Source organism: Prionailurus bengalensis, chromosome A1 (genome assembly GCF_016509475.1).
Source record: "Prionailurus bengalensis isolate Pbe53 chromosome A1, Fcat_Pben_1.1_paternal_pri, whole genome shotgun sequence".
NCBI classification, from domain to species: Eukaryota; Metazoa; Chordata; class Mammalia; order Carnivora; family Felidae; genus Prionailurus; species Prionailurus bengalensis.
Window position 1 is genome coordinate 74,210,163 of NC_057343.1, and position 144,179 is coordinate 74,354,341.

General features: G+C 41.0%; 1 long non-coding RNA gene and 1 pseudogene across 1 annotated transcript; both read left to right on the plus strand.

The window, feature by feature from the left end:
- The first annotated feature begins 15,490 nt into the window (after positions 1-15,490).
- LOC122478841 lies at positions 15,491-63,768 on the plus strand (annotated as a pseudogene).
- Positions 63,769-80,206: 16,438 nt separating this feature from the next.
- LOC122484792 lies at positions 80,207-89,988 on the plus strand. The gene is made up of 3 exons (XR_006297713.1): positions 80,207-80,409; positions 87,738-87,801; positions 88,767-89,988. It is a non-coding gene; the product is annotated as an uncharacterized LOC122484792 (long non-coding RNA).
- Positions 89,989-144,179: the final 54,191 nt, after the last annotated feature.

Here is a 144,179-nt window from a genome sequence, read left to right on the forward strand (position 1 = left end):
TCTGGATAAACTGGATATCATAGCCTCATGGCCTCTTTGCCGTCTGCAGGTACTGAACCTCCTGTCCGGCTTCCAGCTCGAGGGGAAACTAAAAAAAGTGGATGCACGACCTGTCACACTTTCACACTTCTGACATGGGTTTGACTTTTCAAAGGGAACTTTATTAAATACTAAGAGAGCAGAAAACCAAATTAATGATAGGCAGGAAAGCCTAATATCACACAAATTGTCTGGGCTTTTTAAGGATGCAAGCCTGGTGGGGGCGCCTGGGTGGCTCAGTCAGTTAAATGTCTGACTCTGCTCAGTTCATGATCTTGCAGCTGTGAGATCGAGCCCTGAGTTGGGCTCCACTCTGGGTGTGGAGCCTGCTTGGGATTCTCTCTCTCCTTCTCTCTCTGACCCTCACCTGCTCTTTCTCTGTCTCAAAATAAATAAGTAAACATTAAAAAAAAAAAAACCCACGAATGAAAGCCTGGTTTCTAGGCTGAGGAGAGATAGGGACTGAGGCAGCAAAGGTGGTCAAGGGCATCTTCTTAAGATATCTGAGTGATGTGTGAAGGAATTTGGACCTCCTCCTGCATAGGGTGTTTGATCACAGCAATGGAATCGAGGAGCAGAATGGGAATGGAGACACTAATTAAAATTAAAAACAGGGAAGTCTTGATAACTAGATGCCTTGTTAAGATGGGAGTCAAAGATAAATTTAAATTTCAAGTTGCAATTTGCTAAGCATGCCTCATCCTTGATGATACACACAAGAAAAGAAGGATCCGGTAAAAAGGATAAAGCCAGTCCTTTTTTCTTTCTTTCTTTTTTTTGGTACATGTTGAATATGAGCTACTTTTAGGACATTTGGGGTAGAAATAACTCATTAAGGAAGTAATTTATCTGTTAAATTTCACTTTAAAATTTTTTACAAGTGATACATATTTATTACAAAAATTTCAATGAATGTGAAAGGGTTCGAAAAAGGAAGTAAAAACACGTCCAGGTTATTGCACATTTCATTAATATTAAGTAAGCGTCAGTCCAAACGTGTCCCTAAGCAGATAAATGGAGGGAAGGGAAAGGTCTTTCCATTAGCATAAAAAGAAAGCTCACAATGGCACCGTGTCTGCACACTGTGGTAAAAATTAGATGTATTAAAATTATTTTACATGAGTTTAACAGCAAAATATCAAATAAAGGCCTGAAAGAGCTTCAGAGAAATATTGAGAGGGAATTATGGAAAGCGTAAGATGGTGAATGTGATTATTTATTAAAAATAATTTTTTTGGTAATGTTTATTTATTTTTGAGAGAGACAGAGTGTGAGCGGGAGAGGGGCAGAGAGAGAGAGAAGGAGACACAGAATCCGAAGCAGGCTCCAGGTTCTGAGCTGTCAGCACAGAGCCTGATGCGGGGCTTGAACCCACAAACGGCGAGATCATGACCTGAGCTGAAGTCGGACGCTTAACTGACTCAGCCACCCAGGTGCCCTAGATATTGAATGCATTTAAAAACATATATTGAATTTTATGCAATGTTAACTCTCTAACATAAAATATAGGAAAATGAACATTCTCACATTTCTTCTCTGCCTGCCCTCCAGCATCTAAATTGTATTTATTCATCTATGTTGAGCCCCTACTCTGCACCAGAAACTGTTTTAGGTGTTTGGGTGAATAAAATGGACAGATTCTTGCCCTTGTGGAACTCATAGTATAGTCAGGGGAAGATAGGAAATAAATAACGAAGGCGAACATGATAATGATTTGGTAAATAAAAAATAAACAAATAGAAAAACAAAGGGTAGGAAGAATCATGTGTGCCAGGTGGAGTGAGAGAAGAAAGTTGGACTCCAGTCATTCATTATGAAGGAGGAGAAGAGGGTCAGGAGTTGATCAGGTGTCTGAGGTAACCATTCTCGGCACAGGAAAGCTGGATTGAATCCCTAAGGAAGGCCTGGCAGGTCTGGGGGCAGTGAGCAGGTCGGCCTGGTTGGAATAGGGTTGGTAAAGAGCAGAGTAATGGAAGAGGAGAGAAAGTGTATTGGATGGAAGGACTGATCGGTTAGAGCCTTAGAGGCCATTGTGAGGACGTGGGCTGATACTGGAAGTGAAATGGGAGCCATTGTTAGATAGTGTGTCGTCGTTGTTGTTGTTTTTTAAATATATATTTACAAAGTTTTTATTTATTTATTTTGAGAGAGATAGAGACAGTGCTTGTGGGGAGGGGCAGAGAGAACGAGAGAGAATCCCAAGCAGGTTCCGTGCTGCCAGCGCAGAGCCCGACATGGGGGCTCTCAGTCACGAACTGTGAGATCATGACCTAAGCCCAAATCAACAGCTGGACGCTTAATGGACTGATACCATTCATGATAATATTCACATTTTTCTCTATAACTCTAATCTTCACAGAATGTTTCATCTTTTAAAGTGAATTTAGCGCTTATTATCAATCCTTCTATGTTAGTGTTTTAGTTTTCTAATGCTGTGTAACAAAATACCCCAAAGCTTAGTGATTTAAAACAACAACTGTGATATCACCTCTCATGATTCTGTGGGCTGACCAGAGCCTCCCAGATGGCCCCCTCACAAGATGGCAGCCCATGCTGGCAGGTGGCTGGAAGCTCAGTGGGGGCTGTCCACTGAAACAGCTATGCGTTGCCTCTTTACATGGTGAGGCGTCTCATAATGACCGAAAGTTGCCAGTTGTTGAAGGCTGAGCCTGGAACTGGCACAGCCAGCTCCATTTCCATGGAAGAGTCTACGTAGAAGGGGGAAAAAAAAATCCTACTTTGGAGAAGAAAAAAAAATTGTAGCCAGTTTTAATTCACCATAGATGACTTCTCTGTTTTTTGAGTTCTTTTATGTTTTTTTTAATTTAAATTGCAATTTTTGATTGTATGTATTCCACTGACTAGTTTTATCTAGAAAGACTCAAGGAATTTTTATCCCCTGTGCTTTCCTATTTGGAAATATTTATCTTTTTGCTTTCCTCTTGGAAAGTAAAATATTCTTTTTTTCCCTTTTAAATTTTTTTTTTTCAACGTTTATTTATTTTTGGGACAGAGAGAGACAGAGCATGAACGGGGGAGGGGCAGAGAGAGAGGGAGACACAGAATCGGAAACAGGCTCCAGGCTCTGAGCCATCAGCCCAGAGCCTGACGCGGGGCTCGAACTCATGGACCGCGAGATCGTGACCTGGCTGAAGTCGGACGCTTAACCGACTGCGCCACCCAGGCGCCCCCTTTTTTTCCCTTTTAACATTTATTTACTTTTGAGAGAGAGAGACAGAGCATGAGTCGGGGAGGGAGACAGAGATGGAGACACAGAGTCCGAAACAGGCTCTATGCTCCCAGCTGTCAGTACAGAACCCCACACTGGGCTCAAACCCATGATCTGAAATATCATGACCTAAGTCGGACCCTAAACTGACTGAGCCACCTAGGTGCCCCGGAAAGTAAAATATTCTTATTTCACATTACTTCTTAGACCTTTATGGACATTACAGTATTGTCTACTGGCACTGAACATTGATGTAGAGAAGGCTTGAGCTAGATATTTTTTTTCCTCGATGGCTTTTTTTTTCCTGCTGAATACTTGAAGTATTTATTCTTTGACTCTGAAGTTCAGGACTCCAGTCAGAACATGACTCTGGGTTGGTCATACTATATTGACATGTCTTAGAACACTATATCCTCTGTTTTGATTCAATATTCCTTTTGATTAGGAAAACTTTCTTATATTTTATCTCTGGATACTTTCCCTGTTTCATATTTCAGCTTTCATATTTAAGAAAAAGTTAATTATTTATTTAGAATAAGTATGTTCTAAAGGCCCTCTCTTTCTGTTATCTATTCTATTTTTTTAAAAAAATATCTTTTGCCCCATTCTTTTAATTTGTGGTGATTATCTCCAGTCTTGTACATATTGGTTTTATTCCTTATCATTTCCAAATTATTTTTTACCATGGAAACGATATACATTTGTCCTTGAATTGTTTACTTTGTTCTGGAATGTCCATTATCATCAAAGTCTGTATTTTTAGCATTTAATCTGTTAAATTCCATTTCATTGAATTTATTTTTAGTTATTCTAAAATGTAGATTTTCTTTCAGATTACATTCTTTATCTATGTTTTGCATGCACTGTTCTTTTCCTTTCTCTTCTTTTCTTTTCCTTTTCTCCTCTACTTTCCCGTCTTTTCTTCCTGTCTTCAACCCTCTTACATTTTCATATATAATACATTCTGTTTACTTTTCAGATTTTGCTAAATATCTTTGCCAGAATTTATTCTACTTTTTGAGGAAGGTGTATTCTACCCTTGAATCATGGATTGTTCTCCAGCAAATTTAGAGTGTACACTCTTAAATACACACACTGCCACAGCCCCAAGTGGTTCACATCCTCACATTCACTTCTTTCTCTTGATTCAAAATATCTCAAGATAAGGCACCAGGGTGGCCCAGTAGTTTGAGCGTCTGACTCATGATTTCAGCTCAGGTCATGATCCCATCATCCTCGGTGAGTTCTGTGTCATGCTCTGTGCTGAGGGTGGAACTTGCTTGAGATTCTCTCTCTCTCCCTCTCCACCTCTCCCTCTGCTCCTCTCCCCTACTCATGCTGTCTTTCTCTCTCTAAAATAAAATTTTAAAAATTTGAAGATAAAAAAATATAAGGGTATTGCTTCAGCTTGCTTGGTTCCATATTTCAGAATATTAGTGACCAATTTTAGGATGTTGCCTCATTATTACGGGAGAATGGATGGCATTTGGTTGGGAAGTAGGATTAGGAACCCTGCTACAACAGAATCTAGAGTCTTCTTTTCCTTACCCTGGATCCTACAGGTTGAGTTTCTTAGCTTTGTGTTATGTATCTCAACTTCTTTGTTTCCAGTTGATTTTTTGGGGGGTGGGTGCTGGATTTTACTATTTTTGAGGTAAAATGTGACATTTTGAGATCTGTTCCTAGGCATCATTACTTTTTCTCTTGAGTATGGATTACATTTTCTTGTTTCTCCCCATGTCTAGGTTCTGTTTTCTTAAGTGCGTGCTGGACATTGTACACTATGTTGCAGATTCCCTAATTAAGGAATCTTCCTCTGCAGAGGTTAATGCGGTTGACCCAAGTGGCAGTTGCCCCAGTGGGCAGTTAAATTATTGGTTTATTACATTGAGCTTACATGGGCTTTTTAACTGTGCAAGGATAAGCCTTTTGGTTTTGCACTTAGTCTAGTCTTCGGGTTTTATTCTTGAGGCATGGCCCTTCTTCCACAAAAAGCCTGAGTTTTTGAGATTTACAAAACCCTCTCTAATTTGCAGGAATTCAAATCTAAAGCTGTGTCTTCTCTGGTGAGTAGGGGCTGAAATGTATGATCGGCTCTTTCTCTCTGCTTTACTCTTTGGAGTCTTCCTTGCACCCGAGCTACTCAGGGGCCAGCCAATGATTTAGGGGAGATTACATGCAATTGGGGAATGTCCTTATATCTTCTTTCTTCCTGGGATTTCTCCCCCAAGTTGTAGCTTCTCTGACAATTGGACACATTTTGCTCTGACATCTCAAGTATGTGTGGATTTCTGCTTTAATTCCACCACCGCATGCTGCATGGACTGATGGCTACCTCGAGGGGAAGAGCTTTGCAATCACAGATCTCACTCAGAGTGGTTCTCTTTTATCAAGGATCAAATACCTTCCAGTTTCGTCCTGCCTTTGGTGGCTATTCATTACCCTCAAATAGTTCTTTTTAACATTTTTTGCCAGAATTTATAACTGATATCTGTAAGAGGATGAATTCCCCATAAGCCACTTGCCATTACCAGAAACAGTATTCTGTGATTCCATTTATTTAAAAACAGAACAAAATAAACTGCCAACTTTGGGGTGGCATGCTTCGGTGGCAAACTATTAATGAAAAGCAAGGATGTGATTACCTTGGAAATCATAAGAGGTAGAGAGTAGTGGTTGGCAGAACCCCCAAAAGGGCTCTTCTGTGCTGGTGATGTTGTATTTCTTAACCTGAACAGTAGTTTATGAATGTTCACCACTGAGTTGTGGTAGACTGGGCACTAATTCTGTCATGAGAGCCCACCCTCCACCTAGGACCTCATTTAAACTGAATTACCTCACGAAGGACTCCCTCCAAATATCATCACATTGGGGGTTAGGGCTTCAACATATGAGTGTAGGCGGGGGGGGACAAAAACTTAAATTCCATAACCCAAAGGCATAGACTGGTGAAAGGAAAAGAATGGAAGATATATCAGACTACCTCGTGTAAGAAAGCTGGTGTGGCTCTATTAATATCATCTAAACTAAACTTAAGAAAAGGAGTCATATTATCAATAAAGGAAATATTGCATAACGGTGAAGATTTTATTTGTTCTGGAGATGTAACAATCCTGAATGTATATATATCTACTAACAGCAGTTCAAAACATATGAGATAAATATAAAATGAAAGGAAGAAATACAGAATCACACCTGGTAATTTTTAATATCTCTCTCAGTAATTAATTAATAGAACAGGGAGCTAAAAATTAAGATTATAGAAGACTTGAGTAATATTATCAACCACATTCACCTAATTGGCACTTTAAAAAACTGGACCTGATAACAGCATAACACACATTTTTATTTTCTAGTGCATATGGAACAGTTACTAAGATCAGATAACAGGACAAAAGATGTGTCAGTAAATATGAAAGATGAAATCCTCTGTAGTATGTCATCTAACCACAGGATAATGCCCATAAGAGAGCTAGAAAATTTCAAATATTTAGCAATGAAAAAAAATCTAAATTATCCATGGGCCAAAGAAGAAACCACAAGAAATATTTAAAGCATTGTGAAGTGTACGCAATTGAAAACACACAATATCAGAGATAGACTGTAGCAAAAACCGTGGAGTTACTAGCTTTGAATGCTCGCAATAAAGGGGAACAGTTTAAAACTAATGATCCAAGTTTTAATATTACAAAGATAAAAAAGAAAAATACTATAAGTTAAAGATATTTATGAAAGAGAATAAAACAATGGAGAAAACGAAATTGGTTTTTTGAAAAGATCAGTAAAATTGATAAATGGCTAGAATGTGTGATCAAGTTAGAAAGAAATTTGATGATAAACATCAGGAATGAAAGATACAATACCACCACTAATCCGATAGACATTACAGGGATAATAATAAACAAATAGGAAAAATTTTAGGCCAACAAATCACACAACTTCGATGAAATGGACATGTTCCTTAAACAACACTGCTTATCAAACTAGTGCAAGAAAAAAAATGAGAAAATATGATTAGCTTTATAGCTACTAAAGAAATTGAATTGGTAATCAAAATCTTCTCACAGAGAAAACTCCAGGCCCAAATGGTTCCACCCATGAATTATCTTCATTACTTAAAGAAACACTCTCCAAATATACTTTATGAAGCAACAGTGAAAGTGGCAGTAATTTTCCTGTTTTGTAAAATTTTTTGTCAGGTTCTTCATTTTACTTCTCTGCTATCTTTTTCCTCATCTCTTGAGATGGATATAGAACCCTTCTCTTCTAATATACACATTTTCACATCTTTAGTTGCATTCTATAAGTTTTGATATGTTGCATTTTTAATATCAAGGAGTTAAACATTTTTCCAGTTTTAGTTTTAATTTCTTCTTTGATAACAGGATTTAATTAGAAGTATCGATCATTAATTGCCAAATATATGAAGTTTCCTACTTATAATTTCTAGAAATTGGTAGCTTGAATTATGGTTAAAGAAAGTATTTGCGGGGGCCCCAGGTGGCTCAGTTGGTTAAGCATCTGACTTTGGCTCAGATCATGATCTCACAGTTCGTGATTTTGAGCCCCACATTGGGCTCTGTGCTGACAGCTCAGAGCTTGGAGCCTGCTTTGGATTCTCCGTCTCCCTCTCTCTCTGCCCCTCCCATGCTCATGCTCTCTCTCTCTCTCTCTCTCTCTCTCTCTGTCAAAAATAAACATTAAACAAATTAATTTAAAATAAAAATAAAAAGGAACATATTTGCTTTTATTTTAATTCTTTGAAATTTGTTGACATTTATTTAATGAATTAGCATGTGTTTTATAAGAATATATTTTCTGCATGTATAAGAATGTATTTTGAACACAATGTTATTTGAATAACATTTGTTAATCATATTTTTCAGATCTTCTGTATTTCCACTATTTTTTGTCTACTTGTTCTTCTAATTATACAGAGGTATATTAAAATATCCTATGATAATTGTGAATATACTTATATTCTTAAACTGTTAATTTTGGTTTTTATGTATTTTAAGCTGTTATTAGATTATAGAAATTTTGAATTATATCTTCTTGATTATTTGAACCTTTCATTATTACAATGGCCTGTAGTGCTTTTTGTTATAAATTTTATCACATTTAATATGACTACAATAGACTTCTTCTTAGTGCTTGCACAGTGTAGCTTTTGGTATCCTTTTATTTGTAACCTTTCTATTTCCTTATATTTAAGATGTCTTTCTTGAAGGCACTTATTCATCTTAAGTTTTATTTATTTGAAAATTACTTTCTCTTACATTTAATGTAATTTATTATATACTTGGGTTCAAATACTTAATTTTATTAAATGCTTTCTGTTTGAACACATACTCAATGTTCCCTTTTCTTTTTTTTCTTGCCTAATTATGGACTTATTATTTTCTATATTACATTTTCCTTGTGCATTAGATTGGGAGTGCTAAACAGTTACCATTATCATTTTGGTGGTCACAGTATAAACTGACAACTGAGTTACCAAACACAATTTTCTTGTTACTTTTGTCCTATCCCCAGATAACGTAAGTAACCACCCTGACATACGCCACTGATGTTGGGAATTTTATGTGTCTCTATCATAAATAAAGCATTATTTTCACCTGCATAGCCAGTATTCATTAGCCCTTAATATTTAATATATTTTATTGCTCTTTATTATTTTTTGCATTTCTAAGCATCCATCAGGCATGACTGTATTTCTGCCCCCAAGCGGTACTTAACATTTTTCGTAGTGAGAGGCTTCTAGTAGAGAATCCTTTTAGTTTTGATCTGCTTCCCCCTTCTTGGAGGCTACTTAAACTGGGTCTGAAATTCTATTTTGGGAGTTATTGCCTTTTAGCACCTGGAAGTTTTAATTCCAATTGTTCTGAATTCCAATGCATTTGTTGAGAAATTAGCTTTGAGTCCTACTGCTGATCCTTTGAAAATAATTTTTCTTTTTCCCCCTCATCTGGCTGATTTTAATATTTTCTCTCTCTTTGGTTGTCAGCATTTTATGATGTGCTTACATACACTTATATTTTTATTTATCTCGTTTGCTCTTCGTAGTCCTTTTGAATATGTTGTTCGATATCGTTTCTCAAGTTGGCAAACTATCAGCCATTGTTTTTGTGACCATTCCTTCTGTCTGATCTTTTTTTCCCAGACACAAATTACATATACTTTAAGGCTTCACATTGTGACTTCTGAGTTGCTTCCTGTCTTGTGTATTTTCTATAATCTTCTGTTTATTTTTTATTTTGAATCTTTTCTTCTGGTCTATCCACAAGTTCACCAATACTCTCTTCATTTAATTGTCTTTATTCTGCTAAAGTCATTCATATCTTTTTAATTTCAGTCATTGTACCTTTTATTTCTGGAATTTTCTGATGATAAGTATCAATTTGGTTTGCATCTTATTGAAAACAGTAATAATACTTTTAAAAAATACAAATTCTACAATATCTGGAACCACCATGGATCTGATTCTATCACCTGTTTTTTTTTTTTTTTTCTCCTAATTGGTTTCATTTAGGTTGTCCTCTGTCCTTGAGTTCTTGGTTATTTTTTATTATGCGTTGGACCCCAGTCACTGTATTCCCTCCCTAAAAAGCTGTCACATGTGCAACTAATCCTTTGAACTCTCCTCCAGAATTCTAAGGACCTTGGGAAAAATGTCCCTCCATGCTTGCTTAAACTCCTCTTATCTATATTTCCTATCTTATTAGCTTTTATATTTTCAGTTTCAAAAAAAGGTGTTCACACCTATTTTAATCTTTCTGGGATGTTGGCTGAAGTTGTTGACTCTGTGGTAACTTTGGTACTTTTATGTTGATAAATTACCAAGTATTTATTTAGTCTTCTTTTTCATTCTTTTCTCTCTCTCTCTCTTTTTTTAAGTTTATTCATTTGAGAGAGAGAGCGAGCAGGGGAGGGGGCAGAGAGAGAGGGAGAGAGAATCCCAAGCAGGCTCCGCACTGTCAGCACAGAGCCCAACGTGGGGCTCAATCTCATGAACTGTGAGATCACGACCTGAGCCAAAATCAAGAGTCTGTCGCTTAACCGACTGAGCCGCCCAGGCACTCTTTGTTCTTCTCTTTTATTGGTTGACATTTATACGTGAATTTATTTCTGTGAATGAATTAGTCAATTTTGAATTGGTAATTCACATGCAAACTTTATTTCAAAACTACTGTGGCAGCCTGTTGTACTAGAAAGTACCATCTCAGACCTGATGTTATGGTTAATTGCTGTCTGCTGTCTTTCACTCTTATCAATGCATTTCGCTTCATGCTCATGCAGTCACAAAAAATTATAGACACGACTGGATTTAGATCTTATTTTATCCTATCCTATTTGTTGGACAGAATTGGAGGTGGTTATTGCATATCTTGAGGAAGATTTATCTTTTCGAACTACTCTTCTCTCACCCTCAAAGATGAGCTCATACGGGATGCCTGATTTCAGTCTGGCAATGGACAGGAAAGAGGGGTTGGATATGGAAACTTCTCACTTTTATTATGAGTTGATCGTCTGGTCTTCTTACTATGTCATCCACCAGTAAGCTTGTGTATAAAATGCATTCATATGAATGACCCATAGTAAGAAACCATCATTCTCAAGGTTCCTACAAAGAAACATGAGAGAAATAAAGAGGAATACGATATGTAACTCAATGCTACAGAGAGCAAACATTTTAATTTTTATGCATTAACTGTACTAAACGTTGTCACTATTGCCAACCCCTCTGGCATTTGGGACATGCTATTGAATCTAATTATAGAGCGACAGAAGCTGATGATACTGTGTAAGAAAGCCTTGTTAAAAAACATTGTTGAGTTCTGGTAAAATGTATACTTTCAAAAATCAATGGATGTCAATTCCCATAAAGAGATGTGAAGGCACCATGAAGGCACCACAGTTTACTCACACGTGGGCTTGATTTTCCTGTGGCGGATCTTGTTTCCACAGGCAGAAAACCCCATTGATTTGGAAGTCGTCCATCAGAATGCCCTTCCCAGTTCCTGAGGACCTAATAGAAAGAGCAGCGCTTCTCCGATGTGGTAAGAACCCCAAAAAATCTGTGCCACATCTTGAAGAATATTACTCTGGAATTTTGGACTGTCTGGAAAGTTGCTGCAACATCAATAAATGTTTAAATATTTAACTATAATTTATTCCATCTGGCTCACTGAGGATTATCTTAACATTTGATAATTATTGAGGAGAGCATTTTGAATTTTTGTTGCACGTGTGGCAGGATGATTTCTGAGATACTAATTTTTTCTGTTTCTGCTGTAAGAATTCCAACTTTATTCCAAGCAGTTGGTCACTTTTTGGGTTTCTATACATCAGGAAGTGGTAGAAAACTCGTACTGCTAAGTAGGAACATAGGTGATAGCCATGTGAAGGAAGGTAAAATAAATGGCCTGGGCCCATTTTGTCTATGGATCTCGCCTTTTACCTTGTTTTCTCAAGGCAAGTCTTAGGATTGACGGTATTCCTTTCTTTCGGCATGCTTTCTCCTTGGGCTCAGCCTTCCCTGGCTTTTTGAAAAAAACAGAAGGCAACGATTAGATTAGGTACATATCAGAACAGGGCTGAGGAGACGCATTGAGCTGTTTTAGATGAAAGGTTATGGAATAAAATGTTGAAGAGATACAACGTGATTAATGTAATTTTGTATATCTTTGTGTTTTGTGGTGTGACCCTCCCCCTCTGTCCCCACCCCATCAGGCTTTTTTGGAGTTGGTTGTAGATATTATTGATAACTGATCAATGCTACAATACAGAATCTTGGTCATTCCTATCTATGTTCATCTGAAGGAATGAATAACACATCGTCCTCCTCTACCCCTCTCCATCAGTGACCGCCAAGATAATGGGCAAACCAAAAACTGCAAACTCATAAAAACTTAGAAAACGAAACAAAAGCTGAAGTCAGTAACAGATGACTGTTACAAAATCCAGCCAGAGAGGTCAGAACTATTTATGATCTGAGCTTCTGACTTGCCCGGGTTTTTGATTCTGAACTTTACCTAGCCAACCTTGGCCCAGCATACCTACTGATGACCTTATTTCCTTCCTTGACATTTGATCATTCTAACACCTCTACCGGTAGAGGTAGAGAAGAGTTCGTGGGATCCCATGAACTTAACTCAATGGGGTGTCTAATTGTAGAAGTTAAGGCTTAACATATGAGAACTCTAGGAACTCACTGAGCAGAATTAAATTCATGGTGAGGTTGATTTTGTATTTATTCATGAGAGTTGCCCCTAACAAAGGAGAGGAAGACAGGTTCTCATCAAGGGCTAACTGGGAGGGATGGTAGGTAGGATTCTTTCCTGGCTGTAGAGGGCCAAAGGGTGTCAAAGTCATGTCTGTCCTGACTGGTGCTGTTCTCCTGTCTAGCCTTGCCTATCATGGCTTGGGACTGTTTAAGAGATTTCTTCATTAACATTTTTTTTTAATGTTTTATTTATTTTTGAGAGACAGAGAGACAGAGTATGAGCAGGGGAGGAGCAGAGAGAGAAGGAGACACAGAATCCAAAGCAGGCTCCAGGCTCTGAGCTATCAGCACAGAGCCCAACACGGGGCTCGAACTCATGAACCGTAAGATCATGACCTGAGCCAAAGTCAGACGCTCAACCGGCTGAACCACCCAGGCGCCACTGATTTCTTCATTTTTATTGGGAGTCCTGGGTTTAACTATTGTGCTCATTTTCCAACATAAGCTTTTTTCCTGCACTGTTCTGGCTTCTGTCCTTTAGTCTCGGGTTGAGATAAATTTGATCTTTATAGCCTGGGGTAGATCTTACCACTTAGATGAATTCTTTACAGCGGTTGGGTAGGTAGATAGATAGACGGATAGATAGATATCCATTGCCTCTATATGGAAGTTAGGAATTGAAGATAAACCTATGCTAGGATTCACCTGCTCATGGAGTATGCCGTCAGTGGAGAATTTTGATGAGGTCCCCTGCACGTGGTCTTGTCTTCTGGTTTGCTTGTGCTGGAGTTTATAAACCTTCCAAAGACTAACACTTTAAATCAACTCACAAGAGAATGATGTCTGAACATAATGGCAAGCTGTTACTGACAATGGAGAAAATATATTTCCAGTGGCCTCAAGCCAATGCCTCCTTTACAGTATCAGGGTAACTCAGGGGTACTCAAAATTCTACTTTTCGATATTGTACAAAGAGAAAGAGATCACCTTAAGGACTGTTTTTTTCCAGGCTCTGGAAAATCCAAGACACTCTCACTGCCTTTCATATTTTCTGGCTCTAGAAAGAAGCAGAGTGTTTCTGCCTTGATTTCAGTATTGCTTTTTTTCTGAATCATTCTTGACAAACACTGGAAAATTTCTCTGCTTTGCACTTGTCTATCTTTGGTCCCTTGATGTTCACAGTTCTGTAGAATAAGAATTCCATCGATTACACAAAATTTTCTTGATGCCCAGTTGTGATGGTTAATTTTATGTGTCAGTTTGAGTGGACCACGGGTACCCAGATTAAATATTGTTTCTGGCTGTATCTGTGAAGGTGTTTTTGGATGGGATTTGCATTTGAATAGGTGAGCTCAGCAGGGTTGACTGCCCTCCCCTGTGTGGGTGGGCATCTTCCAAGTGTTTGAGAGCCTGAATAGAACAAAAGGCAGAGGAAGGAAGAATTCATCCTTTTTTTTTTCCTGCCTCAAGTAATTAAACTAGGTCCATCTCATCTTAATTTCTCCTGCTCTCAAAATGGGATTCACAGGCTTTTGGACTGAGGCTTTTGGACTCAGACTCAATTATCCCTCTGGCTTTCCTGGGTCTCCCACTTGCAGATGGCAGACCTTGGGACTTCTCAGCCAATTCCTTGAAACTTCTCTCTGTCCTGGTTTTCTTTCGGGGGCGGGGGGGAAATGTGGTCCTGACTAATGTACAAGTCAAGTTTTTACTGGGCTAAGTCCTGGTTCTTCAGAATTCTACCTAGAAACATTAAAACTTGCCTTTCCCCTGACGTGTTTATTCAGTAATATAATTCATAGGAGATACCTTAATTTTAGATTTTAGGTGAGCATTTCCTAATTCCATAAGTTGCATTTATAAATTACTGTACACATAAAAAACATATCAATACACATTTCATAACAAATATCCCCAAAGAATCTTTTTTTTTTTTTACCTAAAAATATCTAAGTTACTTTCTCCAAAGAAGAGGGGAAGGAGATCATTCCTTTGAAATAGAAATTCTGTTTGTGTCACTGACAGGCTTTCTTGCAATAAAGCTGGGATACACTTAATTATTGGAGGAACCAGCATATTTCCCATCCTAAGGAAGTAAGTAAAGAATAACCAGGGTTGGTTTTATCTTTGGAGGACTGTATAGAGCAACCCACACAGGCCTGCTCTGGTCTTAGCAGTGACACTAATGTGTGTAGGAGGAGTCAGAGGAAGGTTGTTGCCAGATGCCCCTGGATAGTGTTAAGAGCAAATTCCCAGGAGCCAGAGTTGGAAGCACTGGCAGTTGAAAAGAACACATAGGGATATAGTTAAAAAAAAAAGGGGGCAGACTTGAGATTTCTCAAAAAATTAAAAATAGAACTACCGTGTAATTCAGCAATCCCACTCTGGGTGTGTATCCCAAAGAATTGAAAAAAGGATCTCAAAAATATATTTGCACACCCATGTCATTGCAGCATTATTCACAATAGCTGAGAGGTAAAATCAAGCTAAATGTCCATCGATGAATGAATAGATAGAGAAAAGATAGCATATACAGTAAAACCTTGGCTTGCAAGTAACGTGTTCTGTGAGTGTTCCACAAGGAGAGCAAACATTTCTAATAAATTTTAACTTGATAAAGAAGCGATGTCTTACAATATGAGCCAATGGTTCTTCTCTCTAACTCTCTCTCTCTAAGGGATTGTGGGTGATCGTCTCCCATGCTCGGATGCTTGGTTTTAGGCTACAGCATTCAGCAGAAATCAGTGATTTCTCAGGACATTGGAAGGTGCCCACAACTGATACTAGTGTATTTTTTGTCACTTCAAAGCACCTATGGACAGTCTTTGCTTTTCCGTACAAGAGTGGGCTTAGGAATGCTTTGCTTCATTCTAGGTCAGGCTGCCTGCAGATACAGACCATTTCCTCTGCTGCCTTATTGCCACTTACATTCAATACAGTACATGACAAGAGTCTGTTAATACTGCACTGTAGTCAAGTCCATGTGCGTGTACACAATGGCGCCCATGCAGAAAAAGGTTGGAAAGAAAGGCAGTAATAAGATGATTACAGTAGAAGTTAAGAAGGAAATCATCGAAAAGTACGAATGAGGTATGGAGTGGCCGAAATTGCAAGATTTTATAAGAAGCCTACATCTGTATCTCGTCTGCAGAGGAGGAGAAAAAGGAGGAGGATCCCTTCAAATCACTTCAGATGAGATTAGGGAGACATGTAAAATGTGGGAAACTGAAAAACTTTGTGGAAAAGCACTACCAGTAAAGCTTTAGCAGTGATAGTGATGAACCTGTTTAATGACAATGCAGTGTCACACTTCCGCGAAATCTCAAAAGGAGGCAATAGCAAGTGTCATTGGATAGGTTCCTTGTTAAATTTGCAAGAAAAGAAAAAGATTGCATAGAGCCAAGAGATATCAGTGATTCCATTAGTGATAGTGAAAATCCTCCCACACGAGGAAAGGTCCCACAGGGGACCTTTATTTATTTTATTTTATTTATCTTTATTTACAAAGATAAATAAAGACTGTGCTAGCAGTCCCCTGTCCCACAGGTCCCTTTCAAGGTCACTTCCCAATCTTTGCCCCATTTTCTTGTTCTTTGTCAGTAAGTCAACTTCAGTGATGGCTTTTGATTGGAAACGTAGGTACAAACTTGGGGGTGATATGTACAGTCACCTATACTTGGACCAGAGCTGTCTAGATGGGGGAGAAGATGCTGGAGAGCATATTAAAACTTGGGGTAGTAAACTCAGTAACCTTTAAAGTTTTTTCAACCTCTGAGATTCTATTATTCCCCCACACCGATTTATCTCTTATTGTTATAAGCACAGGCTTTTGTGACCTGTTTACTCAAGATGTCTCTGTTGACATTTTATATTTTTCTAAATGTCACACTATTATCAATTATATATGAAGCTCCCATTAATTTCTATGGTGGAAAATTTGTCCAAAGTAAGAGAATTCCATATATTTTTGAGATTTTGTAATTTTTGATTTATATGAAGTATTAAATTACCATAATTTGCTATGGTAACTTCCCATTTCTGCACTGTCTTCTGACTCAGAAAGTGAAAGAGGCCTTTGGCTATGTTTTAGTTCAACGACCTTAAAAAAAATAGTAGTGAAGTCTTAGCTTTGGTATCAGAATGCCGCCTAGGGACAAACAGCTCTTCTCAATAATTTTACTTGTTTTAACACTGTAATTTATTGGCAACAATTACACTGAGCCAAACTTCCCCTGATGTACTGCACCAAATTAAGTGGGACACAAACACTGAGACCAGATGACCACAGCTTCTGTTATTCATAGTGGAAGGTGATTTCTTGAAGATGGACATCTCTTTGTATCCCATGTAGTTGAAATTTAAATCATGACATATTTGCTAGAAGTCCTAGCCACCAAGAAGAGGGAACAGGCAGTATCCTTTTTAGAGAATGGGGCTTTGAGTGCCTCCAAATTAATCTCTTATGTTTTAAGTATTCTCATTTTATGCAAATAGAAAAATGGATATATTTTTATGTTTATTTTAGTTTTTGAGAGAGAGAGAGAGAGAGAGAGCACATGCACGCACGCACACGAGTGAGGGAAGGTCAGAGAGAGAAGACGGGATCTGAAGCAGGCTCTGTGCTGTCAGTGCAAAGCCCCATGTGGGGCTTGATCCCAGGAACTGTGAGATCATGACCTGAGCCGAAATCAAGACTCAGACACTTAACTGACTGAGCCACCCAGGTGCCCCATAAAATGGATATTTTTAACATTCATCAAGTGGGCTTCTCCAGGTCACATTTTGGAGGTCATAAGATTTAGAGCATTCGGCACACTCGAGTTTGTAATTTTATAAATCAGGTAATAAGGTTACAATCCTCCATCCCAAGTACGTCTCTTGGCACCATGTTTGGCTTTCTCTAAATTTCTTGCTGCACGTTGAGAATGATTTTACTTCTTCTAACTGCGTGATAACTAACTTACAGTTAAACAGTTACTTGAAAAGGCTTTCATGACTTTGTTGTCTTAGATCGATCGGGTCTGCTGTTGTCTAGTAGTAACCAGGGATGTGCACTGTGTTTGCACTTGAATCCAGGCTTAAACCGTAGCACAGACCAGAAGGATTGGGGCAGATAATAATGAAGGGAAGGGTCATGAACTAACTTACGCTTTCAGTGTGTGAGATTGCATTGTGTTAGCCTCCTTCTTAACATTTCTTCCCTTGAATTGTCTTTGGGCCTATGTGGTTCTTTTGTGGATCATTAGAAACATAAAAAGGATTGTTTGTTTTAAAAATAAAATGATAGCAAAAGAACAAATAAAGTGTCCACAGAAAATTCCAGAAGCTTATATAATTTCCATTTTATTATTTTATATATTTTTTAATTTTATTTTTTATTTTTAAAAATTTACATCCAAATTAGTTAGCATATAGTGCACCAATGATTTCAGGAGTAGATTCCTTAGTGCCCCTTATGCATTTAGTCCATCCCCGCTCCCACATCCCCTCCAGTAACCCTCAGTTTGTTCTTCATATTTATGAGTCTCTTCTGTTTTGTCCCCCTCCCTGTTTTTATATTATTTTTGTTTCCCTTCCCTTATGTTCATCTGTTTTGTCTTTCAAAGTCCTCATATGAGTGAAGTCATATGATTTTAGTCTTTCTCTGGCTAATTTCACTTAGCCATCCACTCCAGTTCCATCCACATAGTTACAAATGGCTAGATTTCATTCTTTTTGATTGCCGAGTAATACTCCATTGTATATATACACCACATCTTCTTTTTTTTTATTTATTTATTTATTTATTTATTTTTTTTCTGAATTTTATTGACAAATTGGTTTCCATACAACACCCAGTGCTCATCCCAAAAGGTGCCCTCCTCAATACCCATCACCCACCCTCTCCTCCCTCCCACCCCCCATCAACCCTCAGTTTGTTCTCAGTTTTTAACAGTCTCTTATGCTTTGGCTCTCTCCCATTCTAACCTCTTTTTTTTTTTTTTTTCCTTCCCCTCCCCCATGGGTTCCTGTTAAGTTTCTCAGGATCCTCATAAGAGTGAGACCATATGGTATCTGTCTTTCTCTGTATGGCTTATTTCACTTAGCATCACACTCTCCAGTTCCATCCACGTTGCTACAAAAGGCCATATTTCATTTTTTCTCATTGCCATGTAATATTCCATTGTGTATATAAACCACAATTTCTTTATCCATTCATCAGTTGATGGACATTTAGGCTCTTTCCATAATTTGGCTATTGTTGAGAGTGCTGCTATGAACATTGGGGTACAAGTGGCCCTATGCATCAGTGCTCCTGTATCCCTTGGATAAATTCCTAGCAGTGCTATTGCTGGGTCATAGGGTAGGTCTATTTTTAATTTTCTGAGGAACCTCCACACTGCTTTCCAGAGCGGCTGCACCAATTTGCATTCCCACCAACAGTGCAAGAGGGTTCCCGTTTCTCCACATCCTCTCCAGCATCTATAGTCTCCTGATTTGTTCATTTTGGCCACTCTGACTGGCGTGAGGTGATACCTGAGTGTGGTTTTGATTTGTATTTCCCTGATAAGGAGCGACGCTGAACATCTTTTCATGTGCCTGTTGGCCATCCGGATGTCTTCTTTAGAGAAGTGTCTATTCATGTTTTCTGCCCATTTCTTCACTGGGTTATTTGTTTTTCGGGTGTGGAGTTTGGTGAGCTCTTTATAGATTTTGGAGACTAGCCCTTTGTCCGATATGTCATTTGCGAATATCTTTTCCCATTCCGTTGGTTGCCTTTTAGTTTTGTTGGTTGTTTCCTTTGCTGTGCAGAAGCTTTTTATCTTCATAAGGTCCCAGTAATTCACTTTTGCTTTTAATTCCCTTGCCTTTGGGGATGTGTCGAGTAAGAGATTGCTACGGCTGAGGTCAGAGAGGTCTTTTCCTGCTTTCTCCTCTAAGGTTTTGATGGTTTCCTGTCTCACATTTAGGTCCTTTATCCATTTTGAGTTTATTTTTGTGAATGGTGTGAGAAAGTGGTCTAGTTTCAACCTTCTGCATGTTGCGGTCCAGTTCTCCCAGCACCATTTGTTAAAGAGACTGTCTTTTTTCCATTGGATGTTCTTTCCTGCTTTGTCAAAGATGAGTTGGCCATACGTTTGTGGGTCTAGTTCTGGGGTTTCTATTCTATTCCATTGGTCTATGTGTCTGTTTTGGTGCCAATACCATGCTGTCTTGATGATGACAGCTTTGTAGTAGAGGCTAAAGTCTGGGATTGTGATGCCTCCTGCTTTGGTCTTCTTCTTCAAAATTCCTTTGGCTATTCGGGGCCTTTTGTGGTTCCATATGAATTTTAGGATTGCTTGTTCTAGTTTCGAGAAGAATGCTGGTGCAATTTTGATTGGGATTGCATTGAATGTGTAGATAGCTTTGGGTAGTATTGACATTTTGACAATATTTATTTTTCCAATCCATGAGCAGGGAATGTCTTTCCATTTCTTTAAATCTTCTTCAATTTCCTTCAGAAGCTTTCTATAGTTTTCAGCATACAGATCCTTTACATCTTTGGTTAGATTTATTCCTAGGTATTTTATGCTTCTTGGTGCAATTGTGAATGGGATCAGTTTCTTTATTTGTCTTTCTGTTGCTTCATTGTTAGTGTATAAGAATGCAACTGATTTCTGTACATTGATTTTGTATCCTGCAACTTTGCTGAATTCCTGTATCAGTTCTAGCAGACTTTTGGTGGAGTCTATCGGATTTTCCATGTATAATATCATGTCATCTGCAAAAAGCGAAAGCTTGACTTCATCTTTGCCAATTTTGATGCCTTTGATTTCCTTTTGTTGTCTGATTGCTGATGCTAGAACTTCCAGCACTATGTTAAACAGCAGCGGTGAGAGTGGGCATCCTTGTCGTGTTCCTGATCTCAGGGAAAAAGCTTTCAGTTTTTCCCCGTTGAGGATGATGTTAGCTGTGGGCTTTTCATAAATGGCTTTTATGATCTTTAAGTATGTTCCTTCTATCCCGACTTTCTCAAGGGTTTTTATTAAGAAAGGGTGCTGGATTTTGTCGAAGGCCTTTTCTGCATCGATTGACAGGATCATATGGTTCTTCTCTCTTTTTTTGTTAATGTGATGTATCACGTTGATTGATTTGCGAATGTTGAACCAGCCCTGCATCCCAGGAATGAATCCCACTTGATCATGGTGAATAATTCTTTTTATATGCCGTTGAATTCGATTTGCTAGTATCTTATTGAGAATTTTTGCATCCATATTCATCAGGGATATTGGCCTGTAGTTCTCTTTTTTTACTGGGTCTCTGTCTGGTTTAGGAATCAAAGTAATACTGGCTTCATAGAATGAGTCTGGAAGTTTTCCTTCCCTTTCTATTTCTTGGAATAGCTTGAGAAGGATAGGTATTATCTCTGCTTTAAACGTCTGGTAGAACTCCCCTGGGAAGCCATCTGGTCCTGGACTCTTATTTGTTGGGAGATTTTTGATAACCGATTCAATTTCTTCGCTGGTTATGGGTCTGTTCAAGCTTTCTATTTCCTCCTGATTGAGTTTTGGAAGCGTGTGGGTGTTCAGGAATTCGTCCATTTCTTCCAGGTTGTCCAATTTGTTGGCATATAAGTTTTCATAGTATTCCCTGATAATTGTTTGTATCTCTGAGGGATTGGTTGTAATAATTCCATTTTCATTCATGATTTTATCTATTTGGGTCATCTCCCTTTTCTTTTTGAGAAGCCTGGCTAGAGGTTTGTCAATTTTGTTTATTTTTTCAAAAAACCAACTCTTGGTTTCGTTGATCTGCTCTACAGTTTTTTTAGTTTCTATATTGTTTATTTCTGCTCTGATCTTTATTATTTCTCTTCTTCTGCTGGGCTTAGGCTGCCTTTGCTGTTCTGCTTCTAGTTCCTTTAGGTGTGCTGTTAGATTTTGTATTTGGGATTTCTCTTGTTTCTTGAGATAGGCCTGGATTGCAATGTATTTTCCTCTCAGGACTGCCTTTGCTGCGTCCCAAAGCGTTTGGATTGTTGTATTTTCATTTTCGTTTGTTTCCATATATTTTTTAATTTCTTCTCTAATTGCCTGGTTGACCCACTCATTCGTTAGTAGGGTGTTCTTTAACCTCCATGCTTTTGGAGGTTTTCCAGACTTTTTCCTGTGGTTGATTTCAAGCTTCATGGCATTGTGGTCTGAAAGTAAGCATGGAATAATTTCAATTCTTGTAAACTTATGAAGGGCTGTTTTGTGACCCAGTATATGATCTATCTTGGAGAATGTTCCATGTGCACTCGAGAAGAAAGTATATTCTGTTGCTTTGGGATGCAGAGTTCTAAATATATCTGTCAAGTCCATCTCATCCAATGTCTCATTCAGGGCCCTTGTTTCTTTATTGACCGTGTGTCTAGATGATCTATCCATTTCTGTAAGTGGTGTATTAAAGTCCCCTGCAATTACCACATTCTTATCAATAAGGTTGCTTATGTTTATGAGTAATTGTTTTATATATTTGGGGGCTCCGGTATTCGGTGCATAGACATTGATAATTGTTAGCTCTTCCTGATGGATAGACCCTGTAACTATTATATAATGTCCTTCTTCATCTCTTGTTACAGCCTTTAATTTAAAGTCTAGTTTGTCTGATATAAGTATGGCTACTCCAGCTTTCTTTTGGCTTCCAGTCGCATGATAAATAGTTCTCCATCCCCTCACTCTCAATCTAAAGGTGTCCTCAGGTCTAAAATGAGTCTCTTGTAGACAGCAAATAGATGGGTCTTGTTTTTTTATCCATTCTGATACCCTATGTCTTTTGGTTGGCGCATTTAATCCATTTACATTCAGTGTTATTATAGAAAGATACGGGTTTAGAGTCATTGTGATGTCTGTATGTTTTATGCTTATAGTGATGTCTCTGGGACTTTGTCTCACAGGGTCCCCCTTAGGATCTCTTGTAGGGCTGGTTTAGTGGTGACAAATTCCTTCAGTTTTTGTTTGTTTGGGAAGACCTTTATCTCTCCTTCTATTCTAAATGACAGACTTGCTGGATAAAGGATTCTTGGCTGCATATTTTTTCTGTCTAGCACCCTGAAAATCTCTTGCCAATTCTTTCTGGCCTGCCAAGTTTCAAAAGAGAGATCAGTCACGAGTCTTATAGGTCTCCCTTTATATGTGAGGGCACGTTTACCCCTTGCTGCTTTCAGAATTTTCTCTTTATCCTTGTATTTTGCCAGTTTCACTATGATATGTCGTGCAGAAGATCGATTCAAGTTACGTCTGAAGGGAGTTCTCTGTGCCTCTTGGATTTCAATGCCTTTTTCCTTCCCCAGTTCAGGGAAGTTCTCAGCTATGATTTCTTCAAGTACCCCTTCAGCACCTTTCCCTCTCTCTTCCTCCTCTGGGATACCAATTATGCGTATATTATTTCTTTTTAGTGTATCACTTAATTCTCTAATTTTCCCCTCATACTCCTGGATTTTTTTATCTCTCTTTTTCTCAGCTTCCTCTTTTTCCATAACTTTATCTTCTAGTTCACCTATTCTCTCCTCTGCCTCTTCAAGCCGAGCTGTGGCGGTTTCCATTTTGTTATGCATTTCGTTTAAAGCGTTTTTCAGCTCCTCGTGACTGTTCCTTAGTCCCTTGATCTCTGTAGCAAGAGATTCTCTGCTGTCCTGTATACTGTTTTCAAGCCCAGCGATTAATTTTATGACTATTATTCTAAATTCACTTTCTGTTATATTATTTAAATCCTTTTTGATCAGCTCATTAGCTGTTGTTATTTCCTGGAGATTCTTCTGAGGGGAGTTCTTCCGCTTGGTCATTTTTGATAGTCCCTGGGGTGGTGAGGACCTGCAGGGCACTTCCCCTGTGCTGTGGTGTATACCTGGAGTTGGTGGGCGGGGCCGCAGTCAGACCTGATGTCTGCCCCCAGCCCACCGATGGGGCCACAGTCAGACTGGTGTGTGCCTTCTCTTCCCCTCTCCTAGGGGTGGGATTCACTGTGGGGTGGTGTGGCTCGTCTGGGCTACTTGCACCCTGCCAGGCTTGTGATGCTGGGGATCTGGCGTATTAGCTGGGGTGGGTAGGCAAGGTGCTCGGGGGCAGGAGGGGCAGGCTTAGATCGCTTCTCCTTAAGTGATCCACTTCAGGAGGGGCCTTGTGGCAGCGGGAGGGAGTCAGATCCGCTGCCGGAGGTTTGGCTCCGCAGAAGCGCAGAGTTGGGTGTTTGCGCGGAGCGAGCAAGTTCCCTGGCAGGAACCGGTTCCCTTTGGGATTTCGGCTGGGGGATGGGCGGGGGAAATGGCGCTGGCGAGCGCCTTTGTTCCCCACCAAACTGAGCTCTGTTGTCAGGGGGCTCAGCAGCTCTCCCTCCCTTTGTCCTCCAGCCTTCCCGCTTTCCGAGCAGAGCTGTTAATTTCTGACCTCCCAGACGCTAAGTCGCGCTTGCTGTCGGAACACAGTCCGCCCGGCCCCTCCGCTTTTGCAAGCCCGACTCGGGGGCTCTGCTTGGCCGGCGAGCCGCCCCTCCGCCCCGGCTCCCTCCCGCCAGTCCGTGGAGCGCGCACCGCCTCGCCGCCCTTCCTACCCTCTTCCGTGGGCCTCTCGTCTGCGTTTGGCTCCGGCGACTCTGTTCTGCTAATCCTCTGGCGGTTTTCTGGGTTATTTAGGCAGGTGTAGATGGAATCTAAGTGATCAGCAGGACGTGCGGTGAGCCCAGCGTCCTCCTAAGCCGCCATCTTGCCACAACTCCCCGAAATTTAATCACACCACATCTTCTTTATCCATTCATCCATCGATGGACACTTGGGCTCTTTCCATACTTTGCTATTGTTGGTAGTGCTGCTATAAACATTGGCATGCACGTGTCCCTTTGAAACAGCACATCTGTATCCCTTGGATAAATACCTAGTAGTGCAATTGCTGGGTTGTAAGGCAGTTGTATATTTAATTTTTTGAGGAACCTCCATACTGTTTTCCAGAGTGGCTCCACCAGCTTGCATTGCCACCAGCAGTGCAAGAGATCCTCTCTCTCCGCATCCTTGCCAACATGTTGTTGCCTGAGTTGTTAATGTTAGCCACTCTGACAGGTGTGAGGTGGTATCTCATTGTGGTTTTGATTTGTATTTCCCCGTTGATGAGTGATGTGGAGCATTTTTACATGCGTTGGCTGGCCATCTGGATGTCTTCTTTGGAGAAGTGTCTATTCATGTCTTTTGCCCATTTCTTCACTGGATTATTTGTTTTTTGGGTGTTGAGTTTGATAAGTTCTTTATAGATTTTGGGTACTAACCATTTATCTGATATGTCATTTGTAAATATCTTCTCCCATTCTGTCGGTTGCCTTTTAGTTTTGTTGATTGTTTCCTTCACTGTGTAGAAGCTTTTTATTTTGATGAGGTCCCAGTAGTTCATTTTTGCTTTTGTTTCCTTTGTCTCGGGAGACGTGTTGAGTAAGAAGTTGCTGCGGCCAAGACCAAAGAGGTTTTTGCCTGCTTTCTCCTCGAGGATTTTGATGGCTTCCTGTCTCTTACATTGAGGTCTTTCATCCATTTTGAGTTTATTTTGGTGTCTGGTGTAAGAAAGTGGTCCAGGTTCATTCTTCTGCATGTCGCTGTCCAGTTTTCCCAGCACCACTTGCTGAAGAGACTTTCTTTATTCCATTGGATATTCTTTCCTGCTTTGTCAAAGATTAGTTGGTCATATGTCTGTGGGCCCATTTCTGGGTTCTCTATTCTGTTTCATTGATCTGAGTGTCTGTTCTTGTGTCAGTACCATACTGCCTTGATGAGTACAACTTTGTAGTATAGCTTGAAGTCTGGGATTGTGACGCCTCCTGCTTTGGTTTTCTTTTTCAAGATTGCTTTGGCTATTCAGAGTCTTTTCTGATTTCATACAAATTTTAGGATTAATTTGTTCAAGTGTTGGGAAGAATGCTGGTGTTATTTTGATAGGGATTGCATTGAATATGTAGATTGCTTTGGGTAGTATCGACATTTTAATAATATTTGTTCTTCCTATCCAGGAGCATGGAATCTTTTTCCATTTTTTTGTGTCTTCTTCAATTTCTTTCCTAAGCTTTCTATAGTTTTCAGCGTATAGATTTTTCACCTCTTTGGTTAGATTTATTGCTAGGTATTTTATGGTTTTTGGTGCAACTGTAAATGGGATTGATTCCTTGATTTCTCTTTCTGTCGCTTAATTGTTGGTGTATAGAAATGCAACCGATTTCTGTGCATTGATTTTATATCCTACAACTTTGCTGAATTCATGGATCAAGTCTAATAGTTTTTTGGTGGAATCTTTTGGGTTTTCCATATAGAGTATCATGTCATTTGCAAAGAGTGAAAGTTTGACCTCCTCCTGGCCAGTTTGGATGCCTTTTATTTCTTTGTGTTGTCTGATGGCAGAGGCTAAGACTTACAATACTATGTTGAATAACAGTGGCGAGAGTGGACATCCCTGTCTTGTTCCTGACCTTAGGGGGAAAGCTCTCAGTTTTTCCCCATTGAGGAGGATATTAGCATTGGGTTGTTCATATATGGCTTTTATGATCTCAAGGTATGCTCCTTCTAGCCTTACTTTCTTGAGGGTTTTTATCAAGAAAAGATGCGTATTTTGTCAAATGCTTTCTCTGCATCTACTGAGAGGATCATATAGTTCTCGATCTTTCTTTTATTGATGTGACGAATCATGTTAACTGTTTTGTGGATATTGAACCAGCCCTGCAACCCAGGTAGAAATCGCACTTGGTCGTGGTGAATAATTTTTTTAATGTATTGTTGGATCCAGTTGGCTAATACCTTGTTGAGGATTTTTGCATCCATGTTCATCAGGGAAACTGGTCTATAGTTCTCCTTTTTAGTGGAGTCTCTGTCTCCTTTTTAGTGGGGTTTTGGAATCAAGGTAATGCTGGCTTCATAGAAAGAGTTTGGAAGTTTTCCTTCTTTTTCTATTTTTTTGGAACAGCTTCAAGAGAATAGGTGTTAACTCTTCCTTAAATGTTTGGTAGAATTCCCCTGGAAAAAACATCTGACCCTGGACTCTTGTTTTTTGGCAGATTTTTGATTACTAATTCAATTTCCTTCCTGGTTATGGGTCTGTTCAAATTTTCTATTTCTTCCTGTTTCAGTTTTGGTAGTTTATATGTTTCTAGGAATTTGTCCACTTCTTTCAGATTACCCATTTTATTGACATATAATTGCTCATAATAGTCTCATATTACTGTTTTTATTTCTGCTGTGGTTGTGATCTCTCCTCTTTCATTCTTGATTTTATTTATTTGGGTCCTTTCCTTTTTCTTTTTGATCAAACTGGCTAGTGGCTTATCAATTTTGTTAATTCATTCAAAGAACCAGCTTCTGGTTTCATTGATCTATTCTACTGCTTTTTGGTTTTGATAGCATTAATTTCTGGTCTAATCTTTATTATTTCCTGTCGTTTGTGGTTTTGGGTTTTATTTGCTGTTCTTTTTCCAGCTCCTTAAGGCATAAAGTCAGGTTGTGTATCTGAGATCTTTCTCCCTTCTTTAGGAAGGCCTGGGTTGCTATATACTTTCTGCTTATGACCATCTTTGCTGTATCCCAGAGGTTTTGGGTTGTGGTGTTATCATGTTCATTGACTTCCATATACTTTTTAATTTCCTCTTTAACTGTTTGGTTGGCCCTTTCATTCTTTAGTAGGATGTTCTTCAGTCTCCAAGTATTTGTTCCCTTTCCAATTTTTTTTCTCGTGGTTGATTTCGAGTTTCATAGCACTGTGGTCTGAAAATATGTATGGTGTGATCTCGATCGTCTTGTACTTACTTAGGGCTGATTTGTGTCTCAGTATATGGTCTATTCTGGAGAATGTTCCATGTGCACTGGAGAAGAATGTATATTCTGCTGCTTTAGGATGAAATGTGAATATATCTGTTAAGTCCATCTGGTACAGTGTGTCATTCAAAGCCATTGTTTCCTTGTTGATTTTTTGATTAGATGATCTGTCCATTGCTGTGAGTGGGGTGTAGAAGTCTCCTACTATTATTATTAACTTCCATTTTTATTTATTTTTTTTTTTATTAAATTTTTTTTTTCGATTAACTTCCATTTTTAAAATCACCTCTATCACAGAGTGGCAACACAGCATTCTGAAGCCAGGTTCCTGGGTTTGAATCTTAGTGAAGCCTTTATTATTGGTGTGATTTGGGGCAAGTCAATGAACCATTTTTGTATCTTTGTTTCCTCTTCCATGAAATGGGATATAAAGAGTACCTCATTCGCTGAGTAAGTGTGAGGATTGAGTGACCATGCGAAGCACATGAAGTAACACCTGTCACATTTAGTATGTTGGAAAAGGCACCATTTCTCACCATAAAGTGAAGCAAACAAAACTCAAGCTTGGGGTTATCTTTCTAAAAACTCCAAAGGAGAGCAAGTGAATGGGATCAAGAAAAGGGCTTCACTGCACAAAACAAACACAAGTCCTACTGTAGGTGAAGTGTGACACCAGGAAGAGGCTGAGAAGTAGAAGGTATGTCTCCAAATGTTAATATAACATAGAGTTAGATAGGACATACAGGGACAGTCAGGCTGCCATCCTATAAGGATGCTTATTTATGGATTTTCTGATGTCCCCTGTGTATCTCTCTTGTGACTTTTTCTCCCCTGGGTCATTATCACCCACCTCCAAGGCCATCTTCTACCTGCTAGCTATGGACTTGGTTTTGCTTTTTATCCCCAGTACCCAGCACAATTCCTGGGGGAAAATAGCTGCTCATTACATATTTGATTGGGGGGTAATGAATAAATGCATGAATCTTTTCAAAATAAGATGGGTATGGAAGCATTCACTGAAGAAATGGGATTTGACCGGGGCTCGAACGATGGGAGAATTTACCTAACAGCAGAGCTTCCAGATAAAATACAGCAGATTCAGTCTGAACATCAGAACAACCACAAATAAATTTTCACTGTAAGTATGTTCCATGCAATATTTGGGACATACTTATACCAAAAAAAAAAAAAGATTCATTGTTTAAATTTGAATTTCAGGTGAATAATGAATCCTTTTTAGTACAAATTTCCCAATATTTCATGAAATATACTTATTACTAAAAAATGGTTATTTATCTGAAAATCAAATTTAACTGGATGCCCTGTATTTTTTATTTATAAAATCTAACAACCCTAATAAGAGGAAAAAAGAATAGAAAGATTTTTTAAAATTTTTATTTGAGAGAGGGAGTGGGGTGGGTAAGGGCAGGGGGAGAGAGAGAGAGAGAGAGAGAGAGAGAGAGAGAATCCCAAGCAGGCTCCATGTTCAGTGCAGAGCTGTATGCAGGGTTTTCCATCCTATGAATCTGGGATCATGACCTGAGCTGGAATCGAGAGTTGGAAGCTTGACTGACTGAGCCACCCAGGTGTTCTCAGAAGGAATTTTAAGTTATGGAAATAGCAAGAGGAAAAGATGGGGGCATATTGCTTTTAAGAAAATCTGAGTCTTCGAACAAGAATATCTGAATGGAGAATTATGATAGAGGACAATGCCTGAAATCGTCCCTTTTTCCTTGCTGATTTTCTTTAAAAATGTATATTCCAGTTTCTTTCTTTCTTTCTTTTTATTTTTTGAGAGAGACAGAGACAGAGAGAGAGGTAGAGAGGCAGAGACACAGAGAGAATCTTAAGCAGGAGCGTAGACCCCTACAAGGGCCTTGATGCCATGACTCTTGGATCATGACCTGAGCTGAAATCAGTAGATGGTCACTCAACTGACTGAGCCACCCAGCACCCCTATATTTCAGTTTGTAAAGACCTTTCTTTCACTCAACCTTGTTCTTTTCCCCCGCAGCACAGAAGTGCTGTATATGGTAAAGGACAAAGTGTTTTTAAGACACTTAGCTTTTTGGTCATTGAATCTGGAAGGATACCTCAGATATCACCAACTCTACAACAGATAGGTACGTGGCTACGTGTTCAGGAAATGAATTACAATAAACATCCATTCAGAAATTTCAAACGGCTTTATTGGAGCTTTTTAATGTTAATAACTGACGGTATTGTTTTCTTTAGATACACTCAACCCTGGACTTGGACAAGTGCTGTGTAAGTTACTTGAAAGTCTTCCTTGCTTTTTCAATTTATTTACTAGTGGAGACAGCTTGAGCTAGCCTTCCCCAAATCAGTATTTCTCCCTCTCTCCCTCCTACGTTCTACCCCTTCCTGCCTTTGTTTCTTTCTTTCCAATTGGTTCAGCAATTCAATGTCTTTTAAAGAATCTGGAAACAAAAACATTGACAGTTTTTATCTTTATCACACTGTCTGTATTAAATATCATGGGTTGTTTATAATATGCTGGGTTCTGATGAGCCTTATAAGAATCCATTTAAACAAAAATAGTACATTCTTCCAGGTGTTCCTGTTGAGAAAAAAGATGACACATTTAAAATAGCTCTCCAACAAACATTCCCTTGCTTTGTACTTAACTTATTGATTACAGAGTCATAGTACCCAGCTGTCCTCATTAAAATCATTCTTCTCAACTTTTCCACCTTCCCACTTTTTGATCTTAAGGCATTTAAGAGGCACAGATCCAGAGAGAAGAAACCACAGAGACCAAGAAGCCAGGCTCAGGGAGGAAAAGAGATAGGATTTATTTTCTACCAGCATCCAAAATTTCTTATGATGAAGCCTAATTTTTTTATTCTACATTTGTAAACTGAATTGTTTACAATGAACAAAAAAAAAAAGGAAGAGAACCCTGAATCATGGGGATAAAGGTCTAGAGATAAACCGAAGGATAATTGAGAAGTATGGTCTCAAAGAATAATAATACAACCTTGTGTTTAAAGTTTTATTTTATTCCAGTGGAGCCATAGCCTCGTGCATTATGCAGGTTATCTGAGAACCTGAGAAGCTTTTTCACTTTCACTGAAATGTAAAACATGAAGATTAAATACAAGGCCTGGTTCTCCATTTTTTGTCACTCTTTCTGCTCCTTTAGCTTTCCACATACATACACAGTGTGTTGAGAATGTTGTCCATTGCCACTAACAGGAACAAAGCAGGGAAAAAGATATATTAAGTTGATATGGTCGGTTATATTTGCAAAATAAAACAAAATAAATTTAAACAAATATAAAGTAACTCAAAGGATATTTATCCACAGTACAATCTTTAATTCACTTGAAAAATGTTTACTCAGTGTTTTCAGCATGCCAAACCCTGTATTAGGCCTGGCAGGGGATACAACGATACTGTCTCTACCCTCAAGATGAATACGGCTTGATGGTGGCAAAGGACACAATTCAATATGTGAATGATTATAATGTATAACTGAGTGGTGTAAGGGCTCAAGGAGAGGTAGACTCACAGTGCTGAGACAGGTTAGGTGCAGAGAGATTATATCTCATTGCAAGTGTGGGGTGACACAGTGACTGAGCTCAGGGAAGAAGCAAAACTAAATATGGAAAATGAGCAAGATGGGAGGAGAAACGAGGAAAGAACTTCCTGGTGGAGATAATATCACAAGTCATTGAGAAAGATCACTGGGGACCATCAAATATGCCACCCTTGCCGGAGTGTGTTATGCATGTGTGGGCCATCAAAGGAGATCAGGCCAGAAAGGTAGGTTGAGGCTGATGTGGGAAGGTCTTCAAAGAAAGGAGGCTGGTGGCTGTGGCCATGGCCGTGGAGAGTGGAGAGTGTACGTGGTCATGAGGTAGGCTGCTGCTGCCTTTCTAGGAGGCCTGGCTAGATGCAACCAGTCAACTGATTGTTGCTTCTGGTTTACGGGGGGCCACATTTTTCTTCCAAATCCTTCCTCCTCTGTTCTGGGTTTTCTGGGAAGCAAAAAGGGGAACAGGAGTAGAGCATGTGCCAAGGCTGCTATCTTGTTGGCGGCAAATTTTCTTTCTACTAGATGTAATGACAGCGACATTTAAAAAATATTACTTGTTTTTCTTTAAACTGCAAAGTGATGGCAGAGAGACAGAGTTCAAACAAAGTCCAAAGATGGGTCTGTGCTGCTTTGCTTCACCACTGCTCAGGATGTTCGCCCAGGATGCACTTGAGCAGGTACCCCTTGTGCACAGGGACCTGAGCATCTTCGTTTAGCTGTCTTTGGGAATGGTGTTATGAGGGGGGAACTGGAGGATGGGTATCATGCGAAGTTACTCAAGGCAGATGAGGTTGGAGTCAAAGGACGAGCACAAAAGCGTGTCTATAGGGAGTCTGAGAAGTGGGATCACAGAAGTCAACCTTGTCAACATGCCTGGGTACCAGAGAAGACAGAAAGCCTAAAAATTCAGGAGTCAGCTCATGGTAGGGATGTCACCAATGAAACATGATGTAATGACATAAGAATGTCTGGGGTTAGGACACCTGGAACATGGTCCTATTGGGTCCTGGATCTTTGGCTAATCAGAATGACTAATATTGAGTGTTCACTTTATAATATTGAAATGTCAGATATTGTAACCTGAATTTTTTTCTCTCTCTGAGGTGACATTTGACATGGGTCCATGCCTACCTCAGTTCTGAGTGCTTTTCAATGTAGCAACACTTAATTTCTTTCAGCTCCCCTATGAGGTTGGGTCTATTATACCCTCACTCCACAGATGAAGAGATTGACACAGAAGCAGGTGTAGTGACTCGCTCAAGGTCACAGCCTGGAAGGGGCAAGGCTGGAATTCAGCTTACAAAGAAAAACTTTACAGGAAAGAAGGCAATTGCATAGGTAAGTAGTCTAGGAAGTAGAAAAATAATAACTCCAATGTTTCAATACTGAAGTTGTAGAAAGGCAGGTAAAAATTACACATGGATATCATGAAGGACCCATTTTATTAACATAAATGAATAGTTGCTTAGATTAAGAATTAGCAAGATTAAGATTCAGTTTTCAAAAGGTTTTGTTTTGTTTTTTTAATTTTAGAGAAAGAGAGAGTGTGCACCAGTGGGGAGAGAAGCAGAAGGAGACAGAGAGAGAGAGAGAGAGAGAGAGAGAGAGAGAGAGAGATAGCAAATCCCAAGCAGACTTCACGCTCAGTGCAGAGTTTGATGCGGGGCTCGATCCCATAACCCTGGGATCATGACATGAGGTGAAATCAAAAGTCAGACACTCAACTAACTGAGACACGCATGTGCCCCACAGAATTTTTTTTTTTAATCAAACTACATGCATGCATGAACATATTAAAATTGGTGTAAGGGGTCTTTGGTGTAAATTCGTGTGACCTTGTGACTTTGTTGGCTTTCTGACTTTGACTTCAGTCATGTTAGGTCTTAACAATACAAAGATATTTTTTCCCTCATCCTATTTCCAGACTACTATACTTTGCCTGCAGCTCTGTAACGAAACAAATGCATTTGTCTCTTCAATAAATGGGCTCTCAGCTACTGGGCATTTGTTTGGAAGGACATTCAAGATGTAAGACACATCAAGTGCGGGGCCCTTGTGCATCTGTCTGAGTCAGCTCTGTCAGGGCAAAGCACTCATTAAAGAAATGGGTGCCTGAGACAGCCTGGGGAAGAACTGTGCTTCAGGAGGTGCACTGAGCCAGGGGAGGGAAAGTGCTCCTCCGTGACTAGAAAGGGATCCCTGGTGTCCAAGAGAAGTGAACTGTGGAGTAGTTTCCTGGTTCTTTGAGAGAAAGAGTCGGACTCTCTCCCTGATAAGCTGGACTGGTACTTTGCGCTAACCTCCAAAGGGCCAGGAGTGTCAAGTTCTCTGCCAGAGTGTCATCTGGTAGAGATAATAATAATGATAACAATACATCTACAGAGTTCCTTCATAAACTAGGCACTGGATAAACATGTTTGCTGAACACATGTTCATTTAGCATTGACCTTTTATGGAAAAGCTACTGCTTTGTACAAAGAAATGCCTTCCGGAGCTGACAGGTCGAGCCTGGCTCTAAGCCCGCTATAGAAGTCTGTTTGCCCTCAGCCCATGAGTAGATCCTTAAGGCAAACTGGGTCCATCCTTAAGATAGTGAATTACCAGGCAAATTTCCAGAGACATCAAATTTGCATTATTCTTTTTGCCTTAAGAATTAAAATTCCCTTTCAAAGCTGTGACAATCTCTGACTGTTCCCGTGAAGCATGGCTGTCTTGTCTTCCCTGTGTCCTTCTCTTGCTTGGATTTTATGTATAACTTCTCTCATTGCTGCTGTCCTTCTCTGGTAGTGAGTGGGGAATCCAAAGGGCAGATGGATTAGTGGAGGTGGGGTGCAGGAAGTGAATGGTAAATGGTAACCTGCATCCCAGAAATGGAAGGTATGGTTGGCCCAAAGGTGAGGCTCATGTGAATTAAGTGAGCATGTTGGATACAAAATGGTTGGAGCAATTTATTGTGAATAAGGCTGTTCTCAACAACCTAGACAGAGTAAGATGTGCCACCACTCTCCTTCTATCCATGTCTTTGTTTCTGGAATCCTTTCCAGTACAATGCTTTAGCATCGTGAACTTTAGGTTACAGTGGGGCAGGAGTTGAAGATGATTGGCTTAGTGGACAAGAAACACTCTTTCTTGATCTGATGGCATATCACTTATCATTACCACTATGGAAAGCTTCCCCCTTCTACGTTATTATAGGACATGCTGTTGATTCTTATTTATTTAGGAAATTAATATTCATTTTGGGGTACATGAATCTCTTTTCTTCTTCCAGCTGACATATTTTGACTCTTGTATGTTTATTAGCATTTCATCTATAAACAGGGGTAGTAGAAATAGAAGGAGATCAAACTTAAGTTATTAAAGTGTGGCAGATGTTGTGGCCAAGAGAAAATGAAAGGTTTTTGGAAAATAAGATGGAGTTATTCAATCATTCATTTCAATTATATTGTTACCTAGTATCACAAATAATTAAGTTGGCTGTATATAGGAACTTAATCAGAAACAGAAGCATTTTTAGTGAGTGCCTACTCATAAGGTTTACCTTGCTTGCATGCAAAACCTTCATTTTAAATAATAATAATATTAATAATACATCAAAAGTTCTTGTGATCAGCAATTGAAATTTACTTTCAGTTATAAGGTTAATTCAACAGCTGAAGGCATATACCTTGAAGTATGAAATTTATGACATAAGCCACTATCTCATTGGATATGCAGGGTAACAACCTCATTAAAACTACAGTGTGAAAAAGAGATTCATGTTATGTTTCACCAAGGTTAAAGGCAAAGGGATAGACTAAGTATGAGAAGAAGACAGTTAAGCAGAAAAATGCTCAGCCTGACATGTTATTATTTTTGTATATTTTGTACCAGTAAAATATCAGATGAAAGAGACAAGTTACTTACCACCAGATGGGGGCAGAGGGGAAAAATATCAGGTTATATGATCTAGAGCCTATGTGATCATAGCTATAGTGACTCAAACAGCAATGTCAAGAGCTATTGGCTGATTAATGGTTTATATATATTTTTTTGTTTTGATCTAGAGAGAAACATTTATTGAACATCTACTGTGCCAGGCAGTACACTAACATGATTTTTCACCTGCTAAGTTATATGATTCTTCGAACAACCTTGTGATTGCTGACAAATGAGAACATTTATTTTTGTTGACACTCATTGATAGATGCAGTCAGTATTTACAGTAGATGCAATCAGTATTGATCAAATGTTGGGATATTGATTATAATATGCAGATATAGATCTGAGGAAACAAAGAAGTAATATACTAAGATTGTAACTGAACCAGCGTGAGTTCACTCCTCAGTGAGTCCGAACCTGTCCCAGGTTGAGTTGTCACACAAAATAACTTCATTTGCAGAAAATAAGGAGATCATGGGGAATAGCTTCCAAAGCCATGACTCCCTGAGTGAGAGAGAATGTGTTCCTTTGATTTAGGGTTAGGATGTATACTTTGATTGCGATGCCTTGTCATCCTATGTTGAGGTGAGCATAAGGTTGTGCATGCACCTTAAGGAAACATGCCTATACACACATTGTATGTTATGTCAATGACACTTGTGTTCCTCTTTGGGTGGAGATTTTAGTATTATAATGGGTAAAGGTGGTTGTCGGTCACTCTGGGGATCACTCCATCACCCATTTGTGCAGGTGCAAATCAGGGGTTAAGCTCAAATTGGTCTGGGCGGTCTGGGCCAGCTGGAGGTCTTGTCAGGGAGGTCGCTATTGCTCGAGAGGTGGTTTCACTTTCCATTTGCCTGAGTTCAGAGATAAACTGGAAAGAAGAGCTTAAGGAAAAATGTGGGACCAAGGTCGGTGAGTACACACAGGGGGGAAGTAAAGGTCAAGTATGGGGTCTAGCTGGTGACCAGATGACTTCAGAGCACTTTCCTTGACATTATATTCAAATCTAAAAACATGTTTGAACCATTTATGATAGTACAATACAAAAAGACAGCTGGTTGGTGATGATCATTAGTTTAATGGTTTTGTAGGATTATTGGCATCTCTCTATTTCATCTACAGACTCTATCCTTAGCAGTCTGTCCTTTAAATATTTATTCTTGGTAAATAAGGAACCAGGTGTGGTGATTTAAAAATATTCCCACAAATTCTTTGACACTCTTTTCTTCAAAAAGTCAAGCAGAATTCTGCTTCCCTTGAGTGTGGGACAGACTTTGTAAGTATGGTGAAAATGAAGGTGTGTGACTTCAAAGATTAGGTCATAAAAGAGATTGCATCTTCCTCATTGCTCTCTCTCTTGGATTACTCACACTAGAGAAAGCCAGTGGTCACACTGTGAGGACACTTAAGCAGCCCTACGGAAAGATCCATTGTGGTGAAGGAATAAGACCTTCTAAGGCCAAGAGGCAATGAGAAATGAGGCCTCCTGCCAACAGCCATATGAGAGCGCCATCTTCCAGCCCCCGTCAAGCACATCCTCCAGCCCCCGTCCAGCCTTCAGATGACTGTAGCCCTGGATCATATCTTAACTGCAACCTCATGAGAGACCTTGAGCCAGAGCCACCAGATAAGCCACTTCTGAATTCCTTACCCACAGAAACCATGAGATAATACACGTTTATTGTTTCAAGCCACAAAGTGTTGGATAATTTATTATACAACAAAAACTAATTAATATACCAAGAGAGAGGATATATGTGTCAGCACCAATTAATCTGTATTATTGGAAGGAAACAAATTGGTTGGGCTTGAGAAAACAGAGCCTAAAGTCAAGATTGCATGTTTTTTTTTTTTTTTTTTTTTTTTTTTAATATTGGAGATACAATCTGAAGGAAGCAAGAGTGAGGGAAAAAGAAAAGTTAGGCAACGAAGACAGGGAAAAATTCAAAGTGGTGCTTAGCAAAGTTGGCTACAGTTACTCAGGATGACAGAGTTGATTGCTCAGTCACAGGAGGTGTCTCTAGAAGGGTGGAGAGGTGATATGATATCATTGTGCTTTAGAGCAATCAAGTGGGGAGGGAGGGAGAGGAATTTATCTGCTAGCTTCTTCCTGTCTGTCTCAGGTCAAAGTACTTCCTATGGGGCATTAACTCTTCACACACCTTAGTAATAGCATTCTGTCACTCTGGACAACTACTGGGAAAGCTAGACTCTCCAAAGCTCATGTCACGTCGGATCTGGGTGCTGGGACTCTTGTAGTTCTTGCAATGGTGAAGGTATAGAAGCCATGACAAAGCCTGACTCTTGTGCTCTGGAGAGGCTGAGAAATTTGTTGGTGTCTGGAGACAGGAAGAGAGGACTGCAGAAATATATGTCTTGACTGGAGCCATTCTGGCAAGGAGGTGAAGAAAGTAGCTGAGACCCAGGGGCAGATGGAACTGGGTGGATCTGGGATGAGGCATGTGCTGGGCTGGTATCCAGTTAAAGACACACCATAGTTGTGTATGAAGAGTAGTGCTTTGACAGAGGACACAAGATTATCCTTGCAAAAGCAACATCTGGTAGCAAGTAGGAGTTTAGGTTCTGGAATTTGAACCGCTGCCCCTATATTTCCTACTTAGGTGACCTTGCATACACCGTATCACCTTTATGGATCTCAGCTTTCTCGTCTTTAAAATAGAGATAATAATAGTACCTACAACCTCAGGAAGTTTAAATGAGTTAATAGACCTACAATACTTGCAATAGTGTTTGACATAGAGTAAGTGCTACATAAGCATTGGCTATTTCTGATATTACTGCCTACCAGGAGGTTACACATCTTAAGAATAGATAGACAACAGCATAAAACATGAAACTAATAAGTAAGGGGATGAAACACTTACAGTGAAAGGAGATCAAAGCCAAATTAAAAATTTTGCATGTAAAAGGCAAGGTAGATAGTAATTAGAGTGGCAAATGAACCACGGAGTGCTTCTGTTAACTTGCATTTAGGGAATACAAATATGGTGGATTCTTATGATTATTTCTGACTCCATGATGAGTGATTGGTTGAAAGTACAGAAATAACAATACATTTATTAGCTACCACCTGTGTGCCAGGGATTACATAAGGTATTTCACAGGCTGATTTGTATAGACTGGCCAAGGGGGAAAGTCCACATCTTTTATGCTCTATTACTAATCTGGTTGGACTTGGGTTATGATATAGTTAAAAATCCCCAAATCAAAAATCAAGTAAAGGAGATTGGCCTTAACTCACATAGACCTCCATGTGAAGAAAGCAGGGGCAGGAAACACGGAAAGTAAAAAAGAAACTTGTCAGCCTGCCAGTCACACCTGGAAGGCTGGCTGCCCTTGGTCAGGAGTGAAGAAGAAATTGTGTATCAATTCAACAAATATTTCATACTAATGCTCATTACATATCAGGCATCTTGCTAGACTCAGGGTCTACAAATATGAAAGACAAAAATTCTCAACCCTACCATGGTCTAGTGGGGTGTCGAAGACTAATTCAAAAAATGGTTCTATTTCAATGACAATTGTATAATGATTGTGTATACAGGTGCACATAAAAGTGACATGGGACTCACCGTCCTCTGTAATCAACTATAACACTGGTCAAATGTAGGAAATACTGCTCTCAGGTATTTGACAATAGTCAGTGCCGTCTGAAGAAGGAAAACTAACAATGTGAATCCTATAGTGGTCTCAGATTTCCTGAGAGGGAAAACAAACAAAACGTACTGGGCTGGGCGCACTGAGCTGAGAAGACAGGAGGAGGGAGGTGGAATTTGCAGAGCAGAGCGCTAAAGAAGGAAGCTGCTGGGAGGAAGAGGTCCAGAGATCTGCACGTAGGTTGCCCTTGATCTTTGGCTGACCACTAAGCCGCATAAGCCAAGGATGAAACTCCACAAGGCTGGGTGAAGGGTAACTAGTATAGGACTGTGAATGAATAATTCCAAGAGCTGACACAGCATTAGGAGAAGTCTAATTTCTGACAAGTCAGAAGGAATACCTTGGGTGTTCAGTCAAGCCTTCAGAAGATCATGCCTTAGCAGAGACTCCAAGAGTTCATGCCTCAGCCCTTGAGTTAAGATAGCCCCAGAATTAAGGTTACTCTGAACCTACACTTATGGAGCCTAAAAAACAAGTATCTGGAGGTTCAAACTGATGTTTAAGTACCTGCCAAAACAAACACAATACTCCTTAAGGAAAACAACAACATTCAGTAGTCACATAATATTCTCAAAATCCACCACCCAGTGAAAAATTATTAGATATGAAAAGAAGCAAAAAAATATGACCTATAATTAGGGGGGAGGTAGGTCAATGGAAATAGGTTTAGAAATGACAGAGATGGTGGAATGAACAGGCAGGAATTTTATTTTTTTGTTTTTTATTTAAAAAATTAATTTATTGTCAGATTGGCTTACACACAACACCCAGTGCTCATCCCAACAAGTGCCCTCCTCAATACCCATCACCCATTTTCCCTCTCCCCCCAACCCTCCCTGTCCACCTTTAGTTTGTTCTCTGTATTTAAGAGTCTCTTGTGGTTTGCCTCCCTCCCTCTCTGTTTGTATCCATTTTTTTCTTCCCCCATGGTCTTCTGTTAATTTTCTCAAGATCCACATCTGAATGAAAACATATGATGTCAGATAGGAACTTGAAAACTACTAGCAGAAATATGCTAAAAGACTTAAAAGAAAACCTGAATACAGCAAGAACAGAAATTAAAGATCGAAGAAGAACCAAATGTAATTATAAAACTGAAAAATACAATATCTGAAATACAAAATGAATGAGATGGGCTTAGGAGTTGATTGGACACTGCATAAATAAAGGTCAAAGACCTTGAAAATAGCAGTAAGAACTATTAAAACTAAAGCATAGAAGATGACGATTTTGGGAATTATCACAAAGCCATGAGATACACGTCAATATGATATCCATTTTACAGGTGAGGAAGCCGAGGCATGAGGCTGTTGAGGACCTTTGGGAAAGGTCACACGGTTGTAAGTGTGGGGTTGGGGAGAATGCTCGGTTGCAGGGGTGAGAGGGAGGGAATAGCAGCGAGGAGGTGAGTGTTACCGGCCCTGAGTCTGGGAGGGCTATGTTGCCTCTCAGGGAAGAGAGGAGTGGAATTCAGGCACAGGGAGAAGAGAAGACAGAGAAGCATGAAGACCGAGGAGGACTTATTCTCATATTTTAGTTTCCCCAGTGAGTTAGATAGCCATGCCCATTTAGTAGAGAATCAGGCTGGTTTTATCCACCTCAGAAAATATCCCCTTCCTTCTTTTTCTTTCTCTTTGTGATGTGAACCTTAATATTCTCTCTGGCTCCTTCACCGAGCCCACCAGATGGCTAGGTGTGGATGGAGCTTGGTGCCCCGGGGGAGTCACCTTCTTGGGCCCATGCTCTCCGTGTACATGCTGGAGGGTTCCTTATGCCCTGCATCTGGTTCCATAGCCCAAACCTCAACATGTAGAACGATTCTCAACAGGTAGAACAGCGGATCCAATGTTGAAGAATTTCCATGCTTGGCTTGGCTCTCCCTGAACCCAGAGGAGGAGATATCTTTTATGTGTTTTTTTTTTTTTTTAATTTTTTTTTTCAACGTTTATTTATTTTTGGGACAGAGAGAGACAGAGCATGAACGGGGGAGGGGCAGAGAGAGAGGGAGACACAGAATCGGAAATAGGCTCCAGGCTCCGAGCCATCAGCCCAGAGCCCGACGCGGGGCTCGAACACACGGACCGCGAGATCGTGACCTGGCTGAAGTCGGACGCTTAACCGACTGCGCCACCCAGGCGCCCCTATGTGTTTTTTTTTTAAAAAGAAAATTTTTTAAATTTATTTTTGAGAGAGAGAGAGAGCACGTGAACAGGGGAGGGGCAGAGAGAGAGGGAGACACAGAATCAGAAGCAGGCTCCAGGCTCTGAGCTGACACCACAGATCCCAACGTGGAGCTCAAACTCATGAACCGCGAGATCATGACCTGCACCGAAGTCAGATGCTCAACCGACTGAGCCACCCAGGCACCCCCTCAATATTTTTTTTCCCAGCTCAAAAGTTATAAAATTTTAAAATCCAAGATTAATATCATCTTTTTGAGATCTTTATTCCAAGTTTCTCAGAATACATAAAACCTATTACCTCTTGCTATGGACAGAGTCCCACTCCAAATTCATATATTGAAGCCTTGACCCCCACTGCGACTATATTTGGAGATGGGGCCTTTAGGAGGTAATTAAGGTTAAACGAGGTTGTGGTAGGGGCACGATCTGATAGGATTGGTGAGTTTATAAGAAGAGATACCACACGGGGGCCTGGGTGACTCAGTTGGTTAAGTGGCCAACTTCAGCTCAGGTCATGATTTCTTGGTTTATGAGTTCAAGCCCCGTGTCGGACTCTGTGCTGACAGCTCCGAGCCTGGAGACTGCTTGGGATTCTGTGTCTCCCTCTCTCTCTGCCCCTCCCTCACTCATGCTCTGTCTCTCTCTCTCAAAAATAAATAAACATTAAAACAATTAAAAAAAAAAGGAAGAGATACCACCAAGAGCTCTCAGCCCCTCCCTTTCTCTCTCTGTAACCCTGGAACATGGAGATCCTCTCCCCACCAATATTCCCATTTTCTACAAGGAGAAACTGAGGGTCAGGGTGGATGAGGAACCAGTGGATAATCAAGCAGCACAGGAGGTCTGTTGGGAGTCCGAGGCCTGTGCTCTGAGCCACCATGTTACCTGGATCCCAAGCACAGAACCAAATTTTGGAAGCAATGGTTCAACATCTGCTTTTCGTTGGTGGCTGCCAGCCCAGGACATCTCCTTTTCATCGTGTTCTGTGTCTGAACGTTTGGTGTAGCACTTGGAGGCCCATGAGCCCGATGCTGTTCATACATGTCAGTTGTATGACATGTTGGCCAGGCGTCCTCTGGCCTCTGACAGTCCCTTGTCGTGTGGTGAGGGGAGGCAGACTGCTGTTCGTCTGGACTCTCACCGCAGCGCCACAAATGCTTTGTCATCTGTCGAAAACCAGTGCCGTTTTGTTAATCAGACTGTCATTCATCTAAGGGCGGTGTGGTGAGACGCGCACGGTGACAGTTACCTATTAATTTTAGTGGTGACGTAGGTAAGGAGTGTTCATTCTCAGGGCAGCACTGAAGCTGGTGTAGACCAACGTGAAACACAGAGCCACCCACCTGGACACAAAAGGAAAAAAATACCAGGAGATGAGGCAAACTGCTTTTGCAAGTATTTTCAAGAAGAGAGACTTTGAAGTCATGGTCCTCCAAAAATTGCATGCAAACTTCCGTGTGTATGTACCGATGTACTACCTTTTTTTAGAAGATTATTTTTTAAAGCTGTCTGTGACTTATAAGAGGTAAAAAAAAAACAAAAACAAAGAACACGAACACTTCTGCTTCAGCAAGAAGCGCTATGGATTCTTTGCTTATCACAGCTGAATTCAGGTTTTACTTGCTGAACTAAAGCAGTTGCTTGTCCCGACGACAGACATTTAGAGAGACGCAGGCGCCATACCTGTTGGAGCCAGAAAGGCTAACATTTAATACTAGATGCAGAGACAAACACGAGCCTACATAGGTCCTGCCCTCTACTGGGTTACATCCTGGGGTGTCAGCCCCAAAGAACAAAATTTGAGACCTGTTTCAAGATTCTACCCTTTCCATCTTTATATAACTATATGCTATAGATATATAACTACCATATATATAGTCATACACTTTAAACATAAACACACATCTACACACGTACACACACATACACACACATATACACATGTACACACATACATACAAATATACATACACATACATATACACAGACACACTTACACGCATACACACATTCAAACACATATACACACATACACACACATATACACATACACGTACACACATACACATGCATACATATATACATACACAAATAAACACATATACATGCCTACACACATATACACAGATATATACACACATACACACATTCTTACACATATACACATGTACACATACACATATACACATATAAACACATAATATACATACACAGATACACATGTACACACATATACACATACACAGATACACACGTATATACACACATACACATACACAGATACGTACACATACATACACATACACACATACATATGCATACACATGTACACACACATATACACACATACATATACACATACACATATAACATGTACACACATTCATACACATATACATATACATATATACACACAGACACAAATATACACATGTACACACATACACACATATACATACACAGACACACACATACACATATACACATGACACAATACATATACATACACACATATACACACATATACACATACATACACATATACACATGTACACACATACACACATATACACATACATATATATACACATATACATATACATACACATACAAACCTATGAACACGTACACACATACATACATATGTACGTATATACACAAACACACACTCATGTACACACACATATACACACGGACACACATATACACACATTTCCTAAGTGTATGTATATTCTCGTGTGTGTGTGTGTGTGTGTGTGTGTGTGCACTACTATAGTACACATACTATATTTACAGTCTCTTTTCCCACTTCTATAGGTGTCAAAATGCAGAAACGTCCCGGACATGCCACATGCCCCCTTGTGAAACGATGGCTGGGTAAGCTGACTGGAATGTCCTGGCAAAGGACAGGGATGTGAAATAACCGTTTCAAAGTCACCCTTCAGGTCTGGGAGAGAGCCTCAGCTGCCTCTGTCGCTGAAATTCTTCATTCCCGAGGCAGGGTCAGCCCTCTCGAAGCAGAGTGTGGCACGGGACCAAGGTAGAATGACACAAAACGAAGGGGCTTCTGCTCTGCCGGTTCATGAGTGTGCGTTGTGCATCATATGAGAAGTTATTTCTCCTAAGGACCATCTTTAACTTCAGCAATATGTCCTAAAGATGTCTTACAAGGGCAATCAAGATTTAGCCAGGGGGCTAAGTGGGAGGAAGTTATAATGTACAAGGTGAGTCTTTTGAGACTCTGAAAAACCCATTAACGGAGAAGTTATTAATGTCTTTTTTTATGCAGCCATAGTGCAGAGGCAGACCCCAAAGAAACCAATCCACATTATGAAACGTTTTACAGAAATCCATTTTTAAAAATAGGAGAATGCTCTAAATGGAGTCTGGAGGTGGGAACGGAATACGTGTCTGGCCTCCTGGGCCAGCTGCAGATTTTCTAAAGAATAAAGGGAAATTCTCCTTAGCCTTCACTTTGAGACAAAGAAATAGAATGAAAACTTCTACTGTAAGATTTGGTTATCTCTTCTATTTTTCTTGTTCTCACATTTAGTTTTCTTCCTTCCTTTCGTGTACTTCCCCTACCCAAACCTAATATCTTCAGGCCTCTGTTAACTTGGATTTAACTTTAAAAATAGCAAATTATTAAACCTTCATTAGGCATGAATGTGATATACAGTTAAGTGAGTTCCTCTAAGAATGGTAGAATATAAGGGCAGGTTTTCCATCCGTAAATATGGCGCCTCCGGACTATTATCAGAGGGAATGAATGCACTCAGATGTGTTTTCCCCCACAGAGGGGAGAGATTTGCTTTCATTTTCACTCAACTAAAATCTCTTCATAAACAGAAACTGTGACTTGTTCATTTTTACCTCCCTTCCTCATAGCACAGCCCTTGTACACAGCCGGTGATCAACAAACAGTTACTGGTCAGCTGAAGCAATTCTAAATTCATCAAATCTACAGTTCCCCGTTACAGCCAGAGATTTCCTTCTAGAAGCCAGACTCTTTGCCAATTGCTGTGTCTTCAGAGACGAGTAGGATGTGGCTCTTAGTGTCAACGACCTTAGAGTTGGGTGGAGTCATGGTGAAGGGGGGCATTTCTGCCAGTGGTGGGGTCAGGGAGAGACAGGAAATACAGGCAGGTGGTTGCTAGGTAGACACAGGAGGAAGGGCATTGTGGAGAGAGGGTCATAGATAAGGCCAAAGCCAGGAAGGAGTCAGGCTGCTGTACACACAGGGTATGTAGACACCTGACCGGCCAACATGCCTGGTGACCATGTAAGAGAGCTGGTGAAGGCTAACGTTGGAGACCGAATGTGCGGGGTCACAGCGGAGGACCTGAGGACCTGTGAACCGCGCCCTGACACCCCAGCATGTTCTGCTCAGATCTTTTCATGCTCTTGAAAAGCATCTTTTTAAATGATAAGATGCGCACGGGCACAGAGAAGTTCATGAAACGACAGAATCAGCTGTTCAGTAAATGCAAAAATGTTTCTTGAATCCCGTTCTTTTAATTGCCAGGGTGTAGCGATAGGTGGAAAGAAAAGTATCAAGCCCAAAGAAACACCAACTAAAATTTAAAAAATCACTGGGATTTGCTCAGGGTTGGTCCAGTGGCCATGGCGTGCTTTTGTGTACCCACAATATCTTCAAAGGCAAACCTTGAGGGAAATACGGTCTTCGAGGAGCCCGTTCGTGACCCAGTAGGTGATCCTTTGATCACTCACCAAGGCTCGCTCACCCGGAACAGGTTTCTGGTTGCTGGTTTGGGGAGTGATCAGCAGAAGTTTAGCCGTGGGGTCTTTGATAAGTCACTAATTATTTTCACTCATTAAAAGAAAGTGTTGGAGGGGTGCCTGGGTGGCTCAGTTGGTTGAGCGTCCGACTTCAGCTCAGGTCATGATCTCGCAGTCTGTGAGTTTGAGCCCCGCATCGGGCTCTGTGCTGACAGCTCAGAGCCTGGAGCCTGCCTCGGATTCTGTGTCTCCCTCTCTCTCTGCCCCTCCCCTGCTCATGCTCTGTCTCTCTCTCTCTCTGTCAAAAATAAATAAACATTAAAAAAAAAAATTAAAAAAATAAACATTAAAAAAAAATAAACATTAAAAAAACATTAAAAAAATAAACATTAAAAAAAAAAGAAAGTGTTGGAATAAATGATCCCTTTAGCTGTCAAATTCTCAGCCAGTAGCAATTTCTTACTTGATCCTCATTTTTCATGAGAGCATAAATAACCTTTATCTTTTCTCTTTATCTAGAAGTTAATTTGTCTTCTACTCCATGTTCTGCATTTTCCCTTCTCTTCTTGGCTTTTCCCATTCTTCCCCTTAAGTTTCTTTACTTGGACCCAGAAAAAAATAAAAGAAAAAAGAAAGGGAAACTTCCCTTTGGTGACAGCTAAAGTTAAAACACAGATATGAGAGATTACCTTTAATGGTTAGAGCTGTGCTGGAGAGTTTTAAGAGGATATTTCTGAATTCATTGAATTTTAAACTTACTGAAGTGGGTTTTAACCTTTTATTGAGAATTTGATAAAAAAAATTGGTCTCCATCTCCGCTCGCTCCCCCCAATTTTGCATCAAGTAACAGGAAACCGTCTTTCTCCATAAACCCACTCTGGGAGCTCAGGTTGGAAATGCCTTGCATCCACAGGCATCGAAGGTGGACCAGGGGTGGATGATTGTCCACGCACATGTTGAGTTCATTTAAAGCACACCCTGATTTTGTTTTCTCTCTTTTGCTTTTTTTCTAACTCCCCTCTGTAACCTGCAGCCCTCACATGGGGGCAAGTCACAGTTTTGCCAGGTGGCTGGTCGGAAAGAGCACGTGTGCTGTCCCGTGGCCCCCGCTCTAGGCCACTCAGCTGGGAAAGGCCTCTTGTGGATTTCAAGCTGCAGGGGAAATGCAAACCAGGTTTCTGGGCTCTGAAATAGTAATAAAATGTGGCCAGGAGCTCAGCTGTGGGTAGGTCTCCCCATGTAAACCTTTTTATTTTATGACGTATCCGAAATGGCCTGCTCTGAGTTTTATAGTGTGATCAGTCAGAAACCTCAGATTGCACCTACTGTGTGGAAGAGGTGGAGGGTCAGGTACACGTTTCGTGGTTGTCTTTAGCACAGTAGGGATTCCTTGTGCGGTAGTGAGTGTTCCGGGTGGGTGAAGTTTGTAGCCTGTACATTTAGATAGCGGTTGTGAACAGCAGCGTGTGTTGGGGGTGGGGGGGATGACTGATGGAAGTGCACGTGCATGTGTGCAAGGGCACGTGTGTGTCTTGTTCACCAGCCAGGCTCTACCTGCTGCGAAGGAAGCTCCGGGAGCCCTTTTGCTTCATCATTTTTAAATGTTCAAGTTAAAAAAAAAATGAGCACTTGAGACATTAAAATAGCATCCAACAGTACTCAACCATCTGGTTCGTCAGGGTGACTTTTTGGAGATAAAGATTTTTTTCTTAAGGACTAAATGGTCTCATTTGGCAACTTCAACATGCCAGCAATGATCAGCATTGTTTGCGTGGTATCTCCTAATGCTGGAAATAATGCAAACAGGAAAACAAAGTCATTTTTTTGTTGAAAGAACATCCTTGTAAATACCACACGGTGTGAGGTTTGGTAGGTACTCCTCAAGTGTTCCACAATATTATGATTGAAAGAAGATTATCTTTCTATTTTTCATCAGTTGCATTAATTTTGCAACTTTTGCTTTTTTATTATGTCCATTTTTGTTTTGTTTTGTTTTTTGGGAGAGTGCAAGGAGGGGAAGGGCAGAGAGAGAGGGAGACAGAGGATCCCAAGAGGGCTCCGTGCTGACAGCAGAGTTCTCATATGCAGATGTGTGTGAGAAGGGAAGATCCTAAGAGGTCAAGTGCACTCCCGTTGTCTGGACTGCCAAGGGGTCCCCATAGTGATCGTCGGGATTCTGGGCCACTGAGGAATTTAAGATGGTTCTTTGAGACTTCCTGCTATGCCACCTGCAAGTCTGGATGGAGGGATCATTGATCTGATTGATCAAAGATCCTCATCTGGGTGACCTCCTTCAAAATCTCAAATTGTCCCCACCTTTGCTCTGAGCACTGCCATACTAGCAATGCAGTAGGAAATACAGCAGAGTGGGAAATGATGTTATTTTCTCCTGTACCTGCTTTGTTCATTCTCTCAAGATGACTTTAGGTGGTAAGGTGCTGTTAGTTGAGCTAGGCATATGTGTTAGTTTCCTATTACTGCTGTAACAAATGACCGCACACTTAATGGGGTCAAATAAAAAACAAATGTGGACTTAGGTAAGGAGGCACTTTATTCAAAAGGATTATTGCAAGAGAAGTGGAGGGACTATTGCAACAGGGAGAACATTCTGTCCACGAGATCTGCAAGCATCTTCTAGGTCAGGCAGGAAAAGTATTCTGTCTTATAAAGAGGAGTGAATAAGGCTAGTAGAACTGGGTATGTACAGCAGGATGATAGGACAGTAGAGCAGAGAATGTGTTACCCTGAGGCCAGCCTGTTCATGAGAAAGAGGGGCTCCGGTTGAGGGTGGGTCAAAGTTCAGGGACCTGGAAGAAAGAGAGAAACTTAACTGATGTTGGGTTAACATGGATTTTGCTCCAATTGTCATTGTGGACAAACAGTCCATTGAATCATGTATGAAGCAAAGAATGTGGATTTGGAGGGTCTGCCTCTGGCCTTGTCTTTGGGAAACAAGAGGGGCATCCTTGAGTCTTATCTAAGTCACTCGATGAAGAGAGGTTCTTTGCTGTTTCCCAGAGCATAAAATGGTGGTATTTTTTTTTTTTAACATCATCTGTTTTTCCGGACTACAGGGTTCAGGTCAAATTTGAAGTTGTCAGTGCCTGAAAACAATGCAAATTATTATCTTACATTCTGGGAGGTGGAAGTCTTATGTGGGTATCCCTGGACTAAAATCATTGTGTTGGCAGGGCTGTGCTCCCTTCTAGGGGCTCCAAGGGAGGATGGGGAGGATTTATTCCCTTGAATTTTTCAGCTTCTGGAGGCTGTGCCATTCCTTGGCTGTGTCTCCTTCCAGTCTCCAAAGCCAGCCATGGCTGGTACAATTCTCCTCAGGCTACATCACATTGACACTGACCCTCCTGCTTTGCTCTTCCACTTGCATAATCCAGGATAATCTTTCAAAGTTAAAGTCAGTGGATTACCAACCTTAATTCCATCTGCAACCTTAATCCCTTTTTGTCACATAAAGTAACAGATTCCCAGGTTCCAGGAAAAAAGACTTGGACATCTTTGGGGGTTATTATTTGCCTAGCACTCTACATCTCTCAAATAATTCATGGAAGGTACAAAAAGATCTATTTTACCAAATACTAATTTTTGGAGTACTTATAATTTTTTGACTCAAGGCAGCAGCTCTCAGACTTTTTCATCTTGGATCCTTTCTACACTCTTAAAATTCTTAACGACCCCAAAGAGCTTTAGTTAATGTAGGATGTATCTATTGATGTTTAGTGCATTAGGAATTAAAACTGAGAGTGGCGCCTGGGTAGCTCAGTCACGTGAGCAAAGGACTCTTGGTTTTGGTTCAGGTCATGATCTCATGGTTTGGTGGGTTGGAGCCCTGCATCGGGTTCCATGCTGACAGTGCGAAACCTGCTTGGGATTCTTTGTCCCCCCCTCTCTCCATCCCTCTCCCACCCACGCTGTCTCTGTTTCTCTCAAAATAAACAAATTAATTGAAAAAAAAAAAGGAATTAAGGCTGAGAAAATTTAAATACATTTATTGATTCATTTTAAGTGTCTGTAATAAACATTGTGTCTTAATGCAAATAACATTTTAATTTAAAATAAATATATTTTCTAAAAGAAAATTTTAGCAAGAAAAGGAGCATTGTTTCACATTTTTGCAAATCTCTTGGTCTGGTTTGATAGAAGACAGCCAAGTCTCATATTTGATTCTTTATTCAATCTTTCACAATATACTGTTTTGGTTGAAGTGTATGAATAACATCCAGACTCACACAGATGTGTAGTTGGAAAATGGGGGGATGGGTGTTGCAGTTATAGATAATTGTGGATATACTCCTTTCATACTATGCCAGAATTTGACAAGTGAGACAGGTGGTAGTTTTTATTATTTATTGATTTATTTACCTATTTATTCATTTTTATTAACATTTTTTTAAAATATTATTTTTGAGAGAGAGAGAGAGAGCGTGTGCACGCAGGAGTGGAGGAGGGGTAGAGAGAGGGAGACACAGAATCTGAAGCAGGTTCCAGGCTCTGAGCTGTCAGTATAGAGCCCAACTTGGGGCTTGAACTCACGAACCATGAGATCATGACATGAGCCGAAGTCGAACCCTTAACCGACCAAGCCACCCAGGTGCCTCTATTTATTTTTAATATTAGAATGTTTTTTCTTTTAAAGAGAGAGAGCAGGCAAGCTTGGGAGAGGACAGAGGGAGAGAGAGAGAGAGAGAGAGAGAGAGAGAAGAGAGAGAGAGAGAGAGAGAGAGAGAGAGAGAGAGAGAGAGAGAATATTAGGCAGGCTCCACGATCAGTGTGAAGTCCAACATAGGGCTCGACATCACAACCGAGAGATCATGACCTGAGCCAAAATCAAGAGTCAGATGCCTAACTGATTAAGCCACCCAGGTGCCCCACAGATGGTAGTTTTTGTTTTTTTTTTTTGTTTTGTTTTGTTTTTTAATTTTTTTTTTCAACGTTTATTTATTTTTTTTTGGGACAGAGAGAGACAGAGCATGAACGGGGGAGGGGCAGAGAGAGAGGGAGACACAGAATCGGAAACAGGCTCCAGGCTCTGAGCCATCAGCCCAGAGCCTGACGCGGGGCTCGAACTCACGGGACCACGAGATCGTGACCTGGCTGAAGTCGGACGCTTAACCGACTGCGCCACCCAGGCGCCCCAGGTAGTTTTTAAAAGTTTAATTGCTAAGCACACTTGGGTGACTCAGCCAGTTAAGTGTCTGACTCGATTGCTCAGGTCATGATCTCACGGTTTGTGGGATCGAGCCCTGAGATGTGCTCTGTGCTGACAGTGCAGAACCTGCTTCGGATTCTTTCTCTCCATCTCTCTGCCCTCCCCCCCCCCCCCCCCCATGCACACTCTCTGTCTCTCAAAATAAATAAAGATTAAAAAAATAAAAATTTAATTGCGATGTGGACTATGAAAACACGTCAACGAGCATTTTGTGATCTATTACTCTAACATCCAATGGTCTTGTATTTTGAACAAATCTTTCACTTATGCATGATTTTATAATACTGTTCATGATAATTTGGAAAATATTGATTCATAGAGTTAGAAAGATCTTCCAATTGTCAAATTTTTAGCATAACATCAAAAAGTCACTTTCGTTAACATCGCTACTAATTTTATCAGAAAAAAACTAAGCTTTGAAAAGCTCACACTGACAATATGAATTTTCTAAATTTCTGTTTTTCTCTTGAAAGGTCAGACTTTATTACTGGCAACAAATCTGCCTTTTCCCCTGTGTGGGCACTTGTAATAAAGGTGCAAAACCAGCAGTGAATGAAATGGTCGGTGCCTGCCCGTGAATCATGGCAGTGACAGCAAACTGAACAGTCATGGCACTCTTCCCCACCCCACGCAGTAAAAGCAAAGAAACAAAAATCATTTTCACTTAAATGGCAAAAATTATTAATTTTATTAAATCTCAACCCTTCAGTGCATGTTTTTAAAACTATTCCTTAGTAATGAAATGACAAGTACATATACCGACTTCTGCCATGTACCAAAGTATGATGGTCAGCCCCAAAAACAGACCTTGTGCTGCTGTGAGATTTTTTTTTTTTTTGGTAGACCTGAAAAAATGGCAGACAAACTGTAGTTCTTTAGACTTGGGTATTGGGCAGATATTTTCTTAAAAATGAGCGAAATAGGTCAATCACTTCAAGGAGAATAGTGAACAGTGAAAAAGGCACACAATATCTCAGCTTTATTATAAAAATATTCTGGCCATATGGAAAGTTCTTGGAGACTTCCAGAATTGCTGTAAAATACTCTTGGAAAACCTTTTTATTTTTTTCTACAGAAGAGGAAGAGTCTTACCTTTGCTTACCTTAGGACCGCTGCATTTATCCAATTATCTAGTCATCAGATTATCTTTGTCATGAGAGAACCAGGGAGGACAGAGGCATCTTACGGTTAGGAAATCGGAATCACAAAAGGTTTGGGGAATGAATGGGACCCAAGATAGCAAGATAGAAGGACCCAAGTTATCTGCTACCATAAAGATACTCTAGCCAGGAACCAGCCTAAAGGCAGCAGATTCCATGTAAAGTTGAAAAGGATAAGGAAACTCATGACAAAGAAAGGTTCATCTTTGTTCGCGTTGCATGACCCAAGTGGCTGAACTTTTGGGGACACGTGCTTCTTCACACAGGTGGAGAGAACGAGGTCTATCTGATAGTCTGATTGTCAGAGTTCAATGAGATAATGAATATAAATGGACTGGCACAGAGTGGGTGTTCAGTAATGGAACCTGTTATCAGTATGACTTGATGAGCTTACACTATGCCTCTGTGCTCTCTAGATCTTTCTGCAGACAGTGCTCCGTGTTGTTTGGAGACCCGTGGTGTTTAGGACCCACATGTGCCAGATAAACCATTCCTTCTTCTCCCTGGACCCTGACTCTGCATCACACTGTGGGTTTGTCCCATCCTAGCTCACTCCCTATCATGTCTACCCCATGTGATTCTTTGCCTGGGGAAATACACTCATCAGTGCTCCTCTGAGGGGGGTTCACCCCCCTGGATCAAGAGCAGCCCCCCACCCACTCACTCACCCCCAGCTGCTAGCACACCTTTGTCTTTACCAATTAGCTTGTGGCTTGGGGCAAGTCAGGATCTTCCCATGTCAGTGTGATTGGTACTTCTCAGATGTAGGGTCAGAACTTCCCCTTTTAATGGATTAAACTGTTGTTTATGATAGAATGTAATCTTGAAGCTATATGCTCCTCATGAAGGAAGTGTCAGCCCCATTTTAGAGACTGTCAACAAGAACCATACCACAATTTTTACTCACTGTAACTACCAAAGTGCCAAGCACTTCACGGATGTCGTCTCGTTTAATTCGCCTGAGTCCCTGCCGGGCAGATGTGGTGATGCCCTTTTCACACGGAGCCTGGGGTTCTGGGGTTTGGTGAATGGGTGAGAGCCAAACCCTGAGCTGGTGAGAGCTGGTTTTGAGGAAAGATGGATTTCCAGCCAAAGCTTGTCTCATTTTTACAACACTCTGCTCCTTTTCCCAACTACAAGCAAGTTGCTATGCTTTTCTTCACTTACTTTAGTATAGTCACAATTAAAATTCACATTTCCTTCTGGAGTGCTGTTCATCTTTGCTGAAGTAGCAGCTTCCTGACATAATTTCTGACCAGAGACTCTCCGTCAAGTTTTTAGCAGTTTTGGGGAAAAAAACCCTTCAAACCTTGTCTCACTCACGGTGTGATGTCTGCCTGTGCCCATGCAAGGTGGCTTCATTCAACCACCGCGGGCGTCAGGGGTTGGCAGTGTCTTGGAGACACAGTCGGGGTTGGCTTGCCGCTGGGGTCCCAGCTTCCAGACACCACGGTTGCTCAGCTGGCCTGTCCCGAGTCAGCAGTGGTGAGGCAGCAGTCAGCTCTGGGGTCACACTTGGGCAAGCTGGTCCCTGCCCAGGGTTCACAATACCACTAATGTGTGAGGGGTCACGGTCATTGTCCCTGGACCACAAGGAGAAGGTTTGCATAAGCAAATTCCCTGGTGGGGAATGTGTTTTTCTTTTTTAATGTTTACTTATTTAAAAAAAAATTTTTTTTTCAACGTTTATTTATTTTTGGGACAGAGAGAGACAGAGCATGAACGGGGGAGGGGCAGAGAGAGAGGGAGACACAGAATGGGAAACAGGCTCCAGGCTCTGAGCCATCAGCCCAGAGCCCGACGCGGGGCTCGAACTCACGGACCGCGAGATCGTGACCTGGCTGAAGTCGGACGCTTAACTGACTGCGCCACCCAGGCGCCCCTACTTATTTTTTAAAGAGAGAGAGAAAGAGAGAGAGAGACAGAGAGTGAGTGGGGGAGGGGCAGAGAGAGAGAGAGAGAGAGAGAGAGAGAGAGAAGACACAGAATCTGAAGCAGGCTCCAGACTTCAAGCTGTCAGCAAAGAGCCTGATGTGGGGCTCAAACTCAAGAACCGTGAGATCCTGACCCGAGCCAAAATCGAATGTTCAACCGACTGAGCCACCCAGGCGCCACTGGAATGCGTTTTGAAAGCATTGCTGGCAGCATTTCTGCACTGAAGCTCCATTAAGGGTCTGGATTTTCCTAATAAAAATAACTCCTGGGCTAGGAGGCCTGTTATGTTTTGCATTCTGACTCTTGCCCTGCTGATGTCACCAGGCTTAGCCACATCTCTGATGCGCTCCGGCCAGCCGACACCGAAGTCAAATGCTACCCACTTCATGCAATAAATACAATGTATTTATTTATAAATAAATACTAGTTTATTTATTCCACAGCCAGATGTTCAGGCCTCAGTACCTCTTCCTGAATCAGAAGAGTAGTGTTTTCCCATTTGTCTCTCTTCAAGTAATCTGACATTCTTCAGGCACTAGGTGTAACTGCTGAGTCGTAATGCTTCCTTTCAAACTTTAATCAGGTACACGAGGCAGATGTGCTGGTCTCCCGTGAGTTTCTCGTCATTTATAAGTGCCAGTTTGTAGTTTTAATATCATCTCAAATGTCAGGGTTCTGGCATGATTCTAATTTTAGTCCCTTTCTATCTTTCCTCCATTGTTTATGGAAATGGCATAAACACCCCCCTGCTTGGCAAGGACGTGCTAAGGATTTGGTCACATGTGTCTTCATCTGCCTCCTTGAAGGCTTTTACTTTTTTTTTAATTTTTATTTTTTAATTTTTAATCTCAAGGGAGATTACCTTCTCGACCAGAGATGTTTTGTTGGTTCCTGCGAGCAGATGTTGGGAGAGCAGGATACACTCTATTGTACGAGTTTTCATGCTTTGGATTCCTCGGCACCGTGGGGCCGTGAATGTTATTCAGCTGTAATTAATGAGCTGGTGCGCTTATTGGATGTGGTAGTTGGCCTGTCATTTGACTTCATCAAGTAGCGCTTTCTTTCCTCTTGTGGCTCCAGTCCAGGATGGTCTGGTGGTTCTGTGGTGTCCTCCTGTCATTGCCCTTTTATCCTTACCTTCCGGGTTTTGTCTTCCCTCTCGTGACCTCCTGGGTGCAAGACGGGCAGGATGGAGGCTTCAGCACCAGTTCCACATTCATGCCCTGGCCTGGAGGGAGAGGAAGAGTCAGCAGGCTGCCTCCCTCAGGGGCTCTATCTGTTCTTATGTGGGTTCCTGCCTCCCTCACCTGGGGCCAGAACCATCTCGTGACTCTGTTCCCCACCCCTGCACCCCTGCTCATGCATGGGAGCAGTGAGACTATTTCCAGCAGCACTGACTGCTGCCCTGAACAAAACCGGATTCTTCAGGAAGCAATCGGAGGGATACGGCTGTACCATCTGCCTAAGATCTCCGTCTTAACTTAATCCTCTTCTGAGCCTCATGATCAATCTTCCTTTCATCTGGCCCTGCCTTTGGGTAGTCTTGGTGTTCCAGTTTCTGATATATGCTTCCCTGGACTCTCAGTGTTTTTCTCATTAACCTTATGCCATTTGTCACTCAGATTCCTTAACAGGCGGAACACGGTGCAAGAACCTCACGTATCTAGACTCCATCTTCAAGGCTACGGGCGCACTGCCCTGCCTATATCCACAGTTCTTCATTCTGGGAACAAGATACAGCCCAGGCTTGTCTCGTGTCCATGACACGAGCCTCCTCATTTTCCAGTCCATGTTTCCATATTGAGCCCCAGCATCTAAATTTTTATGGGATTTATCCCCTTAGAATCTCAGCACTTGTATCACTCATCCTGAAGTTGTCTGTGTTCTTCGGACCATTGGAAAGCTATATATCCCATGACCTATAAATACCTCTTAGAAAGTCTCAAAAGCTTAAAGCAGTGGTCCCCCCTTGGGGCCACAGAAGGCGGAACTCATGCCAGGTGTTTTCTGTATTATGTGCGTAAACGCTGAGTACACTCAGACCACATGCCTTAATGTATTTGAATCGTTGGGAGGACCTGGGAGAGGGCTCAGATTGAGGATTTGCCCTGTAGTCAAGCTGCTATTCTGGTGTGACCTTGGTCAGGGAGGGCTGATGCAATGATCTGGACAGGAAATCCAAATTGGTAAATTTCTTTCCAAGTAGGACAACTGCAGGGTAGAAACTTTGGATTCTAGAGGTAGAAGGGCATTGGGACACCACTGGTTAAATGCCTGTGTTTCACAGATGAGGACACTTAGCTTCAGGGAGAACAAATAGAAGTCAGAAGTTGTACTGGTAATCAGGCAGGTCTAGGCTTGAATTGCAAGTGTTTTCAAGCCTGGTCATAGGACTGTGCCCCGACATTGTTTTTTAGGTGAAAGGTTTTGTCCTTCTGCCCTGTCCCCTTCCCCTGGTGATGCCAGAACAACCAGAAAGCCTGAGTAGCTGAAGAAGAAGCAGATACCTCCGAGGCAGCCAGCCACCTGGTACCAGTAGGTAGAATTAAAACAGTTGTGAAGGCATTGAAGGATCTCAACCCAATCTTACCTGTTCTATCCTGTTGAGAGCCTTAGCCTCTCCTCCTTCTGCACTTGAAGAGTATTTTGTTGCTGTGTGTTATATCGTTGCAATTGCTTTATATAATTAACCTGGAAGGGGGGAAAAAAGATGTTGGATTTCAAAAGTAAGTCAGAAGTGTGTTTAGTTCACCTTAGTGACTTCCTTTATTTAGTGCAAAATCTTCCATATACAGAGAGATCAATCACATCACAGGTTTTCTTAATTGCACTTTACTCTTGAGTGCAATTAAAAGCATCGGTGCTGGCCCATTTCATGCTTATATTCTAAGACTTCATTAGCAGTTGCTGTGGATGGAGTCCTATGCTTCAGAAAGTGCTTTTAAAAGATAGAGACCTGGATCTCACTTCCCTTTCCTACACCCTGCAGATTCTGGATTAATTGGTCTCAGGTGTGTGCTGGGCATTGGAATTATTAGAAGATAATGAAGCAAATAGTAACAACAACAAGACAAACTCCCCAGGTGATGCTCAAATGCAGTCAGGGAAGAGATACGAATTCTCATGCATTTATCGAAACATTACTTAGATTTAGGGAATCGATTCCATGAATCAATTTTCATGACCTTTAATATGTATTTTATTTATTTGTTTATTTACAAATTTTTAATCTTTATTTTATTTTTTTTTTGAGAGAAACAGAACACAATTGGGGGAGGGAAAGAGAGGGAGGGAGACACAGAATCCGAGGCAGGCTCCAGGCTCTGAGCCACCAGCACAGAGCCTGATGCGGGGTTCGAACCCATGAACCACGAGATCATGACCTGAGCCAAAGTCGGACACTTAACTGACTGAGCCACCCAGCCTCAGTATTTAATTTTCTTATGTGAAATGCTGTGTATAGACGATTTAGTCTGATTTTTCTGAATACAGACTTAGGTGATCCACGATAAATGTAGATAATGTGCTCAGTATTATCTCTTCTACAATCATGGTTTGTTATTGCTGCTTTTTAGGGCAAATGAATCAGACTTTACAGAGGGAAAGCTGGACTGAGATTAAGTAGAAAAGGTGGTCAGATTTCATGTGTCATTAAATTATTCAAATCATTATTTAACAAAAATAATTAGTTCTCAGCAGATCATGATGGTTTCCCCTCAATATTCATTCCCCCTTCTTCTTTAATCATAGAACTTCCACTTGCTAGCTGGGAACATAATTTCCCAGGACAAAAATGAAATTCCCTAATCTCTTTCACAGCTGGTATGGCCATATAATTAAATTCTAGCCAAAGTAATATGAGCAGAGTGGTATAGGCATCTTCCAGTAAGGATCCCTAAAGGGAGGGAGAATACACTTCTGCCCTTTCCTCTTCTACTTCCTTCTGGACACATTGCGAGAGCTGAGGCAGCCATCTTGATCAACACGGTTTTTGCCATGTGGTGAGAATGGCAGAGATCCTACTGATTGTGGAGCTCTCATACTTTGTCTACCTGAGAGAGAATAAATAATTTTTTGCTTCAGTCACTGTTATTTTGTGTTTTCTGTCCCATTGAGCTCAAATCAAAGTTGGTGCCCATTTGGAATTATAGTTGGATGTGTCACTATTGATTAGGAGAGAAGCATCCTGAACAGAGGGTCTAAGTCTATAAATGTATTCTGAAAATATTAGGGCCCTAAGGAAGCCATTTTGGTGCTGTTGGTGCTTTTTTTTTTGGAGTAAGGAGCCTTCATTCTCCAGTCTGTTTTCATTATATTTTGGCTTCTCTACTTGTCTTAATATTTCCTCTTTCCATTTTGATGAGCTCTGATCAAAGTCGACCAAACCAAAAGGCAGAAGAGGTGATAAAGCCTGGTGTCTCAAGAAGGTGAAATTTTGCTTCTCATAGGCCTTAGATACCACATCCTCAAGGCCCACACCTGTCATATGGGTTCTGAGCACAGTGTGTCTCAAGAACAAAATGACCAATCAAATGCACTAGTACTGAACATTACCAGAAATTATTTTTCAAATTAGGTCCGGCACATGCGTCCTAAATGGGAATAAACACAGAGTTTTGGGTTTGTGACATCAGTGATTGCATAGTGGCTTTGATAAATTAGAATGATTGGGTATTGAAACCAAAAGCACACACATAGGGACCGATATAAAACTCAGCTGAAGGGTATTGAAATTACCTAGACAACTATGTCACTGGATTAGTCAAATAAGAGTACATCACTGGGTCAGAATCAGTCACTCATTGTCAGTGCACAGAAATCAGACGTCTGGGCATGGAGACACAAACAGTGAGAGACAAGCTGTTCACTGTTCACTCCCACGGGCCACCACAGGACTTGGCACATGTCATATGCTCAGTTTGTATAGAAACACTAGATGAATTAATGTATTAGAGAAAATGTCCATCTCAGAATTTAGAAAAAGGTTGAAATCCACAGAGTGTTAAACATGAGCAAAAAATGCATTAAGGGTTAAGAGGAACAAGTTGTAAAAGCAATGGAAAGATCTCACAGTTTGGAGAGAGGAAGTTTAAGACAGGATAATGGTTTCAAAGCATCTGTTGACATGAAGACCTGAACAAAATAGTATGAATTAAGATGCATTGCAGACTTCCTGATTTACACAGAGTAAATAAGGTACATGGGAAGACTGAATATGATGGAAGAAAAAAAATCAGAAAAAGATTTCACTATGGATTGATGTTTGAAATTTAAAGAGATTAATCAAATTATTTCTACAACAAATGATTCACAATATTTTGATTGACTCAAGCCTGTGGATGAGGTAAACAGTTTATCATAGAGAAAAGTTACGAGACAGCAGAAACTATTTCACTGAATTCGCTAGGTATGTCTAGCTCAAGTTTTACAAATACCTGGGAAACTGCAAAATTCTTCTAATTTTTAGGTATTGAAAGTCAGAGTAATGATTAATTAGATTGGGAATTTGTCTCTATAGTAAAAGATGATCTTGACAATAGAGGGAAATAATGGAGTTTCTATTCTAAGAAACATTCTCCCCCAAGCAATCTTGCCTTTACTGGGACTAGGTAAGCAAATTTTGAAGGTAGTCCCTTTGGATTCCCAAAGAATAGTGAACTCGTGAAAATGAAGAAATCTCAGGTTTAAACTCTGAGATAAGGAAGAGATAAGGGTAATAGGCTTGATGAAATCCAAACCCATCCACTGGACCTTCAGTTTTATTTTACTGAGGAGAAGGGAATATTTTCTTGACTGTGTCTACCCAGGCACAGAGAATGAAATTCATTGAGTCAATTACTTAAGTCATGTATTTTTGCAAGCCTGTTTGGGGGCCACAATTGAGGCAGACTGCCATTCAGATCCCCTGTACACTTTTCCTTTTAAAATTTTATTTTCCTGTATAACTGAAGACTCTACATAATGACAACAAACTGATTTGTTTTCAAAAGGGGCAAAATCAATGATCATGTTCTGCAGAAATAGATGTGAATTGATGAGTATCTGCTTAAGCTTCTCCACCTGAACTTGAGTAGATGACAGCACTTAACTCTTCTCTCTCCTTTTAAAAGCCACACAACAGAAGGCTTTCTCAGGTCTAAGCAAAGTCATGGACACTACCCTCTTCCCCTTTTTATAAAACTCAAATGATATGGATCTTTCTCAACTCATCATTATACATTCCCTGCATTGTCAGGCTGTATGCAGAAACTTTCTTTCCCAGCTCTTTCAATCTTGTATGTTAAAGCTCACTTATAAGACCTGCTTTTCCCACTGAACAGTCCAAATAATTAGTAGAATTTTCAGATATGTTCTGGGCAATTATTTACACGCTTTACATATTAATATAGTTTTAGAATGAAGTGGGCAACTTTCTTCACCGTCCACTTTACTGAAACAAGAAAGGTAAAAATATACCATCAAACTTGACTAAGGATATAGAGATTTAAAATTCACGGTAGACCATCAATAGCCTTAAAAATAAATGGTTTAGGCACGGGGTGCCTAGGTGGCTCAATTGGTTAAGCATCTGACCTCAACTCACGTCATGATCTCATGGTCAGTGGGTTCGAGCCCCGCATCAGGTTCTGCGCTGACAGCTCAGAGCCTGGAGCCTGCTTCACGCTCTGTGTCTCCTTCTCTCTCTGTCCCTCCCCTGATCATGCTGTCTCTCTCTCTCTGAAAAATAAAGAAACATTAAAAAAAAGTGGTTTAGGTACATTTAGACCATAATTGTGGGAACTTGAATGTTGACATTGGTACGGCAATAGAATCATTCATAACCGAAAGTCAGTTAGAGATGATCTCTTTCAAGCTTTCCATCTATTTTTGGATTAAAGTAATATTTATATTATTATATCACTATATACAGAAAAGTATAAAGAAGAAAATACCACAGAAATCTCACCTCCCTGAGATGCGACAAATATTTTCCACATTTTTTTCCTGTATCTCTCCCTTTCTCCCCTACACCCTCCACATTTCCAGATCACAACCCGGAAAGTTATTACACTACCATTGGCAGTGATGTGTTTTATCACATCTCTACCAATGTTATGGTATCATATTTGCAAGTTTAATTGGTCTGAGTAGTATTTCATCGTTGAGCAAACATTTCTTTAATTACTGGCCATGATGCATTTCTTTCCCCTCCAAATGTTTAGCCATTGCAACCTTCTCTTTCGTGAACTTTTGGTTCTGTCTGTTCTCCAGGTGCCTATCAGGATCTTAGTACTGTTGTAATTAAATTTGTAATTTGTCATATATGTTGCGTGTACTCTGCGAAAATTGAAAACATTTTAGTTGGTAGTGTATTTTATTGTATTAGTAATTATGTCATCTTTCATTCTTTGCCTGTATACAATGCTTCTTAGCAATCCTCAATTTGTATTCTTTCAAATTTTTGTATCCTTAATAATTATTTTGTTGAATTCCAAGCTTAAGGTTTTAATTGAAATTATGTTTAACCTATGTGTCAAGTTGCAAGACATTAACACATCCAGCAACATGGACACTTCTGATGACTTATTCAGATTTTCTTTTACATTGTTTAAAACATATGGCAGGGAAAGAGATATTTTCTCAATGAAGCACCTTGGAAAAAAGTCAACAGTTTAAAAATAAACACTCTTGTAAAATTTACAAATTTTAATGCAAGGTTATTATTGGTGTATTGAAAACACTATTGATTTTGTGTATTTATCTTACGTGTATCCGCTTGGCTGAACGTTATGAATTAGGAGAGTTTTTTCAGCTTATTTATGTAGATTTTATAGATATACAGCCACATTAGTCACTAATAATGACACTATTGTCTCTTCCTAATTATTGTCATCTGTTTTTAGATTTGTAGTAGCATCCAGAACAATGCTAAAAAAGAATGATGATTACAGCCTTCCTTTAATGAGGTTGACTCTCATTGACTTAATAATGGCAATGGCTTTTGGTATGAAATTGTTACCGTGTCTCATGTTTTTAATTCCTAGACTTTTTAAAGCTTATAAATTCAAGACTAATGATTAAACTTTATTAAATATTTTTTAACCCCACATTGAGGCAACTACAAGGTTTCCCTTATTTGAGTTAATAACATTTCAATTCTAAAACCTTTATTAAAGCATCCAGGCATTTGTACTTAATTTTAGTGGATTATAAATTTGCTAGTATTTCAGTTAGGACTTCTTTATATACCTACAGAAATATATGAGCTTGATTTCTCATAAATTTATTTTACAATGTATTTCTCTCTTTTTTTAGTCTGTTTTTAAATATTGGGACAGTTTTTTAATATTCGAGATTTTTTTGTATTATATGAACAAATTAATTTATAATATAGCTTTATAATCAAATAATCTGGCTTCTATAATTTCTGCTTTTATAACTATGGAATTGAGATTTTTTGGCTAAGTTTAATATCAGTCTGCCAAATTTCTATTGATGATTTTTTTTTTTGTAGACTGCAAAGCTTGATTTAGACTAATTTTTTTTATTGCATTTTTCTAATTATCTATGTCTTTTGATCTACCTGATTGGTATATTAAAATATTCTCTCTCTCGATGAGTCTGGGTGGTTCAGTCGGTTAAGTATCCGACTTTGGCTCAGGTCATGATCTCGAGGTTTGTGGGTTCAAGCCCCCTGTCGGGCTCTGTGCTGACCGCTCAGAGCCTGGAGCCTGCTTTGGATTCTGTGTCTCCCTCTCTCTCTGCCCCTCCCCTGCTCGTGCTCTCTCTCTCTCTCTCTCTCTCAAAAATAAACAAACATTAAAAAAAAAAAGATTCTGTCTCTGTATATGTATATATATGATCAGTTAAAAATATAAAATATAGCGGGGGAGCCGCGTGGAGCTCTTGGGCTTGGAAGCTGTCACCAAGGCCCTGTTCCTGTTGCTGAACACGCAGGAGGTGGCCCAGTTTCAGAAGGAGGTGGTGCAGGCTTGCAGGGGTGCAATCCAGTGACAGGAGGAAGCAAAACTTACTACTGGAGTAATCTATGTGGGCCACTTACCTCCAGCACTTTATGAAACCCAGATCCCAGCGTATTTCTCCCAGTTTGGCACTGTTACAAGATTCAGACCGTCCAAAAGGAAACGGACTGGAAATAGTAAAGCTATGCCTTTGTGGAGTTTGCATCTCAAAATGTTGCCAAGATAGTTGCTGAAACAATGAACAACTACCTTTTTGGTGAAAGGCTCTTAAAGTGTCATCTTATACCACCTGAAAAAGTGCATGAAGAACTTTTCAGATGGTGGCAGATTCCATTTAAAAAGCCATCCTATCCAGCACTGAAGCGGTATAATCAGAATCGGACGCTTCTTCAAAAGCTACAGACGGAGGAGCGACTTAAGAAGAAAGAAAAATTACTCAGGAAAAGAATTGCTGAAAAAGAAATTGATTATGATTTTCCTCCACTAATTTTACGTAAAAAGAAAAAGAAGAAAGAAATGCTTCAGACACTGGTCTTCAGAAATCTACAAAAAGCCAGGTCAGGTCTTACCAAAGGCGAAGAAGAAAAAGAATTCATTCACTCCTAGCAGTCCTGAGCAGACTGTGGCTAGCCAGGGCCCCACACCAGTTTGCACACCAACAGTTTTGGAGAAACAAAAATCTGAAGCGGCTAAAATGAATGTTGATGACAAAGATAACGGAACAGTTTTCAAATAGCCTGTACCTGGTGTAAAAGAGGAAACACAAGCGACTCGAACACCTACACGCTCAAGGAAAAAAAGACAAAGAAAAGACAGTCAGTGATTCTAAGTGTATGATATTTCTTCTGAAAAATGTGATTTTATTGTGAGGCCTAATTCTTTGTATTGAACTACAAGCGATGGAATGCAACCATTGACAAAGTTCTTGGAGGAAAAACTGGCTGTTCGCGTCAGTAAGGAAAGCAGTCGGTAACTGGCTTGCCTGTCCTTGCTGGCGTAGAGCAGCGTGCAACATCTGGGCTCACCCTGCCTCTTTGTCCTGGTCTCTAGTTTCCTTTGCAGATTTCATAGCTGTCTTTAGTTACTCTTCCTGGATAGAAAAGTCACCATTTACTACAGCTTTTGTTGTTACCGTCGAATAAAGAAAGAAACTCTTGCTTGACTATCTATATGGTTCTCTGTTAGACTGTGCATGGCCAACCTGTAAGGGCACTTGAACATCAGGTGGTAGAAACTGGAAGTTAAATTACACGGAGAATCAGAAGACCCTTCAAGCATATGTACGTGGTCACTTTTACCAAGTTAAGTTTTTGGCGGGCTAGCAAGTTTCAATGACTGTCATTTTGTGTTCGTTTCATCGATGTGGAATTGAATTTCAAGAATCAGTGACCAGCAAATAAAATTTTTCTACATTTCATTTGTAAAATACATATATTTTACAATATACAATACATACAAATACATATATTTTACATACGTATAATAGAATTATCTATAATATGCCATATATTTATGATATATGGAGTGCGTATCTGTTGACTTTTTGTCTTAATTATAGATCAAACTTATACAAACAATACAGCAATACAGCACGATGATTCTCTTTTTGCTTTTCATACATTTAATACTGAGTATTTTTTTGGAATTAATTTCATCTCCTAAGCTTTTCTTTTGTTGCTGTTCATCTCATATCTTGTACATCTCTTTGGTTATTTATTTTTGCCTTTTTTTCCCCCATCATTTAGTTTTAGACCCAAAAGTAAAGCAAAATAATAATAATAATAATAATAATAAAATTAAACAAAATAAATAAAAAGTTAAATCCGTAAATCTTTGTGCTTCAAAATAAATTTTAAGTTACTAGTACACTGATAGGGTTAATAACGCTTTGTTTTCTGCTTCTCCTTTTTATATCCTTGCCTATCTCATAGAACTATTGAAATGTTAACTGAATTAGTGGCATGGTTCCTGGCACATCATAAGCTATCAGTAGACGTATAGAGAGGACAACACATGACCGTGGGTCCACATTATCTCTGAAATCCACCTCTCTGAGTTAAAATACCAGCTCTTAACACTGTCTTTGAATGCATTACTATATTTTTCTAATCTTCAATTTCATTCCCTAAAAAAGGAAAAATAAAATAAGTACTTTATACAATAGTTTAAGGAATAATGAGGGGGAAAAAAGCAAGTATGTATAGCACCTGGCATAGAGTGAATTAAATAAATATTAACTATTTTTATTCTTTGCAGATTCTTGAATTTTCCTTTTTTGTTATGTAATGATTTGGAAAACAGGTGTGCATCCTGTTTGTAATGTCAGTAATGATTATCTTTTAAGTTTTTCAAAAACACCATCTAATCTAAATTTTTTTAATTGTCAATGAACAGCAACATAATCACTTCTTTTTTTCTTTTTTTTAAAGTTTATTTGAAAGAGACAGAGACAGCACTAGTTGGGGAGGGGCAGAGAGAGGCAGAGAGAGATTCCCAAGCAGGCTCTGTGCTGCCAGTACAGAGCATGATGCAGGGTTCAAACCCATGAAGCCGAGTGATTGTGACCTGAGTGGGAATCAAGAGTTGGACGCTCAACAGACTGAGCCACCCAGGTGCCCCAACATAATCACTTCTTACTGTGACCTATGTAAAGCTAAACTTAGAACATGCTTTCAGCAGACTTTTACATTTTTTACCATGTTGTTAATAAATCTGAAATTTGTTAGTACATACTATTAATAGTAAGTGAGCAGGATTTTTTTTTTTTTTTTTTTTTTTTTTTTACATTTTGCCTTATTTTGCAGAAGATAACTTAACAATGTTGTATTAATCTGATCTCATTTACTACTCAGTCTTTTTTGGTGTTCAGTCTCAGATTTTTCTTTATGTTGTCCTGAATATTTTTTGGCCCTTTCATTTTGATTACATTCTTGGTCATCTAAAATACATGTTTTTTAGGCAATCTACATGAAAACTATTTTTTCACTTTCCTAGCAGGTCTAAAAAAAAATCTTTCCTTCCACTTGTAAATAAATGAGCTAGTTTGATGTAGGAAATTCTTTGATTTCTTATCCAATTCTATAGACCCAACTCCATTTTCTTCTGGAATCTAGTCTGATGGAGGAGACATATGCGGCTAATATGACATCTCTTCTTTTGTTGAAAGCCAGAAATTTTGCTCTCGATCTTTGAAATTTTATGTCTTTGTCGAGTTTTATATTTTCTCCCTGGGATGACATGAATCCTTTCGATGTACGAGAGGGAGTTTATGTTTTACAGCTCAGGGAATTTCTTTTTAATTTCTAAAAAAATACGTATTTTAGTTTCTTTGCCTCCCTTTGCTACTTTTCCTTCCACTGTATCGTTTTATCTTTTTCTTTGCATGCTGAGGTAACTTTAGTTTTCCAGTAAGTAGGAGCTACATATACACAGATTCTTCTCTTTAAAGATGCCCACCTTTGGAGTTTAATTCTGCTTTTGTGGTTTTAGGGAGGGTCTAGAACTTCTCTTATCTCAGATTTAATCTCAGCCTTTGTCTTCATGTCTTATCTAGGTCTCTTTGTAGGGCAGCCTATTCTATATGATTATTTTTTCAATGGAGACTATGATTTCTTGCCTATATCTGAATTTTCTAAAAATTCTTCCTTTTTAAAAATTATATTAGAGATACAGAGAGAGAGAGAGCAAGCAGGGGCAGAGGGGCAGAGAGTGAGAGAGAGTGAGAGAGAGATTGAGAGAGAATCTTAAGCACGCTCCACTTCTGGTGCAAAACCCGATGCGAGGCTTGATCACATGACTGTGAGATCATAACCTGAGCAAAAGTCAAGAGTTGGACGCTTTACTAAGAATCAGATGGCTAACTTACTGAGCCACCCAGGAACGCCCTAAAAATTCTTCCTTTAATTGAAGCAAATAGTTTTCAGAGATATGATTCCCTGAAGTCTTTAAGATAATTGACACTCCCTTTATTATGCCACAGAAAAATCACTCATTAGGAAAATGAGGACTTAGTCCGTCCTCGTCTAGATTTAGGAGGCATTGGTCTAGTTTTAGTGTTTGCCAACAGATGGAATACAAAGTCTCCCTTTGACTGTGCTCAGTGTCCATTTAGGTGCTTTGTTGAAAACCTGTCTCACACCAAAACCATCATCTGGTATCTTGAAAGCAGAAATTATCCAGTTAACATTCTCCTAGACTTGGATGGGCTCCCCTCCTACCCTGCAGTTTAAGTACTTTGTCTGCAAGATCAAGAAACGCTACTCCCAGATCACCTGTGGCTGTGCACAGATCTTTTCTCATCAGAAACATTTGTGTGAAAAACTAGAATTTCTGTTGGACGCCAGACCTTCTCCTGTCTCTGCCTTTATGTGCACATGCCAAAATATAATAAAGCTGAGAGGTTGAATATAGAAATAGAAAATGACCAGGTGATATAAGGAGATCTATAGCAACCAGCCCAGGAAACCAGCACATTATCTAGAGTATTCAGCCCAGGAAGCCAGCATCCTCTCTGTAAGTCACACCTAACAGAAGTTTCTAGCAACTATACAATAAGCCTTAGAGCAATGGGCCCCAAATGGCCAGGACTTAATAACTGACAGCTTCCCTAACTTTTTACCAAATGTGCACTCTAGCCAATCACATAGGTCACCCCGGTTCTAGCTGGCCCGCCTCCAGTTTCCCCAGGCCAGCAGCCTCCAGTCGCGGCACGCCTGGAGCCTTCCCCTTTTCCTCTATGGAGCTCTCCCATCCTGTGCTTGCCTTTGAGTCTCTGCCAGACCCAAATTGTGGCGGCTCCCTCTCTTGCTACTGAAGGCTCTGCATAAGTAGCCTTTCCTGTTCTATCTGATGGTCTTCCTTTGTTTCCCAAAATGATGCCTTCTTGGTCATTAGGTTTTTGAACTTCTAGGTCTTTTAGAGTGTCTGTGAAGTGAGTATGCCAATATGCCAATATGTGTGTGTGTGTGTGGGCGGGGGGTGGGTGGTAGGAATATAGTAGTATGATGGTAGCCACACGGGGTTGGGCATAAATTTTGCAACTCATGAAAATAGGTTGCGCGCATGGTAGGGTGAGGCAAGGTGGGTGGGAATGGATGCACTTTTTTTTTTATTAACTTTTTTTTTTTTTTTTTTTTTTGGCAGATCCTCAAACTCTAAGCTGGCGACGGGCAGTGGGATAATGGGTAGAGGTCTGGGATTTTCCTACCACTGTCTAAGCAGGACATATTGCTCTATTTTAGGGAACAACACCCGTGTAGGCCAGCAGCTTTGTTGAGTAGTTCTTCCCAAATCCACCATGATTTGTTATTAGCCTTAATTTCCTGGAAGTATTGCATGTTAAAAATTTCCCCGTGTCTTTGTAGGTTTTTCAGTGAGGGAAATTTGGAGAAGACCAGGAATTGCTACACAAGTGCCACCTTAACCTGGAAATCAAGTTCAGTCTACCCATTTTAGAGATGTAGAAACTGGGGTTTATCTCGTGATTTGTTGTCTGCTATATCCTCTGCTCTAAGTTTTCACTTATTTTTCCATAGCTCATCAGAGTCCTTAGCCAACTCTTTGGAATGAATTTAGAAAAAGTCACTCCTCCACATAAATAGCTCTATAATCTTGGACTAGTTACTTAATCTTCTTAAGCCTCAATTTTGATAATAGGATTGTCAAGGCATTGAATATGTCAGAAACCATTTTAGGTCCTTCTAAAGGCATCATTATGTAGTGTTGTTAATCTTCTCAAAAAGCCTTATGAGGGAGAAACTGTTAGCATCTGTAATTTACAGATGAAGAAACTTAGGTTCAAAAAGCTTCTATTTGCTGAAGATCATATATCTAGTGAATGGTAGGGCCAGGAAGTCTTAACCATGACTTTAAACCACAACACAATTTCTAAATCTACAGTTTCTTCTGATACTAAAACATGGCTACATTTATATTTAAATAGTGCTATGGAGGGGCGCCTGGGTGGCTCAGTCGGTTAAGCATCCGACTTCAGGTCACGATCTCGCAGTCCGTGAGTTCGAGCCCTGCGTCGGGCTCTGGGCTGATGGCTCAGAGCCTGGAGCCTGCTTCCGATTCTGTGTCTCCCTCTCTCTCTGCCCCTGCCCCGTTCATGCTCTGTCTCTCTCTGTCTCAAAAATAAATAAAACGTTAAAAAAAAAATTAAATAGTGCTATGGAATGAGGCCAGATAGGTACAAATAAAAGGGGCCTCATTCCCAGAATTGAGGGTATTCAAGATTTCAGTAATCCCTTAGGGCCAAGTGTCCATGATGGGGGGATGTAGGGCAGCAGTGTGGTCCCAAGGGACCATTTAGGGACACAGTTTTGAATGGTGACACGACCTTGGGATATATTTTGTCCTGCAATTTCCTTAAGAATATTTCATTCCAAAACAACTCTATGGTTTGAGACATTTCCAACCACTCTGGGGAAGAATCTGGTAGGTCTGGGAATTTGAGGTTTCATCAAATCCAACATAGACAATCTAGGGGCAACATAGGTTTAGGAAGTAATTTTTACTTTCCATAGAAAGCCCCGGAATCTTGCAACTTTCTGGAGTTTTGGAATGTAGTGAAGAGAGCCTTCTGGGACCATCTGTGTAGTGTTTAGAGGCCATAGTAAAGTGGCATAAATTGAAACAATTCCGCAGTGGGCTTTATTATTCCTTTACAGTCCAGCATTTGATTTTCCTGGCTGTGCTTAGGAAACTCCCATCTTCTGAGTGTTTGTAGAGGAGAGTCAGTCTCCCGCTGCAGGAGGAAAAATGCCAGACACACACTTCCTTGTTTCCTTTTGCAGCTAAGAGGATTGACTCATGACTTCATTGTGGAGAGTTAGGACCATAGAGACTCCGTTTTTGTGTGTGGCGATGGGGGCAAGATCAGGTATCCAAGAGGTGGCAGGTTGCACGTTCACATCACCGGCAGGAGCCGCTTCTGGTGACTGAGTTGTGTGTCCATTGGGAACTGGTTAGTGATCAGTCACCTAAAAGACCCACCACCAAGTGCTGCCCATCAGACAGAGCCTACACCACACATGTGGTTTAGCTTGATTCGTTCTTTCAAGGCATCACTTTCAGTTCATGACTGTAATCCTTTGTCTGGAGCCCTTTCTATTGTCCCCTATTTTATAGCTACCCCTAAAACTTCTTCTCTTGGTTCTTGTTTTCAGCAGTGAATGTAGGCATCTGAGTAGATAGGAATTGTCCAGCCAATCACTTTCCTTAGATTTCCTTCAGATACTTATCATTTCAGACCTTTCATTCATTGTTTACTTTCCAAGCCCAGATCTCCTAAGCACGGGTCTTTTTTGTCCATCTTGCAGGATACAGGCTGATATGGAGGAGGTTCACTTAAAATTCTGTGTGAATTTCAGAACTAGAAAACTTCAGTGACAGCACGGACCTGTTACCTCCATGGCTGGGTTTCCTGATCTCAACAATGCCCTCCGAGTATGGCCATGAGGACTAGGCATAGTCCTCCACAAGAAATGCTCTGCCCAGTGTGGGGCACACAAGCCTTTCTAGAATGCTTGCTCTTAGAACACAGAACGTGGGAGGTGCAAGCGTTATTCTCAGCTTGGAAGAGTCCCATTTACACTTCCCTCGCTGATTATCAGGCAGAGATCAGCTTCTACGTGGGCATGTCCTTCATTCATTCTGCTTACTTTTTGGAACGTGGAGACACAGGGTTTTGAATCTGTTCCTCTCCCCACCAGCCTGTTTTAAGGCAGAAGCACTCTAGCTGAGCATTGTGGTCCATTCTTGTCGGTGTCCAACTATAAATGGCAGTTCTAAAGTGCACCTAAGCCAGTACACTCAAGAGATAACGAACATACATAATGTTTAAATGGGAATAGATACCCGCAAGTGAAAGTGGCAGGGCTTTGTGTAAGCTGATGTCCACACCAAGAAGAAGGGTCCTGGACAGCAGGCTTGGAGGCACTGGAAATGCCTGTTTTCTACCCACATTCCTCTCTCGCTGGGAGATCAACTATCCTGTGTCAGGGCAAAGCCCCTACTCGGATCTAGTCACTTTGCTCTGATTCCTCCACCTTCTCTCCCTCCTCTTCTACGGCGTGTTGTATGTTTCTCCAAACTTCCCTAACGTGGTCAGAGAGAACATTTTGGAGCCTAGAGCCTCTGGGAGTCATTTTAAGGAATAGGAGTCTGTACCCTGTTGTCCCCACCTCCCACCTTGTAAACTGAACGTGAGGGCCCAGGGGGGTCAGGGGGCTGGAAGGAGATGGCAAACATTTCTTGAGGTTCCCTGGGGCCAGCACTGGGCTAGGCATTCTACTCATATTCTCTGACCTAAGCATCACTATAATCCAATGAGAAAAGTATCATATCACTATTTGAGAGACAAGGCAACTGAAGCTCAGAGAGACTACGTAACTTGCTTAATGTTAAATAGCTAATGAATGAAATAGTGGGATTTGAACTCAAATCAGTCTGATTCCGGCTCATTTCGTCACCCCCTGTTCCATCTCTTGCAGTTTTAACTCTATTTAAGAGTCACTAAAACAGCCTCGAAGTCTCTACTTGTCCCCAGTTTAATAGGAAGAGGGATGGGAAGAGATTAATATATCCCAGGCTAGGAAGGTTCTAGAATACAAATGGCTGCCCATCACTTTTTGTCAAGGGTGGGTGTTCAAGTCTTCCCCTGGGTGGTTGTGTTCACTACAGAAGTCTGGAAGGCCTTTTCTCCTTTGTCCAAGGTGGTGGAGGTTTTCCAGGGTTTTCCATTGTAGGAGCGAAATGATGAGATTAAACTATTATCAGGTGAAGCCACCTGCAGTCCCAATTTCAAAATATATTTTTGCCTTCAAATGACTTCTCTGGAGGAAAAGGGGCTATAAATCCCCTAAATAAATAATAATAAATGTTCTGGTCTGTGTATGTATCACAGGGAGATTACTTTGGCATGCTGGCACTTAGCAAATGAGAAATGTCAAAACAAATAAACTGCTTAATCCATATTGGATCATGACAAATTGATTTGGAAATCCTGTTTTCTCCTATCAGGTGCTGCTTCAGAGATGGATTGTTTCACATTTTTTATACTGGCTTTGGGGCCTTTGACTCATGTTATTGAGAATAGAAAGGCAATTTAGCAGTTCTAGGAGATACCTGACAAAATGCTTTAAAAAAAGTTTTTATCATCCTTTTCCTGAATTGATATTTTATGTCACCTCTGTACAGAGTCATGGTTACATCAACTTTTTATGCTGGGAAAAATACTCTATTTAAGTATCTATAGCCATTTCCGTCATCTTCCATTTTTTGTTAATTCATTCTGAATATCTATAAAGAAAGTTATCTCCTTTCAAATTATGCAGAATCCTAATGACTTTGGTAGCTATCACCATTCAATTACTGCTAAAGAGGTTCTTAATAAATTATTGTATTTAAAACAAACTGGTAAGAAGCCATTTCTTTTCCTATCAAATTAAGACTCGCAAGTTATACTCATGGCCATACTTTTACTTATTTCCTTACATTATTCTTCCTCAGCCACTTTCTTAGAAGCTTAATAGAATTAATAGATAAAACATACTGCTTTTGTGTCATCAAATCCCCACCTGAAACTCACACCAACACTCAAAAATGGATGCTATTATCCCCTGCATATTGGAGAAGAGGAAACTGATACACAGATTCAATAACTTGCCCAAAGGTCCTAGGTGACGAGTGACAGCTCCTGGATTTGAATGTAGGCACTTGTGCCGTTTTCCCTTAATAAGTGAAGGAAAGAAGTTCTAAATTGTCTCTTCAGGGGGCAAAAACATTTTAGGCAGTCGTATTTCTTTTTACTTTATTTGCCAACGTAACATAAACTCAGAGCTTTACAAATACAGTAAAACCTTGGATTGAGAGTAACTTCTGCGAGTGTTCCACAAGACAAGCAAACATTTCTAACAAATTTTAATGATTAACGAGCGATGTCTTACAGTACAGGTAGTACATGACACCGAACGTCACATGGTCACAGCTGAGCTAATGGTTCTTGAAATTCGCTTTTATATACAAGTGCTTTGGATTACGAGCATGTTTCTGGAATGAATTATGCTCACAAACCAAGGTTTTACTCTACTTGGAATCCCTATTTCTCAGGCATATACTGTTATTTCTTAGCAATGCTGTCACTGCAAGGGCCCCAAGGTGGGAGGGGGGTCACTACAAAGCCACATGATTTTGTAGGCAGTGTCAGTCCATGGGACGAGACATTGCAGACCAAGGAGTTCGGGATCTACTCCAGTCCTCCTTCTCAATCGGTTATGAAACACCATCAATCACATCAGCTTGTTCCACATTCACTCTGACTTGTGCTAAGGCTCAGCTCAGTCTGCTGTGTTGCTATGGCAACAGTCCCAGGATGGGTACACAGAGTGACACCCCCACACCAATATCACGTGTGAAGACAGGACCACCAACGACAATGTGAAGGGTTATAAGAAGAATGCTCCATGCCAGAGGTTGTAAACATGTGACTGCAGGCCAAGTATGGCACATAGATGTCTTGAGTTTGGCCAGTTAAGTATGTTGCTTTTTTTTTTTTTTTTAATGTTTATTGATTTTTGAGAGAGACAGAGACAGGATGCGAGTGGGTTAAGGGGTGGAGAGAGAGGGAGACACAGAATCGGAAGCAGGCTCCAGGATCTGAGCTGTCAGCACAGAGCCCGACACGGGGCTTGAACTCATGAGCTGTGAGATCATGACCTGAGAAGTCGGACACCCAACCAACTGAGCCACCCAGGCACCCCTGAGTATTTTACTTTTAAAAAATTAGTGGCCAGTGTTTAACAACTGGAAGGTTTTGCATACATACAGATCTCCTTTTCCCCGTGAAACATCAGAAGACCTGGCAAGCCTGGGTTCCCATCCACAAATGCCAGCTGATCTGGAGGCAACTGCCCTGGCCCTATTTGGATGAACTGTTCATTTCCCAACTCACCACAACCCCGCCATGTGCCATTTTCTTATTAACTCATTCATTTTGTGCATTAAGGGGCCAGTCATTGGCTTTCAAGTTTGCGACCCCTGCCTATGCAATTTTTTAAATTTTCTGTTCTTGTGGTGAATAAATCTCCCTGATGAAATTCAATTGTCTTATGGTTAGGTTTTATACCAAAAACATTGTGGAAAAAGACATGGGCTTTGCAGTCAGGCAGATCTGGGCTTGAATTTGGACCCTGGACATGACTGGTCTTATTACCTTGAACAAGTTCCTTGCTCTCTTTGACCATCAGCTTCTTCCTATGTCAAATGGGAAATTTACCACCTGACAGAGAACCTTGGGTACGTACTTGGCTTTGATAAACGTCCATTCCCTCTGCCTTTGCTACTACACGTGGTGTTACAGAATCTGGGGGAGCAAAGATAAATAAGACTAGAACCTTTTCCACAATTTCACAGCCTGGTGAGGGGGCCTGTGATCTGTGTTGTTAACTTTGATCGCTTGCTTAGCAGTGGCTTCTCCACTGTGAAGTTACCATTTTCCCTTTTGTGATTAGTATAAGATTTGTTGGAAGGTGTTTGGGGATGTTATAAACATCTTATTTCTCACCAACCTTCACTCAGTCATTTTAGGATCCAGAAATAATTTTTACGTGAAGAGATTCTTATTATGATGGTGGTTAGGACAACATGTGAGCAAGGTGCTGGGACTTAGGGAGCACCATCAGCGTTTTCCCAGACAGGGTGTGGTCAGGCCTTTTCTGTTCCTACTGCATCGCAGAGTACTTTTGTTACTGCTTCTGCAGTGAAGACAATCCAGCCCATCCATCTCGGCTTCACTTACTCATTTGATGACTTGGGTGTAGGTCAAAAAGAGGTCCAGTTCCCTCACTGTGATGGGGTGGGAAGAGGAATCCTGGGCGTTTTCATTTCCTTTCATTTTGGATGTGGTAGATTGACTCCCACCAAGAAGATAGAGGCAAGGAGGCCTCATAAACGCTGCAGAGATGCATGGGGCATGTCACAGCAGCACCCCTACAACGCTCTTTTTAAAACCTTTTCACATTAAATTTCCTATCAGTCTTGAGCATTAAGTCCTGTGTGTTTCTCAATTTTGTAAGGGCCCTAAATAAGTCACTTTTACAAATTCCAAACATTATGGGGAACATTTTATGTCAATAATTTAATTATTCACTTGCTTTCCTATGAAATATAGAAAACTCAGTTATGCATGCGAACTAGTAGAAAAATAAATGCAGCAGAGTACAGAAACATTAGATTATTTTTATTTGCTTTCTGCCATTCTCTAGGTAGAGAATGCTCACAGACCTATGTTCCTGTTATAAAAATGATATAATTTTGTCTACAGAGAAAAGAATATAAATATTTCCATGGTTTATCTTGCCTTCAGATTTGAATTGTTATTTCCTTCCTAATTCTTTTTTTTTTTACAACATATTCTTTTTTTACAACATGTAACTCTGTCCCACTTTTAATTATATGGGATCTATAATTTTACCTTGCATTGTATCACAAACTAGTACCCTAAAGCTATTCCCATAAACTGTTCTGTAGCCTGTATAATCCTTACTTTTAAAATCTGCATGAAGTTTAATTGAGTGCATGTAACATAGTGTACTTAGCTACTCTTCTGTAAGATGTTTGATTATTACAAAAATTTCTATAGTGAACATTGCTTTGCATAGTGCTTTTAAAGCAAGGAAGAGGTATTTCGCACTAAAAGAGTTAAAAACTTAATGCATATGATTAAATCAATTTTCAATATACTTTGGCCACTTTTCATTGCTAATGGTGATGTATTAGTCTGTCAATTTAGTAGTGTCACCAGTTTTTACTACATTACTCTGTTAAAAAATCCCTTTGATTGGAAATATTTATTGCCACTGATGTTGAACATATAAAAATGTTTCTTACCTTTTCTCCTTTATAAAATTTATCCTTTGTACATCTATCTAGTCTCTTCTCAGCGCTTCTCTTAGAAATGTGGTTGAACTGTTTATACATGAAACTCAAAGATTTTCTAGCATGGATGGGGCCATTTTGGTTTGGCTGACAGAAATCAATAACTCTCCAGTGCCTCCCAGTAGAGTTCTTCAGAGGAGTACCTGGCATTGGCCACGCTCCAGGTTGCCAGCTACAGTACAGAGTAGATATGCAACTTTGGGGGTGCTCTCTGGCCCGTGGCCATCAGACTCCTTAGAGAAACTTCATCTGTCTCTGGCTATCAGAAGAATGCCAAGGGCTGTGCCAGAGATGCTGCCTCCCAACTTCTGTTCTTCCAGGTGTAAGAGCATTGCTAGATTCAGAGGTTGGAGAGAATGTTCTTCTTCCTAGTTTATCACTCTGCTTCTTCTAGACCTCAGGAGCCCAGGGTTTTCCAAATTCCATTTGGACTATCCCATTGGATTTTGATCCTTACTCCCCTCACTACAGGCTCAAAGCCTAATCTGGGAACATGGGTGGAAAAACCTTCTGTCCAGTTTTTTCTTCCTCTTTGAGGATCCTCTCCTCCAACCCAAATTCCTTCCTCACTCATGAAGCAAGAGGTGCTGAGCATACACTTGTATAGATACAAGCATATGGCCCAGGGGTACTATAAATCCAAATCATATTAAAACATAACATCCACAATCCTTTGTCTTTCTCCACCATCTAAAGATAAAAGAACCTTGGCATGTTTAGCTACTTGGCCTCCTTTGGGCTGATCCTCGTGAGTGGTACAAACAAGCATTAGAAAACTGGAGACAATGGTCAACAAAGCAAGGGGAGGGCATACACAGTTGAAAAAATATAATCTTGGAGTAGGGGGATTTAGCTGAGCTGATCCAAAGAGAGGACTGAAGAGTGAAAAGGAAATAAGATTGTGCTAGAATTTTAAGAGCTTAAGAAGAGCCCCTGTACATTTAGAACTGGGGACGGTTTTCTGCCCAGCATGCATTTCCTTTTCCGCTTCTGTGGACTCTTGTTGCTTATAGCAAATCTGTTTCATGTGGTTTGAATTAGGTAGATGCATCTCACCTCATCCTGGAGGTGGGGATGTGAACTCAAAAGGGCCAGTCACAGGGCTTTCTGGAACATTTGCTGGAACTATTAGAGAAAGGAATGGCTACGTAGTCCCATAGGAGCTCGTGGCCATCTTTGCCACCATGTTGTGAAAGCCTGAGACTAAAACCAATGCAGAGGTGAGATGGGCCCAGTGACAGAGGGAGACACAGAATCCTAATGGCATCACTGGGAACTCTGGAGTCAGCCAGGATAGGAGGAGGTCTACCCCTGGACTTTCTAGGCATTTGAGTAAAGAAATTCTGTATTTCCTCACGTTAATTTGATGGAGTCTCTAAACCCTCTGATCAATAGAGTCCTGACCACTCCAAGGTGAGAGATAATGGCTTGGATTTGACGAGTTTTGCTCTGTACCCTTGTGTCACCTCACTTCACCTCACCTCACCTCACCTCACCTCACCTCACTTCACCTCACCTGGTATCTTCAACTTCAGTAAAAATACACATTACTCTTCAAGGTTTTTGGATCCGGATTTGCATCTCTTCAGAATGATCTTTAAAGAGGAAGCCAAAAGCTCATTCAGGCTACAAAGTTAAGAAGTGTTGGAGCACCTGGGTGGCTCAGTCAGTTAAGTGTCCGACCTCGGCTCAGGTCATGATCTCACGGCCCGTGGGTTCGAGCCCCGCGTCGGGCTCTGCACTGACAGCACAGAGCCTGAAGCCTGTTTCCGATTCTGTGTCTCCCTCTCTCTCTGCCCCTCCCCCACTCATGCTCTGTCTCTGTCTCTCAAAAATAAGTAAACATTGAGAACAAATGTATAAAAAAAAATGTGTTCCTAAAAAAAATAAAATAAAGAAAAAAAAACCTTAAGAAGTGTTTTCTGTATTAGTGCTCTTTGGGCCCTAGGTCAACCAGCTGGAAATACCTACGAAATTATTAACCCTGTGGCAAATATCTTTTCCTAGACTATTTGCCAATTTTCTTGCAAAGGGATTTGGAGGGACTTATAAGATGGAACATCATGGAAAGGACAGTTGGGTTAAAAAATACGATCAGAGGGAGTAGGTGCTTCCAGACAGCAGAAATGTGTTCTTATTTATAACTAATCATTGTATTTAGTTTTAAGTTTCCCAGCAGCTGTAGACAAAAAGAAAAGATTTGGGGTTATAGTTGTTTTTCCTGACAAAATAAGTCATAGAAATTCATTCAAGGCCAACTTTAATCTGGAGCTGGATGCCGATGGGAACGTAGCATAGAAGCCCATAGACTTGGCTCACTGGATTGGGGCACATAAAGGTGTTCTGTGTTGTGTTCCTCACGCGGTGGCCTCTGAGAAGAAACTTGGTGCACAGGAAGTTTGTCTAGGTGTGTTGTTGGGATCATCACCTACAGAAGGGAAGGGAAAGGAAAATAACAGGACTGGGCGCGGAGAGAAATCAGGCCAGAGTGCAGTCTCCATGACGCCGTAGGCAATTCCACAGTGGACTTTCAGGCTGGAACGACCCTTCAGAGTTGTCCTGAATTGGAGAAAGGGGCTTGGGTGGCCCTGAGAAGGAGGCATGTCTTTGTCAAAACTGCTTTCTTAGGGTGCCAAGGTGGCTCAGTCGGTTAAGCATCCGACTTTGGCTCAGGTCATGATCTCACGGTTTGTGAGTTTGAGCCCCACATCGGGCTCTGTGCTGACAGCTCAGAGCCTGGAGTCTGCTTCAGATTCTGTGTCTCCTTCTCTCTCTGCCCCTCCTCAGTCACACTCTGTCTCCCTCAAAAAATAAATTAACATTAAAAAAACCCCAACACCCTGCTTTCTTCAGCCAAGACAATCCCCCGAGGGGGCGGACACTTGCAAACTCTCGGCTAGCGGGTGTCCGCAGACCTGCAAGACAAGTCCCATGTTCCTGAAGGGACCTTGGTTCCCGTCAGAGCCCCTGCGACAAGAGTATGGCCATCTTGAAGGTAGTTTTGCAAAACCGAACAAAACCGAAACCTACAAACTTCCTGAAATGAGCCATTTGTATATCTAACAGGCTGTAAATGCTGGAGGTTCGTATCGTAGACACACGGACTGTGAGGCAGTTCTTTGCGGGAGCTTCCCGTGGCCCTTGGACAAGGCTCAGACCTCCAAAAGCAGGCGCTCTTGTAATGCTGGCCTTTATTTCTGTATTAATAACCACTCCCTGCCCCATCCTCCACGTAGTATAATTATTCAAATAGCTGTCATTCTTGCCTCCCAGCTGGAATGCTAATTCCATGGAACCTGGAATCCTTGTTTTAAATCATCATTTCATTGCTTAAAAACTTAACACCAGGCTGAACACAAAGTAGACGCTCAATGAGGCAAAGCGAATAAACGGGCGGTCAGAGTACTGAGGATGAAGTAAAAATAATAACATAAATTAACATCAGGAAATAATTTTGTTTCCACCTTGGAAATATAAATAAGAGCTGAAGAACTCTCAGCAGCACTCCTGCTAGTACGGGGCCAAGCCACGTCATCTCTCAGGGCTGCTTCCCAAGTGTATCCGAGATTCTGTTAATATCGTTGGTCTCTTTCAGTGTGTTCTCAGTGGATCCATGAGAACTGCCTGTTGGAGGGTAAGTCAGACAATGTCACTCTCCTGGTGAACACCAGCAATGGCTCCTGATTCTTTCAGAGCAAAAGAAAGTGTCCCTCCGACAGCCTGTAAGGCCCCACACAGCCTGTGCCCTCTTTTCTCCCTGACCTTGACTCCATCACTCTCCCGCACCCCCATCTTGGCCGGCCACAACAGCCTCCTTGCTGTTTCCACCCCCGGCCCTTTGCACTGGCTGCTTCATCTACCTGTGGTGTTTTTTCCCCCACATACCCATGTGGCTCCCCCTTCAACTCCCTTAAAATCTTTCCCCACTTGAGAAAAGTTTACTTTGAAACTTAAGGTTTCGGGGCGCCTGGGTGGTGCAGTCGGTTAAGCGTCCGACTTCAGCCAGGTCACGATCTCGCGGTCCGTGAGTTCGAGCCCCGCGTCAGGCTCTGGGCTGATGGCTCAGAGCCTGGAGCCTGCTTCCGATTCTGTGTCTCCCTCTCTCTCTGCCCCTCCCCCGTTCATGCTGTCTCTCTCTGTCTTAAAAATAAATAAACGTTGAAAAAAAAAAAAAGAAACTTAAGGTTTCAACTTTTAGAATTCCCCCAAACTTGCGGTTCTTGTCCTATGCTATTTCCCCCCTCCACGGCTCTAACACGTTTTATGTGCTTTCTACATTGTCTTGTTTGTTCTTAGTCCTCACTAGAATGTGAGTTCTACAAAGGCCACAGTGTTTTGCTGTTGTTCTGTTTGGAACAGTTGTACTGCCTGGAACAGTGCTTGGGTCAACAAATAACACTGAACGATGAACAATGGACTTTCTGCTTAAAGTTTAACGGTGGGGCAGATTTCCACTTGGGTGTGAAACGGGAGATTCAACAGTCTGGGCGAGTGGGAATATTCTCTGGCAAGCTTGCCCATTGAGACAATTGGTGTGGGCCCTGAGCCCTGGGCACCTGCCTCATTCTTAACTTATCTGCAGGGTGGCTCTCTCTCTCTGGGCTTTCCCCATCAGTGGGTGGCAAATGCTCCCCAGCCCTGCACTTAAAGTGCTTAGAACAAAGGCTCCCAGCTGTTTTTCTGCCCACATGCCTCATATCTTGGCCTCCAGAAATAATTAGAATTTCTCTTTTTTGTTTCCAGATTCCATACCCGTGGGAAAATCTCTGGTTGCTCTCTTGGATCAGTAGTCCTACCCTCCCTTCAACTAACCGAGAGGGGACATCAGGTAGGGGAGGGAGAAGGTTATCAGACAGTCCCAGGCCACCCCAACGGCCATGTGCACGAGGCCAGTATAGGGAAGGAAAACCACCTTCTTCTTAGGAACCACATGGTCACCCAGGACATGTCTTCCTGATTCTTCCCTCCGTCTCCATCTCCTTTCCCTGCTTTCCTGATGCCTCCTACACTTTTGGTTTTGGTTAGCATAATGAAGAAACTCAGGTAGCACTGGTCCATTGATTCTGAGGCACAGGAAATGCACTGGTGGAGGGCCGACCCGGAACTGCCTTTCTCTCTCCGACATGGTGTAGGTCTCCTCATATCGTGTGGCCGAGGCCATAGCATCCGCCTTGGCTGTCCCTGGACCATTTTCATTCTGTCTCTTACACGGCATGTTGGTCCTGCAGACCGTTCCCTGCCCAAGCTGGCTAGGAGCCTCAGCCTGGTCCTCAGCCTTTCCGATCAAAGTTGGGGGTGGGGGTGGGGGGCGGCAAGCAGCAGTCAAGTTCCCATAAGACCTGCCTTGCTAAGGAAAGGGTTGGTTCGTTCTGGTCCATGCCCTGCTGGCATGAAAGGAATCGCAGGGACTGAAGTAATGATATTTGATTGCGCCTTGTCCAAGGCAGCCTGAAGAAATCATTTCCAAGGGCGTCTGGGGGGCTCAGGCGGTTAAGCGTCCGATTCTGTGTTTTCCTCTCTCTCTGCCCCTCCCCCGCCTGTGCTCTGTCTGTCTGTCTCTCTCTCTCCCAAGAATAGATAAACATTAAAAAAAAATTTTTGAAAAAGGAATCATTTACAACCACCTGATACTTCCCTCCTTTGAAAAATTAAGCTGGTGGATGAGGAGCATAGTTAGGCTTTACCGAAGCCTGGCTTCCTGCCACTTTTTTGTTTTCTTGTTTTTTTTCTTTTGCCCTCAGACTTGGAAACTCACACGATTATGTAAATGTGTTTGTTGTAAGTCTTGGGTGTCTCCTGTGGGGGGACCATGCAACCATGCAGGTTTGGATAAAGTTCCATCCAGGTCATTTTTTGAGCTCTTGTTCAGGTTGGACATTATGTTCTCGCCAGAGGGCGTTTCAGCTGGATGTTCCGCTACATTCCTAAGAAATGGGCTCAGATGTGGAGTTGCCCGTGGGTCAGAGAGGCAGTTCCATATGGGGGTGCTAGCAGTGCTGGTGATGAACTGAGAGGGGAACAAAGGCATTCTGACACTCTTTTTGGATTATACAAGCCACCTACCAAGTTGACTCCGTGGGCTGACTTTTTGAACACTAGATGGCGCCATGCATGCTGGTGAGCGAAAAGCACCATTAGGTGCCAAACAAGGTCCACCAGCAAAACTGAAGGATGAAACAAGTGCAAAGGTTAATACACGGTGCCCCGGGTGCGTGTGGAACTGAACTGTTTTATCTGGAGGCCCATGGAGTCAGTGGATGGGGCCTCCCTCAAGAAGGGCTGTAGCCAAGGGGCTGGATGAGAGATTCCTGGGCCCAGAGCAACAGGCAGAAATAGCAGAGCTTAGACCAGACCCAGGAGCCTCTGGCAGAGTTGAGTGGTCTGTGCCTGGGGAGGAGAGAAGAATCCCAGGACCAGGTTCAGCTTCCAGAAAATACCAGGAACCAGCTCTCTCTTCCTCTCCTTCTGGATGGAGGGGAAATGAAAAACAACAACAAATTGAATACCACCTCTGTGTTTCATAGTCAAGTTGTAGCTGTTAAAATATTTTTTTTTTGTTGGTTGCTTTCACTGGAAAGGGCCCACACCGATCACATGCTCTGGGTGTTATCAAATAATCCTTCCTGCTACATCCTTAGGTGGGGCTCCGTGTTATGTATGTAATTTAGTTAAGGTGACATATGCAAGTTTTCTTTCTTCATGTGCTTGAAGTTTGTGTTTAGTGATTTGAGTGTCTGTTCTGGTATAATATCAGCAATTTAAAACTTTGAGAACTAATTTATTTTGTAGGGCTCTAGGAGGAACCTAGATTTCATACTGGAGGAAAGTCACATACCCCTTCCGTCCTCTGATCTAGGACTTGATCTATAACTTATTTTGACCTGTAACTTATTTGCCAAGCAACCTCCGTGAAATGCAATGGAGAAAAACAAGGCAACCTTCTGCAAGCCTATTACACTCTCTGTCAGTCTGAGTGTCTGCAGGTTTGTCACCACGGTCCCTGAGCTCTGGCTTTTGATGAGGTTTCCTGGGGATGTCCCACATACCAAGCAGACAGTCGTCCCCACTGAAGCTCCACCAGTTCCTGGGATTTCCTGTTATATTTGTTTCAAAAACGTTTAAACATAAGTTTGCAAATTGTTTCTATGTCACACTCAGTCTTCACAATACTCCTGGGAGTTCACAATTATTTCCATTTCATAGACATGAGGTCGCAGACGTTGGCAAATGTTCCCCAGGCCCCAGGCAGTGTTTCTCCAAAGCTCTTGGAGAGCTCAGAATCACTGAACCACTCAGAAGTAAGGCAAGACGCCTCTGAGAAGTTATTTAAAAAGTTCACATGCTAACTTTTATGCAGACTTCTCATAAGGGACCCCCCCCCGCCCCCCTGCCACTGTCACTGGTTTATTACTAGGGTGATGGCTATGATTACCAGATTTCTAGCCATCCACTCAGCAATGTTCAACAAACGTTTATTGAATCAGGAGTCAAATACAAGTCTGCTTCAACCCAGAGCGAGGCGGGGAGGGGGTAGGCAGAACAGGACAGAGTGTACCTGCCTTCATGGAGCTTCTAGCATAATGGGGAAGACAGAGTGTAAATGAAAGATTATAAATTTATTGTCAGTTTTGAGGCACACCAGGCCCCATGCAGATAAGTAGAATTGGGTCCAGTGGGAAGGACAGAGCTACTCAAAGCTGATCTGCTGGGCAATGTTGGCCCAACAGCAAAGACGGGAACAGAAGAGTTACGGAAAACAGACCCAGAGGCCATAGTTTTAGCTTTTTTGTGTGATGATAGCAACAGCTCTGTGAAGTCCCTACTATGCCCTTATTATTATTTACTGCTTCCAGCCAGCCGAAGAGAAAATAGTAACCATTAACGCGTGTTGGCAGATGAGAAAGCTGAGTTCCATTGGTCAAGCAACACCTCCCTGAGGTTCAAGGCCAACGAGCAAGCGGGCAGTGGTGCCCTGAGGGTGTTGCCATGACTGCCCACAGCACTTAATGCTGACGGAGCAGTGTGGAGAAATCACAGTCCCTTTTACTGCAGATCTGGTTTCTACTGCTCGTTAGGCCCCAGTTGAATCCCTACGCTCCCTTTCCTTTCCTGCTGGAGGCCTGAGTGATTCTTACCAGTTCCTTTCCTCTGTGAAGCTCATAGCCTCCCCGTTAGCCTTGTCAGCACCCCAGCTGGCCCTCAGCAACTCGCTCCCCTATGACAAGGGTAGGGCACTTGTGTTCTAATCTAGAGTGCTGAGCACTGTGGGGATATGGGCAGGGAGGGACTCACACACCCTGGGCAGGACCGAGCTTAGGGAGCCTTTAGTGGTTGGGATACTGACTAATAGTCATGGCCACGCAGTGAAGACAGTTTCCATTGGAGGCTACATCTCACTGTCTTTTATTCTTTTATGTCTCAGTTTGTGGGCCGGTGTTATAACGGGGTCGTAACAGGAGAGGCCAACGGATAGCCACTTGAAGCTTACTTCTCTCTTGCGAACACTTGCAAGTTTTAAAACTTTTCAAGGTCTTTGCTTCATAACTGGTGTAGGCTACATCGGGTGGTTTCAACCGTTTGTTTTCCTAATTTAAAAATGGGACTAGACCATTTTAAACATTTTTATTGCACCCATTACTATCAAAGAATAATCAGCAATGCTTAGAATTCTAAAAAATATTTAATCTCACTGGGAGAGGTCATACATAAATGTGTTGACATGGCCTTGTATGGACTCCATGTCAAAATAAATTCCTCAGGCTTCATGGCCATCTTTATAATTTTAAATAAGATTTTCAAATACCTTCGCTAGGGCATGAAGTTTTTAACATTTAAGGGAGAAAACTGTTATCTCCATAAATGTTATTTTGATTTATCAGGCATCTCAGAAGCAAATCCAGGCAGCATTTATCCCAGGTTTATCATTAGTTTATTATTTATTGAATGCTTCATATATGCTAGGCACTGGGGAGATCCAGAAGTGACTCAAATAGGCAAGACTCCTGGTTTCATTAAATCCATATTCTAGTGGAGGGAGATAGATAACAATATAAAAAAGAAATAAACGATTAATTTCTGATAGTGAAAAGTGAACTGAAGACAATAGGATAATTTGATAGAGACCCAACTTAAGGCTGGCGGTGGCGGGGGGTGGGGAGAGTCTAGACTAGAGAAGGCTGTTAACAGTGGTGGGCTTTCAGCAGACATCTGAATGAAGAGAAGCCAGCCAGGGAGAGGGCTTCCAGGGAGAGGTGCTATAAATGCAAAGTCCTTGAAGCTGGGACTGGCTTTGTGATTTCAAGGAACAGAAGGGCTCATGTGTCTCAGGCGATGCACAGTGAGTAGAGAGAATTCTGGAAAAGATGAAATAGAGGAGGAGGCAGGGCCCAGAGACAAGGTCCTGATAGGAGCTTACTCTATGTGAATTGGGTAGCCATTGGGGAGTTTTATTCGGGAAGCTGACATAATTTGACAAAGGTTAAGAAGATCACTCTTTTTACAGGGAAGTCAAAATGCAAGCAGAGATGTCGTCAGGTGGTTAGGAAAGTCTAGGCAGGGTAGGAGGGTTGTTGGGCTAGGGAGGAGGCAGTGGAGGTGGGGAGAAGTTGGTGAAGTCCAGGTGCATTTCAGAAGTTAGAGCTAATGATATTTGCTGGTGGGTTGCATGTAAGGAGTGAAGGGAGGCAGGGGAAGCATCGAGGAAGATTTCCTGGTTTTTGACTCAAATAACTGTGTGTGAGGCTGGCTGGAGGTGGTGTTTACTGAAATGGGAAACCGCAAGAGAGGATTTGGGGTACAGATCACACTCTATTTTGCAGTGCAGAGTATGGGATTCATCAACACATTTGGTGGAGATCATGGGAGGAGGAGGAAAGGAAAGATGAACAAAGGAAAGCTGGGAGGGCCAGGTGGTCAGGTGAGTGGGGAACTAGTGTGATAAAAACCAACAGAGGGGCGCCTGGGTGGCACAGTCGGTTAAGCGTCCGACTTCAGCCAGGTCACAATCTCGCGGTCCGTGAGTTCGAGCCCCACGTCAGGCTTTGGGCTGATGGCTCAGAGCCTGGAGCCTGTTTCCGATTCTGTGTCTCCCTCTCTCTCTGCCCCTCCTCCGTTCATGCTCTGTCTCTCTCTGTCCCCAAAATAAATAAACGTTGAAAAAAAAATTAAAAAAAAAAAAACCAACAGAAGAAAGTGCTCCAAGAAGGGACAGGGTGACCCACTGTATCATGGAAAAGGTAGAATACACGATGGTTGAAGACAGACCACTGGATCTCCCAACACGGGGTTCGCTGGTGATCTTCATTTGGTCAGTTTATGGACAGAACAGAAATCCAACTGGAGCTCTTTTATAGCATTGGAAATCTGATTGGAATTCTAACACAAAGTTGGAACTTGGCATGCAGCATCAGTTGTGGAGCAAATGGGAGTAAGAGAGCCGAGACGGTCCTCACTCAATTGAAGTTATTCTGCGGGGGGAGCATAGACCTTAGCTGGTCAAGGTATTTGTGCATTAGCTGTAAAGTGGGAGATGTATAGTATATCTGTATTTTAAAAAGAAAGTTCTAGCAGTGAGGGAGAATTAAGGATGCAGAAGAAAGGGAAGATGAGATAATTTCTCATAAGAGCCAGACAAAGTCTTTGCGAGGTGAATAAGTGAGGATAGGATGCTGCGCATTGAAGGTGGGGTAGATTTTGATACAGTCTGAGACACTTGATCCAGGCCATAAAGAGAGAGAAGGCAAAGAATAGGCAGAGATAAGAAAAGGCTAGTAAACTTGGTGGTGGTAAGATAAGGGAAGCCCCTTCATGGCTTTTATTTTCTCACTAAAAGATGATAAAAGACAGATCTTAAGATAGAAATACTTGTAGACAAGTTTTAGGGGAAAACTCCATTAAAAAATGTAAAGGGGTACGGGCAGTAGGTTGGTTGCTTAAAGTGGTAAACCGTCAAGTTATCTAGGATGATCCACATCCCTGGGGTTCTACATGACTGAGGTCCAAAGCAGAGGTGTCTTGTTAGACATCAGCACCTACTGGTGAAGTCTGGACACTGCAGTTCAGAACTTCCTCCTTCAAACTCCATCTCAATGCCCCCTATTGGGATCCAGCCATCTTTCTTGCCTTAACTTTTCTGGAAAGTTCTGGAAATTTTTGGTATCAAGAAGGTAGCTAGGTGGAAACTCTGAGTATGAGAAAGACGTCAAAGGAAAAGTGATGAAAGAAACTCACTTTTTAGCTGATTTCTTAGAAAAATGTATTCTCTGAGAATAAAGGTCTTATTTTACAATTAAAGTCTGTAAGGTAGAACTTTTCAGAACTGTGGGTAAATGCAAGAAGGCTTGACCCATTAATTGTCCTTCCTATGTTTTCAATTTCTGCTCAGCTGGCCTTTATTCTTTCACATACAAATATTTTCAGTCCTTCCACCTTACACAGGAAATCTCTAACTGCTTGCTGAAGTTTGACTTGCAGTCTTGTTTTCCTTAGGTAGCCTGTAGATACTTATGTTCTCGAGTGCTTGTTGTTTGGCATTTTTCTTTCCACACGGTGTACTTTTGCTGGACAATCGGATTCACACCAAGCGCTTCAGCAATTACTTACACCCTCTGATGACCCAGCTAACTGTGGTTAGATGCCTCTTCCCAACTGGAGATGGGGCACGAGTGGCTCATGGGCATCTCCTGTGAGTACCCCATCTTCAATTTAATCCAAAGAAAACTGGATTTGTCATCCTCCCCACTTGTGCTACTTGTGGCCTGAAGGTTGCTGAGTGCAATATTCTTTACAGTTGCCCAAGCAGGAAACAAAGGAATTATGATCTCTGTCCCTTACCTGTGACATATATTTGGTCCTCGGTATCTCTCAACTACACCCCCACCTTTCCTTCTCTTCTTTGAATTTTGTTGGTTCTATATCCAGAGACCCCGCTTACATCCCTTTCTCCATTACTTACTTCTCTAATCCCATTTCTTGTTTTTCCTCTACAAGGCCAAGCTGTAGCTTAACCGAACCACTTAGCTGTCTCTGAATAGGTTAAACTCTCATATGTTAGTCTATGTTTAATTAATTCATCGAGCAGTGACTCCATCCATTAGTTAAAGCATCCACCTTTTCCATTTATGTTATTTTACATTTTATTCATTTATTTTTTTTTAGCACCCAGGCTCTGTTCTAAGGCACAGGAGAGAGGGACCCAGGAGAACTCTCACTTTACATGAAGGTACAACTCAGGATAGTATTCTTGGTGATGCCTCTGAGGCTGAGTCGGGTGTCCCTCTTCTGTTCATTCACTTCACTATTACAGATTATTGTCACACTACTCAGCACAGTAGCTTATTATTGATTTGCTTGTCTGAGAAATGTAGGAGTTGAGATTCAGAGGCTTGGTCTTCATCTCTCTGTCCCAGCCAGACACATGGTTGTGGCTCAGTAATAGATACTGAATTTGTGAGGACAAGAATGAAAGAAGGGATATTTGAACAATCTCCGTACCCCCCCCCCTTTAGTGGTTCAAAAAGTACAGAGTTTTTAATGACCCATTTATATAAGTTTCCAGATAGCTTGCTATAAAAGCACTGCTATTTGCTCAAGGGCTCAGGGGGGGCAGATTAGACGGTCTGTTAAAAGTTCCCCTCATTCCCTCCTGGTAATATATCCATGGATATGGAGGGTTATCCAAGGTGATGAGGCTGACAAAAGATCTAATGCAATCCTAGGCTGCATTAATAGAGAGAAGAATGGTATCCAGTTCACAGAGGATAATAAGCTCCCTGCACTCAGCACTACCAGACCCACACCGGGCGAATTGCTATTAATTCTGGGTGTCTTATTGAAGACAGAGAGCATCTCTCTGACATCTATGTGGAGAGGTCAGTGGGTAATGAACCCTATCCTACATAAGCAATGGTTGAAGGAGCTCTGGTTGTTCACTGGGAAAAAGAGACATCAGCACAGAAACAAGCCTTCATGTATTTGAGGTCTGTTATATTGAAGAGGAATTAAACTTATTCCATTAAGCTTTCAGAGCTAAGCTTTTGGGGAAGAAATTACACACAGAGTAGATTTCAGCTAATTATTTGAAAGAACGTTTTAACAGTTGGAAGGGTTACCTTTTATATAACTGAATTTCTCAATGCTAGTGGCATGCAGGAAGAATGATTACTATTTGGTCGATAACCTCTTCAGGTTCTTTCAGATCTAAGAGTCTACTATTTCAAGATGGAGACCGTATTTTCCTCATCTCCAAGGAGGATTCAAGAAGAAATGGGATTTAAGTAATTCAGACAATTAAGGTAGCAAGGAAAAAGAAATTCCTGAAAAACAATGATATTCATGAGTTGGTCCATCAGAAGCTTTAGGAATTCTCAGTTGCGGATTAACTTGAAAAATAGTTTGGATAGTTGCTTATTACAATAATTCTGCTACTTCTGTTCAAAATCAAGAGGAAGTAAATAGTTGGGCTCATACTACCTCCAACTCACGGTTTAATCTGATCTCTATCATGTCTTTCCCCATAGCAAGGCGGTTAGTTTTAAGCACAGGGACATTTTAAATAAGACAATAACAATAAGAATAAATGGAAAAGAAATGGCAGAGGGGAGATCAATTCATAAGCTGTATTGCTAATTAATATGTTAAGGAACGTCATTGTAGCATTTCACAGAATCCCAGAGTGCTTTGTTTTTAAATAATTATGCTTGTTTTTAAAAATTCAGGTATTTATTCACGTTGTATCTTAACTCTTTATTGTCAAACATTTAAGTATTTTTAAATGCCTGAAGATTTTTTCTTTCAACTGATTTCTGTCTTGTGTGTGGCATTTATGCAGACAATTTTACCTTAACAGATCAGCCCATTTATCATTTATTTCGGTCTTGAGATGTGAAATTCTAATCGCTACAATTTTTACAATTTATACTACCTATGCTTACTGCACACATGTAAATTCCATTATCATTAATAAGAGTTACATGATGAAAGTATTTACTCATTAGTAGCTAATACACTTCTCAAGGTTATCCTAAGGTGCAGGAGTTTAATGAGTACCTAATGAGAACTCTAGTATCACTGATGAAGAATATCTATCATATTTGTGATAAGTATATCACAATCTAACACTGGGAAGCTAGTAAAAAAAATTAAGTCCCAAATACCTTCTGTTGTTATTAATCAACTATGTGAAAGGCACTTTGTGTTGACAAAGCTATGACCTTTATTTTAGTCCCTTAGTAACTTGAAATCTCCTAATCTCCTAAGTAACTCTTATTACTTAGGAGTAAATCTAACAATTTCCATTTTTCTGCAATATATGACACTTTTGTGATAACTCATATACCACTGGAGACAATTGTGGTTTTGTTTTAAAATGGAACTCTCACATACTAAAAAACTGCCTGGTTAAAATTGAGTTGAAGTGTCTGCTCTTGCCTTGCATCATAATCTGAAATGAAAAATCAATAATCAGTGAATATGGTGTGAGTGAAGTCAGTCTGGATAAGTCAGAACAACCTCATCATCTCTCGTGGGTTCTTAGCTGTACATCGTAAGGGCAAAGCATTTCTAGTTGTGGAAGAGATTCTGAAAACCCCAACTAATGGTTTGATTTGAACCTTTTAATATGCTTTATTTGCTAGGTTTTAGAAAAACCGGATAAAATATTAATCAAGATTGTTTAAGCAGGCTTCTCAGCAACTTTATACATTTTTAGTTAAATATAATTTTTGACATTTCCATTCTTCTTGACTTTGTACTACAAGCAATGCTTCCTGTGGTGACTGTGGGTTTTTTTTGTTTTTTGTTTTTTTCTTTTCTTTTCTTTCTTTCTTTCTTTTTTTAAAAGCACTTACTGGAAAATTTCTTGGCCATAGAATTGATAGGCTAGTGACTGTCCTCCTACATTATGAAATGGTGGTTGTAATGATCAGATGAGGTGATGTAATAAAAAGCCATAAAAGGCTTTGTAAGTATATAATCTGTTTTTGTTGGATATCAGTGAAAATAATTTATAAAATCTGGAGCTTTTGAATAAAAGTAGGTTGTGACAGATGTATAGAACGATCAGTTTCCAGGAAAAAGCCTTCTCGTTCTGGCTCTCTGTCTCCCCATGTTTCTGCTTCTCTCCCCATCTCTGTCTCTTTCTCTCTCTCTCTCTGACATATATAACACATATACATATTATCGTTGGTTGTACTTTTTACGTATACTTCTTGTAGGAAGACCTAAATCCCATGTGGGCTCAACTCTTGGTTAGAAAAAAATATATACTGTCATTCAGATTGATACATAGATTTCTTAACCCATAGTGATTAAGAGAAGCATGTGGAATATTATAACAGGTGCCCCAGGAGATGGAATCTGGGAAATCAAACTAAAAGTGCATACCATTTTTATCATTTTAAAAATGAATACCGGGGCGCCTGGGTGGCGCAGTCGGTTAAGCGTCCGACTTCAACCAGGTCACGATCTCGCGGTCCGTGAGTTCGAGCCCCGCGTCGGGCTCTGGGCTGATGGCTCAGAGCCTGGAGCCTGCTTCTGATTCTGTGTCTCCCTCTCTCTCTGCCCCTTCCCCATTCATGCTCTGTCTCTCTCTGTCCCAAAAATAAATAAACGTTGAAAAAAAAACCTTTAAAAAAAAATGAATACCAATATTGTAAGAATTAATTAGCTTTGCCATATCCTTTATAGAGTCAAAGAAGAAGAATGAATCAAGGGGAGAATTTTTTTGGTACAACATTCAGAGTGGGAAAAAAGGGAAAATCCAGAATAAGTGACAACATCCAAGTAAAAAGCAATTATCAAGAGATTCTGGGCACATGTCGTAATTTTATTTATGAAGATTTCTCAAGTGTCATGCAAATGAGTGAGTGCTAGACTGAATCATGGAATCCCAGTGATAATCACTAAATTTGTAATCACCATTTCTTCTTGGGAAATACATTTTACTTCCTTCATAATGAAAGACTTTTGGTACATCCATTACAGAGGCAAAGCATGAGGGTACTTTGACCCCATTTTTTTCCTTGTCTTGTATACTAGATCATTACCGCCTGTAATGAATTTGATATGTATTTCAAAACGTACAGGATTCAGTACATGTCTCAGGTTGACATGCGTATAAAACATTCGTATCTCTAACCTATTTTAATAACTCTTCAATTTAATGGATGAATAAACCTCGTCTTGGTAAAGCTAAATGTGTTGGAAAAATAAAGTTACTGCTTAGCCTCCTATCAATATCACTTAAGAACCACTTAAAAATACTGTTATGTGTATAATTTACATATCAAAAGCATACAAAGCATAATTATATGGCCCTATAAATGTTCACAAAGCATACCCACTACCTAAATGGGGAAATGGCAGCCCTCATGGGAATACATAGAGGTGGTGATGCCTTAACTGACTTTACACTAAGGGTAGTTCCAATTTTCCCTCCATTCACCGTGATTCCTTTTTAGACCAAAGGATAATCAGATTTATTGAAAAATCTGATCCAGAAAAGTCCATAGCTGAAGAAATGCAAGAGTTAACAGTGAAACTTTTCCAGTCAATGACTTTTATAGCTGATAACGTTTTCTGTACGTCTGCTTGGTCATTTGCACTATCTTTAATAGTTCTGAACATTTGGCATCTTGCCTTCAAAATGTTACGGAAATCATATCCAGATTTTTGAAAGCAAATCTGTTAGGATCAGCATTTTTCTGAAAAAGGCCTCAAAGAAATGATTCAGTCCCAACTTTAAAAGTTAATGTGTTTTTTGGGGGGTGGGGACTTTCAAAACATTAATTTGTAGACCAGGTGCAATGGAGATCTTGTGCTAAGTAAGAGGCGGAGGTCAACATTTCAACCTCTGTGACTTGGGGGATATTCCCATGTGTACAAAATTGTATGGTTCAAGCTGTTAAGAGCATTTATAAAGTGATAGGGCTAACCTAAAAATCTCAGCTTTTCCAGAAATTTTTGGTTTCCTGTTGAACTCAGTAAAATGAGAAAATCATGACATTCATGGGGGATGAGTGGCACAAAAAAGAACCAGTGAAAATCACTATATCCTTTTCTTGATTCTTTGCAGTAATTTCTCTCTATCCCATAGCAACACTCTTGTAGGATCCTATTTAATTTAATGCATGAAAATCTTCGCTTTCATAAGCCACTGCCAGAGCTGCGCCTTTTCTGTCTAAAGACACAACAATCGACTGAAAAGTGGAAGACATGGTCACTTGGCTTTTTTGCCTTTAACTTCTTTTCTTCTCTTGCTTATTGACTTAAAAAACAATAACCGGACTAAGTAATCCTTTAGGAAATCCGTCAGCGCCCAACACTTAGCCGATTTATCTTGGTCACGTTATTTCGAAAGTCTCTTAAAAGCTCTGCAGCTGCACAAACACATACAATATAATAAAACAAAACATAAATAGAAACGGTATACTGAAAACAAAAGTAGACAACTAAGATGAATTTGGAAGGAAAGTTAGTCCACAAAAATTCATGTAGCACAGTTTGTTTACTAATAAAGCTGCGCTAAAAGCTCTGCATTTCCTTAAAAATAAAAATTACACAAGAAAATATTCTCTGTTACAAGGTTGTTCCTGTCTCTAATACCATCTGGCTAATGGCAGAGTTTACCTGCTAGTGAAGCCAGTTTACTTGCTAGTGAGGGCTCTAATATCTGTGGACAGCTTCTTGAACCTCTGTCTTAGCCAGGTGTTTTAAATGTATTTCTTCCATATTCAAAATAATTTTCCAAAAGAGATATTATCATTTCCTTTATGTAGATGAGAAAATGGAGCCTTAGAGAACTTTTGTAATGGACACAATGTCATAGAAGCAGTAAGCTGAGCCCTGGAGAATTGAATCCACGTTTCTCTGAGGTCAAAGTACAGGTTTTGCTCTCGACAGAATTCTGCTTTTCAATCCACAACATTAAAACACAACAACATTTTAAGCTGAACTACAGTACAATGCGCTGGCATTAAATGCGTTCCTAATGTTGTGTAACCATCCCCACCATTCATCTCCATAAGTCTTTTCATCTTGTAAAACTGAAACCCTGTAGCCATTAAACACTAACCTCCCACTGCACAACCCTACCCCAGCCCCTGACAGCTGCCACTCTCCTTTCTGGGTCTATGATTCTGACTTCTCTAAGTATCTCATGTAAGTGTTTCACACTTGCTGCTTTCAAGATTCCCCCCCCTCCCCCCCCCCCCCGCCACCACCACCCCTTTTTTCTAATCTTTGGCTTTTGAAAGTTTCATTATAATGTGTCTTAATGTGGATCTCTTTGAGTTCATCTTCCTTGGAATTTGTCGAGCTTTTTGCGTGTAAATATTTAAATGCTTTTCATCACATTTGGTAAGTTTTCAGGGATTACTTCTTCAAATATTTTCTATGCCCTTCCGTCTCTCCTCTGTTTGGGACTCCCAAAATGTGTAAGTAGATCTGTTTTCTGGTGCCCCACAGGCCCCTTATGCTCTGCGTACTTTTCTTCCATCCCTTTTTTGCTGCTCAGACTTGACAATTTTCCTCTTATCTTCACGTTTGCTGATTCTTTTTCTACTGGTGCAAATCTGCCTTTGAATCTGACTAGTGAATTTTTCATTTTAGTTACTGGGCTTTTCGGGTCTAGAATGTCTTTTTTTGGTTTCTTTTTAGGTTTGCTATCTTTATCGATATCTCTGTTTTGTTCATGTATTAGTTTCTTAACTTTTTGTACATCTTCCTTTAGCTCTTTGAGCATTTTCTAAGACAGTCGTTTTAAAAAATCTCTGTCTTGCAGCGCCTGGTGGCTCAGTTGGTTGAGTATCTGACTCTTGATTTCAGCTCAGGTCATGATCCCAGGGTGGTGGGATTGAGCCTAGTATCAGCCTCTGTGCTCAGTGTGGAGCCTGCTTGAGATTCTCTCTCTCTCTCTCTCTCTCTCAAAATAAATAAGTAAATAAATAAGTAAATAAATAAATAAATAAATATCTTTGACTATTAGATTTGCTGTCAGGTCTTTTTCAATGACAGTTTCTGTTGATTAATTTATTTTCCTTTGAATGGTATGTACTTGAATCCAATAAAAATGTAACTCTTGGAATCAGATTCTCCTTCTCCCCCCAGGGTTTTGTTGCTGTTTTTGCTTATTGTTTTTGTTATTCTGATTTTTGTAGGCTGTCTTTGTGTCAAGGATCAGCCCGAAGTGTAAAATTAAGGTAATCTCAGGTCTTTTCTGAGCCTGTGACTTTCTCTGGGCATATGTAGTCACTTTTTAATTTTCCCCATATTTGTAGTGGTTTTTGAATGCCCTAGTCTTTAACGTCTGGCTCCCGAAAGAGGAAAAAGAGAAAAATAAAGGGAGGTGAAACAAAGGGCACTGACCTTTTAAATTCTCTGGAAGTCACTGCAGCCGGAAGGGGATGGTTTTACAGCAGTGGAGGGAGATACAAGAATAGTGGCTGTCCTCTTTGCCCCTCTGTGATCAGAAGCAGCATTAGCAGTCAGAGGACAGATTTCTGACAGTTGGATATTTATCCCTTAAGAAATGGTAAGAGTCCTTTTTGCGACCCGCCCCCGGCTCCCACAAGCTGTATGGAAACAGCTGCAGGAACATAGCTGCCTGCCATAGGGGGAGGGTTAGCGAACGGGTAGAGCTGCTACTGTGCTACAGTTTACCACCCAAGTCCTCCTCTGGAAGTTGCAAGCCTTCAATAGGCTCCAGCGTTCCAAAATAGTACAACATATAGATGCTGCAAGTGTAAGTGTTGTCTAGGTGGGGAGACAGATTCCTGCTGCTTCCTATTCTGCCATCTTCCTGGAATCTTCCTCAATGCACAGCTTTTGTATCTTCAGTTGTGTGAAGACTGTGATCATTTTTATAAGTTGACATATTCAGGCCCGAGTGAATATTTCCTGGAAGACTTCATTGCTTTGGTGTCAATATCTATGCCTAATATTAGGCAGCTGTGGATTTTTCTCCAACAATTTATCTGAGATCAAAAATCTAATAAATATATCGTCAGGAGGGATGGTAATATTCCAAATATTGCCCTGAGTGCCTAGTTGTGAAGGAGGGATTATACAGATATTTAATTTTTAGTCTTTAATCTTATAAGGCTGAAAAAGCTGGCTGAATAAGTCCTAAGTATGGAAAAATGTAACAATGAAATATTAAAATAACACTTAAATGCAAAAAATAAGAGAGCTATCAAGAACAGTATAAAGTAAATTAAAAAAAATTTTTTTTAACATTTATTTATTTTTGAGATAGAGAGAGAGCATGAACAGGGGAGGGTCAGAGAAAGAGGGAGACACAGAATCTGAAACAGGCACAGAGCCTGACGCGGGGCTCAAACTCACGGACCGTGAGATCATGACCTGAGCCGAAGTTGGACGCTTAACTGACTGAGCCACCCAGGCGCCCCAAGAACAGTATAAAATAAATTGACAAGTAAATAATACAGGCCATAATTGCTCGAGGATTCTGGAGGAGGGAGATGTTTCCTTTTATGTAGCTGATTGGGAAAGGCTTTATGAAGGTAATAGAATTTTAAAACTCCCATCTTCAAATAAATGCTCAGATTCTTTCTTCCTTCCTTTATCTCTCTCTCCTTTTCTTTCTTTCTTTCTTTCTTTCTTTCTTTCTTTCTTTCTTTCTTTTTCTTCTTTCCTTCTCTTTTTCTTTCCTTCTTTCTTTTTCATTTCTATAAGCTCAACATAAAACTCCATGATGGATCTCGGACCTGAGGACATGGTGTTCAGGATATTGGGCCATGCACTCCAATGACCTTCTAGATTTCCAATAAATGAAACTAGGATGCATTGATTTTGTGTGTGTGTGTGTGTGTGTGTGTGTGCCTTGAAAATTGCAAGTAATTGTTTTGAGGTCGACAGACACACACTAGAGAAAACCATTATATTTAGCAGTTGGCAGACATGAACAACTCTAAAAGATACCCCTTGGGAGGGAGAGAAATCATATTTTCCTCAAGGAATAGCTAAGGAAATTGAAGCACAGAAACAACCATCAGTTGCTTGTGTATTCCTTTTAAGGCTGAAGAAATCAGTTGGAAAATTTAGTTCCCAATTGAATGTGAGAGAGATCGGACTGCTTGTTAGGCATGTTGCCTTTATAAAACCCATTTCAGCCATTATTTGGTTGTCTTTTGGTATGATGTATTTCATATTTCTGTTATAATGAGAGTAGTACATTTTGATCCTTTTTTGCTTAATAAAATGAGCAGTTATTTCATAGATTAATTCCCATGCTGTTAACACCTCATAAATTAACGTATATTTAGGATGAGATCATCTTGCATGATTAGCTCTCGCCTTTTTTCCAAACCATGCTTGAACACCTTTATCAGACAGCAGTCTGAAAATTCACCTTTTTTTCCATTTTTAAAGTTTCTGCTACTATAAGCTGGTAGCAGACTGAGGCCACCATGGATTTTTAAAAACATGTTAATTAGACATTTAAATGGTTTCTCAGACATTTTCCTTTCAAGTGGAGCTCTATGTGAGTAGTTTGATTATACTTTCTCATTTTTTTTGGAGAGAGTTCCAGAATAAAGTAATGGAAGTCAGAAAGCCATGAGCTGGCCAGATAAATTCTATGGGATCTGAGAGGATGCTCTGGTGGGAGAAAATCGCCAGGAATGGAAGATTCATCTTAAATAGAAGTCTGAGGAGCTTAGGTATTCCTTTTAATGTTCTCAGAAGTATCAGGAATATCTAAAACTCAGGCAGCTAACAGAACTAAGTATAAATCCAAATTTATTTCTTCCCCTTCAGGCTAGACGAATCTTATCTATCTTTCAAGATTGTGCAAAGGTGTCCTATGATGCTTTCTAATGACACTTCTTATGACACTTTCTAATATGATTCCAGACCACGTTTGCTTCAGACAGCACCGTTGACTCTTGCTTCCTATATCCTGCTTACACATCTCTCTCTATCGTCAATTCCGCCTCTCTCTTTCACACTTCACTCGTGCCACACTGGCCTCCTCAAATCTGCTAACATCATTGCTACCCCGGGGCCTTTGCACATTCTTTCCTCTTTGTTGGTGAGTTCTCTTTGACACATTTAGTGTTCTATTCAAATGTCAAAGCATCATAGAAGTATTTCCTGATCATTCTATACAACTCGTAACCAATCCCCACTTCCAGCATTGTTTATGTCTCTTGCACGCACAGCATACGCTGATAAACTAAATATTTATTGATTTACTTTCTGTTTCCTCCCAGTAGAATGTTAGCTGCATAAAAGAATAGCCTTGGTATCTTTTATTGACTGCTGTATGCCCAGTGCTAACAATAGTTGCTAGGTACACAGTAGGTGTGCAATAATATTTGTTGTGAACGCACGATTGTTTATGGCCTGCCTTTTGAAATATTAGCGTTACTGTATCACACAATTTTACAATTGCTCTTAAGTAGACTTGGGAATCCATGCAAGTTCTGTTTAAACATATTTTCCTTCTTGCTTCCCTTCTGAAAGTCACTGAACTGCTGTCTTATCTATCTCTGTGACCCAGGAGAGCTGCAGGGAATGCGTGCTATTTTGGGGCCCATAAAGCTCTCTTGATGTCTCTCTCAAGAAAATCAAGGATCTATACTGTAGTGAGGTGTCTGTTATCATTCTTGTTGTTTTAAGTTTTAAAACATAATTGAATTGTTAGTTCTGTGCGGACAGAGAACTTTTTGTGTGGGTGTGCTATATTGCCTTTAGCACGGATTGGCCCCAAATGGATATTTAAAGAATTATGTACGGATATAGGCCATTAGAGTATGTGAATTATTTTAGAACAACAGTGTGTTTTGAATTCTGCCAAGTAAGTAAATATTTGAGGAATCGTGAATGCCTGCAGTTTATACAACTTTGATTTGAATTTTTCAGTGTCACATTTTAGCACAGTATTTCACACAGAGTAATGCAGAGAAAACACTCTACAATTTAAGGAATCTGTGAAAATATTAGGATTGAAATTCTGTAATATGCACTTGTTCTGCTGAACTTGTTGTGAAAACACAATAACAGGAAAACAAGAAAAAGGCGATTATCTTAATTTAAACTGTCTTTGGCTTCCTGACGTTCCCTCTGGCAAACCAAAGTTATGCACTTATTTCATGTTTAAATGTGGAAATTCTGGTAATAATACCAGATTTTAGCGAATTCATAGTCAAAAGCATTTTGAGTTTCTTCCCGATTTGCCAAAAAAGTCATTTTCACATGGTGTGTTTGGGATTTCCTAAGTTGTACCTGTCACCTTTCATGCTATTTTTCTCTCTTAATGGAAACCTATACTTTGCATGAAATCAATGACTTTACCAGATAGGGAGTGTTTTACATTTGTAGGCCTCCTCCTCTTCTGAACCTCTTATACGGGCATCTCAAATTGCATCACAAACTTTTACTCATTTGTTAAGTGTTTCTGTACATCTGTGGAAAGTGACATCTTGTTGCTCACGTTTTCTCGAGGCGAGTAAGCAGTTGGGTCAGGTGGGTGCCTGAGTCCTAAGAGCTGCCAAGCAGGTGGTGTTGAGTGTGCTATGAGATGCCCCAGTAAAGCTCAGCTACTCCAATGTAGCCCTAAATATTTGAGATCTTACCTTTGCGTTAAAGGAAAGAATTCTTACCATTACCGTCTGTTAATGTGCAGCTGTTTCTGGGGACAGTAGCCAACGAAACCACAGCAGTTTATTGTGAATTGTTTGGGGGCAAGTTGAGATTCTTAGAATACAGGCACACGTCGTTTTATTATTGTACTTTGCTTTATTGTGCTTCTGACAGTGCACTTAAAAGAATTTTTTTTAATGGTCATTTATTTTTGAGAGACAGACAGACAGAGTGCAAGAAGGGGAGGGGCAGAGAGGGAGACACAGAATCTGAAGCAGGTTCCGGGCTCCGAGCTGTCAGCACAGAGCCTGATGCGGAGCTTGAACCCATGAACTGTGAGATCATGACCTGAGCGGAAGTTGGATGCTCAATCGCCTGAGCCACCCAGGTACCTCCTGACAGTGCATTTTTTTTTTTTTTTACAAATGGAAAGTCTGTGGCAACCTTCAAGCAAATCTATTGGCACCATTTTTCCAACAGCCTTTGCTCAATCCATGTCTCTGTGTCACGTTTTGGTAATTCTCACAATATTCCAAACTTTTTCATTATTATTATGTTTGCCATGGTGACCTGTGATCCGCGATTGAAAGGTATTGAAAGGTTAAGTATTTTTTTTAAATTAAGGCATGTGCATTTTTTAGATATAATGCTGTTGCCCACTTAATAGACTATAGTGTAAACACAACTTTTATATGCAGTAGAAAACCAGAAAGTTCATCTGACTCATTTTGTTGTGATGTTTGCTTTATTGCAGTGGTCTGAACCCAAACCTGCAATATCTTCGAGGTAGGTCTGTCTTAAAGAGCCAAGAGGTGAAGTGTAGCATTGTACCTAGATCAATACTCTTTCATATGAACTTGGTTTGAGTGTCCTTGACAAGTTATATAGTTTGCATTTTCCAGGAATATGTTCAGTTTAACCCACACTAAAAAGATGGGTATAATGCAATGTTCCCTCAACCGCCATTTGTAGGAAAATGAAAGTGTTCTGTGGTCAAAATAATCTGATAAGTGATGAAGTAAATAAAATCAAATAGCGTGGTTTCCTATATGGAAAATTCTGGGATAGTCAAAAAAGTATGACACTGGGGAGAACCTAGTTGTATTTATTCCAAATTTAGCTGTCAGAAATTGGGAATGTTAAGGGAATGTGCTTAGATTGCTATGCGCAAGATACTATCCCATGTGGCTACTCGTGCAATGACATGAGGTCATTGATACAAAGCACCAAGCAGAGAGTCTAAAACGTGGTGGGTGCTTCCAGAATATTGGTTTTCTCCCTCTTTTACTTTTTCTCTTTTTGATCCTCGGAAAAAAATCAAGAATTTAAGACCAGTACTAAATAGAAATTTATATTAATGAATACAATTAATATTTTGAAATTTTGACTTTTATCCATTGGCCTGTCTATCTTTCCAAAGAAATTTTGTAGCATTACTTAAGTAGGAAATATTTGAATCCTTTCCTGTTACACACTTGATTAGTGTCATGATTCTGTACAGTTTCTGTGAGGTATTTTTATATGAACTGATTTGTGTGAAGATTCATATTTAAGAGATGTGGTAAACTTATCATATGGTAAAAGCATATGGTAGACTTGAAGTGTTTGGGGGATTATTACTATTGTCCCAATGTCAATTACTTGGGTATATGCAAATTTATAAATAGAATATTAAATGGGCAATACTCAAATTTATTTAACATAGGCTATCGGTTGTCCTAAGTTGGATATAAGCTTCCTCTGCTCTAAAAGCAAACTTTTGAAGATTGCAGCAAACTTTAAAGTTTTCTTAGGTCTTCTCTGGTCATCCGAAGTGAAAACTGGGTTCCCAAGGCATGCTTATGTGTGTTTCTCAGAACTCATTCTTAAAAGAAAATTGAGGTCAATGATTATAAGAAGTGACATTCATGAACATTTAATGAAAATGAAGGAATTCTCCAAAGTAAGCTGCAATTTTACAGTTATTGAAAAAGACTACCTGGAAAAAAGAATTGTAAATGAAAAAAATTTTGAAGCAGCAGTGTTTTCATTTTAGTGTAATTTTTTAGGGTATCTTTGGGTCGATATGGCATTTGCTGGTGGTTCAATCTAAATGAACACCCGGGCGAAGAGATTTGGAAAGATGATGGCAGTGTGCATGTGCCCTGGCCCTATGAAGTCCCTCCCCCCATTCATTTTTAATTCACTTATGGAGGTGTCATTTCCAATTGTATTTTTTAATCGTTCCAGCCATAGTAATGGAACAAAAAGTCTTTCAAATGCTCTTAAAGACAGCATTGCAAGAAAGATTGGCACAGATTCAGAATAGCTGGATGTGTATGTTCTTTTGATAAAGAAAGCAGCTTTCAGAAACATTTCTCAGCTCATTGTGCAAAATTGTTGACATTTTGCCATTGTAATCCTTTTAATGTTGTAGACCTTTGAAATTTGTGTAAAGGTTTTGCTTCACATCAAAGTAGATGAGAATATAAGGAGCAACCAAAAATAAAACCTCTGAAAGCGTGCCTGGTATTGTAGGGATTTATGATGGTATCACAACATCTATGGATCAGTGAACACCAATTTGTTAAAAAAAAAAAATCATAGTTACTCAGAGAGTTCCAGAGAGACTGCTTAAAGCATGATAAAAACAAAATCCACTAGGGGAACACACTAGATTTGGACTAAGTACCACAGTCGGTGGGATTTATTAAATTTGCTGTTGGCCTTGCCTCTATAAGGACATGTCAGCACAAGGCGGAATGAATCCCAGGCCCTGGGAGTTGCTTCGGTCTGATGCGGTCAGTTGTCCTGCTCATAATTGTTAGGGTTTGTTTGAATTTTTCCCATCCCAGGGTCTCAGAGCTCTGGGGGAGGCCCTAAAGTGCTGTACTTAAAGTCAAGGATCTTGGAAGAAGCTCTTGATAGGATATTCATGGGCTACCGATGTTACCGCTTCTAGTTCTCTATACTGTAGAACCAATATATTCAGGCTAAGTCCACTTTTTCAGAAACTATCTCCTTTTTGGTCTCCTTCTAAGGCAGAGGTTACTCCTCCAGCCGTGTAAACAGGTTTATTTTGAGAACCTACAAACCCGCCATCTAAGGATCCCATACTTTGTCCCTCGCTGGGACTGTGAGCTCTTCCCTCTCTTCACCAGGCATTGACTCAGGTGCTTCCATTTGAGTAGCCTCTCTCTTCTCCCTGCAGCCCGTGTCACGTGATGTGTGGGGCTTAGGACACCCCTCTCACTCTGCACTGTTTGCATACCTTACTTCATAAGGAATCTCAAACATCCAGTGCAACCTTGTCCAACTTCTATGCATTGTGTGTAAAGGATCTAGTATGAATTCTTTTTTTTTTTTAAATGTTGACTTATTTGTTTTGAGAGAGAGAGAGAGAGAAGGCATGAGTGGGAGAGGGGTAAAAAGAGAGTGGGAGAGAATTCCCAAGTATTCTCATGCGGGGCTATATCCCATGAACTGTGAAGTCAGGACCTGAGCTGAAACCAAGAGTTGGATGCTCAACTGACTGAGCCACCCAGGTGCCCCAAGATCTTGTATGAGTTCTTGTTCATCCTGATCCAATGCCTTTGTCTCTTTTCTCTCAGAACACACCTGCAACCCTAATATCCACATGCTATGATACTGATTTGGTTTGCCATTTCTCCATCACGCCCCCCAATTTAATACTCATTCTTAATACTGAATTCTCTTCACTCTTCAACAGTTTTTTTTTTTTTTTTTAATTACTTGGTGTGCACCATGGATTCTGGATCTCAGCCTTAGGGCTGGATAAATCTTCCTTGTTGGGGAGGACTGTGTTAGCAGTGTTCCTGGCCTCTAGTTGCCAAATTTCAGTGGCAGCCTCCCCCAGTGTGACAAAAGTATCTCCAGATATTGTCAAATTGTCCTTGGAAGATAAAAATCATGACTGCTGAGAACTACTGGTCCACAAACACCCTCTAGAACTCTCAGGCATGTCTGTTTGCTGCTTCATGGAGCTGTTCCTTTGTCCTCCGTACCCCTCCTACTGGCCATATGGCTTTCTGGGAACATCCCTCACCTGAGTCAGTGAGGTCACCTTTTGCCCCTACTAACCATAGAACCCATGGGAAGTTTTCACTGCCTGGGGCCCACTGCCTTTAACTTGTAGCATCCTTGAGCCTTGTAGATGGTACGTTGAACAATTAGCATGCTTCATGTCCTTACCTGTATGGGTTTCTCTGAGCACAGGGGTGATCAGATATAACATTGGACAGAACATGGGGGGAAGACCGGAGAGAGTCATGATTGAATTTAATTCCTTGGGTAAAGAATGAATTTTATACATCTATTCATGTTACATCTTAAGCCTGCTGTTCTGCATGTGTAACTTTGATTCCAATTGGAACTTAATCGGAACAATAGGATGAGGGTCAAAATCTATGACGTATTTTCTCCCTTTCCTTGTACTTCCTTCAATATGTGCCCTTGACGCATGTTCACTCCGTACCTTCCCTGTTAGTTGATAGTTCTTTCTGAGTGCCCTTCTAATTGCATTCTGAAGTCTTTTACAGTTTCTTATTTGTCTTGTTTCCTAGCCCGGTTACAGCTGAGAATAGATTTTCCACCTGTATTTTACTGTGTTTGCTCTTGCCACTTAATAATATTTGTGGTACACGGATTATTTTTCAAGATCCCCCCCTCCCCGCTGCCGAGAGACAGGCGTGCTATCGTCTGTTGCGTTCAGACAACCGTGCCTTTAACTCTTCTGCTGTCTCTTTTGTCTCTTTGACAAATCTAGAGCAGCAGTTTGGAATATTTAGTGCTGTGTCTCTCTTTCTCAAGTTCAAAAGGAAATGTCTCTGTGAACCTCCTTTCTAAGGTTCACAGTGCATCAACGCTTCCTAAACAGCTTCTCTCCTGGGTAGAGGCAGTCGTGGGTGGAGCCCCACTTTCTCAGAGATAAAAATATCTTTGAAAGTCTTCTTAACTCTGTTCATTTTCCCCCGGATACCATTTCTTCAGTGGACTGGAGAGATTTTAGCACCGTTCTTTACACACACACACACACACACACACACGATATGACATCGGGATGGTATGCCCCCGAATGCACAAACAGGTGGCCTCATTTAACTGCTTGTGCCCAGCCAGCCCCTGAATACATGGCCCCTGGCTCCCCACCTCCATGGGAGGGTAGGAGCCTAACTTCTACAAGTGCAAGTTGGCAAATCCAGACAGTTTTATAGGGACCAACACCTCCCCCTGTGTTTTGTAATTGTTCACTTCTTGGCTCTTCTAGAACCCCTGCTGCTCCCCTCTACCTTCCTCCTGCCTTTAAAAACACTCACAGACTGAAGCTGAGCTCACACTGGACTCTTTCCCCTATTTCAATAGCATTTTCGATGATTAAAATCTGTCCTTACCTGGCGTTGGGTGGCTCAGTTGTTTAAGTATCTGACTTCGGCCGAGGTCATGATCTCTTGGTTCATGAGTTCAAGTCCCGCATGGGGCTCTGCACAGGCAGCGCAGAGCCTGGTTGGGATTCTCTCTCTCTCCCTCTCTCTGCCCCTCCCCTGCTGGCTGTCTCTCTCTCAGAATAAATAAGTAAACATAAAAAAATAAAATAAAATCTGTCCTTACCACTTCAACTAGTGCCTGGCTTTGCTACCTTTGACAATGGTTATGTAGACCCCATTCTATTCTCTATTACTAGGAGTTCAGCTTTTCTAAAAAAGATATATTCCACATATACGTGAGATCATGAAGTATTTATCTCTCTGCATCTGGCTTATTTCACTTAACTTAATGTCCTCCAGGTTTCATCCTTATGATCACAAATGGCAGGATTTCCTTTTTCTTTAAGGCCGAAAGAGCTCCATTGTCTTTCAAGTTTGAGTGTCTTAAGAGATCAAGAGCTATAATTCTGCAACACTCAGCTCCCCACATTTTTAGTCCATTGGTTAATTTAAAAAAATAACTGCTAATTGATTTGGCGATATCATCAAAATTCACCATACTCTCCACTTCTCTGTGCCATTGATTCTCAAAACCCGAGCATGCTTCAGAATCACCTCCGAAGGGTTGTTACAACACAGGCTGCTGGGACCCACCCTCAGAGCCCCTGATTCATAGGTCTGGGGTGAGGCCAGGATATACATTTCTAGCAAGTTCCCAGGTGATCTGGATTTTGCTGGATCAGGGGCCACCCTTTGAGAATCATTACAGGGATTCTTTACAGTAAGAAGGCACCTGTGATATGAACACGTGGAACAAGAGAGGTAGTTGGGAAAGCTGGATCTCAAGACAAGAAGCTGTAAGACTTGAGCCTGGTTACGTTGGGTCTGGGGATATGAAGGACCAGTCAGGACACTCTGGCCCCATGGAAGCCATGAGTGGGGTGGGGGTGAGGGTGGGTCCTGGAGGCTCTTTCCCAAGCTGCTTTAAGCTGTGGACATAATTTGGGGGCCCCATGAGTTTCAAGCATCAAAGCTGCCTCCTTAGAAGGGCTAGGCCAGCATTCACAATCCTGACTGAACTCCAGAATTACCTAGAGAAATTTCAAAGCTACCTGCACCCAGACCCACCCCAGAGCAACCAAATCACTTTTGGAGGCTGCAGTGTGGCCAGTGGGAGTTTTCAAAAGCAAATCACTCTGAGGATGACCGGACCCTCCTTCCAAGATTCTGGTTTAATTGGTCTGGGGAATATACTGAAAAATATCCACCATCTGTGGTTTTTGAAAGTGACATAGGTGTCTTAAAAAATTTTTTTTTAATGTTTATTTATCTTTGAGGGGGGGAAGGTACAAAGAGAGAGGGAGACACAGAATCTAAAGCAGGCTCTAAGTTCTGAGCTGTTAGCATAGAGACCGATGTGGGGCTCAAACTCATGAACAATGAGATCAGACACTTAACCTACTGAGCCACCCATTTGCCCCTAATGCTCACTTGGGTATAGGTGTGAACTCAGAGAGGCCAATGGGTTTTGCCTTTGCTGTCTATATTTTTAGTGTCTGTGCCTGGCTCAGAGCGATTCTTCAATAGACATGCATTGAATATGTTAATTAACGATTGTTTTGTGTAGCATTTGGCTCTTGTGAGGCTGGATACTGACAAAACAGTGTAAGGCCTGACTGTCTTTCTCTTGTTGTCAATATGAGTGCTGGGGTAGCCCCATCCTCTCCCCGCTACAACTGGCTCATATTTGGATGCGAGGCAAGAAAATGAGATGCACTGGGAATACATGGAAATTTGCAAATCCTTTTTTGTTTACCCGAGGGTGGGTAATCTATAACTTGCAGGCCAAATCTGGCCCATTGCCTGTTTTTGTATACTTGTAAGCTAAGGACAGATATTACATATTTAAGTGATTGTCAAGACTCAAAAAAGGAAAAATAATGTTGCATATGAAGGTCAAATTCCAGTGTCTGCAAATCGCCATTCATTGTCACATTATCTCTGGCTACTTTTGTGTCACAACAGAGTTCAGTAGTGGTGACAGAGACCAGGTGGCCTGCAAAGCCAAAAATGCTTACTCTCTGGCCCTTTACAGTAAAATGTGCTAACCTTTCATTGAGAGAATGGCCTGTCCAGAAATACACTGGTTGTGATGTAACATTGCCCAGATTGGTATCTCTAGATCTTCTAGATGCATCCTAGTAGAGTTCTTTCCAAGCAGAAAAGGACGACATGATTGTTACATTCAATGAGATCCTGGTGGAACTCTTCGAAAGCCTTGTTTCATCACTTTAAAAAAAGTTGAGGGGCATTCAGATCTGTGGGCAAAAGACAACATGTGTTTCACAAACCCATGGTCCCTGAGGGGGCTTGAGTTTATCAAGAGCTGCTGAAGATGTCTTTGAGTGAGTTCTGCCTTTCAGTTTGGAAAAATAACCACTCCAATTGTCATTAAGCTACAGACCTCTATATTTCCTTTCTTTCTCCCACCCATTCTTCCTGTCTCTTGTTCTGTCCTGGGGAAAAGTGATAATGGTTCACAAGCTATCAGTGGACATTCAGCCTCTCTGAACTTTAGACAGGTCTCTTCCTGACTACAAGATCCTGACCTGCCTTTTCTTAGAGAGTTTAATTCAGAAATTTGAAACTGTAAATTCTTTTCCTGCTCTTTGAGAGGTAGATCTCCCACAGCCAGGGGATGCCTTTCTCAAGGACCTGGGAGCCATCCCTTTGAAATGTCCTCATCAAGAATGATGGTGCCCCATCTCCCAGTCTCTGTGGGAGGGTGGGAGCCTAACTTCCATAAGTTCCATCAGCAAACACAGGTGGCCTTATCACAGTGACCATCCTTACCTGATGTCTTACAGAACTTTTCCACCAGCTTACCCCAGCAATTAAAAGCCTCCCAAGTTTTGTTTCAGAGGAGTCAAGTTCAATGTCTTTCTTCTATTATAATAGTCTTGACTTCTATTGCAATAATCTCAAATAAAGTCTTCTTTACTTGTTTAACTTGTCTGGTACAATTTTTCTTTGATCCTGGTTACCATGGTATGGTGAGTTGAATTGGCCCCAGAAATGTATGGCACCTATGAATGAAACTTATTTGGAAAGAAGGTCTTTGTAGATGTTGGTAAGACATAAATTAAGATGAGGTCACACCGTAAAGGGTGGACTCTTAATCCAATATGAGTGGTGTCTTTGTAAGAAGAGGAGAAAACACACAGAGACAAACGGGAGGGGAGAAGGCCATGTGAAGACAGAGGCAGAGTGTAGCAATGCTGACACATGCCAAGGAACACCAACGATTGCCAGCAAACACCAGAAGGTGGGACGTGCCATGGAGCAGTTTTCACCTAGAACCTCTGTTGTGATTTCAGACTTCTAGTGTCCAGAACAGAGAGAGGACAAATGTCTGTTGTTTTGCCATCCAGTTTGGGATTGTCATAGCAGTCCCAGGAAACTTGTACACTTGGGACATAGGCTTTGACCTGCCAGTCCAGTCTCCTATTGCAATACCATCATCTGGCACTTTTTGTCAGTACTCGGTGCTCATATCTGGATTGCCACTCTGTGCCCTTGTCCATTTCCAGGCACTTCCCCACACAGATCTTTCTGCCTGGTACACTTTAATCTCACCCCCACATACCCTTCACGGGTGCTTGGCAGAGTCCTTCCTGTCCTTCAAGACCCAGCACCATCTCTTCTGGAGCCCTCGGGTTTCCCAGGCAGTTTGCTGCCTGCCCTCTGGCCTCCTGTGTGAGATGGTCACCCATGTACACATGTGCCCTCTCATTAGGATTTATTGGTGGTTGTGACTCTCTTTCCCCAGATTTGGGAGGGCAGGGGCCATGTCTCATTTGTCTTTGCCCAGTGGGCTCTGGGAAGACATTGGTGAGTGAGAGAAGCCGGAGCTGGAGAGGGCCACACAATCAGATGCTTGCTTTTTCTCCTTTTGACAGCAGGGAGGGACTACAGGGCCTATTGTATCATGTCAGACTTCCCTTGTCTACTAGTGACAGGGGGGTATGGAAGGGCACACTGTCTATCAGATGCCACTTTTTAAATATATAACCAGCATTTCAACAATAAAAGGGTGTTTATCATTTAAGAAAAGGCCCAGAAATCAGCAAGGAGAGACATTGGTCATCAACTATTCCAATAAAAATATCCTATACTTTCCCACTTTGTTTGTTAAAGGGATGTGAGGTGACACATAGGTTCTTAGTACGTTCTAAAACTTTATTAAAAGGCTAAAAGAACTAAAATATAATTAGGTTGGTTTGTATTGGTGGCTGTGTTTTCAGTTGGTACCTAGAGGACAGAGGAAATGATTTTGAAGGATTGCGTGCTGGTTCTCCAGGTTTCCAGCATTATAAGATGCATTATTCCCCCCATGAGTTCTTTTGTTTTCTCTTCTGGGCCTGAAGGGGGAGAGACAACATAATGAGCAACTACTTTGGTTGAAGACCATTATTCAAGGCCTCGTGACAGACTTTTGGTGCATCTGCTCAGGATCCTGTCTTCACCTCCCTGAATTCCCACAGGAATCCACAGCCTTTGTCTGGAGGGATGGCTTCAGGGCCTGTGGTGTTAGAATCCATGTTGACATTTCCTGATCTTGGAAACCTCCACTCAAGTATTCTTTCCTGCTTGTCTGTTGACGATAACTTTGCCTTCCTTCGAGGGGCTGCCTGCTCCCCACTTGGCAAGGTCCTGACAAGGCTGTTGGTCATAGTGTGGCTCATCCTCTGCTCCATACTCCAGGCACCTAAACTCATACAACCACACCCAGAGGTCATTCAGGCCTTTCCTTCTCATGCCTCAAGGACAAATGTCACTGCAGTAAGCAAGAGTAAGACCAACATACAGGGAAAAAAGGAGGACTGATACACCATCTTAAAAGGGGGAGGGGAGCAATCTGACAGCATCATTTGAGTGTCTTCCATTCTTGAGGGCAGACTTCTCAGTGATGAGATCCAACCACTTCCCTTTTTGCTTCCTTGGGAACCAGTTGGTTGTATTCACTTGCCTCCAAAGGGTCCTGACTTCAGGTCCCAGGGAGGGCTGTCCTGGGCTTGGGTCTCTCATGTTCCATTGAAACTTGAGATCAAAGTCTAATGAGAACAGGCAGCCACAGAGATCCCCTGAAATATTTTTAGTTGTGGTTGTTACCTACATCATCCTGAGGTTTCATTTTGCATTTTCTTCCTACTGGGTAACATGTATAAATAAATCATGTCAATACCTCCTTTTATTTATATCTTAATATAACATCAGTAGTGTGATTAGATAATTTGAAATTTAATAGAACTTTCCAGTGTGAATCAGCTAAGATATATCACGGTGAAATCTCAGAGCCTGGAGACTGGGTAGGGAGGGAGTGGAGTGCTCACACACACTACTGAGTCAGCACATAATAGCAATTTTCTGTGTCCTCATAATAGATACTTGAGAATAATTACTGACAGCCTGTGGAGAATTCATCAACCTCGGGTACCAAATAATAACTTATACTCTCACGGTAACTGTGTGAATTAAGTTAGAAATTCAAAGAATACTGATGATGTCTCGTTACTTTTTCCCCCCAGAAAAGTCAATCTGCATAATTGATGCCATAGGTAGAAAAACATTTTTTTTATTATTACTTTCTAAATCAAATAGTCTTTAATGAATGAGAGGTGCATGAACATCAAAAACTAATGGTGGCCATGTGGGACAGCAATAATGGTATCCATAATTCTTTGGCACATAAGAAAAAAAAAAACGGCTTGTGTTTATTTTCTAAAACCTCAGCACACCATGTTCCAAAGAGAACTCTCCATTGACTAGATGAGATAGATGGGGGGGGGGGGCAGAGAAGGGAGGGTGTTGTGTTTAGGGAGAGAGACTACTAATGAGTTAGTGCGGTGAACATAGGCAGGCTGCCCAAAGAGTGGCCGGGCCCTGGAGCATGGCGGTCTGGCAGCTGAGAGCCTGACTTTTTAATTTGTGTACGCTGAATGAGGTCTCTGTAACTCATGGTGGAAAAACATGGTAGGGCCTTTTGTGATTACTAATTAAGGACTAGAATTTCTGCCTGGTAATGTTCTGTTGCTTTACTCAACAGATTCATTAGAATCAATTCTATTCTTGGTGTTAATATTCTTTACAATGGGTGCCAAAGCAAAATTGTATATATGTATATGTTTTGATGAGTAGGTGATTGATAAAGGAAATAAGTTTTATGTTCTTCCACGCAGAGCTTTGAAATATGCTTTGTCCCTCCATGGTCTCCTTTGCACAGAGATTTCATAGCTGCTGTCGGTACCAAGTTTAGACGCTGGGTCCGAGGCATTGATTCTTGCCCTCTTGGCTTCTACACTGGGCATCTTTCATCTGCACTTTTCCACCTTTCTCCTCTTGACTCTGTGGCTGGAGAGGCCGACTTGAAGAATGACACCAATGGCACCCTCGCTCTCTGGCTTCTGGTTGGATCTGGCCAATGGGGAGCCCCGGAAGAGATCTGAGAGGGAAAAGGGAGAGGGGTTGGAGTCCTTAGTCCCCAGGAACTTGCCCTTCAGCTAACTCAAGCTGATTGTGCTCACTGAAAAAAGGTCATTGCTCCACTCAAGATGGTACTCTGTAAGTCTCACCTTACAGGATCTGGTCTTTATTTTCTCTTCCCATCCCTTTAGCCCCCTCAGCCCCCAGAGTCCCAGGATTCTGCATTCTCTAATGTGGTTTCCCAATCAGTGCCCTGCCTCTGTATTGTGAGAGGTCTTTTATTAACCACCCTCTGAATTATCCCAGCGTGTATCATCACTTCCCTGCTTGGATTCTGACTGATAGAAGTTTGAGGATCTTTGTCTTCTTGGTTGGTTTTTTTGCTCTTCATTGCTTTGTTTTATCCTGCTACCCTTCACTGACTGTTTTCCTCCTTGCCCACGGATTTTAGTTTGAACTTGACTCTTATTTTTCTGACTTTGCCCCTACTCTCTCTGTCATGTCAGTTACCATCGATATTTCGACTCTCATGATTACGTGTCTCCAGAAACCTTCTGGTTCTCCCCACTTCAGCTATAAATTGACCCCAGTGTTCCCATTTGCTGCTGCCAATACCACGTTCTCCTGGTTATGAAACTCATGTCCTGGCCAACATGAGTGCCCACATTTATAGAACTTTCTATTCACCACCAGCCTATGTCCCGTCTTCATATTCTGCCCTTTTTTTTCCTTCAGTGTCTTAGATCTAACATTTCGTTTCCATTTCCTCTAATGCAAAACAACAGCAACACCATCAACAACAAATATGCAGCCTGGCAGCACAAGGCACTTTCTGAGTTCGCAAATTATACTACCTTTGAGGTTAGTATGTATTGATTCTTCCCCTTCACACACATCCGTTATCACTGAACAAGCCCCCCACCCCCCACCCCGCCCCATGTCAGCAATGCCCAGAGCAAGATGCTAAGTTGTTGGTGGTTCAGTAGAAGGAATGGACAACCCCGCCTTGGAGCACGTTTCAAAACCTTGCTTGCCCAGAAATATTTCCTAATGGCATCTGCTATGCTACCTCTTCTGAAATTTCCTCTCCAAGAATCACTAATGGTTCAAACTACCAAGTGAAGGGTCTTGCCTTCTGACAGGTCACAGCATTTCCATATTTCCTCTCTCTCGCATCAGAGTTGTAGCCTCAAGGATGAGTCATACAAACGGAGCACTGTCACCGGAGTGATTTAGCAGGGAGAGGGAGTGGGGGAGGTCAGCCTATAATCAGGACACAGGGCTAGGGAAACACAATTCCTGATGCTCACCTTGTTACTGGTGTTAGAAAATCCAAACAGAGGCTTGTAAGCCTGATCTCTTAAAAGCAAGACAAAGAAAGATGGTGTTTCTGTTGTTTCTCTTTGCCTTTCTTCTTCTTCCCTCCCACCCCCCCTCCACAAAATTTCTCTCTCTAGATTCTCCTGTGCAACTTACCAGTTAACAAGGCCCCAAATGTCAAGTTTAAGACTATGTTTTATAGGTTACATTGTGTGAATCTTGGTGATTTGTTATCAAAGCTGGAGTTCATTTAACAGGTATCGCTTTACTGATCTTGGTGTAGTGCTTCCACAGATCTGTACCTTGATCTTTCTAGAGCAGAGGCCTATCCTGTTTCTATCTGTAAGACTAGTAGCTTGCATCCTACTTAGCACAGAGGAACTGTAAAAAGAAAACTGAAATGGACTAGTTAAATTGCAAGGAAGTCTTTAAGACTAGTGGAATCAAGACTATTACAATAGGGGAGAGAGACTGGCCTCAACTCCACTGAAACAAAAGGTGGGGGATGAGGTGGTAGAAAAGTCTTGGAGAACATCAGTTGAGGATGGTCACCATGATGGGGCCACCTGTGTTTGCTGATTGGTGTTCATGGAAGTTAGGCTCCGATCCTCCCACGTAGAGTGGGAGATGAGGCACTGTCTTTCCGGTGCCCGCAACACAGGGATGGCTCCCAGGTCCTTGAGAAAGACCTCTCTGGGTGGTAGAAGGTTTACATCTCAAAGGGGCAGAGAAAGAATTACAGCTACCAAGTTCTCTAAAGGAAATGCTCTAAGAAAAGGGAGGGCATTGGTAGAGTCAGGAGGAAACCCGGCTAAAATTCAGTCAGGCTGAGGGGATGCTGTTAAGGCCTCCTTAGTCAGAAGCTATTGGTGATCCTAATACTATTCTGTTTCGGTGTTTATGTGGCCATTTTATTATATCAGCTAGTAATGCTCCCCTTAGACTTCTAGAAAATCTTGTGTGTGCGTGTGTGTGTGCGCACTGGGGGACATCGTACTTCTATTTCTTAGACCAAATATTTCTGGGCATAATTTTAAAAATCGCCATGCTGGAGAGAGAATTTTAATTATTTGCATTTTCCCTGAGATGTGTACCCACTTATCCGCCTCACCGAGCCCAGTGTTGTGGGGGGAGCTGATGCTCACGGCATAGTTGTTGTTGCGGGTGAAGGAGAAAATATGGTTCCCTTGCACAATATCCAGCAAGCAAGTGCAGGTTAGTTTAGAATTTAATTGTCACATCATGGGAAGCACCTGGGTCTGGAGGTAAGCAGTCTGGGTTGGAGTTCTGGTGGCCACTTCATAATTGCACGAACTTGGGCAGGTCCCATAAACTCCCCTAGTCTTTGTTCTGTTATCTATAAAATGAAGCTAAGACCCATTTCGGAGAGGTTGCCCCATGAGGATTAAATGAGACCCTGCCCTACGGAAGCACCCTGTAAATCTCAGGGCAGGACACAGACAGGGGGTGCTGCTGTTTCTGCACAAGGGTGCATTTGTCTCTTCCAGGACATCTACGTTGCAGGTAAGTCTGATAAAGGTAGTCATGGACAGCTGGCCACACTGCTTCTCGGCCTTTCGATTTGTAGTAATGAACCCTCATTAGGTTTTTGTATCAACTTGTTCTGCTTTAATATGTTGTTGGTGCCTTTGCTTCTGCTTAATTGTTTTCTTTTTCATGACCCTTTGGCTTGATTCAGAGAGGGAGGCGTTTCTTTGTTTATCTAATTCTTTAATTAAGTGGCCCTACAGTGTGGTTCAAGCCAATCCCTCTGGATGCTAAATAAGAGAAGCTAATCACAACTGCAAAGCCCAAGGCAGAAGCTGCTTCGGGAATGAAATCGGTTCTGTTTTTGGTGGGGACGCTCCCTATTGGAATCAGCTGGAACGTGAGGCCTGCATCCCAGACGGGCGAAGCATCTGGATGTGTTTCTTAGGCTGGGGAGCGTAACGCTTTAGGTTTCAACCCTCTTTTAACCAGTGTCCTGCTTCCATATCCTAGCGATTTCTACTTGAAGGCCACACTTTTCACCAAAATGGGTACTTTATACATTATTTAGGATTTTAGTGTTTTTAAAGTGCTTTTACATTTGACTTCCTTTACCTCCTTCAAATCTGGGTAACTGTCCACATCAATGTGTTCGGATGAAGAAATGGAAAGCGCACCTGGTTTGTCTAAGGCTGATCAGCTGGAAACCCGTGGAGGCCGATTAGAGCTCAGCATTCCCAGAAACCAGCATGTAGGCCTCTCCTACACAGGAGATGTGAATGTAAGAACAGACGGATGCATTTTCTGTTCCCATTCCTTGGGCCTTGGCCCACGAGTGATACTCTTTCATGGCAGAACAAGTGATGTGCTGTGGTAACTCTTAAAAGAAGCCAGAGCCATAGGTCATTTGCTACGTGCTCCTCTCCTTCCGTTGTGTGCATGAATCCCTTACATACGGGGGCATCGGTGTACTCATGGTGTTTGCTGTTGTCAGAAGGGCCCTTGTCAGACACTTATCCAGGCAACCATTTTGCCAATCGCCGGCTACCAAGTTACTAGTCTATGCCCTAGGTGAGCGTTGAGGGATATTAAACACAAAATCAACAAGAAGTTGACTGAGACATAGTACTCACTTTCAAGGGGCATGGGATCAAGAAGTGACATGGGAATATTCTCAGTTGAGAACCTCAGTGCCTTTTGACTGCATTCTGGAAACAACTTTCTGCTACTTCCACCTTCCGTGTGTATGGATACTTTCAAACTCCGATCGGTGACATTCAAAACCCTGCTCAATTTGACCTGTGCCCTTCCTTTCAAAAACGATCACATGTCATATGCATTTTCTGCTGGCCACACTGGGCTCCCTGCCATCTCTTGAACATTTCGTTTCCTCAGAGTCTCCTCACCTGCAAACTCCTCTTATTTACTTATAAAAAAAAGTTCATCCATTTCTTCCTTGGATTTTTTCCATCAATATGCTCCAGTAGGTCAATACTTCCAGGGCTCAGACCCTCCATAGTAACATGGCAAATCTAGCTCTAACCAGTTTTCACATATATGTTTGTCCCCATTCATGCCATTAGAAGCGCCTGGAAAGGGGCTAAGAAGAAGGAAGGCATCTGTCTCTTACTGTCCAACACAGCAACTTGCAACTACATGTGTCAAATGTAATTTCATATGTTCACTGAATCCCACTGTAATTTTTTTTTCTTTTTGGGCAAATACAAAAACTACATTTTCATTTTCCCTTACAGTAGGTTGAGCCCACGTGATTGGATTCTGGCCAGTGGGATGTGGGGGAAGTGTAAACTACTTCCAGGCTGGGGGGCTATTGACCACTTCCCTTCTCGTTCTTAAAGACCACGGAAGCCATGTGTGTAAGACAGTGGCAAGAAAAAATGGGAAGAACTCAGATCCCTGTGTCACCACTGAGAATTACCAAGGAGAGCTGCCCGATCTTAACATGAATGAGAAACACATCTTGCTTTTGTTATATTATGGAGATATTAAGGCTTCATTATTAAACTAGATTAATAGGTTTAGATTAAACCTATTAATTTAAGCCTAGATTAAACTATCCTGATGAATAGCCTGTAAGCTCTCTGAGGGCAGGCACAATTTCTGTCTGTTCCAATGCTGTGTCCAAAGCATTTAACCAAATAATTCAAATTATAGTAGGAGTTTAATGAGTATGTGTTGAATAAATTAATAAATTAAATACGTGTTCGTCAAGTCTCATGATCTCTTGGTGTATCACCTGGGAAGGCCACTCTCAAGACTTCACATTCTGAAAGAAAAAATACTGGTTCATGGGAAAGCCTCTGCTTTATGGAAAAATTATTGAGTCCTATGTGGTCAACATGGGGCAAGTTGTTTTCTTTTATGGAAGACTCTACTTCTGAGGATTCTAGTAAATGGTTTTCCAACATCTTGCTGATGCCCTTTATGATTAGAATCAAGAGAATTCTGGTTTGAGAGGGATATGGTTAAGGTTGGAATCAGATCTTCAAATAAGGCTACTGATGAAGTTTTGGGGGCGATGGAGGGGTGGTCTGGAGCCAATAACCAGAAAAGAATTCTTGAAGACATCCTTGGTGCAAAAAAGGTGATTTTATTAAAGCACAGAGACAGGACCCAAGGACAGGAAGAGCTGCACTGGGGTCTTGATGGGTAACTCATTATATGCCCTCAGGTTGGGAGGGGGTCAGGGATAGAGTAAGTCTCTAAGGTATTTTGGAAGCAAGGTTTCCAGGACCTTGAGGGGCTAGCTGTTGCCAGGGAAATGCCACTTATTACCGTTTAATAAAACCTCAGTCATGAGACCCTTTAGATGTATTTTGGGGGCTATAAGTTTGGAATATGATTGTCAGCATATATCTTGGGGCAGTTGAGATAAAGGAAGTTGACTTGCAGGATCGTCAAGGTTGGGACAATGTCAAGCCAAGGTTCTCTTTTGCCCCCAGCAAAGTGTCATCATCAGAGCAGCCGAGCTTCTAGAGGGAGGTCACTCTGCCAGTTTCAAGGACTTATCAATGGGCTGTAGGCAGGAAGGGAATTTGATTTTCCATTTGCCTTAGTTTCCCACATCCCCATGGCAAGAACTTGAACCTCTTTCCTTTTTCTCTTGGGTGGGTGGGAGTGTCCAAGAAATATTACACAGATCCTACCTCGTGTGTGTGTGCGTATGTGTGTGTGCACGTATGCGTGCGTGCCAGCCTGTATTTTGCCCTCAGCTTGCCCCAAGTTCCCTTATCACCAGCAGAAATTAAAGCATAATTTTTTTCAATTCGGATTCACTGACTAAAAACTTTATAAGGATAACAAATTGCCAATAAGAAATAAAGCCACGAGAAAATCTTAGCAATCATGGCGGCACAAGGAAGTTAAGATGTGTTGTGTGCTTCCCAGTTGTCAAGCACTGTTTCAGGTCCTTCATGACTCCTGATTTTGTTTAATGCCCACAAAGCATGGTGAGGAAGACGTTAGTACCCAAATTTTATGGGAACGTGGGGCTGTTGATGCTCTGTGCCCTATGCAAGGTCACACAGCTGGTAAACTGCAGAATTGAATTTGAACTTGGATCTACCTGGCTTAAAACCCACTCATGTTCTTTCTTTCTTTCTTTCTTTTTTTCCACAAGAGAAAAGCAAGTTTATTAATATGTGCATGGTGCCTAAATGAGGGAGAGCTCAGCAGTGAGTAATTTGAAGAGATTGTTAGAACTTAAGCTTATATAGCATCTTAACAAAGGACAATAATTTTGTAGAGAAGTGGCGAGACAAAGGAAAAGGACACTGAGCTTCTGGAGGCACTCCTTCAAATCCTGTGAAATAAAGATTAACTAGCAGTCTGCCTCGATGCCAGGACTTTGGCTCAGGCTGAGTCGCACAAGACTTGGGGTATCCCACCACTTAATAAAGGGTCCTCTGGGGCCTCTCTGTCCTGTCTTCTGTGACAGGTCTGATAATCTTCCCTCCCTCTGCATCCCTGTGCTTGTTCACTCTTAGACGTTCAGATATGGCCTTGAGTTGTGGGTCTCGTGCTGACCTCTCGGGCCAGATGACAGATTTAGTATCTGCTTTTGGACCGTCCCTACTCAACCTCTGACATGGGGGTGTGCTCACTGGAAACTCCATTTTGGATAATTGTCATTCTTGGTTTGGTTCTGGACCCTGGGGTGTGGATCGACTTGGCTGGCAACTTTCTGGGGCCAATTCTATTCCCCATGACACGATCAGACAACAGCTAATTAATTAATCTACTAATTAAACAAATCATGTATTATCCTGTATGTTGGAAGAAAAAGGATAAGAAGACACAATTGCTAATGTTAGAACTTAGAGTCTAGTGAAATGCCTGAAAACCCATTACACTTCAAGAATTTTCACAGGCATTATCTGATATGATATACAACCCTCTGAGGGAGCCTTTTTATATGAGAAAATTGAAGCGCAGATTGGTTTTACTGACTTTCTCCCCATAACTTAGCAATTAAATGGGAGAACAGATATTTGAACCCAGGCCCTCTTGTTGCAAACATCTTGCTTTCTCCAAAATATCACATTGTCTGCAGAAAGCAGTTTCCCACAATATCTGAAATATTCATCCATCTCTTGCTGTTGTCTGCAATATTGGGGAGCAGACACATTCATTTACAATGATAAGGCTAAAAAGGATTAATTTGGCCAAATCCAAGTGTTACCTTGATAAAGGGTCCATGATGTATGAAGTTTCCGGGAAAACCTGGTATGTCCAACAGTAATGCTGTGCAGCTTTTTAACGATGGGATGTGTTGTTTCTGTGGATTTTTATTTTCAGAGACCTCAGAGGAAGAGGGTGGGATTTTGAGGCTGCTGCCATGATTATGATCTTTGTTACAGGAATGTTAATGTTGCAGGTATTTTTGTTTTCACTCAGCAAGATAAAAGGGGAGGTGATTGACTTTTATTAAGGTTAACATGCAGCCTGGCTTCTGTCTTTGAATTTATCGCCTTTATACTTTTGTATTTCCTTTTCCTCCCCCATCTCAACATCTGCTGCCCCTCCTCATATATGAAGTTATTTGTTAGTATTGGCAAGTGTTTTTTTTTTTTTTTAACGAATTCTGCCTGTGTTTTGACGGAGAGACAGAGTCTGTGTTACTGATGGACGGTGTGGGATGTTTGCGTTGTCACCAGCGACATTTCTAGACCACAAAACAAGCAGAGAAACAGAAAGCTCCCTGCCCAAACAAACAACCTCAAACAAACCTGATTTATAAAAAATGCCTGGTCTTTTAGCTACCTGTAGCCTAATGTTAATTACAGAATGATCTGGGGACACTAAGGTGTTAGTTCTCTTCCAGCTTTATTGCTTTCGATTAGAAACTAATCACTCTTTTCATTGGCTAAAGGCTTTTTGTTTAATGTTACTTATTTTTGAGAGAGCTGGCGTGCTCAAGTGCAGGTGGAGGGGGAGGGGACGGGGAGGGAAGGGGAGGTGGAGGGGAGGCACAGAGGATCCAAAGAGGGTACAGAGGATCCAAGTGGGCTCTGTGCTGAGAGCAGTGAGCCTGAAGCAGGGCTCGCACTCTGGAACCACAAGATCATGATCTGAGCTGAAGTCAGATGCTCAACCGACTGAACCACCCAGGTGTCCCATTGGATAAAGGCTTTCTTTTTTTTTTTTTGTAATTTTTTTTTAATGTTTTTTTTTTTTTATTTTTGAGACAGAGAGAGACAGAGCATGAACAGGGGAAGGGCAGAGAGAGAGGGAGACACAGAATCCGAAGCAGGCTCCAGGCTCTGAGCTGTCAGCACAGAGCCCGATGCGGGGCCTGAACCCACGAACCGTGAGATCACGACCTGAGCCGAAGTCGGACGCTTAGCCGACTGAGCCACCCAGGCGCCCCATGGATAAAGGCTTTCTAAAAGCTGCAGTGGGTTGGCAAAATGCTTTAGTTCCCATATTAACCAGTGCAGAAGATTGTTTAACCAGCACCCCAGTTAGAAGAGGCTTAGGTCGCTGTCCTCAAATATGAAACATTTCCAGCGAATCTAATTGTTGGGTTCATATCCTCCCTTTGTATTTCCGTGGAAGAATCTTTTATTCATTTAAATCCAGCTAGGTGATTCTCAAGCTTCCTGGTGCATCAAGTGGAGCTTATGAAAAGCGTGGATTGCCAGACATTTTAATTCAGCAGAGCGGGGTAGGCTCCAGGAATCAGCACTGGGGACTCTAATGCCCACCGTACTCCCACCACATTCAGAGAAACCTCTTCCCAGGACAGTGGTTCTCAGACTTAAGCAGGTATCAGGATCACTAGGGACCTTTTAAACATAAATTGCTAGTTCCGCCCCCAAAGTTCCCAAGGTCTCTGATTCAGTAGGTCTGATTCAGTAGTTTGCCTTGTCTCACTAGTTCCCAGGTGATGATGCCATCCTTCCGGGGACCCCACTTTGACCACTGCTGCTCCTGAGTATTCCAGTGATGGTCGTCGGTTGGTCAGCAGATGGTCAGACTTTGACAAATACCACCGATTCTGAGGAGTATGAGGACCTCATGCCTCACTCCATAGTTTGTTGAAGGATAACTCCTTTTGGACATAGACTCCCTTTTCAGTAATCAGTCACCATTGTTCATAACAGAACTTCAAATTGGGACCCAATTGAGCAAAATTGCTAATTTTCTAAGTATAGGTTTTAGAGGGTGTGCACAATGTCCAATGCACAGACTGTGCCTATGTTGACATAGCCTATCTAAGACTGATTTGTAACAAGTTGATTGTGTTGTAAATAACGTGAAAGCACTGTGAACAGGAGGCACAGTTCATGGCTTTACTTGGCTTTTTCCAGGGCTGCCTCAAAGTCCTAATTTGAGTTAATGTGAAGAGCCATTGTCAGTGGGTTGAAAATAAAGCTATTTACATTGGTAGAGTCCCTAAAAAATATTAGCCAATTATTGCCTACTAGCCATCATATTAATTGATTAATTATCCTTTATCAGTGATTTCCTCTCTGCAAGGATCTCTGCTGGCATTCTCACTACTCTATGTATCAGCTAGCCTCATACTGACCCGAGTTATTTGGTTTAAATTTATTCTTACAGATGACCAAGAGAGCTCTTTTTTCCTAATCATCAGACAGAGAGAATCATGCCTTCCTTGAAATGTTAATGCCCGTGAGGTTCTGGTACTGTTCAGTGTGACGTGCATTTTCTCCCGTGGATATAGGCGAGTGACTTTTAAATAGTAAAATACTTCCTTACGAGATTTAAGTAGAATAATAAAAAATAAAACATCTGCTCCCTGTTTCCACTTTTGATTTTCCCAGCAAGTTTATTGCACAGTGGATGGGAGTTTAGAAGGTTAATAACAGAGAACACAAGTAGTCTGGACAATTTGTAATGTCAGAAGAAGTAGAGGAAGAGAATATTACCAAATAGTACAAAACAGCTTTCTAAGTTAAGATCCAAATGGCTAAAACAAAGAACACGGGCACTTTATTATAAAATCGGCCATCATTTATCCACAAGGTTGATGAAGCTGACTAGTTGAGGAGGAGGTTTTTCATCCTTTAGTAATTTTTCCTGCTTTATTTTGTATTTCCAGGAGAAAGGAAGAAGGAAAAAGATACACGTAGTTATGTTAATCTCGGAAAAATCTTTTCAATGAAATTTTAACCTCCGCCGTGTGCCAAATGCAATAAATATCTTGCTTTTGTGTTGGGTATACATATTAAAATTCCAACCTTCTTTTTAATGAGCCCTACATCTAAATTGCAGCCTTTGGATGATCACACTATTATACCAGATTAAAAAAAAAAAGACAGGAAAAAAACACCACCACAAAGAATTGATGGTAATTGCACCTGGTCTGGGTTAGAAAAGGGCAATTATCATTTCTCACTGCTTCTCTTCTTCTTATGTGAAGTTCATCTGGATGACCTTTTGCCATTTTTTGCCCAATGACATAGAGTACCCTGTTCTTGGACGGAAAGCACTCTGGCTAATCTTGCTGCTATCGAAAAATTTCAGCAGATCATGGTCTGCAGTTACAATCAGAGCCCAGTGAATGTGCGAGCAGAATACTGTTTACTCTGTAGTGAAGAGAAGCCTTTGTCTGTCCAATTTGACCCAAGCATAGGTTCAAGTATTTCTTTGCCGAAAAAGTCAAAGTAATGTATATGCTGGTGGAAACTGCATTTCAGCAATGAAAAATGATAAATATCATTAAAAAAATAAAGTCGTTGTGCTTAGGAACCAGCTATGACAAGTAGTGCACGTGATGGCTGGTAAGAGTCGATTTCAAGAGTTTCTCGACTCCGATTCAGGTGCCCCAAACCCTTCCTGCAGGAGAAGCTGGATAAGGACGTGGGCGGGGTCTGAACTCTTAGAAAAGCATTCAGTTCAGGTTTTAGTTGTTGACTACCTTTCATTGTAGAGATAGACGGCCCGGTTTTGTCAAAAACGAACGATATCGGCTCCTATTATGTAAAATATGGTCATATATGCATATAGCTCAACGCCCTACTTATCTGGGTTATTCTGCCTAAACTTCTATTTTAGCCCAAATTACCTGCTTTGGGAACAAGGATGCTTTTCTCAGGGGGTAATTACCAGTGTAATCGGAGTACCATCTGCTTGCCTTATGTTCTGTAGATGGCTCAAAGGAGATAGTTTCAGGAGAGTCCTGGAAACAGAACATTGCAGGAGGGGGGAAATGAAGATGACTGAAAAGAAAGTAATAATTAGGAGTTTAAAGACGAAAAGCATATGGTGTCGAGCCTATAACTTAGAAACTAGTGTCCTAGACCCCTGGCCCAGCTAAGATTTCCCCGGGAGTAAGAACTGAGAGAAATCCCAGCTAGAACAGAGAGTGACCAATTAGCCCGAAGGGACTCTCCAGAGGGGCCCGCGGAGAGGAGCAGCAGATTGTATTTATTCATTTGTGACTTAGTGGTGAAGGAGTCACCGCAGGCTAGGTGGGATGGCGGAAGCATGCTTTTCATATTCTAGACACAACTTGACAAGGAAAGCCTGAGTACCCTGGAGAATTCTCACGCAGGCATCATTCATTTATAAACACCCCCGTCCCACCCCAGGCAGGATGTCTTCTGCTAGGCTCTTAGAGCAGAGATGCTGATGTGTAAGTTGCGGTTCCTTCCCTCGGGGACTGCATGATGCTGTGGGGAAGGAGGGACAATAAGATATATGCCTGTTCAGGCAACCGCCACCCATGGCACATAAATGGCACATTAAGGAGACGAAGTGTCCTGGGGTTACACAGAGGTGCGAGCTAGTAGTTCCGGTCGGGGTGCCGGGGAAGCTTCACAGAGGATGCGGAATCTGGGCAGGAACTGTGCGGACCGGAGACGATTTTGCTAAGCAGCGAAGAGCCGCCTAATATGGAGTTAGGAGTCCACACAAAAACTTCAGGGACCTTAAGTAGAGTGGTTCAGGATTTTAATATTAATCTGATGAGACAATAATTATATAAATATTTTTCACGCTTTAAATACATCAGAGATGTGATTCTGCATTCTTGGGCGATTAAGCTGCGTTTGAAAAGATGTGCACAATCAACCTTCAGTGTTTCTAGCTTTAGCATATGTTAATCCCGCAGCTGTGACCCCCAGAAATAGAATTTTCGCAGGAATCGGTTTTTTTTTTCATGTCTTTAATTTTTTAGCTTTTGGCAAACAAAAGGGGAATGGCTTGAATTGCAAAAGCCATTGATGTTGTCAGATTGTCCTCCGTTTAAAGCCAGGTTAGGGTCTTGTTTGGAGAAATCAGTGTTTCTTTTGTCACCGTGACCCCCTTACTCCACATGAGTTGGTCGGTCCCTGTGTCTTCTCAGTGTTGGTGGTTGAATCTATATAATGGGAACACGCGCATCTGTCATATCTCTGCCGTCAGGTAATAAATAACATCTTTCCGTAATTTTTGGAACTGGCAAAAAAGTAACACTGGGATACAAGATATTTTTTCACAAAGGCAAGTTATACAGCTACTTTAAAAAAATTTGTTTTTAATGTTTAATTATTTTTTTTGAGAGAGAGAGACACACACACAGAGTGTGAGCGGGGGGGGGGGGGGGGGGGGGGGGTAGAGAGACAGGGAGACACAGAATCTGAAGCCGGCTCCAGGCCCTGAGCTGTCGGCACAGAGCCCGACGTGGGGGTTGAACTCACAAACCGTGAGATCATGACCTGAGCCAAAGTCGGATGCTTAACTGACTGAGCCACCCAGGCCCCCTGCCTATAGCCACTTTTTTAAAGGTAAATGGATAGATAGAAATCGCCACCCTAAGTGTAGTAAAACTGCCTTACTTTACAGGATGTTCCTTTTAGTCTATTTTCTTCCCTCCCTCAATTTTCATGGGTTCGTACAAGTCTTAGCTCTTCCCCCTCCCCACACGGGCCTCCTGTCCCTTGTCAGCCTTGAGGTCTGCTGCAGCAGGAGCCTGGGCTCTCCACAGAAATGACTGGATCAACTGAGGTGTGAATTATGTTTAATTAGAACCTGTCACTTAGAAGTAAGTGAAAGGGCATTTAACCTCTGTTCATTCCACCTCAGCTCCTCCGAGCCTCCCAGGGCTCCATTCTGAAGGGCGTGCCTGCTGCTCTTGGCCAGAATGGGCCATCAGTGGTCCTTTAGTGTCCGTGAACTGTCAAAAGGCACACTCACGTTGCAGAATCAATGCCACAAAATAGTCTTTAATCCCTGTCCATCCTCTTGTGACAAAAACATCCAAGGTGTGTGTAAGAGACCAGGCAGGTGAGCTTCCTTGCCCTCCCTCCTTCACAGGGCTCCTTCTTCTCCTGGACACCTGACTGTCCTGCAGAATGGGTGGGTACATATCCTTGTCATCCTCACCATGGTGGTGACTGAGGACGACTGTCATGAGATCTCCCAACTTTTCGGAACTCTCAACTCCAATCTTCCGGCTGATGGTAGCCATCTTCATTTGGTCATCCCTCTGACACTGCAGATTATGTCTAGGCCCAGCCATCCAGGACTTCAGTGGGACAGGTCGATGAAGTTGGTGATTCTGTCAGGAGAATCCTGGTGAGAGGTTGCTGGGGTTGAGCTGAGAGGGTCCATGACTCACGAGTAGTCTGAGGTCAGTGGATGGCCAGTATGGAGGGTGTGAGCCTTGGAGAGATGGCTAAGCCAACTAAGTCAACCATCAGCCGGGAAGACTAGTTGTTGGGAAGTCAGAAAGAAGCAGATGAGGTGGAAACCATGTCGAGGTGCTCATAGGGCAAGAATCACTCTAGAATTAATGTGAGTTATATTTATCCAGATCAGGTATCTTCTGTAGACGACTTGGCATGCCTTTCTGGGTTGGGGGAAGGCACCTAAAATTTGCAGGAATACTACACAAATTTGTGCTTATGGAAACAAACTTATTATCTTCTTTCCTTTTATCTTGTTGCCTATGAATGGCACCACGATTCTCCCTGCTTCTCCCTCAGATCCAATATTAGCTCTGTCTCTGAGGTCTCTGTCACACCCTTTGGCTTTTTCCTTCCTCTCTTGTGCGATCCATTGCCATAGCCCCCTAACCAGTCTTGTCTCCAGCTGTGTTCCACTCTGCTTTTTACACGCAGCTGGCAATCTTCCCGAACCAACCTTTGATTATTTACTCACATGCTCCAAACCTTTCAGAGATTTTCCATTCCCTTTAGAATAAAGAGCAATTTCTCAGCTGGCGTGCTAGGCTGTCTTTGATCTAGTTTCAATATGTTCTAACAAATGTGTTTCTCATCACTCCCCTTCTTTGTGAGCCATCGCTGCAGGCAAATGAAGGGGGGTAATTCTCTCCATGGCCATACCTCCCATTTTCCTACCTTTGTTGGTTTGCTTCCCTCTGCCATGACATTCTCCTTTCAGTCTGCCTCTACCACTTTCAAATGGTCGAATCCTACCCACTCTGCCCCTGTTCCAATGCCATGTTCTCTGTGAAATCATCCACCATTGAAATAGGTAAGATGGAATTAATCCTTACCTCCTCTGAACTCCACGGAATTTTATTTATACTTAGTTTATGCTTTTGTTGTGGATACATTTTATAATCCCTTGTAGGACTGAGATATCATTAAGGTTAAGACTATAGTCCATTCAGTGTCGTAGCCACTTATCTCTTGATGCAGTGCTTTGACAACAGATGATGTACAAGAATATTATTTGATTGAATTAATAAACGATTGACACAAAGTATCCATTCCTACAAATATGGGTGCTAGAAACTTGGCTACTCATACTGCTATGGACAGAAGTTTTCTGTGAGTGTAACTTGGACTGGGTGGGTCCCAGGATTACGGAAGATGCAAAGAAACAAAGCTACAGGGTGTTCGAGTTAGATTTACAAGGAGCTCAAGGGGAAGCTAAACTTGTACTTCTAAATAGTTTGATTGGAGAGGAAGTTATTTACTAAAATGCCTTCTGAACAGGTAAATGACAGCATGGTGATTCATAGAGAAGATTAATGCAAGCCATAGAGTGTATTGTTTTGGAAACGTTATTTCAGAAGATTGGGTCAGCAGACATACGTTCTGCCTGTAATTCCAAAAGACTGCCCATTTGGCCATTACTATTTCCTTTCATTTTTGCTTACCCACTTATCCAGTTCACCAAGAGAGTGATCTTCTCTGATTGTTAAATGAAGATACTGAAATTTGCTTGGAAAGAAAAAAAAAGCATTCTTTTAGTAGACTTTGTAATTCGCTGTGATCTCACTGCATACAAGTCTGCTTCCTTTTCTTATTGACACCATCAGAAGGTAGACGGCCTAATGATTCTGGAGAGGAGCAAGCAACATGATATGGGTCCTACCATATCCTTTCTCTGATTGGGAGTTTAGGAGAAAGGGAAAAAGCAAATTCTAGATGAAAACTAAGTCATTTTAATTGATGAATCAAACAATATTTCACTTAAGTGGTAAGGTAAATGATTCCTCCAATCTTATCATATAGATGCAAAGGAAAAGGACGTCACAGATGTTGCCCAAATGGGATGCTTTGAGAAGCTGTGTTAACTCAAGTAGCACAAGTGTAATAGAAATGTGTGGAAGTTCAAGGGCATTCTTGAATGCCTGGATAGAAAGAATCTAACTTTGAAAATGGACTAGTTAAACAAGGCTCGTTGTGGTAAAGGAAGTCGCTCTTGGTGCTTTCTTTCATGGAACCACTCCAAGGTGGATAGACCAGCTGAAGATACTACTGGCTTTCCACTAATGAGTCAAAGTGGCTGAGTTTGTAAGACACAGAGGGTAGGACACCTGGGTGGTTGAGTTGGCTAAGCATCCGACTCGTGATTTCAGCTCAGGTCATGATCCCAGGGTTGTAAGATCCAACCTCGAGTTGGGTTCCACACTGGGTGTGGAGCCTGTTTGGGACTTTCTCTCTCTCTCTCTCTCTCCTTATCTCTCTCTGTCTCCCTCCACCTACCCCTCATTTGCATGCACATGCTCTCTCTTTCTATCTTTCAAAAATAAATAAATAAATAGACACACAGGGAAATACTGGAGAAGAGACACTTCTACCCCAGAGATGGGTGGTCCATGCTGAGTTGGGGATGGGAAACAGCATGGTCAGGCTTAATTAAAGATAGTAGTAGTCTAGTGGGGAAGAGCTGGAGGAGGTAGGAAGGAGATGTCTATACTGGGTTTCGTCCTCCTGAATGCTCCATGGGATGGGTTAGTCACATGAGGGATGGAGTGACTCCCCGACTTGTATGTCATCTTCTAGCATTCGATCAAAGCCTTCAGCTGAATAACTACTTAAGCTTCTGGCATCCTTCAGCGTGTGTGGTCAATAAGGGGAAGACAGGAGAGGTGGTATTTGGAAAGGGGCAGCCCAGTTGAAGGCAGAAAAGAGGACCCAGTCACTTGAGAATAGAAGTTTCCTCTCTAGGCAAACGTTATCCTCTGGTTGATAAGTCTGTTTACAATGCCAGCTGGAGCATTAGCTAACTTAACATGGGTGACATCATGAACAGAGTCGAGCACACCCCAAGTTATTTGCTAAAATGCCCTCTGAACAGGTAAGTGACAGCATGGTGCTTTCTGCCTTGGGCATGACTTGGGTCATGAGGCCTTTGCTCATGTTCAGTAGCTCAATCACAGGTGTGTACAGGCTCAGAAGAGTTTCTGTTTTATGAATTGGGGGCCAGCATAAAGGTATAACGAAGGACAGTCCTATCACATCACCTTTATTGAATGACTGGGTTGTCCTCACAAGCATGTCTGTGTGCATGTGTGTGTGAGTGTGTGAGTTTAAGTGTGTATGAGTGTATGTGTGTGTATGTGAAGGTGTGTATATTGTGTGAGTGCAGGTGTGTGTGACTGTGCGTACTTGGGGGTTTCGGTGCTTGTTTTTATGCTTGTACAGGAGTGGAAATCTCAAAGGGAGTCATTCATTTTATGATTGTCCTTTATTGGAGGAAGGGAAGGGTATATAGATGATTCCATCTTAATAAAACTTTCTAGTTATCCGCTAATGAATTATTTCTGTTGGTGTAGATTATTTTTTCCTATAATCTGAGCTCCTGCATGAATTACTACACCGTCCTTATAAATGGGATGAGGGACAGTAATAATGATATTAATAGTGTTTCCCCTGTGGATGATTTTAAAAGTGATATTGCGTTCAGTAAAAATTGGAGCTATTTCTCTTAATCAAAGTTTGGTGTAAGTTGTAAATATTGCAAACTATTTAGAAAGTTAAAAATAAATTATTTCAAAGGCAAAGCATTGCTGAGTTTTAGAAGTATAATATTGGAGTTTGGCTAGCTCACCTCTGCTGAATACATTCCACTGTGGCATTACACATCATTTCCATATATCTTCATTTTATGATCTTCATTTTGAATGTTTTGATGGTTCAGAGGTGTGGTAATAGATATGAATTTTATTTTGACATGTGGAAGAAGGCATTTCGATGCGGGTGTGTGTGTGCACTGTGAAATGATTAGAAATTATTATGGGGTAGAAAATTTGTGATTGAGTTTGAATGATTGAATCTATTTTAAAATGTGCAGAGCTGTTAGCTTTCAAAATAATTTGTGCAGTCAAAAGAAATCAAAATTCATTTCAGTTATTCATATTTTATTTTTGAAATAAGCCAGAGTTATTTTATTATTTTTTTTAAAGGAACGGCTTAACCACAACACTGATTTTCCCAAGGAGGAAGGAATCATCTAGAAATCATGGTGATATAGTGCTTTCTCTAAGATAAAATGACGGGGTAGTAGATGAAGACTCTGGTTGTCTTTTCATGAATTACCTGCTTCTTCTAATTTTAGCTAGTATTTGTAAATAGCTTGTGTTAACAAATGGCTAAGAGCTTTGGAGTCATGAAGAAAAAAGCAACAGGAGCTAGAGGGTAAAGTGAGTAAGGGTCTGACTGATATTAAAGGTCTAGGGATTGGGGGAAGAGAAATGGCATTTGAAATGAAAAATACAAATTTGAAAAGGTCATTTTAATTTGTTTCTTTCCTATTGCTCCCGAGTTTTCCTTTCATTTATTACGTTCCTATTTACTTATGTGTTCTCTCATATAACAATCATACGATAGAACCACAAGAGTCCTCTATAAAACCCTACACGGAGGGCTGGATGAGTGTTTGGGGAAAGAAGAAACACTTCATCCATTTAGATCTATTTACTTAGGATATGCCCATTTGTTTTCTTGTTTGCGGATAGTACTCTAGTTTTTCGGTGACCAACATTCATGTTGCAGAGCCAGTGAAACCAGGAATTTTGACTATTGTTTCAGGAGTGTGGAAAATAACATGAAATTAGCAGAGACACAGGAAGAGAAAATGTCTGTAGCCTTGAGGAAGTGACACGTGAATCAATGTATTTATTTATTCATACCTTCATCGACCAACTTAGGAACAAGTGAAGCAATAACATTGAAGTCTGGCTCACCCAAGACGTCTCACTCCCTGTGTGCTTTCTGTAGAAGATGTCCCAGAGCAGTAGAGGGTAACACTGAGAAATGCCTCCTTTTCTACTGGCCACTGGTATGAATGCACAGCTGAGTGTCTCAAGCCATCTTTCTACCTTCCGAGGATCTCCCAGGAGTGTCTTCCTGCAGAAATTTTTTTCTAGATGTCTTGAGGTCATAAAACAGACACTTTTGTGGTCATGAAAAAAAATTTTTAATGTTTATTTATTTTGAGGGAGAGCGAGAGCAGGGGGGAAGGCAGAGAGAGAGAGAGAGAGAGAGAGAGAGGAGAGGGGAGAGAGAGAATCCCAAGCAGGCTCCGCACTGACAGCATGGAGCCTGATGTGGGGCTTGAACTCACGAACAGTGAGATCATGACCTGAGCCTAAATTAAGAGTTGGATGCTTAACCGACTGAGCCACCCAGGCACCCCGGTCGTGAAGATTTTTGATGGCCATTTTGGTAATTTGAAATAGGCTTTTTCCACTTTTTTCCTAAAGCTCAGAATGTCTACCACTAAAGGTAGGTTTCTTCTTTATGATTATTGCACATCAATGGGTATTCTTTTGAACTTTTTTACCTTAGATATGTTTATACATATTATTTATTTATTACCCATGGTATTAGATGGCTTTGCAGTAGATTACAAGAGAAATACACAATACCATCATTAGAACAAAGATATTTAATAGTATAACAAAAGCAGCAATAATAGCTCTACTAATTTAGCTTTAAAAAAATTTGTAGGTACTTTCCATGTATTAACTCACTAAATCTTTGCAACAACACTTGGTACAACAACACTTTATGCACTATTCATATTTTTATTTTATTTATAAAGAAACCCAGATTTAGAGAGGCTACTTACCGTGCTCAAAGTCTGTAATGAAGACAGGTAAAAAAAATGGTGTTTACTGAGTAATTACTCTATGTCGGGCACTGGACAATGCTTCCCTCAAGGAATAGTGTCTTTGCGCCAAATGTAAAGGTCCTAGGAAAATTAACCACCATTAAGGACAAAATTTTGGCACTAAGTTATCTGGAAAGCAAGACAAAAGCAAAGGAAAAAATGGTGTTGTATCACTGTCATTGTTTTATTGAAAAAGGCAGGCTTTTTGCAAAGACATAATATCTCATTATTTCTCCGAGCCTGCCTTGTTTATAAGTTGCGTGTATAATAAGTATTAAATGAGATTCATGAGCTTCCCCAAATGCTAATTAAACTAAAGTATTAATTGAATAATTGGCCCAGAGTTGGGCTTCTTGGAGATCCAGAACTTGGATTGCCGAGATTACTTCTGGCCAGAATGGCTAACACAGCCCTTGGGAAACCAACTTTTCATCTGAACCATGACATGAACGGGAGGGCTGAGAATCTGAGGTTAAAGCCTTTGAAGCTCATCCAAAGCACAGGTATCTGAGGTGTTGTTTGTAAGGACACTCTGTACAAGCAAAGCAATGGCACTGAAGGCTTCTCGAAACCTGTGTGTTTTCTTGCGTCAGATGTCCCAAAGCAATGGGGAGACTCACTGTCTCAGGTCATCATTTCACCTTTTGTGTATGTGTGTAGATAGCACGGAAGTTTGTAGCTTTCTCTGTAGATGCTTATGAAGGTTACTGAAGAGGGGCGCCTGGGTGGCTCAGTCAGTTGAGCCTCCGACTTCGGCTCAGGTCATGATCTCATGGTTCATGAGCTCGAGCCCCTTGTGGGGCTCTTTGCTGACAGCTCAGAGCCTGGAGACTGCTTTGGATTCGGTGTCTCCCTCTCTCTCAGACCCTTCCCCTGTTCATGCTCTGTCTGTCTCTGTCTCAAAAATAAATAAACATTAAAAAAATTTTAAAAAAAAGAAGGTTACTGAAGAATTTCTTTCCTGTAATGGAGGTTCCCTCTCCCTCTATATGAAATTGGCTCAAACTCTTCTTGGGGAATCATCTGGGACGTGGGAAAATTCTTGAGTCCACGTTTTGTGGATCCCTTGATAATTCTGCATCCTAAGTTCTAGAAAATAGGCCTGGAAGCTTCTGAGGGCAGGCATGGTGAACTACAAAATTTCTCTCCATTTACAGATGACTAAATCAGTTGAGCGATATGGAGAGATTGTAAAAACTATCTCCAGATGTATCAGTAAATTTATGTTGACCGTACTCAGGGGTATGTAAATAATCTACTTTCATGACATCATACACGCTAGTTCCCTTTGTCTTAAAATCAAACCAGTGAATGCTAGGGGACACCCATGAAGACAAATCAGGAGGAAGAAGACCTGGAAGACTCATGTGACCTTTGCCTTCTTACTGATTTCTCTTCAGAAGTGGCCCAGGCTGTCAACTCCTATCGGTGGAGTGAGACCGTAAGATACATTTTTGAGAAGATGCTGATCTTTTGATGCTTTTGAAATTGGTTCACGACCGAACTCCACTCCTGCTGTAGCAGGATATAGGGCAGAGTAATCAATGGGCTGAGTTTATTCATATTTGTGTTCCACTTGAGACATTTGCTTTCTGAGCGTCCCCAGGGTCCAACACGTAACCACTGGGGAGGAGGGGGGAAGGTTTAATAACTCGAGTTTGGTAATGCGCATCCTTGTTTGCTAGGAAATTTGTGGGAAGATGCTCATTTTGTACAGGTCACAGAAAAGTCAGCCCAGAGATTTGCCACTTGCTATTTATAGAGCAGGTAATTTTTCTGGGGACGCATCCCTGGCACCCATAACTGAAGTGAACGACTTAGCCCTAAAAGGTTCAAGACCTTCTCAGGCATTCTATGAAACAAAACCTTTGAATTTCTGCCCTCTCCCTGCCCCCTCTGGGATGCCTTTTACCAAGAAGGGATAGTTGCTGTTCTGGAGCAGATGTTTGCAATTTGGGTTTCAAAGACTATTATCAAAGATAATAATCCTCCTCTGTCCCACCTGGTTAGCTCTGTCTTTGCATGAAAAGAATTGCAACTCAAGAAGAACAGTAAGCATAAAAGGAATCCATGCAAAGCTCACCCCAAAGAGACAGGAACCCTCCATACGCTGAAACCAAAAGTCAAGAGGTTGCTAATGAAGGTCTGAGGGCAGCTGTGTCTTCTGGTGCCTTGGGGGCACAGCACTTTGTCTCGGTTTCCTGCTAAGAACTGGCCTTTGAAGACATTCAGCGTCAAAGGAGAGCTGTCAGAAAGGAAGGGTCCCTCCTCTTCATGGGGTGCACTTGCCCGCCCCCGTGAGCCATTCCGGACTGGATGTGAGCGTAAGGGACATTTTCTTCACCGTGGAAGTGACCTGTCATTTGAAAGATTAAGGTCACTGAGTAAAAAGCTCCGTGTTGCTTACGACTGAGAAGTCATTGCAAGGGTCCCTGACACCCAGGAGGGAACCAGTGTTGTCTGAAAGACCAAAAGAGGCATAAAAAGTCGGAGAGGCGCGTCCCAGCAGCTACCTTGGAAGGAATGACCTCTTCTGTGTTTGAGGGCCGCTCATACTTATTATCAACCTCACGATCACTGGAATTTGATGAAAAAAGAATGCTGGTCTAAGGAGAACGTAAATCACTGTGCAGATTTCAATTTGTGAATAGCTGTATTTGTATAAAAATGTTCAGAGGTCTTGAACCATAAAAACTAAAAAGCATACCCAAGAAATAGCGATGGTCATCATCCTAATGAGAGAAGACGTTAATAATTTACTGCTGGAGGAAAAATGATCAAAAAGGGATCCAGAGGCCCCAGGTGCTCCGTGGTGAAAAATATTTCTGAAGAAAAATGGCAAGTGTACCTTCAAAAATAAAGATATTATTGAAATACCCTTTCTAATGGAATTATTTTTTTTTGATGCCCAAGAAGTCATGAATAATATTTAAAAACAGAAAACATACTTCCTTTATAATCTTTTGCAAATCCTGTTGAATGTTAAGCTCTCCTTAAGCTCTGTTTACAAAGAATGCCAGCAATGTTCAACTTGATATGGTGGATTTACTTGTACTATGCAATTGGAAAATTGGCTGTTGTTCTCCTGAGGTTTTTGTTTTTTCTTTAAACAAGTTGAATTTCTGAAATTCATTATTTTTTTTTCAATAAATGCATAACTAATGTTATTAAAGCTATTCTACACCTTTCTACTACCTTTCATTTCCCTTGAAAGAGATAGGGGTTTGTGAGCTGATGTATAGGAAAAATCAATCAGAAAATACTTCAAAATTAGAATTCTTAGGCTGCCAGGCTCAGATTTTCCAGTAGGGGGCAAGAAAGTACTACATATAAAGTCCAGAGAGCCCTCCTGCTCCCACCCTGTACCTTTGCAAACCAATTAAGTTCCTGACTTGTGAAATGCTGAGCATGATAAGGAAAGCATATTTAAATCCATTAAATATAATCTTTTTCTTATATCAGAGGGCTATTAAGCATGATCTCTAGCTGCTCAGTGAATCTCTCTGGGAGAGAAAGAAATGAGTTTGGGGATTTGGGAAAGGCCAAGAGAATGGGATGAAACACTTTGGGCAAGGTGTCATATCAGTTCTCCAGCAAACATGTTGCCAGAGCTCAGTGGTGATGCCCAACCCCCTCTCCACATCGCTGGGGGGAAAAAAAATCAACCCAACCTGTTAAAATGCTGGGTATCTTGTAAGACACTTTCCTGTACTGACATGTGCGTGCATAGTCATTGAAGTGTCCCTGCCTAAGTAGCTGCTTTTAGTCTAGCTTAGAGACAGACATCATTCTATTTATGTGATGGATAATGAGTTCACACACATATTGGCCAATGCAACCGAGAGAATCAATTACTCATAATTGATCCAAGCTGTAAACTTTCCAGTTATGGTTCAGGCATTCCATGATCGTCTATACAGTTCTTCCAGAGCAAATTCTAAATCAAACCCGGACTTTCTTTCTAGACTTTGTTGTTTTTTTAAGGACCACTAATTCAAATGCATTTTCCATGTTTGTTCCTCCGGCTAAATTCTTAACTTTGACACAGTACTTTTCCCTTTCTTCTCTAATTTTTCTAGAAGAAGTAGCCTATCAAATCAAATCAAATTACCTCATGATGCATTTGGTGTGTATATATATATATATATATATACCCCAAAATATTATTTTGGAAAAGACTCAGTTGTATTGTTTAAAGTATGGTATTGGCAATCATTTTGGTATATTATGATACATTTAAAAGGAAACATAATGCCATTTGTCATAAACTTCTACTCGTCCTTGGTTTGTATAATATTTATTGGCTATATAAGTCAATAGCTTCCACACGATCAGGTTATGTTCACTTGGTTACTTGAAAAACAGATGGTTATTTGAACATAAACTAAAGTACTTAAGGGAAAGTATTTGAGGTACAGTGATGCAGAGACTATGGTAAAGTTGTCTGAATCAGGTAAGTGGCTTCCCAAAGGACAGTGTCATATTTTATAATCTGTTCCCTGGGAATAAATTTGCTTTGTTTACATGACATTGTATTTCATATGATTTACAGAGTCACTAAAAGAGAATGCTAAACTCAACTTCCTTATAGAAGTAAATTCTAACTGTATGTATGCCAGTTTCATTTGTGACGGAAGCTTGGAAGATCCAATTTAGGAATAAATACTCGGCATATTGGACTCATGGTCAATATCCTTGACCTTGTAAGCAGCTTCTATCTGACGAGTAAGCAAGACCGTCAAAGGAAGCAAAGAATTGGTTTATATATATTGGGGGGTTTATTTGGATTTATGTGGAAACGAATTTCTCTACTTTTTCCATGTTTGTTTTTATCTTATTTCTAACCATAGTTTTGCTTGTTTTTCCTTTTCCAGGCAAGATTTTAATCTGTCCTTAGTAAGTCATCTGTACCAGGGTCACATTAAAATGCTTCTGATAAGCCCTCAGTAGATTTTTCTTCCTTCTTGACTTGTATTTATGGTACTTCTTGCCTGTTAGAAAAATAGTCTCTGTGGATGTAGGGAAGAGACACGGAATGGTTCCTTTTTTAGTTCAAGTATTACCTACATGAAGAGGGGACCTGAAATTTGCTCACAGAGGTCTTCAGTAGATGGAGAGTTGTTTCTATTCATCTCTTGTCTATAAGTTTGAATTAGCTTCCTTACTAGCAAATGTTTTAAAGCATCACCTAGATTGCATTTTTAATTATGATCCTTCATCTTTATAGAAGGCATTCTGTATCTATATCAAACTGCACTGTAAAAAACATCCCCAAGTAGATGATTCATGTTTTGAATATTCCCAAGTGGGGAACTACCCTGAAAAACTACTGTATTATCCTATTAATTCGAAACTCTCCCACATGTATGAATTCATACAATACATTGAAAATAGACAATGCATGAAAATAGAAAATAATTCATGTCGATTTTTCCACCCACAGTATTAGAAAAGGGGCAACCTTTTGACTTCAGGAAAATGTTTTACATTATTACCGTTTAGCATTTTTCTTGAAGCAACTGGGTCAAAGGATCTTAGGAACGAACTCAAGAAAATTCAGTGGTCACGTATAGCTACAAATTTAATTTTTAGCTAAATGAACTTGACATGCTTTATGGTGAAAAGGAGCGCCGTCCTGTGTAAGTTCATTCTGATCTTCGTGCTTCTGCAAAGTAGCGGATACACATTACAGTTTCTCCAGTGCAGAGATTTTTCTTCACACACGCTTGGAAAGCCCGAAGGGCATCACCTCCTTTGGGGCATTGGATGGTGGAATTGAAGGTCTGCTGCTTCGGGAAAAGGAGTCTCAAGCATTTGTGGATATCCTTAGGAGGAATGAAATAGAGATCAAATGCCATTACCTGAAGAAGCTGCAGAAACTCCTTCTTCTATTCGGACTACCTCTCTTTCAACTTTTGTTTTCCAAGAGGGTCGATGATTTGGAGCGCAGAGAAATGGAATCTGTAATGACAAGTGTCTTTTGTGGACTATGTAAATTTCAGAGGCTAGAAGGCATCCAGGAGTTTTAGCACGGAAGCAACTGGCTTCTGTTGGTGCCTGTATCCGTGGACAGAGATAGCCTATTGTAATATCCTCCGGATACGCCATTCTAATCTCTTATTGTCTGTCACGGTTCTCTGTTGACATTTGTTCTACAAAGGGTAATTCACTATTTATGACATGCAGAATTCATTAATGTGTGTCACTCTTGTAAATTTTTTAATTATCAACAACATGCATTACAGGCAAAAATGTGCAACTGTCACGCGTATCATTTTGCAGTAGTTTACCGACTACGAGGCTTTTTATAAATAGTGTATTTGTTAACAGTTTAGACATCAGAAAACAAGCCTTTAATTGGTTGCGTGCCCTGCCTTTCTGGGCACTTTCTGAGTACAAACAGAAGCCCATTTTCAATGGTTTCTGTTAATTTTCTATTTAGCTAATATACGTGCTCGTCTGGGTTTGAGCATATGTTTGGGAGAAAAAGTCACCTGAAGCGGTTTCTGTGTGACATTGCCCATTGGCATCTTAGAACAGGGTCTTTTCGGTTCAGACAAGGACTATACTGGGCTTTGTTATGGTCATTTAGAGTGAAGCTATTTTGGTGTTTTGTTTATTTAAAAACTGAAAATTGAAAATTTCGCATTTTCTTGTGAAACCAAGATTTTGCATTTTTTCAATAATATCCCCTTCACCAAAGATATATTTTACTCACACCTTAGGAATGGTCCATAAGCTAATGTTCCCCAGGGTGAAAGATATTTAAAAGACACTTGAAAGCATAGTTGATATGTGTTTTTGGAATCAAAAATAAGCAAATAAAAATGGGTTCCTCGGTTTGCAAACAAACTCCAAATCCCTAAGACCAAAATGAAGAGCTGTGTTGTAGGCTGAGTTCATCTGGAGACAAGTCTAGAGACAGAAGTTCTCATAGTCTATGGGGCCGATTATTTTCTTATTGACTTTGACTTGAGAGAGGAAGACCATCTAAAACCTAACACAAGGCAAGTTTCTGAGGAACTACACCCAAGGGACAGAATTAGGTCCAGTGACCATCACGCCACTTAGAGTCTGAGTTAGGAAGAAGAGTCATTTTAACTCAATAAAAAGAATATTTATCTGCCCAATGAGCTTCCTTAGAGGATACAAAGTTTCTTGTTCCTGGAAGAACAGATGATCACCCGGGAAGCATGTGTTAAAAGGGATGCAAACATTAGCTCAGAGTTGTATTTCAGCCTAAGGCTCCTTTCACCATTGGAGTTGAAGTCTCTGTAGTTCTGCATGTGGGAATAGGCAGGATCTTCTGTGAAGCTCAGGTATTTCCTGTGTCTTACTCAGATGGGGATAGAAACCACGCAGACAGCCTATTAAATGATATTAACAACCAAGACTACATGATCTATAACCAGTCCTCTTTTTCCTTCTCATTTTCCCTGGCCTCGATTCTTTGTTTTCTTGTTCAAATTCCTCTCCTGTGATACTAAGAAGTCAGTATAATTTCTCACCAGGGACGGAGTGGGTCAATCACTTTTCCAGTGGTTTCTCTGATTCATTAATGTCTGTGCTATAGGGGGAAAGTAATTAAAGGAGGAAAAAAAATCCCCATAAAATCTACCTCCTCCCTAAACCGAGGAGCCCAGTGATACGGAGAGCCAATTCCACAAAGTGACTTAGATTTCCAGTGCTGCCAATCTGGCAGGTCTTCAACACTAAATTTCTAAAAATTTAAAAAGGGGAAAAATACCCAACCTGCCAAGTATCACTCTACTGTCAATAAAATCAAATGAACTGCTTTTTTCTGAATATTGACCCCCAAGGAGAAGAGCATGCTGATTACCTTAAACATCACAAATTCTTTTAAAATGCTTTAGCCCAGGTATTTTTTTTTTTTTTTTACTCTTTAAATATTTTATTAAGAACGATCAAGTATTTTCTATTAAAAAGTTGACCTTTGGGCTAAATTAATCGTTAATATTTTAAACTATATAGATTACAGCAACTTTGGAGTAGGTGTTTTTTTTTTTCTTCTTTCTAGCATGCCTAGGTGCCTAGTAAAAGTGAATTGGAATATTATATATATTAGTACTGTTTTATTGGAATACAATTTTTCCTACTTTTGGATTTTGGTGTAATATTTATGTATTTTCCAAGAGGCATTTACATAAAACTTAATCTGGAATGTTGACAAGGAAAATAAAACAAAAGAAAATAAAAATTCAACTCCCATATAAAAAGGAACCAATGTGCGATTATCAGTGAAAAATTGTGAGTACTATAAAAAAGGCAAAAAGGATCAGAAATACAAGCTATCATCCAAAGCATACAGAAAAGAAGGTGTTTCTAATGGGCATTTAATGAGGAATAAGTTGCTGAAACTCCAGTTATTACAGTGTTGGCTGGAAGGAAATGAAAACGTGGTACTAAAAGTAAAATATCTTTTGATTAACTACAACTTCAAAATCAAATTAAAAACTGAAACTGATTATAAACAGAATGGGTAAAATAACGAAGTTCAGAAGAGCTTGGCGACTTCATAGGCATGGCAAGCGGTTCGGTGTGTTAAGATGTGAGGGCGTCCGTGGCCCTCTTGCAAGGACACTTACGTTTGCATCCTTCTCTAGGTAATCAAGGCAAATCCTAAGCATGTGAACTGTGAAGTGGGTAGGTTACTTTGTAAATGACCAACTCGGAAGTGAAGGCGTTTTTATGATGGTCTTTAAAGCAAATCATGTGACTCTCAAGGTACAATGCTTTCTTGAATTACAATTCGTTGTACAAAACAGATGCTTGCAAGTATTTACATCACATTGGAGTCATTGAAACAAAGATGCATTTGAAAGCACATGCATTGACCACTCTTTACTTATTGTGCTTTAAATAGTCATCTCTTTTGATCCACCTTTGGGACAGGCTAAGAAGATGGCAAGAGAGTGGACAACAGGGGAACTTAAGTATCTGGAGTGTTTGCTGATCAATAATTCCTCCACTAATCACATCCAATTTGTTTATTGATTCATTCAGTTATTCATCCACAGACTGGCCCCAGATCATCATAGGTAAGTCACATAGAGCCTCTAAATTGTTTAAAAGAGGAAGAAAGCTTTTCTTATCCTGAACTTGTGTTGGTCTCAGAGACGGCTTTTTGTTCTTTGTGGATTCTTTTTCCCCAAAATGGAATGAAGATTTAGGGATTCTTAGTCAATAGAGGACTCCTGGGAACATAGATAATTTTCACACAAAGGCTTCATGCTTTTAGATGGAAGCATTATGAAGTTTCAGAATATACGGGGAAGAAACGTTTTCAACTCTAAATATGGGGGAATAATACAGAACTAAATATGAATAACTCTTTATAATGAGAGAAACGCGGTATAGCTGGAGGCATCTAGGTGTCAGAATAAGAGACAAGGATTAGGATTCACATTTAACCATTTAAGTGCTGTGTGCCCTTGGCCATATTATCAAACCACCCGGATCCTTTGTTTCTTCTCCTGTGAAATGCAGTAGTAATATAGGCCAAGCATGATAGTTGTGAACATCAGGAATTAGCTATGTAAAGCCCACCACGTTATTTTCTTTCCCTTTCCTATGTGTGTAGGTGTGTGTGTGTGTGTGTGTGTACACCAAATATTTCTACTATTTCTGTCCTCTAGCATGGCCAGTGGAGTTAAGGGTACTTTATTGCCAGGTAACATCAGTAGGAAGCATTAATAGTATTGCATAGATGCTGACTTTTAAGACAACTACACTGGATAGAGACAGAAGGTCATGCTCTGGTTCATGTCGTGACAGTATTTGTTGAAGCTTGCAAGTGCTTTAGAAGCCAAGTGCTCTGTCTGCTTAAGCTTATTTAGTTTTCTCACCCGCCCTCGGAGGAGGTATATCTTATGTTAACAGCAGGAGAGACTAGGCTCTAGAGATCTGGAATGATTCGCCTCATGTTAGTAAATGGTGGAATGTGGACTGGAACACACACACGGGAGGACCCCAGGACCCCACTCCTATATGGACGTGGACATGTGCATTGTACCTTTGCATCCTATGCACTGGACTCCATCACAGTGAAGTCAGGTAAGGAATTGTCTGTTTTACCTGAACAATAGTGTTCCTAAGCGTGGTGACATCTTACTATGGCTGGAGGTTACCTAATGGAACCACACTACTGCTAGGTCTAACTTCTTTCCTTTGGGAAGCTTTAGGAATGTTAATTTAAAAAAAATGAGTGAAATGTTTTATCTCTCCCCAAAGATATCAGAATACCTACGCCTTATATAATGTAAATCTGCTAGAACAGAACTTTCGTCTTGTTTTTGTTTTTGTTTTTTCTTTTCTTTCTTTTTAGTGTGTTGATGTGTCCCTAGACCTTAGAACAATGTCTGGCATATGGTAGGTGCTGAAAATATTTTTTGTTGAGTCATGGAGCAGTATCACTTTGAGAAATCCAAGAAGACAACCCAGATCACATTCTACCCATCACCTAAGGCAACGTGGGTTCCTTACCAGCGAGAATCAGATTTGCATCCAAACTTTACAGCTTAATTGTGCAACCATGATGATTTAAAGTACAGTTCTGAGTTTCTTTATTTCTTTAAAAAATTTTTTCCTTTGTATGTGTGTATCTAGGATTGTGTCTCAATTTATTAAGATCAGATAGAGAGGACACTTAGCTCTAAGCCTGGCACACGGTGATAAGTACTTGTTTTTCCTCTTTCTCTTTGTGACTTAATGATACATCAGCTTATAATGTGCCACAGTCGATATGTGCAAAAATTCTGGACAGTAATATGGGAAATATTCTCATTTATTTTAACAAAATGCATCATCCCCAAATGCCATAATGGAGTTTCCATTAACAAATAGAGCATTCAGATTCCAATCTAGAAGACAAGTAGCTATTTCTTTGCTCTGAAGTTTCATAAATGTATTACTCTTGTCTTTATTTTGTTTGACTTCAGCTGAAACAGTTTTAACATAAACGAGAAAACTGCTTTTCAAAAAAAATGTATAACCATCAACATCTGAGAATACTAAAATCTCTTGCTCTAGATACTTTGTATTCTTGTTTCTTCCAGCCACACAATTGGAAATGACCACCCTGTGTATGTAAAATTGCTTCTGGGAACTTCCCAATGTTTATCCCACATTGTATTACAATTACTTTTGGCATCTAAAGTCAAAATTTGCCTCTCAACCTAGACTTAACATTTTTATTATTTTTTTATTTTTTATCTTCTGCCTTTGAAACAACATATTGGCAGATTGTTTGTTCTTATCTGAGGTTCTGGGAGTTCCCTGGAGGTTTAAAGTGTACTTTTTCTCAGAAACCTCATGTGGAAGTTTTGCTTTGTTTTGTCTCATCTCCCCCACATGCTTTCTGTTTTCTGTTTCAGAACAAATTGTCCACTCACTGCTTTAGGCCTTCCAGAAACTCCAGTGTGTAAGCAGTGCTGGTCATTGTCTGTTATTCCACGATCACACCTCCTCAAGCTCTAATCCTGTTACCATCTGTAGCCTAAGTAAGAGAGGGGAGGCTTGGGCCTTGCCCCTGGAAAGGCCACCTGGATTCCGTGTTGGCTGTTAGGGATAAACAATTGGCGGACTGGATTCTGCATGTTTCATGGCAGTGTTGAGGAATCTCCTAGCCCCAGGCTTAGTGTGTGGATGCCCTCAGAGCTGGGGGCCAGGTTCAGACCTTCTCAAGGTCTACAACACGCTTCGGTGATGGGAGGGGTACAGCCGGCTGAAGAACGAGGAACTAGGCATGGGCAGGCTCTGCCATTGGATATTAATAGATCTTCAGAAAAATGCTGTGGGAGTGAGTCACACCAGCGAGGTGCTCTGGGTCTGCTACCATTCTCTCTGACTCCTTCCCTGTATTTACTGTCCTCAGCATAAACCGGTGGATGGGAGACTGGCTTCTTTTTTTTAAAATTCTATGGCCACCTGCATACGGTTTTTTTGGGTTTTTTTTGTTACGTTACTGAAGACAAATGCCAGTTGAAGTACACTCAGGAAAAATATGAGTTTCAGTGGAAAGCTATGATTGTCTATAGCACGTGATTCTACTCTACAGGTGCTTTTCTACAACTCTGTAAGCTGCAGGCAACTCATAGAAAAGCAGCAACACTTGTCCATTTGTCTGTAGACACAACAATTCTGTCCGGTTGGACGTTCGTTTTGATTGACCTCCTTCCTCTGATTCTGGAAGGAACCAGTTTATCTCCATGTGTACATTTATTTCATTATTCTTGATCTATACAGAGGCCTGTTTTCGTGTGTTTGTTTTAATCTTTGAATTGGGGGTAACAGCTCACCACTGCCTTCATTCGTGAGTTAAATTGAATCTTAAGCGTGTGTTCATTTTTATTTCTACATCAGTCACAGTTTAACCCTTTTTAGGAAATTATCCTTGATCCAATACTATCTCCTATGGTATTGGTTCTCCGTTTGGCTCACATAACTTGTACTTTTCATTTCCTGCTTCCTGAGGGATTTATTTGCCTATGTAGGAAGGTTTTGCTGACAGGTACAGGTTTTCCTGTTGAAATGAGAGGACATCTTCTGCCAGATTCCTTGTTTATGAAAGCCTGGCTGCATCTGAGTTGTAAAGTGCAATGGCCCTGCTTCTCTCCATTCCTGCCCCCAGTCTACTGTCTCCCATTTCCCTGGGCATTTGGATATGTCAATAAGGGCCCTCCTGGGCCTTTTATCCATCTCACACATTTTTCCCAGAGGGCACCGTGTTACCCTGAGTGAGGAACAGCACAACGGACTGAAGCCTCTGTCCCTCCACCTTGGCTCGGAATAAGGGAGGGTTTTGTGGTATTTGTGGGTTTGTGTGTTGTTTCCCAAGATGACTCTCCTAACTCTGACACCCAAAGTTCTACAGGAATTTTCTGTGGCCATTCACATCCTGCCTTTTCATTGTCCAAGTTCCATTTGGACCTCTTCGAGGAGGGCCCAGTGACAGCGAGACGTAGAGCTGCTCTCAACTAGGATGGTCCTGTCCTTTGTTGGATTTGAGATTTTTGTCCGGAGGCCACAGCTCGCCCTTATCCTGATCCCCTCTCCCTTTGTCTAGAAACAGCTGATGGATCCTTCCTCTGTGTCTCCAAAAAATTGCTATCTGGTGCTGTGATACAATATTTTCTTATAATGAAACACATGTAGATGGGTTGGCATTCATGTGGTCATTTCACTTCTTTCCCTCATGTTCGTTCCTAATGCTCTTATTATAAAAGCAATAGTAGTCACTTGTCTGCATTGTTCCAACAGTTTCCCAACTTTCCCATTGACTTTTTGTCTTTTTAGTTTTTCAAATTTGTTCTCTACACTGTGGCTGCAGTGATCTTTGTAAAACACAAACGTGATCTATGTCTCTTCTCCAGTTAAAACATTGCAAGAAATCAATATGGGGATGAGAATAGAAGACACTTAA